We start from the raw sequence: 144,179 nt of genomic DNA on the forward strand, positions 1-144,179 counted from the left end.
ACAAGAAACACCCCAGATTGGTGGTGGGGTACGAAAGTTTGTCTGGTGGTGGGCACAATCACTGAGCACTTGTTATATGTCGTGTGTGTGTTTGATTTGTCCTCACTTTCTTACCTATGAGCTTTAGGGAGTCCCCCCTCGTCCTAGTATTGTGTGATAGAGAAAATATTTTTTCTCTATCCACCTTTTCTATCCCATGCATTATTTTATACACTTAGAAACATAGAAGACTGACGGCAGAAAAAGACCTCATGGTCCATCTAGTCTGCCCTTATACTATTTTCTGTATTTTATCTTAGGATGGATATATGTTTATCCCAGGCATGTTTAAATTCAGTTAAACCAACTATGTCTGCTGGAAGTTTGCTCCAAGGATCTACTACTCTTTGAGTAAAATAATATTTTCTCACTTTGCTTCTGATCTTTCCCCCAACTAACTTCAGATTGTGTCCCCTTGTTCTTGTGTTCACTTTCCTATTAAAAACACTTCCCTCCTGGACCTTATTTAACCCTTTGACGTAGTTAAATGTTTCGATCATGTCCCCCCTTTCCCTTCTGTCCTCCAGACTATACAGATTGAGTTCATGAAGTCTTTCCTGATACGTTTTATGCTTAAGACCTTCCACCATTCTTGTAGCCCGGCTTTGGACCCGTTCAATCAAGTCACTCCTTAAACGCCATACAAATCCAATAAATAAATATTATAAAATCAGTAAAAAATATTTTTTTTAAAAGGGGGGGGGTTTAAAATGGTGAATTTAGTGGTCTCTGAGGTCCAAAAGGTTGGAGACCCCTGTGCTAGATGACCTCCAAGGTTCTTTCCCCCTCTCTCATTTTACGATGCCAGTCAAACATTTGGAGAACGTTCGCAAGCCGTTCCCTGCCACCCTAAATTGGTTGACTCAAAGATGGACAACTGCCATTAATTGATTTCTGGTTTACAAGAGTTACAGACATGTGGCAGTGATCCATATGGTCTCGGCCTGCTGTATTGATCTCATTGATCTGCAAGGACAGGCACCTGCTGGATGCCCCCACCATCTCAAAAGTTCCCGAGATGTATGTATGGCAGAGGTGCAAAAACCTGACCTACATTCCCACCCCCCCTTTTAAATCCTAAACCAAGGATTTAGCGTCTAACATATGCATGCAATTGGCGTAAGATGTACCTCCAATTATTATTATTGTTTTCATATGTGAGGTTTTTTTTCTTCCTCGGTCAAGTTTTTCCAAAAGGGAAGAAGATTATTTGCCTGGGTGGGGGAATTAGATGTTTTTATAGTTTATATAGTTATAATAAGGTGCATAGAAACAAAGAAACATAGAAGATTGATGGCAGAAAAAGACCTCATGGTCCATCTAGTCTGCCCTTATACTATTTCCTGTATTTTATCTTAGGATAGGTATATGTTTATCCCAGGCATGTTTAAATTCAGTTACTATGGATTTACCAACCACGTCTGCTGGATGTTTGTTCCAAGCATCTACTACTCATTCAGTCAAATAATATTTTCTCACGTTGCTTCTGATCTTTCTCCCAACTAACCTCAGACTGTGCCCCCTTGTTCTTGGGTTCACTTTCCTATTAAAAACACTTCCCTCCTGAACCTTATTTAACCCTTTAACATATTGAAATGTTTCGATCATGTCCCCCCTTTTCCTTCTGTCCTCCAGACTATACAGATGGAGTTCATGAAGTCTTTCCTGATCAGTTTTATGCTTAAGACCTTCCACCTTTTTTGCAGCCCGTCTTTGGACCCGTTCAATTTGATCCATCTCTTTTTGTACGTGAGGTTTTCAGAACTGTCCATATATGTGCAAGTTGTGCAGGTGTATGTTACCACTTGTATTCGAAAGTTGCTATGGTTCTCATCCTGGCATCCTGTTTCTCCCACGGACTTTCTGCCACGTTGACCTGCTGCAATTGGGCTGCGTGGATTGTCCTGAGCAGGATTAAGTAAACCACTAAGGTTGGATCTACTGCCTCCAGCAGGCCAACCTGCATTTTTTTATTATTTTATTTACTTATTTATTTTGTCCAATACACAATAATACACAATGAAGGTTATAGAGGATATAGTAGAGAAGTTATATGAGATATATGAGAGACTATAGGACAGGGGATGGAAGGCACTCTAGTGCTCTTATGCACGCCCCTTACTGACCTCTTAGGAATCTGAGAGGTCAACTGTGAATAGTCTAAGGGTAAAATGTTGGGGGTTAGGGGATGATACTACGGAGTCCGGTAATGAGTTCCACGCTTCAACAACCAGATTACTAAAGTCATATTTTTTACAGTTAAATTTGGAGCGGTTAATATTAAACTTGAATCTGTGGTGTGCTCTTGTGTTGTTGTAGTTGAAGCTGAAGTAGTCTTTGACAGGCAGGACATTGCAGCATATGATCTTGTGGGCAATACAGTACTTAGATCATGTTTAAGGCATTGTAGTTCTAAGCTTTCAAGACCCAGGATTGTAAGTCTAGTTTCGTAGGGTATTCTGTTATAGGTAGAGGAGTGAAGGGCTCTTCTGGTAAAGTATCTTTGGACATTTTCAAGGGTGTTAATGTCAGAAATGAGGTATGGGTTCCAAACAGATGAGCTGTATTCGACGATGGGTCTGGCAAAAATTTCGTAAACTCTGGTAAGTAGTGTGAGATTGCCAGAGCAGAAGCTACGTAGGATTATATTATCAACTCTTGAGGCCTTCTTGGCGATGTTGTTGCAGTGGGCTTTGGCACTTAGATCTTTAGTTATTAGTATTCCGAGGTCCTTGACCGAGTGGGGATTCTCTGTAATAATTTGTTTATTCAGTTTGTTTTTGAAGTTCTGATTCTTTTTGCCGATGTGTAGGACAGAGCATTTGCTGGTTGTGATTTGGATTATTCATTTATCTATCTATCTATCTATCTATCTATCTATCTATCTATCTATCTATCTATCTATCTATCAGATTTGTATGCCGCCCCTCTCTGTAGACTCGGGGCGACTAACAACAATAATAAGACAATATTATAAACAAATCTAATATTTAAGTTAATTTAAAAACCCGAATTTAAGAAACCAATCATACATACAGACATGCCATGCATAAATTTTATAAGCCTAGGGGGAAGGGAAAGTGTCAATTCCCCCATGCCTGACGACAGAGATGGGTTTTAAGGAGCTTACGAAAGGCAAGGAGGGTGGGGGCAACTCTGATATCTGGGGGGAGTTGGTTCCAAAGGGTCGGGGCCGTCACAAAGAAGGCTCTTCCCCTGGGTCCCGCCAAACGACATTGTTTAGTTGACGGGACCCGGAGAAGGCCAACTCTGTGGGACCTAACTGGTTGCTGGGATTCGTGCGGCAGAAGGCGGTCCCAGAGATATTCCATGTGTTGCCATGTGTTGGACCATTCAAAAACCGAGTCTAGGTCTTTGGAGGAGTTCTCCTTTAATCACTTTCATATTGCCCCATGAAATTCAAATCCTGAGTCGGAGAGGCTTGGCTCCTTAAAAACCCCTTGAAAGCCCATAAATTATAGAAGGGAAAGAACGATTTAATGGCCTTTGAGCTGCGTCTGAGGAAGGAGCGTCAGCTGACGGAGTAGTAAATCTCTTGGATCCAGGGCTGGGCTGGTGTGTGGCGTGACTGGGCTTTGAAGCTGCTAGGTCAAACAGACGCAGGAGAAGGGGAGGGAGAAGGAACAGGCAAGAAACTCCGGGCATTTCGTCTTTCCAATCTTGTTTCAAGCACCTACGGACAGATTACACAAAGCCCCTGGAAGCGTTTGAGCCGATGCAAAGTGGAGAAGCGGAGGAGGCAGGTTTAATATTTCTTCCACTCAGGCCCAAAGGAGAGTGACGATTGCTAAGTATGGAGCCTGTTATAAGTCACCTTTTTTCTGTGCTGTTGTAACTTATTTATTTAGAAACATAGAAACATAGAAATCTGACGGCAGAAAAAGACCTCATGGTCTATCTAGTCTGCCCTTATACTATTTCCTGTATTTTATCTTAGGATGGATATATGTTTATCCCAGGCATGTTTACATTCAGTGACTGTGGATTTACCAACCACGTCTGCTGGAAGTTTGTTCCAAGGATCTACTACTCTTTCAGTAAAATAATATTTTCTCACGTTGCTTTTGATCTTTCCCCAAACTAACTTCAGATTGTGTCCCCTTGTTCTTGTGTTCACTTTCCTATTAAAAACACTTCCCTCCTGAACCTTATTTAACCCTTTAACATATTTAAATGTTTCGATCATGTCCCCCTTTTCCTTCTGTCCTCCAGACTATACAGATTGAGTTCATTAAGTCTTTCCTGATACGTTTTATGCTTAAGACCTTCCACCATTCTTGTAGCCCGTCTTTGGATCCGTTTTATTTTTATTTTATTTATTTATTTATTTATTTATTTATTTATTTATTTATTTATTTAATTTATTTAATTTATTTATTTATTTTGTCCAATACACAATGAGGGTTTTAGTGGGTATATATCTATATACACATAGTAAAATACACGATGAAGGTTATAGAGGAGATACTCATAGTAAAATATATCTAAGAAAGAATAGAAAAGAAGATATAGGAATAGAACATATCAATGAAAGAATAGAAGAAGAGATATAGGAATAGAAGAAAGGTATAGGAGATATAGGAGAGCAATAGGACAGGGGACGGAAGGCACTCTAGTGCACTTAGGATGGGCACAAAACAAATACAGTTGTAACGGATAAAAAGGGGTTCTCGTAGGAAGGCTGGTTTGTTGACTGATGTCTGCTACAAATGGAGACTCCATTCTCTTGGTTTGAAAGGGCTTAGTTTCATGTCCAACTCACGGTGCCAAGCCTTCTGGATTAAAAAGGATGTTGAGTAAAAAGGATGAAACTCTAAAAAGAGTGCGGAGAAGAGCAACAAAGATGATTAGGGGACTGGAGACTAAAACATATGAAGAACGGTTGCAGGAACTGGGCCTGGCTAGTTTCATGAAAAGAAGGACCAGGGGAGACATGATAATCATTAAATGAATAATAATTTATTAGATTTGTATGCCGCCCCACTCCGAAGACTCCTGAGATATTGGAAGACTGCTATCATGTCTCTCCTGGTCCTGGTTGCCACAAGGAAGAAGGAGTCAACCTATTCTCCAAAGCCCTGAGGATAGAACAAGAAGCAATGGGTGAAAACTAAACAAGGAGAGAAGTAACTTAGAACTAAGAAGAAATTTCCTGACAGTTAGAAGGATTGATCAGTGGAACAGCTTGCCTCCAGAAGTTGTAAATGACCAAACACTGGAAATTTTTAAGAGGACAAATGGATAACCATCTGTCTGAAATAGTGTAGTGTTTCCTGCCTAAGCAGGGGGTTGGACTAGAAGACCTCCAAGGTCCCTTAGACTTCTGTTGTTGTTGTTGTTGATGTTGTTGTTGATGATGATGATAATGATAACACCACCACCACCACCAACCACAATAATAATAATAATAATAATAATAATAATAATAATAATAACCCTCCTTGCCTTTCGCAAACTTCTTAAAACCCACCTCTGCCGTCGGGCATGGGGGAATTGAGACATCTCCCCCAGGCTTATATAGTGTTATGTATGGTATGCTTGTGTTATATGTTTTGTTTTTAAAATAATGGGTCTTTTAGATATTTTTTAAATATTAGATTTGTTTATTGTATCCTGTTTTATTGTTGTTGTGAGTTGAGCCGAGTCTGCGGAGAGGGGTGGCATACAAATCTAAATAATAATAATAATAATAATAATAATAATAATAATAATAATAATAATAATAATAATAATAGGCTTAAATTGACTAATTGACTATCTGTGCAATCCAAAAATCTTCATGACTTGTTTAAATTGTAGTTGGGACACTTCTGCTATGAATTCAGGCTAACCAGCGAGGCTATTTATGATATTTTTTTCCACAAAATCACCCTGTTTTATTTGGGAATAAGTTATGTCATAGAGAGTCCGTGATAATTCTAGATATTGAAATATTTATTTGATATTAAAAGAGCAGAGACTGCACCCATTGCCAAAATATCAAGCAAATCATAACTACATAAACGGCAGGGAAAGGCCAAATAACGACTCTGGAGAAAACAAAAGGAATAAAATATTTTAATGTTAGATGCTGTAAAAAGGGGATTGTTCATTGGAAGCACTGACAGGGAGGTTAAATTTGAAAATGTGTGGATATTTAATACAGAAGAATGGTTTCACGCCTGGGGAATTCTGGGAAGTGAAGTCCATATTAGAGTTGGCAAGGTTTGTGAACCCCGATTTTTACCATTTGGGTTGCTAGGCAATTCCCAGAAACCCCCAGAGAAAGGGCTGATGGGAGATGAAGTCCAAGCGGTGCGTTCTTCCAGGCGGCGCTAAGGAGCAGATGAATGACAAAACCCCGCCCCACTACCTTTCCCCTAGATTGGCCACGTCCATCAAAAGTCACCACGCCCCTTTCTAGCTCATTTCAAAGCATGAGCATCTTGGCAAAAAAAGTTGCCGCTCCCGCTTCTTTCGCTGATTGGCCGCCGCCCGCCAATGAGAAGCGCCGCCCCTGTTCCTCCCTCCCCCACCGCAATGGCGGACTCAGTTCCGCCCCGCGTTCCCCAGAAACTCTCGCGAGATGAGAGGAGGCGGCGCCTGAGGCGGAGGCCGAGGAGGAGGAGGAGGAAAAAGGCTTGCCGTCCGGAGTTGTCGCCATGAACGCTTTTCGGGGCTTCCTCAGGGCGCCACGCTTGAGCCGGAGAGCGGTGAGTAAAGGCCGCAGCCTCGGGTCTGGCCTCCTCGACGGACGGCCCTGTAGGGTAGGCCGCCCGCGCCTTCCAAAGGCAAAGGTCACGCTAGATGAGGGCGACTGGGTGGGAGGGGCTTCTGAGGGGCGTGGCCTTCATAGCCCCGCCCCTCCCTTCTGCCTGCCCTGCAGGGTAGGACAAGGGAGGGCAAAATGGGGCTGCCAATGACCCAGGTTGGTCCCTCTTAAGGAGGAGGGGGGGCTCTTTGGGGCGGGGCCTCTGTCCCCTGGAGACCCTCACCCACCCAATCTTTTAACCTCCCTGCAAAATGGGGGTCCCCCGCATAGCCCCAAATGTGCTAAATTTAGCCTGGCTGCCTCAATTGGGGTCATGAAGGGGTTTCCCTCTCTGCCCCAGTGAAGGGTCTCGTGGGCACTTTCACCTGCCCCCTCCCCCATTGATTGATTGATTGATGCAGGTCGCTTGAATACCCCCAAAATAATAATAATAATAATAATAATAATAATAATTTATTAGATTTCTATGCCGCCCCTCTCTGCAGACTCGGAGCAGCTCACAACAACAATAATAACAATATAATAATGTAATAAATCTAATATTTAAAAAACATCTTTAAAAAACCTGTCATTAAAACCATACAATACAAGCATACCATACATAAAACTATATAAGCCTGGGGGAGGTATATGATAATAATAATAATAATAATAATAATAATAATAATAATAATACTCAGGGCGGCTCACAATAAGGGCACACAATTTATAATAATAATAAATAAATAAATCCTGCATTTGAAGAAATACAGCCTTTTGGATCACCCCAATTTTTTGGCTTGTCAGTTTGAAAATTGACCATGGACCCTCCTGAGATGGTATTCCTGGAAGTGGGGGAAACAGCTTACCTTTGATAGTGAAGTCAGAGGCCACTTTTGAAACTGAGTTTTTTTCTGATAGTAAATGCATGAAATTTATGGAATTGGCAAGCAGTCTGGTACCTTAAGAGCTAAGACAACAGGATGTCGAAGGAGGAAGAACAGCACACCTGCAGTATAGGAATTCGGATTAAAGCATCCCCCTCCTCAAATCTTTAATTAAATAGATCAGCTTGTGAGCACTCCAACACTGGAGACTTTCAAGGGGAGATTGGGCTGCCATTTGCCTGAAATGTTATAGGGTCTCCTGCTTGAGCGATGACCTACAAGGTCCCATCCAACTCAAATAAATGAATAAATCACAAGCCAGTAAAGTTGGACTGAACTAATCATCTGCTTGAACAGATCTTACAGATCTGCTGGACTTTTAAACCAAGATTTCTGCCGCACAAATCCCAGCGACCGGTTAGGTCCCACAGAGTTGGCCTTCTCCAGGTCCCGTTTACTAAACAATGTTGTTTTGCGGGATCCAGGAGAAGAGCCTTCTCTGTGGCGGCCCCGACCCTCTGAAACCAGCTCCCCCCGGAGATCAGAACTGCCCCCACCCTCCTTGCCTTTCGTAAAGTTCTTAAGACCCATCTCTGCCGTCAGGCATGGGGGAACTGAGACATCTCCCCCGGGCCTATACAGTTTATACATGGTATGTTTGTGTGTATGTTTGCTTTTAATAATGGGGTTTTTAGTGTTTTTTAAATTATTAGATTTGTTCTTACATTGTCTTTGTTATTGTTGTGAGCCGCTCTGAGTCTACGGAGAGGGCCGGCATACAAATCTAATAAATAATAATAATAATTTCTCAAATGGAATTTAGCAGGGGTTGCACGGCAGGTAAAGAGCAGGAAGTACTAAAGTTCCTTTAAACACAGTCCATTTTTTCTTACCAAATTAAGAATTTGGGGAATTTGTTTTCTGAAAAAAGTTTAAAAACTCCAGCTTTAAGCCTCCCTCCCTATGGAAACCATCTCTGTTATATGTGGGTAGAGCCATCTTGCTTCCACTGTGCTGGTGTATACATTTCCAGCAAGTACCCATCAATGTGTCAAGGGTGATTTATGTGTGGCACTCAAGCTTTCATTAAAATAATACCCTGCTGGTGGATGTTCTCTCCTGCCGTTTGCAACAGGGCCCGAGCGCCAGAGCCCGTGGGGCAGTAACGCCCAGCCACATCAAAGGGATTCGTGGGCTGAAAGCGACAAAGGAGATAGCCGAGCCTGTTGGTGAAGTTTTGCTTAATGAATCCTTCGTGGGTGGGAAAAACCATACATTTTGCACTTAAGCAGCCTGGCTGGCAAGGGAAATTGTGCTTTCTGGCAGGTTGCTCCGTTAATAGTTAATTGGAATCCTGCCACTGGCCAGGACCCTCGTCTCCTGATTTTCCCTCCCTCCTGGCTGGGCTCCTAATAGGTCAAAAGTAGATCAACTTTCAAAAGAGAGCAAAGTTGTAATGGAATAGAGAAGAAGCCAACCTTTTAAAAATAGTGTCACAAGAAATGCCCTTTATTCCTTTGCTCACAACAAAATACCTTATTCCACCAGACTTGAAATACTTGAAATTTAATTTATTAATTTATTGGATTTATAAGCTGCCTCTCTCCGAGGACTCGGGGCAGCTTGCAATATATAAAAACAACAAAAGACAATAGCGAAATCCAATTAATTAAAACTAAGCAAAGAATCTAAAAACCCCAATTATACACTGCTCGAAAGAGAAAAAAAAACCCACCTAGATCTGAATGAATGACATATTCTCATTGAATACTTTGTTCTGTACAAAGTTGAATGTGCTGACAACATGTGAAATTGATTGTCAATCAGTGTTGCTTCCTAAGTGGATAGTTTGATTTCACAGAAGTTTGATTTACTTGGAGTTATATTGTGTTGTGTAAGTGTTCCCTTTATTTTTTTGAGCAGTATAGTTAAGAATCAATCATACCCATTCAAACAACAGCCATACCAACATTCGTCGGCCAGGGGGCTGAGATCTAATCGCCCCAAGCCTGAGTCTTAAGATTCTTGGAAAAGGCGAGGAGGGTGGGGGCAGTGCGAATCTCCGGGGGGGGGGGGGCTCGTTCCAGAGGGCCGGGGCTTAGACAATTTACAACTACATCACCTCCAATCTGATCTAAATGCATTTCATAAAATCATACACCAAAATGTCCTTCCTGTTAATGACTACTTCACCTTCAACTGCAGCAATACACGAGCACGTAATAGATTCAAATTCAATGTAAACTGCTCCAAACTTGACTGCAGAAAATATGACTTTAGCAATAGAGGGATGAGTGCCTGGAATGCATTACCTGACTCTGTGATTTCTTCCCCAAATCCCCCAAAACGTTAACCCTAGATTGTCTACATTCGACTTCTCCCCATCTATAAGAGGTCTGTAAGTAGTGCGAAAGCACACTACTCTACCTACCCTCCCTGTCCTATTGTCCTCTTTTATTGTTACTTTTTACTTATGTTATACAAACTACAGTACTACTATCCTATACATGTTTGACGAATAAATAAATTTATGGGCTCTGGTTTTTTTAAGGAAGGACGTGGAAAGATACCAAAAAAAGCATGCTTTTAAAAATCTTAAAAACAGAGCAAGGCACTACTACTGATAACAAACTACATATCTAGTAGTAAGAAAAGTGCTGGGAAGTCATGGGACGGATAATACCCGATAATTCCAGGATAAATAAATACAAAAGGTTCCAGGAGAAAAGGTGATAAGGAGCAACAGCTAATCAGCTGGTCCAGATTCTGGGTAAGATCTCCCAAAGCACCCAAAGGTACAGAAGTCACTTTAAAGGTGAAATGTACACAGGCAGTCCTCACTTTACAACAGACCAAGGTTGCAATGACACTGGAAACCCCCCCCCCCCAAATTACGACCGTTTTTTGGCCTTCTGACTCTTGCAGCACAGGGTCAAAGTCCAGATGTTTAGCAACTGGCTCACATTTACTACGATTGCGGGGTCTCGTGGTTATATGACCCCCTTTTGTGATCACCTCGCAAGCAAAGGACAACAGGTTCACTTAACAACCAGGTTACTCACTTTATCAGCCAAAGTGATTCACTTAACAACAGAGGCAAGAAAAGCTTGTAAAATGAACCAATGGGACACATAACAAAATGTCTCCATTAACAACGGAATTATTGGGCTCAAAAGTTGAAGACGCAGCTCCAGAAAAGTGTCATAGAAACATAGAAGATTGACGGCAGAGAAAGACCTCATGGTCCATCTCGTCTGCCTTTATACTATTTCCTGTATTTGATCTTAGGATGGATCTATGTTTATCCCAGGCATGTTTCAATTCAGTTACTGTGGATTTATCTACCACATCTGCTGGAAGTTTGTTCCAAGCATCTACGACTCTTTCAGTGTCTTTTTACGAATTGTACCCTGGGTATTTATGAATAAATAAAAGAGACTCTTCTCTCCAGCAAAGACTGGATGGATTTTTTTTCAAGCCCCCCTCAGTTCCCGCTGGAAACTGAAACCTCCCAATTTTTTAGCAGTTACAACATAATTCCCCTTTGTGACAGGCCTATAAATTGAAGCAAATGTGGGCATTTTGCCACGGAGAGATAGATTTATTCTTCAGGCAGTGGCCCTGTGGGCCTTGTAACTTTTTTTCCGGGAAATGATGAATGGAGCGTCATCAAAAACCAACTCTTTTTTTGATGTACATTGGAAAGGAGTCATTTCTTCCCGGTAATTCACCTTGAATGATTTGAAGATCTTTTTTACACCTTTTGATGATTTAATATCCTTACGTTGGAACATGAAGCATCCCTAAAAAACTCGGAAGTGTTCTTCCCACGGGGGTCTTAAATCACGGATCGCTGAGCCCATCACCCAGGGCGCCTCCGTAACTTGGAGGTCTCTTTTTATGTTGAGCCAGTAATGAAGCCATTGAAAAAGGTCGTTACGAATTCACAGTGAACTTTAAAGTGGAAAAAAAAAATTAACAGATTGGAGAATTGGTTGTTGTAAGCGGGGAAATAAATAGCAGGGGATGTCTTTGGTTTTGCTAATTGGGAAAAAACCTGAAGATTTAAACTAAGATGTGTACAATTAACATAGAAACATAGAAGGTTAGGTTAGATTAGGTTAGGTTTATTGGATTTATATGCCGCCCCTCTCCGCAAACTCGGGGCGGCTCACAACAATAATAAAAAACAGTACAGTACATAATACCAAACCCAATGCCCACCCATATAGTTACAATTTAAAATTAATAATCTCATAAAAACAGTATATATATATAAAAAAACAGGCACACAGTCAATCAATCAACAAAACAACATGGGCAAGGGGGAGGTGTTTTAGTTCCCCCATGCCTGACGGCAAAGGTGGGTCTTAAGGAGTTTACGAAAGGCAGGGAGGGTGGGGGCAATCCTAATCTCAGGGGGGAGCTGGTTCCAGAGGGTCGGGGCCCCCACAGAGAAGGCTCTTCCCCTGGGTCCCGCCAGACGACATTGTTTAGTCGACGGGACCCGGAGAAGGCCAACTCTGTGGGACCTAACCGGTCGCTGGGATTCATGCGGCAGGAGGCGGTCCCGAAGATATTCTGGTCCGGTGCCAGAAGACTGACGGCAGAAAAAGACCTCATGGTCCATGTAGTCTGCCCTTATACTATTTCCTGTATTTTATCTTACAATGGATATATGTTTATCCCAGGCATGTTTAAATTCAGTGACTGTGGATTTACCAACCACGTCTGCTGGAAGTTTGTTCCAAGGATCTACTACTCTTTCAGTGAAATAATATTTTCTCACGTTGCTTTTGATCTTTCCCCCAACTGACTTCAGATTGTGTCCCCTTGTTCTTGTGTTCACTTTCCTATTAAAAACACTTCCCTCCTGGACCTTATTTAACCCTTTAACATATTTAAATGTTTCGATCATGTCCCCCCTTTCCCTTCTGTCCTCCAGACTATACAGATGGAGTTCATGAAGTCTTTCCTGATACGTTTTATGCTTAAGACCTTCCACCATTCTTGTAGCCTGTCTTTGGAGCCGTTCAATTTTGTCAATCTCTTTTTGTAGGTGAGGTCTCCAGAACTGAACACAGTATTATTCCAAATGTGGTCTCACCAGCGCTCTATATAAGGGGATCACAATCTCCCTCTTCCTGCTTGTTATACCTCTAGCTATGCAGCCAAGCATCCTACTTGCTTTTCCTACTGCCCGACCACACTGCTCACCCATTTTGAGACTGTCAGAAATCACGACACCTAAATCCTTCTCTTCTGAAGTTTTTGCTAACACACAGAATTAGTCCTTGACTTACAACCATGATTGAACCCAAAATTTCTTTCGTTAATTAAGACAGTTGTGAACTGAATTCTGCCCTGTTTAACGACCTTTCTTGCCCCAGTCATTAAGTTAATTACATGGTTGTCACAAAAGGCGACCAAATGATTTTAGAACACAACAACCATCATAAATATGAACCAGCCATTGAACTTTGATCATGTGGAGTTGCTGCAATAGTCATAAGTGTGAAACATGGTCATAAGTCGCTCTTTTCCGTGCCATTGTAATTTCGAACAGTCACCAAACAAACTGTTGGGTCAAGGATTGCCTTACAGTGTTCTTATTTCCAGTGTTATGTGTCCTCTGTTTATTTTTGGCATGTTACTTCATGGTGGCACAGGCACCGTGGCATAATGGTTAAGGTAATGGATTAGATACAGATTAACAGTGTTGGAAGGGACCTTGTAGGTCATCTAGTCCAACCCCCCACCCCCAATTAGGACCAAAGGAGATCAAAATTCTAATTGTCCTTCAAGTACGGAAGATGCTTGGGTGAATTTTAGCCAGGCACTTTTCAACCTTAAGCTGGGATGCTGAAAATACACTGCTGAAAAAAATAAAGGGAACACTTAAACAACACAGTACAACTCCAAGTAAATCACACTTCTGTTAAATCAAGACTGTCCACTTAGGAAGCAACACTGATTGACAATCATTTTCACATGTTGTCAGCACATTCAACTTTGTACAGAGCAAAGTATTCAATGAGAATAATTCATCCATTCAGATCTAGGATGTGTTATTTGAGTGTTCCCTTTATTTTTTGAGCAGTATATTTTCATCTACCAACTCAGAATATTAGCGTGGTAGATTATGTGACAAAACCTTCCCTGGTTCCCTGGTTTATAACCATAATCAACCCTGCAGCGTATTGTTTTGGGGTGATCAAAATTATACAGAGATACCAAGGACATTGAGGTATGGAGACCCCTTCCCAAGGAGATCTTGACCAAAAGCAACCGATCTTGTTTTAATCTTGCAAATTAGTGCAAGTCTACGGAGAAGAGTGGCATACAAATCAAATCAAATATGGAAGGAAGGAAGGAAGGAAGGAAGGAAGGAAGGAAGGAAGGAAGGAAGGAAGGAAGGAAGGAAATAATAAATAAACAAACAAACAAATAAACAAACAGTGGATCTTCTCCGGGTCCCGTCAACTAAGCAATGTCGCTTGGCGGGACCCAGGGGAAGAGCCTTCTCTGTGGCGGCTCCGGCCCTCTGGAACCAACTCCCCCTGAAGATTAGAATTGCCCCCACCCTCTTTGCCTTTCGTAAGCTACTTAAAACCCACCTCTGCCGTCAGGCATGGGGGAATTGAGATCCTCTTCCCCGTAGGCCTTTACAATTCTATGCATGGTATGTATGTATGTATGTATGTTTGGTTTTTTATATTAATGGGTTTTTTAATCATCTCTAGTATCAGATTACTATTGTACACTGTTTTATTGTTGCTGTTAGCCGCCCCGAGTCTCCGGAGAGGGGCGGCATACAAATCCAATAAGTGAATGAATGAATGAATGAATGAATGAATGAATGAATGAATGCTGGGCATACGAGCCTCTATCTACAAAATAATTTATCCTGTTGATAAAAATGGAAAAAGCAACCGAATGCTATAATTTGTGGCATGCCTTATTTGTCTGTGCAGAACTTCAGGTATTTTTGATTTTTAATCAAATTCCTTTCCCCCCCACCCCTTTATCTTTTCCAGGTTTCATTACTTCACAGGTTTCAAAGTACACTGGTAATTGCTGAACACACCAACGAGGCCCTGACACCAATTACTTTGAACACCATAACCGCGGCAAAACGGCTCGGGGGTGAAGTGTCCTGTTTAGTAGCAGGGACCAACTGTGAAAAGGTAAAAGAAAAAAAAAGAAAATTGTGCTGACCCAGGGAGTTGGGTGTCACTTATAACTTTAACTTTTATAACTTTAACCAAAAAGTGCTAATTAGTTTGATGTGAGAGTTTTTCAAACTTCAAGAAATAAATAATTTTGGTATAAAAAAACATTGGAGCTGTCTAACGTATCTCAGTAGGCCTGAAAGAACAAAATATTCTCAAGTTCTAAATCAATATTTTTCAGCCTTGGTAACTACAGCTTCCAGAATTCCCCAGCCATCCTGGAATTTATTTTTATTTATTTATTTATTTTATTTATTGGATTTGTATGCCGCCCCTCTCTGGAGACTCGGGGCGGCTAACAACAGTAATAAAACAATGTACAATAATAATCCAATAAATACTAAAAATGATTTAAAAACCCATTAATATAAAAAACCAAACATACATACAGACATACCACACATGAAATTGTAAAGGCCCAGGGGGAAAGAGCATCTCAATTCCCCCATACCTGGCGACAGAGGTGGGTTTTAAGGAGCTTACGAAAGGCAAGGAGGGTAGGGGCAATTCTAATCTCTGGGGGGAGTTGGTTCCAGAGGTCCGGGGCCACCACAGAGAAGGCTCTTCCCCTGGGTCCCGCCAAGCGGCATTGTTTAGTTGACGGGACCTGGAGAAGACCCATTCTGTGGGACCTAACCGGTCGCTGGGATTCGTGCAGCAGAAGGCGGTCCCTGAGATAATCTGGTCCGGTGCCATGAAGGGCTTTATAGGTCATAACCAACACTGGGGGATGAAGTCCATATGCCTTAAAGTTGAGAAATTGCTCTTAATTACAGTTCTGCATCCCCCCTCCCCATGTAATTATTATTTTTTGCCAACATCTAGAGCAGGGAGAAATGCTTTCCTTACACCAGTATTTTCTCAACCTTGGTAGCTCTGAGATATATGGACTTCAGTTCCCAGAATTCCCCAGCTTGGCTGGCTGGGGAATTCTGGGAATTGAAGTAAGGTGTTAGAATATTCATGACTGGGAGAGCCAGTGGTAACAAGGTCAGCCAATGAATAGGCATAGCAACTAGGTCAGCCAAAGAGAGCTAAACACTTGGGAGTCTGTGCAGAGAATCGAAACTTAAGCTAGAGGTGCTAGGCGTGCCTGCAGTCTCCGCCCACTGAGCATTCTCTATTCAGCACTCTCCGCCCACTCTCTACTCTTCCACTCTGTACTCTGCTGAAATGGAACTAACTGTTCTCCGCCACTTGCAACTGCTCGAAGAAGAATCTTTATTGGTATTGTAAAGTTTACTTCATGGCACCGGGCCAGGTTATCTCCGGGACCGCCTTCTGCCGCACGAATCCCAGTGACCAATTAGGTCCCACGGAGTGGGCCTTCTCCGGGTCCCGTCAACTAAACAATGTCGTTTGGCGGGACCCAGGGGAAGAGCCTTCTCTGTGGCGGCCCCGGCCCTCTGGAACCAACTCCCCCCAGAGATTAGAATAGCCCCCACCCTTCTTGCCTTTCGTAAGCTTCTTAAAACCCACCTCTGCCGTCAGGCATGGGGGAACTGAGATACTCTTTCCCCCTAGGCTTCTACAATTTATGTATGGTATGTTTGTATGTGTGATTGGTTTTAATAATAAGGGTTTTTAGCTGTTTTAGTATTGGATTGTCGCATGTTGTTTTTACCACTGTTGTTAGCCGCCCCGAGTCTACGGAGAGGGGCGGCATACAAATCAAATAAACAAACAAACAAACAAACAAACAAACAAATAAATAAATAAATAAAATAATTAAATCAATCAATCAATCAATCAATCAATATTCTTACATATAAAGAAGTTATTGAATCCAGCTAAATCAGTTATCTGTGTGTGCTTCTGGTGTCGATTTTGCAACAATCTTTAATACAAGTCCACACATCTCAGAGCTGCCAAGGTTGGCAAACGCTGCCCTGTACAAATAATAATCTTAGCATTCCAGATGTATTGAGGCAGCTAGGAATTCTGGGAATTGGAGGAACACTGACCTACGTGATCTCCTTCTCACAGGTGGCTCAAGAGCTGAGCAAAATACCTGGAGTTTCCAAGGTGCTTTTCGTCCAACATGACGCATATAAAGGACTTCTGGCCGGTGAGTTTAGTTTTTCCAAGTGGACTTTGTATTACAATTCTCACTTCGACTCTGTTTCTGTTCGTATATGACTGGACCAAAAAGAATGTTTTTAGGTACTGTACTTGAATTTGATCTTTTTGAAAACTTTTTCAACTGGAAAACTAGTTTGAACATTTGTGAACATAATGATATGAAAATTGAACTGAAAAAATTGAGGCTTATATTTTTATTTTTATCAAAAAGCCCCTCCCCCCATGTTTTTTTCAATTTATACTTTTTTTAGGCTACAAATCTCTAAGGAATATTCCCCCAAAAGTTTTGATATATTAAATTGAACAATCCTGAACATAAGAAAGATAGAAATGAACTGAAAAAAATGATTCTTATTGGTTTATTTTTGCCACAAAAGAGCCACCCCCCCGGCCTTATAAACCTAAAATAAATCCACAAACACGGGGGGGGGGCACATTTATGTGCAAAATAAACCAATAAGGATTAATTTTTTTTTCAGTTCAATTTACATTCCATTGTGTGCAGAAATGTTCAAACTTGTTTCCAGGTGAAAAAAGCTTTCAAAAAGACCAAATATAAGTACCTAAAATGATCAATTTGCAGTCCGGGTCAAATAGACCCGGGAACATAAGATTAGGGAGTTTTCTTGAACTGAACAGCAAGGTTAAGTAAGAGCCGGGGTAGCGCAGTGGTTAGAGTGCAGCACTGCAGGCTCCTTCAGCTAACGGCTAATTGTAGTTCAGGAGTTCAAATCCCACCACCGGCTCAAGGTTGACTCAGCCTTCTGTCCTTCCGAGGTGGGTCAAACGAGGACCCAGATTGTTGGGGGGCAAATATGATGATTCTGTAAATCGCCCCGTGCACTGTGAAGCGATAGACAAATCTAGACCCTCTTTAAAAAGAAGGAAAAAGTAAACATTGATCTGACCGGTTGCATTTTCTCTCCAGAGGAACTGACGCCACTGGTTTTGGAAACTCAGAAGCAGTTCGGTTACACGCACATCTGTGCCGGAGCATCTGCCTTTGGGAAGGTGAGGTTTTAAATTAAGGATTTTAAACCACCCAGGAATCCGTTGCTCCAAAGACATTGAAACCACTATATGTAGTTCGTCCTCGACTTAACGACTGTAATTGAGCCTGGCAATTGCAGGTGGGGCCTCGGGTTAGGACCACAATTGAGCCCCCAATTTATGTCGCTAAATATCACTAAATGAAACATTTGTTGAGTTTTGCCCCCATTGTTACGAATTTTCTCGCCACGTTTGTTAAGTGAACCACTGCAGTTTTTAAAGAGAATTGTACAGTTGTTAAATGAACCTGGCTTAGCCCATTCACTGTTTTTCTCAGGCCAGTCATCGTAACTATGGAACCAGCTCGTAAATACATTTTGGTGGGTCCTTGATAGTTTTAAGTGGTGATTAAATAAGGACTAGTGACTTAAGGACTGCTTGTAAATAAGATTCTGAATATTGGTGGCACGGCCAGAATATTGCATCTGCTTTCAGTCCATCAAAGTTGCATTGTCTTAATAGAGCTTATAAATATACTTCTTAAATGTATCTGGGTGGAATTCCGAGCCTCGGTTTAGTTTTGTCTTGGGGTTGCCGAGTTGTTGTTGTTGTTGTTGTTGTGACCCTCAATGCTTTTTTTAAATATTTAGAACCTCCTTCCCAGAGTGGCAGCTAAATTGGATGTCGCTCCCATCTCAGAAATAATTGAAATCAAGTCACCGGATACTTTTGTGAGGACTATTTATGCAGGTGAGGTTTGTGGGCCTTTTCGGGGCTACTTGTGACCCACAGAAACTCAAAAAGAAAGAGAGAGGGAGAGAAAGGGAGGGGAAGGAGGGAGGGAGGAAGGAGAGAAAGAGAGAGAAAGAAAGGAAAGAATGAAAGAAAGAATGAAAGCAAGCAAGAGAAAGAAAGGAAAGAAAGAATGAAAGCAAGAATGAAAGCAAGCAAGAGAAAGAAAGGAAAGAAAGCAAGAATGAAAGCAAGCAAGAGAAAGAAAGGAAAGAAAAAGAATGAAAGAAAGAATGAAAGCAAGCAAGAGAAAGAAAGAAAGAATGAAAGAAAGAATGAAAGCAAGCAAGAGAAAGAAAGGAAAGAAAAAAGAAAGAAAGAAAGAATGAATGAAAGCAAGCAAGAGAAAGGAAAGAAGAAAGAAAGAATGAATGAAAGCAAGCAAGAGAAAGAAAGGAAAGAACAAAAGAAAGAAAGAAAGAATGAAAGAAAAGAAAAAACAAAACTCTAGGACATGGGAAAACAGAAATTATTTTTCCAACGCAGCTACTAATGGGATCCTTCTAAGTCCTGTGGGATTGTAGCTCAGTGTTTCTGAGAAAGCAGAGAGCTTAATTAACCAGCTCTGCAGACATTCCTGATACGCATATATTTATTTTATTTTAGGAAACTTCTATTGCGTCCTTGTTAATGCACTTCTGATCAGATTTTGCCAACCCTCAGCCATCCGGCTTCATCCCCTTCATTTCACGGGGGTTACACATTAGTCCGGCTTTCAGCGATCCGTCGGGTTATTTTTCTTGGTTAAGAGGACATTGATACAATTATTTGTAATATTTAATTGACTTCCCCTAATTATTGTGCAGCCCAAATACTTGTCTAGCCTCATTAGGTTTATCTGATCCCCTAATGCAATTTGGACATGGAAACATGAGCTTTCATGTCGTTGTAAATTTGTTGTGGCGGATTCTATTTTTTCCCCCCTTTGGTCAATGCTGTCCTGCCTTGGAGATGGATGGGTTGCATAGAGAGAGGCTTGACTCACCATCTAATAATTTCCTTTTTAAAAATCATTATGCCAAAATCATTGTGTACCATTATATAATCTCTCCTTCTTTCCCTCCTTCCTCTTCCTCCTCCTTCTCTCTTTCCTCACCTTTCTCCTCTTTTTCCTCCTCACCTTCCTCTACCTCCCTCTATCCCCCTCCCTCCTTCTCTTTATTCTCCTTTTCATTCTTTCTCCTCCCCCTTCCCTTTTTCCTTTCTCTTTCTCTCCTCCTCCTTTCTTCTCTTCCTCCTTCTCTCTTCTCCTTCCTCCCTCTTCTCTCTCTTCCTCCTCTCTCCTCCCTTCTCCTTCTCTTTCTCTTCTCTCTCCTCCTCCTTTCTCCTTCTCTCCTCTCTCCTCTCTCCTTCTTTCTCCTCCTCTTCCTCCTTCACTTCTCTCTCCTTCTCTCTCCTCCTTTCTCCTTCTCTTTCTCCTTCTCTCTCCTTCTTCTTCTCTGTCCTCCTTCTTTCTCCTTCTCTTTCTCCTTCAGTCCTCTCTCCTTCTCCTTCCTCCCTCTTTGCTCTCTTCCTCCTCTCTCCTCCTTTCCTCTTCTCTTCCTCCTTTTTCCTCTTTCTCCTTCTCTTATCTCTCCTCCCTCCTCCCTCTTCTCTCTTTTCCTCCTTCCTCCTCCTCCTTTCTCCTTCTCTCTCCTCTTCCTTCCTCCCTCCTCCTCCTCCCCCCTTCCATTTTCCAAACTCCCTATTCTCACGAAGCATTTTTCTTTGGGATTGACAGTAGGTGCTTTTCCCTTCAAATCCACCACTTCAGACTGCTGCAAAAATTTCCCAAACTCGTTCTCCGAAATGGTCAAGCCATTCAGCTTCACAAAGAAAGGGGCAGAATTCTTAAGCTCATGCAACACGGAACTCTTCAGAGCCTTTCCAGGGTCACTGTCTGAAGTAGCTTCCTCTGAACAGACAAGTCCCCAGTCTGGGTGCCACTGTGTTTAACTCTTCCCCCCTCTGGGTTTTTGTTTCTGCCAGGCAATGCGCTGTGCACGGTGAAATGTGATGAGAAAGTCAAGGTGCTTTCTGTCCGGGGGACTTCCTTTGAGGCTGCCCCAGCGAGTGGGGGCAACGCAACGGTGGAAAAAAGTGAGTGGGAATTTTTTTTGGCCTTCTTTTGCTTTCAGATTTATTTATTTATTTTCTTTCTTTCTTTCTTTCTTTCTTTCTTTCTTTCTTTCTTTCTTTCTTTCTTTCTTTCTTTATTGGATTTGCATGCCGCCCCTCTCCGTAGACTCGGGGCGGCTAACAACAGTAATAAAGACAGCACATAACAATCCAATATTAAAACAGTTAAAAACCCTTATTACAAAACCAAACATACATACAGACAAACCATGCATAAAATTGTGAAGGCCTAGGGGGAAAGAGTATCTCAGTTCCCCCATGCCTGGCGGCAGAGGTGGGTTTTAAGAAGCTTACAAAAGGCTAGGAGGGTGGGGGCAATTCTAATCTCTGGGGGGAGTTGGTTCCAAAGGGTCGGGGCCGCCACAGAGAAGGCTCTCCCCCTGGGTCCCGCCAAGCGACATTGTTTAGTTGACGGGACCCGGAGAAGACCCACTCTGTGGGACCAGATGTCATTGGGTTACAAATACCGAAACTTTGCTCTCCAATACATGTGTTTCTTGCATACCCCCTCTCTTCTTCTTACGTTTTCTGATTCTCAAAAGAATCAAAAGTTTGACTTGTGCTCCTTTTCTGTGCTTAGAAAAAACAGATGGATATTTTGCCGAAATGCGTGTAGAGTTCTTGGATGCTTATCTTGCAATATCTTGCCGCACGAATCCCAGCGACCAGTTAGGTCCCACAGAGTTGGCCTTCTCCGGGTCCCGTTGACTAAACAATGTCGTTTGGCGGGACCCAGGGGAAGAGCCTTCTCTGTGGGGGCCCCGACCCTCTGGAACCAACTCCCCCCGGAGATTAGAACTACCCCCACCCTCCTTGCCTTTCGTAAAGTTCTTAAGAACCATCTCTGCCGTCAGGCATGAGGGAACTGAGACATCTCCCCCGGGCCTATACAGATTATACATGGTATGTTTGTGTGTATGTTTGCTTTTAATAATGGGTTTTTTAGTGTTTGTTAAATTATTAGATTTGTTCTTACATTGTTTTTGTTATTGTTGTGAGCTGCCCTGAGTCTACGGAGAGGGGCGGCATACAAATCTAATAGATAGATAGATAGATAGATAGATAGATAGATAGATAGATAGATAGATAGATAGATGATAGATAGATAGATAGATAGATAGAAAGATAGATCTAACTAGTTTAGATAGCTGATAACTTTCACCCTGCCAAGATGCAATCCTAAATGTCATTCTTGAAAATGGTAGAAAGCAAAGTTTAATTAGTTTTGTTGTTATTAATTAATTGTTATTAAATGTTATTAATTGCTATTATATTGTTGTTATGTCTTCTTAATATCCACAGTATCAGCCCCTGCACCTGTTGGCCGGTCGGAATGGCTTGAACACAAATTAACCAAAAGTGACCGGCCCGAACTTACTAGTGCAAAAGTGGTTGTATCGGGTGGTGAGTAGTGATTAATCAGAGTTTATTCAAATTGAAAAGGGAGTATGTTTGCAGTAGCCCTTGACTTACAGCTGTATAGTGCCGTCAATCTTCTATGTTTCTATGTTTCTTATACATAAGAACATACATTATGTTCTTATGCCCTGTATACACTCTCCTCCTCCCTGTCACTCATGTCTTCTTGGTCAGAGGAGCCTTCAGCAGATTCCACCGGGGGCAAAACAGCCCTGCAGCATGTGGATGTCTCCCCCACATCCAGAGTCCTTGGGGCAGGAGCAGGGCCAGAGCTAACCACAACAAATACCCACCTTTGACTTAACAAGTGGTGAAGAACCCCAATAAAAGTCATAATTCCAAACTGATCTGCACTTCACGGTTACAGTGGGCAGATAATACTCGGTATCTCTATCTTAAAAGAAAGCGGTGATGTGATTCTCGTTGCTTTCCTACTAGAAATTCGTAGCGGAAGGGAGGGCATTTTGCCAAGATTTCCGTCCTGTCGATTTTGTTGTGCAAGGATAAGGAAATAAGCCGTTAATCTCAAAGCATGGCTTGCCTATGAAAATAACTATTGTAAACGCCATTCGAATTCTTCCTGTTCCTTTGCTGGAAATGCGTGGAGGACTTGGGCAGAAGAAGCCAGAGTACAGAATGCGAGAGTTGAAAAGGGCTTCGACCCCCATGGTTCTCGCATCCCTGAGAGACAGCTATCCTTGCTTTTTTCTTTAAGAAAAACAACACTCCAGTAAGAGGGAGTTTGCCAGCCTCAGAGAGAATCTATTTTCAAACTGGACTTCGATTTCAAGAGATTTAATTTCTTATTTTTCAGGGCGAGGCTTGAAGAGTGGCGAAAACTTTAAGCTGTTGTACGACCTGGCTGACCAGTTGCACGCCGCAGGTAAAAAGTGTTTGAGTTTTGATCCTTTAAACAGTTTATATACTGCTCGAAGAAATAAGGAGAACACCTAAACAACGGAATATAACTCCCAAGTAAATCAAACCTCTGTGAAATCCACTTAGGAAGCAACACTGATTATTATTATTATTATTATTATTATTATTATTATTATTATTATTATTATTATTATTATTATTAATTGTATGCCGCCCCTCTCCGAAGATTGACAGTCAGTTTCACCTGCTGTTATGCACATCCAACTTTGTACAGAACAAAGTATTCCATGAGAATATTTCATTCATTCAGATCTAGGATGTGTCATTTGAATGTTCCCTTTTATTTTTTTTGAGCAGTATATTATTGGTGGTCTTTAAGTGGGGAGGGTGGTAAGGAATCAGTTAGCTTGGATGGTAGCTTCTCTGTGGGGTCCTTGGTGTTGTCTGAGCTTGAAGACATTTCACGACCCAGCTAGGTAATATCATCAGTGTTCTGATGGTGATGGTGATCATCCTTCCGAGGTGGGTAAAGTGAGGACCCGGATTGTGGGGGGCAATATGCTGGCTCTGTTAAGAAGTGCTATTGCTAACATGTTGTAAGCCGCCCTGAGTCTAAGGAGAAGGGCGGCATAAAAATTGAATGAATGAATGAATGAATGACAGGTCATGCAAAGATCTGTATCAAGAAACAAGCTCACAGAATACCACCGTTTCAACTCTTGAGCTACAAATATTCTTTTCCTGGTCTTTTAAAGCCCTTTAGAATGTGATTAGCCTTGTCAATTCAAGGCAGGAGTTGGTGGTTCAGTGGTTAGAGTGCAGTACTGCAAGCTGCTACTGCTGACTGCTGTCTGTAGTTCACCAGTTCAGCTCTCACCATCGTCTCAAGGTTGACTCAGCCTTCCATCCTTCCGAGGTGGGTCAAATGAAGACCCAGATTGTTGGGGGCAAGAGGCTGACTCTGTAAACTGCTTAGAGAGGGCTGTAAAGCACTGTGAAGCGGTATATAAGTCTAAGTGCTATTGCTACTGCAAGAAGGAAGGAAGGAAGACAGAAAAGGTAAGGGAGGAAGGAGGAAGGAAAGAAAGGAAGGAAGAAAGAAAGACAGAAAAGGTGAGGAAGGAAGGAATGAAAGAAAGGAAGGAAAGAAAGACAGAAAAGGTGAGGAAGGAGGAAGGAAGGAATGAAAGAAAGGAAGGAAAGAAAGACAGACAGAAAAGGTGAGGAAGGAAGGAGGAAGGAAGGAAAGAAAGGAAGGAAAGAAAGACAGAAAAGGTGAGGAAGGAAGGAATGAAAGGAAGGAAAGAAAGAAATAAAGAAAGAGACAGAAAAGGTGATGAAGGAAGCCAGCCAGCCAGAGTGGCACAGTGGTTAGAGTGCAGCCCTGCAGGCTACTTCAGTTCACTGCCAGCTGTCGTTCAGCAGTCCAAATCTCACCACCGGCTCAAGGTCGACTCAGCCTTCCACCTTTCCGAGGTGGGTCAAATGAGGACCCAGATTGTTGAGGGCGATAGGCTGACTCTGCATAGACAGGGTTGTAAAAGCTCTACGAAGCAGTATAGACGTCTACGTGCGATTGCTATCGCTATCTAGAAATGGAAATTGGCCCAGTGAAGGAACCTTAACCTCAGGGAAGGGATTGGGACCAAGCTCTGAATTTTTTGCCCTCATATCGGACCATCTTTCTTGCTTGTAGTTGGTGCTTCCCGAGCAGCGGTAGATGCTGGCTTTGTTCCCAACGACATGCAAGTTGGACAGACGGGCAAAATTGTAGCACCGGTAAGTTTCGGAAACCGAAGTGATTGGAACACCTGTAAGTCTTCGCATCTCCTCCCTACGGCTATTTGCCATGGTCACTTTCCTGAAGTTGAGTGGACCTTCCTTTTGAATATTGTTAGAGCTGTGGTTTGTTAATTTGTTCAGAGTGGATCACCCTGTCCTCTGGGCTCAGCTTCTGCCGGTTGTAGTAAGGTGGCCTCTGCTTTTATGATGGTTTGTACCAGTGTTTTTCATCGTTAAGAGGTGTGGACTTCAACTCCCAGAATTCCCCAGGCAGCATGCATGAATTTGAAGTGGCTCAAGGGAAGGTAAAGAAAGAGAAGGGAGGGGGGAGTAGTTTCTGAGAAGGAAGTAGGAGAGTGGAGAGAAGGAAGAAGGAAGGGTTGAGGGGGGATGTTCTGTCGGGCTCTCTGGTAGAATCCTCCCAAAAATGCACAGGTACAAATTTCAGACACACACAGACGTTTGAAAATTCAAAACAATGTTCTTTATAATGAAAATTCCCTTAACCTAAGCCCTCTTTTGGTATAGCAAAGAGCACTTGTCTCCAAACAAACTGGTCATTTGTACAAGTCCCTTATCAGTTCTGTGATACTTAGCTTGCAGCTGTGAGGCAATTCACAGTCCTTCTTCTTTCACAAAGTGAAACACACTTTGCTCTGGTTTAGTTTCAAAGCGAGGAAAAATCAGCACACAAAAGGTCAAAGTCAGTAAAGCAGTCACGAAACACAATGATCAGATAATCCTCCACAATGGCCAAACCCACAGGCTGCTATTTATAGCAGCCTCACTAATGACCACAGCCCCACCCAACCACAGGTGGCCTCATTTTCTTTGATAATAATCTCTCAGTTGTTGCTGCCTATGCATCGCTCTCCGCATGCGTGGCTGTATCATTACTCTTGTTCTGAATCCAAGGAGGAGCTAGATAATTGATCTCCTTCTGAGCTGTCTGCCACACTCTCCTCCTCCCTGTCACTCATGTCTTCTTGGTCAGAGGAGCCTTCATCAGCAGATTCCACTGGGGGCAAAACAGGCCTGCAGCATGTGGATGTCTCCCCCACACCCACAGTCCTTGGGGCAGGAGCTGGGCCAGAGCTAACCACAATAGAGGAGGAGGAAGGTAGATGGCAGGGATGGTGAGAGAAGGTGGCGAGTGAGAAAGAAAAATGAGTACAGACTGATAATTGACTAATAAAATAGGGGTGATGTGACAAAAACACTGCTCAAAAAAATAAAGGGAACACCCTGGAACCTTGACATTGTGGGTGCACTTGCTCACTTTTGGCACACAACAGTTATCTCTGGCATAGAATAGAATAGAATGGAATATAATAGAATTTTATTGGCCAAGTGTGATTGGACACACAAGAAATTTGCCTTGGTGCAGATGCTCTCAGTGGACATAAAAGAAAAAGAGACATTTGTCAAGAATCATGTGGTACAACCCTTAATGATTATCATAGGGGTCAAATAAGCAATGAAGAAACAATCAATATTAATAAAAATCTTAGGATACAAGCAACAAGTTACAGTCATACAGCCATAAGTGGGAGGAGATGGGTGATAGGAATGATGAGGAAAAAAACTACTAGTAATAGTAGTCCAGACTTAGTAAATAGTTTGACAGTGTTGAGGGAATTATTGATTAGTAGAGTGATGGCGTTCGGGAAAAAAACTGTTCTTGTGTTTAGTTGTCTTGGTGTGCAGTGCTCTGTAGCGATGTTTATTTATTTATTTATTAGATTTGTATGCCGCCCCTCTCCGTAGACTCTCCGTAGATGTTTTGAGGGTTGGAGTTAAAACAGTTTGTGTCCAGGATGCAAGGGGTCAGTCAATATTTTCCCCGCCCTCTTTTTGACTCGTGCAGTATACAGGTCCTCAATGGAAGGCAGGTTGGCAGCCATTGTTTTTTCTGCAGTTCTGATTCTCCTCTGAAGTCTGTGCCGGTCCTGTTGGGTTGCAGCACCAAACCAGACAGTGATAGAGATGCAGTTGACGGACTCAATGATTCCTCTGGAGAACTCTTATCAGCAGCTCCTTGGGCAGTTTGAGCTTCCTGAGCTGGCGCAGAAAGAAAATTCTTTGATGACTTTTTTTGATGTTAGGTGACCATTTTAGGTCTTGAGGTAGGATAGAACCTAGAAATTTGAAGGTCTCTACTGTTGATACTGTGTTAGGGTCTCCTGCTTGAGCAGGGGGCTGGACTAAAAGACCTCCAAGGTCCCTTCCATCTCTATTCTGATTCTTCTAGCAGTGTCCAAACTTGGCAACCGTTAAAAGCTGCGGACTTAAACTCCTGGATTTCATGGCTGGCCGGGGAATTCCCAGCACTGACGTTCCACCTACCTCCAAAGTTGCCAAGTTTGAGAAAGGCTCCCGGGGGTGTGTGGAGAAAAATTCTCCAGCACAGGACATTCAGATCTCAACAACATCACTCCGTTTGTTCACTTGAGATGAGCTGTGAAAGGAAAACAACCCAGTTGAACAGGGATCCTTGTTCGAAGAGGCTTTTACGATAGATGTAAAGCTTAAGAGTGGATTTGGTGCCAGGAAAACAAGTGAGCCTCGGTTTACACTTTTTGTGTTGGCATTGCGATCATCGGACAAGCAGGATTGCTTTGTGGATCTGTTTTGTGTTTAGGGAACTGCCGCAAAGGGCTTAGCTCTTCTTCCGGGTTATTAGCTGTTGTGGTTAGCTCTGGCCCAGTTCCTGCCCCAAGGACTCTGGATGTGGGGGAGACATCCACATGCCGCAGGCCTGTTTTGCCCCCTGGTGGAATCTGCTGATGAAGGCTCCTCTGACCAAGAAGACATGAGTGACAGGGTGGAGCAGAGTGGGGCAGACAGCTCAGAAGGAGATCAATTATCTAGCTCCTCCTTGGATTCAGAACAAGAGTTAATGATACAGCCACGCATGTGGAGAGCGATGCATAGGCAACAACAACTGAGAGATTATTATCAAAGAAAATGAGGCCACCTGTGGTTGGGTGAGGCTGTGGTAATTAATGAGGCTGCTATAAAGAGCAGCCTGTGGGTTTGGCCATTGTGGAGGATTATCTGATCGTTGTGTTTCGTGACTGCTTTACTGACTTTGACCTTTTGTGTGCTGATTTTTCCCCTCTTTGAAACTAAACCAGAGCAAAGTGTGTTTCACTTTGTGAAAGAAGAAGGACTGTGAATTGCCTCACAGCTGCAAGCTAAGTATCACAGAACTGATAAGGGACTTGTACAAATTACCAGTTTGTTTGGAGACCAGTGCTCTTTGCTATACCAAAAGAGGGCTTGGTTTAAGTGAATTTTCATTATAAAGAACATTGTTTTGAATTTTCAAACGTGTGTGTGTCTGAAATTGTATCTGTGCATTTTCGGGAGGATTCTACCAGAGAGCTCGACAGAACATGAGCTGGCCAAGAAACCAGTGGGGATTGAAGGAGAGTGGCCTCACTCATACCCATATCATCCCCAAAGGGTGCTTTGCTGTGTGTATGTGAGTGTGTGGTCCCAGAGTTGTTTATGTGAGTTGCATCACTCCTTCTACTGGTAGTCCTAAGCCAGTGATGGCGAGCCTGTGGCACGGGTGCCACAGGTGGCACATGGAGCCATATCTGCTGGCACACGAGCCGTTGCCCTAGCTCAGCTCCAACGTGCATGTGTGTGCCGGCCAGCTGATTTTTGGCCCCACACAGAAGGTCTGGGAGGGCGCTTTGGGCTTCCAGAGAGCCTCTAGGGGATGGGGGAGGGTGTTTTTACCCCCACTCGGCTCTAGGGAAGCCTTTGGCACCTGGGAAAGGTGAAACATGAGCCTACTAGGTCCACCAGAAGTTAGGAAACAAGCCGTTTCCAGCTTCCAGGGGGCCTCCAGGGGATGGGGGAAGCTGTTTTTAGTTTAGTTTAGTTTTATTGGATTTGTATGCCGCCCCTCTCCATAGACTCAGGGCGGCTAACAACAGTGGTAAAAACAACATACGACAATCCAATACTAAAACAGCTAAAAACCCTTGTTATAAAACCAATCATACATACAAACATACCACACATAAATTGTAGAGGCCTAGGGGGAAAGAATATCTCATTTCCCCCATGCCTGACGACAGAGGTGGGTTTTAAGAAGCTTACGAAAGGCAAGAAGGGTGGGGGCTATTCTAATCTCTGGGGGGAGCTGGTTCCAGAGGGTCGGGGCTGCCACAGAGAAGGCTCTTCCCCTCGGTCCCGCCAAACAACATTGTTTAGTTGACGGGACCCGGAGAAGGCCCACTCTGTGGGACCTAATTGGTTGCTGGGATTCGTGCGGCAGAAGGCGGTCCCGGATATAACCTGGCCCGGTGCCATGAAGGGCTTTATAGGTCATAACCAACACTTTGAATTGTGACCGGAAACTGATCGGCAACCAATGCAGACTGCGGAGTGTTGGTGTGACATGGGCATATTTAGGGAAACATAGCAATTTTGGTCTCTCTGTATCGAATTCCTATAGTGTTCTTGCGGATTTAAATAGTAAGGATGTTGGAGATATTAGCAAGGTCCCTCAGGCAGAGAATGAGGGGATGTTCAAAGGGGAAGTTGTCGTAAATGTCACCAAACCATCAAGTACAGTTAGTAGAAATAAAAAGAGGACGCATTTTCTTGTGGGTGATTCGACCGTTAGAGGTGTTGATTTGGGACAGAGCAAGGATGTGGTTAAGGTGCTGAGGTGTCTCCCAGGGGCCACTGCCAGCAGGGACAGGAGGCGGATTACAAACATTGTTAAGACTGTGAGTAAAGGTAATAACGTTGATGTGGTGGTGCATCTTGGCACAAATGATTTGTCCCAGAGAAATGTTAATGTAGTAAAAAGAGATTTTCAATGTCTAAGTGTGGAGCTGGGTAAAATAACTGATTCAGTGACTTTCTCAGAGGTGTTACCGGTTTGTGGCCAAGAGGATAAAACAACGTGTATCAGAAAGTTTAATGTGTGGTTAAGGCAGTGGTGTAAAGCTGAAGGTTTTGGCTATGTAAGTCATGATGTCAGTAGGTGGTCTAATAGGGAGTTGTTTAAGAGGGATGGTTTGCATCCATCATACAGAGGTACCCAGGTGCTCGGTGAGGAATTCAGAACTTTTTTGGACAGGCATTTAAACTAGGTAAAGGGGACAGAGATGTAACTGATGTGGGTGATTTCTGTCCCCGACCAATGAGGATAAAGCAGTTTTTGGAAGCTTATGAAAAGGGAGCTGCAAATAATATAGATGTAGTTGTTGATGATAAGGGGCAAACTAATAACGAAAATAATGTTCTTCGGGTAATGTGCACAAATGCTCGAAGCTTGAGCAACAAGCTCTGTGAATTAATGGCCATAATATCTAGAGATAATTTGGACCTGGTTGCCATAACTGAGACATGGTTTAAGGATTCTAATGAATGGGAAATATCCATACCAGGATATACACTGTATAGGAAGGATAGAATAGAGAGAAGGGGAGGTGGAGTAGCCATTTATATTAAAGAAAGTCTAAAAACAACACTAATTCAAAATACGTGTCAAGATCTAGAGACTCTCTGGATTTGCATGCAAAATAAAGACGGTTCTGTCATTAGAATTGGGGTGATCTATAGGCCTCCAGGGCAATCCGAGGAATATGACAACAAGATGGTGGATGAAATTACCCAAATGGCAGTAAAGGGAGATATTGTGGTTATGGGTGATTTCAACATGCCTGATGTTGACTGGAATATCCCCAGTGCCCTTACATGCAAAAGTAAGAATATAGTAGAGGCCTTTACAGGAGCAGCTCTGGCACAGCTGGTTAAGACACCAACTAGAGGGGAGAATATTCTAGATTTAGTTTTTACGAATGGGAATTGGGTTTCAGATGTCAAGGTGGGAGAAAATTTAGGTTGCAGTGACCATCTATGTTTGTGGTTTGATGTAAAAACTCATTGTGAGCAATCCTATAATGCAACCAAAGTATTGGATTTCAGAAAAACAAATTTTAATGCAATGGGAGAATATTTAGATAATGAATTAAAGGGGAGGGATAAAATGGCAGGAGTGAGCATCCAGTGGACTGTATTAAAAAAGGCCATCTTAAAAGCCACTGGACTGTATGTAAGACAAATAACTAAAGGTAAAAGGAAGAAGAAACCGCTATGGTTTAGCAATGATGTAAGGGCTATAGTCAATGAAAAAAAGGCTGCCTATAGGAGGTATAAAGAGTCTGGAAGTATAGCTGATAGGGAGGTATATAAAATGAGACAGAAGGAGGCGAAACAGATAATATATGCTGCTAAAGCCTCAAAAGAGGAAGAAATTGCCAAATCTGTAAAGAAGGGGGATAAAACCTTCTTCAGATATATTAATGATAAGAAGAAGAAAAACTGCGGCATCACGAAGCTTAGTACCGGGAATAATACATGCATTAATGGGAATAAGGAGATCGCTGACCATTTCAATAGCTACTTCTGTTCAGTTTTCTCAAAAGACACCTTACAAAATAATACTACAGAGGGATATAGCATTGCTTCCAGCTGTACGGATTCAGCTCCAGTGATCTTAGAAGCCGATGTCTTAGAAGAACTTGAACGATTAAAGATAAATAAGGCAATGGGTCCAGATGGCATCCACCCCAGAGTTCTTAAAGAACTCAGATCTGTCATTGCTACCCCCCTGACTGATTTGTTTAACCAATCCTTGTTAACAGGAGAAGTTCCTGAGGATTGGAGAATGGCCAGTGTTGTGCCTATTCACAAGAAGGGCAGTAGAGAAGAAGCTGGTAACTACAGGCCAGTTAGCTTGACATCAGTTGTAGTTAAAATGATGGAGACTCTACTCAAAAAGAGGATAAATCAGCACCTAAAAAACAATAACTTATTAGACCCAAATCAGCATGGCTTTACTGAAGGCAAATCATGTCAGACTAATCTCATTGATTTCTTTGACTATGTCACAAAGGTGTTGGATGAAGGTGGTGCCGTGGATATTGCCTACCTGGACTTCAGCAAAGCCTTTGATACGGTTCCACATAAAGAGCTGATAGATAAATTAGTGAAGATTGGACTTAATCCCTGGATAGTTCAATGGATTTGCAGCTGGCTGAAGCATAGACATCAGAGAGTTATTGTTAATGGCGAGTATTCTGAGCAGAGTCAGGTTACAAGCGGTGTGCCACAAGGATCTGTTCTGGGTCCTATTCTTTTTAATATATTTGTGAGTGACATAGGGGAAGGTTTGGTAGGGAAGGCTTGCCTATTTGCCGATGACTCTAAAGTGTGCAATAGGGTTGATATTCCTGGAGGCGTCTGTAATATGGTAAATGATTTAGCTTTACTAGATAAATGGTCTAAGCAATGGAAACTGCAGTTTAATGTTTCCAAATGTAAAATAATGCACTTGGGGAAAAGGAATCCTCAATCTGAGTATTGTATTGGCAGTTCAGTGTTGGCAAATACTTCAAAAGAAAAGGATTTAGGGGTAGTGATTTCTGACAGTCTCAAAATGGGTGAACAGTGCAGTCAGGCGGTAGGGAAAGCAAGTAGGATGCTTGGCTGCATAGCTAGAGGCATAACAAGCAGGAAGAGGGAGATTATGATCCCACTATATAGAATGATGGTGAGACCACATTTGGAATACTGTGTTCAGTTCTGGAGACCTCACCTACAAAAAGATATTGACAAAATTGAACGGGTCCAAAGACGGGCTACAAGAATGGTGGAAGGTCTTAAGCATAAAACGTATCAGGAAAGACTTAATGAACTCAATCTGTATAGTCTGGAGGACAGAAGGAAAAGGGGGGACATGATCGAAACATTTAAATATATTAAAGGGTTAAATAAGGTCCAGGAGGGAAGTGTTTTTAATAGGAAAGTGAACACAAGAACAAGGGGACACAATCTGAAGTTAGTTGGGGGAAAGATCAAAAGCAACATGAGAAAATATTATTTTACTGAAAGAGTAGTAGATCCTTGGAACAAACTTCCAGCAGATGTGGTAGATAAATCCACAGTAACTGAATTTAAACATGCCTGGGATAAACATATATCCATCCTAAGATAAAATACAGAAAATAGTATAAGGGCAGACTAGATGGACCATGAGGTCTTTTTCTGCCGTCAGACTTCTATGTTTCTATGTTTCTATGTTTCTATTCTGCACGATCTGAAGTTTCCGAACACTTTTCAAAGGTCGCCCCATGTAGAGAGCGTTACAGTAGTCGAGCCTCGAGGTGATGAGGGCATGAGTGACTGTGAGCAGTGACTCCCGATCCAGGCATTGAATTATAAGTGTGGGTACTCGCACATGCGCGATATTGCCCACACATGCTCTTTCGGCACCCAAGGAAAAAAAGGTATAGGGTTTCCTACTCAAGCAGAGGGGTTTGACTAGAAGACCTCCAAGGTCCCTTCTGACTGAAATGAAAGCCACCTGGAAAATCCAGATGGAAAGAAGAGAGAATGGATATCTTTTCTTCGCTGGCTGAACTCAGAAAGCATTTTAAGTGCCAGCCACTGAGTGACCTGGAAGATATGCACAGACCTCGGGAGAGCATTCGAGATGGGCATCGAGAGAGCAAACCAACTTCCAGCGGAGTTCAAACCAACATTAGAAAACGGGCCTGTCGGCAAAACTCCCCGGCACTCAACACAAGTAGAGCAGAAACATCCACTGTTTCGTTGCTAACCACTAGCCTGACAAATGGGGCTTTGCACCCAAGATTTTGTAGCCCTAGTTAACAAAATTCAAACCAATGTTTTTGAGTTGTGCATTAGGAACTGATATTAAGACTTAATGAACTCCATCTGTATAGTCTGGAGGACAGAAGGAAAAGGGGGGACATGATCGAAACATTTAAATATGTTAAAGGGTTAAATAAGGTCCAGGAGGGAAGTGTTTTTAATAGGAAAGTAAACACAAGAACAAGGGGACACAATCTGAAGTTAGTTGGGGGAAAGATCAAAAGCAACGTGAGAAAATATTATTTCACTGAAAGAGTAGTAGATCCTTGGAACAAACTTCCAGCAGACGTGGTTGGTAAATCCACAGTCACTGAGTTTAAACATGCCTGGGATAAACATAGATCCATTGTAAGATAAAATACAGGAAATAGTATAAGGGCAGACTAGATGGACCATGAGGACTTTTTCTGCTGTCAGTCTTCTATGTTTCTATATTGTGGAGAGCAACGTCACGCTTTTAATAACTTGCGTTCCTGGAAGATTTTTGCACTAAAATTTCTGCAAAGATGAAGATCCCTTCAAGCTTCTATTTCACCGAGCCCCAACTTTTAAAATGTACAATGCATCTCACTGTACCCGATTATTTTTATTGCCATCGGTAAGCCTGTCCTGTTGCGGCTGATTAAAATTTGGGGGAAATTTGGTTTCGGTTAAGAAATCGTTTACGCCTTTTGATAGCTTTCAAGGTACAACTTCAAAGTATTGTTTGCCTGTATCCAGGACAAAAAAAAAATTGTTTAGACTCTTTCCCCACCCTGTGAATTTAGGTTTTTAAGACTTGAGCGTTGTTCGGACTGCATTATCCACGACGGCTTTTAAGTCCGAGAGTTCTCAAATTGATGCTCTGCTCCTCGGGGATTGGCGCAGAAACATTAAATTGTACTAAAATATTCATATGAGAGTGCATTTAGCTGAAAGCAATTGATGTGCGGCTCCCAGGAGAACAAAGCAAAAAATAAAAAAAAAAGAACCCAACTTAAAACTGCAGGGCCCTGCTGCACTCAAGCAAACACCCCGAGCGAGCTTCTTAAGTGTCTTCACATTTTCCAGCTGATCAAAGGCCCTGTAAGCTCTTAAAGTGAAAAGTATCAGAGAGGGATGAAAATGCTGGGCTTCGCAGACTCCTTAGGAACATGAATACGCCCATGTCACACCAACACTCCGCAGTCTGCATTGGTTGCCGATCAGTTTCCGGTCACAATTCAAAGTGTGGGTTATGACCTATAAAGCCCTTCATGGCACCGGACCAGATTATCTCCGGGACCACCTTCTGCCCCACGAATCCCAGCCACCAGTTATGTCCCACAGAGTTGGCCTTCTCCGGGTCCCGTCGACTAAACAATGTCGTTTGGCGGGACCCAGGGGAAGAGCCTTCTCTGTGGCGGCCCTGACCCTTTGGAACCAACTCCCCCCAGATATCAGAGTTCCCCCACCCTCCTTGCCTTTCGTAAGCTCCTTAAAACCCACCTCTGTCGTCAGGCATGGGGGAATTGAGACTTTCCCTCCCCCTAGGCTTATAAAATTTATGCATGGTATGTTAGTATGTATGATTGGTTTTTAAATTGGGGTTTTAAATTAACTTAAACTTAAATATTGGATTTGTTTACATTGTATTATTATTGCTGTGAGCCGCCCCGAGTCTGCGGAGAGGGGCGGCATACAAATCTGATTAATGAATGAATGAATGAATGAATGAATGAATGAATGAGATGGTTGAGATTGGAACCGTTTCTCCCGGTAACAGCAGGATCGTGACCATATTATTTGCCTTCTGCCGCATGAATCCCAGCGACCGGTGAGGGCCCACAGAGTCGGCCTTCTCCAGGTCCCATCAACTAGACCAGTGTTTCCCAACCTTGGCAACTTGAAGATATTTGGAATGCTGGCTGGGGAATTCTGGGAGTTGAAGTCCAGATATCTTCAAGTTGCCAAGGTTGGGAAACATTGAACTAGACAATGGCGCTTGGCAGGGTCTAGGGGAAGGGCCTTCTCTGTGGGGCCCCCAGCCCTCTGGAATCAGCTCCCCCGGAGATTCGCACCGCCCCCACCCTCCTTGCCTTCGCCATTAGATTCTTGTCCCCTGGCCGATGAATAGACCGAGAGAAACCTGATTGAATGGGAATGACTGGTTTTTTTATGGTTTTTAGATTTTATATTAATTAATTGGACCCGAAATGTTATATATCATTGATGGCAAACCTCCTCTGTTTTGAGCCAAAAATCAGGTCGCCAGCACACACATACACGTTGGAAGTTTTTAAGCAGATGTTGGATAACCATCTGTCTGAAGTAGTGTAGGGTTTCCTGCCTAAGCAGGGGGTTGGACTAGAAGACCTCCAAGGTCCCTTCCAACTCTGTTGTTGTTGTTATTATTATATCACATTCAAAAGAGAAAAAAATAAAATAAAAACAGAACGCATAAACAAAAAGACCAGAACACACATATTAGAGCAGACTAGATGGACCATGAGGTCTTTTTCTGCCGTCAATCTTCTGTGTTTCTATATTTCTATGTTTCTATCCCTTCTAGCTGTCTACACTCAGATAAGCAGGGATTAACACCAGTCAAACAATGAAACAAAGCAATGCCCAAATCAAGAAACTGCCAGGGAGAAAACCTCACTTCCCCCCAACAATGGCCGGGCACACTATGTATATAAGCAGGAAGCAAACCCCACACTAATCGCACCGATGTTGTTACCTGGTTGGGTAATAAAATGTCTCCAAGCAAACCACCAAACTCAGAGAGCACAGTGTTGAAAAAGAAGAAGAAAATTACAGATAAATTGCTTTTAATGAAGGCGGCGTGGTTTTCTGTATGGAAACCTGAGCTTTTGCCATCTCTCCCTCCCCTCTCCTGTAAATACATCTGCTTGTAAAAGCTCTCCTGATTTGGTTTGTATCCAGATCAGAGACACATTTTGATTCGGGAACAAATCGCCCCAAACCAGCTGTTCCAGGCACACAACAGCTGGTGCACAGGCCCATATGCAGACCCTGCTTGGAAGCAATCCTACCACGCATGAGGGAATGAGCCCAGTTGAAACCAACAGGCTTAATATAGGATGGTGCCAAAAGCTTCCAGCGAATAAATATCTTCCTATGTGGTTTCATGACTTCGCTAAATCTGGAAATGCCTCTTTGAGTGTTACTAGTTTTAGCAGTTATGCTAAATATGCTAATAACATATACTGCTCAAAAAATACAGGGGAAACTTAAATAACCTTCAACCGCAACAACACACAAGCACGAAATCGATTTAAAGTAAATGTCAACCTGTTGTGGTCAGCTCTGGCCCAGCTCCTGCCCCAAGGACTGTGGATGTGGGGGAGACATCCGCATGCTGGAGGCCTGTTTTGCCCCCGGTGGAATCTGATGATGAAGGCTCCTCTGACCAAGAAGACATGAGTGACAGGGAGGAGGAGAGGGTGGCAGACAGCTCAGAAGGAGATCAATTCTCTAGCTCCTCCTTGGATTCAGAACAAGAGTTAATGATACAGCCACGCATGCGGAGAGCGATGCATAGGCAACGACAACTGAGAGATTATTATCAAAGAAAATGAGGCCACCTGTGGTTGGGTGGGGCTGTGGTCATTAGTGAGGCTGCTATAAAGAGCAGCCTGTGGGTTTGGCCATTGTGGAGGATTCACAGGAACTTTCATCAAAACCTATAAATCTCTGTGGCGGCCCCGACCCTCTGGAACCAACTCCCCCCAGAGATTAGAATTGCTCCCACCCTCCTTGCCTTTCGTAAGTGTCTTAAAACCCACCTCTGAGATACTCTTTCCCCCTAGGCCTTTACAATTTTATGCATGGTGTGTCTGTATGTATGTTTGGTTTTACAATAGGGTTTTTTAATTGTTTATATTGGTTTGTCATATGCTGTTTACTACTGTAGTTAGCCGCCCCGAGTCTACGGAGAGGGGCGGCATACAAATCCAAATCAAATCAAATCAAACATAAATTTTGGGCTCAGTTGTGATTGTAAGACACAATATTTGCAGAATATGTCAGTTTAAAGGTTTAAATAAAACATTGTATTATTATTGTTTTGTGTCTGTGCAGGAGTTATATATCGCTGTAGGAATATCCGGAGCCATTCAGCATCTGGCTGGAATGAAAGACAGTAAGGTAGAGTACAAAACTTTTGTGTGTTGCTACAAGGAGGTGTGATGGGTTCTGCTTTACAAACTGGGTTTTGTTGTTGTTACTGACAGTGCAAAATCTAAAAGACCCCGGGTGAATTCTATTCCGAAAATAAATTAGTTTTACAAATAACTCCTATAACATTCCAGCAGTTCAGGGGAGTAGATCTTAATAGGACCTATCCTTTAAATCTTTTGACTGCCCAATACATATATCCATTGTAAGATAAAATACAGGAAATAGTGAGAAATGAACTGAGCTTTTAATGGGAAAATAAAATTAGGCTCCGTAGACCCGATGCATTTTTATATATTTCAGACTGTGAGGCATGAAGTCATGCGTGACGATGTACAATCTGAATTATGGATTTACTATTGCGGGGAGAAAAAGGCGTCTTTGAATATTCCACAATTTATCCACTCATCTGGAAAGCTATTATAAAATGATAAAAGCTTTAAAAAACTTAACCCGTTAGTACCCGTGTTTAACACTTGGATTCTTATCTAACCTGACCGGGGATGCCAAGGAAAAACACTACTGTTTTTAAAATAATATTTCTCGCCTTTTTAGGCAGCAATTTCAAAAGGTGATTCTCTCCTACTTGCCCCATTTCTTTTAAAAGCTGTTTAAAAGAATATAAGGCTGTATAAAACTATAAGAGTTGTGTGTTCATCTAAAATATTATTTTTTCCTCTTTGAAATAATAAATAATTGGATTCTTTCTTGCAGAAATATTTTAAATCAGTGCAACAGAATGCTATTACAATATTCCATGTTTTGTTTAATTGGCAATATTTATGCTGCAAACTATTGCTAATTCAGGGCACATTATAACATACCAACCCTTGAAGGCGATTGTTTAGTAACATTCAAGTGCATTTTACTTATGGAATACTCCCAAAGAAAGGTGAATTAGGAATCTTATCTGGCCATGGAAATATTTTAAGGATTAGGTCTTATTGACAAAATTGAACGGGTCCAAAGACGGGCTACAAGAATGGTGGAAGGTCTTCAGCATAAAACGTATCAGGAAAGACTTCATGAACCCAACCTGTAGAGTCTGGAGGACAGAAGGAAAAGGGGGGACATGATCGAAACATTTAAATATGTTAAAGGGTTAAATAAGGTTCAGGAGGGAAGTGTTTTTAATAGGAAAGTGAACACAAGAACAAGGGGGCACAATGTGAGGTCAGTTGGGGGAAAGATCAGAAGCAACGTGAGAAAATATTATTTCGCTGAAAGAGTAGTAGATCCTTGGAACAAATCCACAGTAACTGAATTTAAACATGCCTGGGATAAACATATATCCATTGTAAGATAAAATACAGGAAATAGTATAAGGGCAGACTAGATGGACCATGAGGTCTTTTTCTGCCGTCAGTCTTCTATGTTTCTACATTTACCTGAGATTAAACATCACTCGATTTTGGTAAACGCTGCATCTGGGTTGCCTTGGAAATTGACCCTGCTCTAAAATCAAAGAATAAAAAGATCTGAAATTCATATCCTCCCTTTTCTCTAAGTGGCGGTAGCTAAAAGCTAGCCTATATATTTTATTAAATTGTGAATGTGGAACGAACATTTTAAGTGTTAGGCGCAGAAATGGTAACTATTTTAGTTTGATGGAGTGGTGTGATTTAGATTAAGCCACATGCAGTTAAAAAGTGATCCAGAATTGGCACAATGATAGTAATAAAAGAATGGCGCCCGGCATTATAAATTTCCAGTCCAAAATGGAAGCAATTGTATCAGTAATGATAAATTGATGAGTGTCAATAAAACCGAGCCATTTCAAGGTGGATTCCATCAACTCCCCCTTGTTTTAGATCTTGCAAAACAGTTCCAGTTACAGGAGAACATGTTTAGTTTTTAACTAAACTTTCAGTCCTTGTCTCCAGAAGTGAATGTAAGAATCTGTTTGGCTTGATTTGGGCTAGGAAATTAAGTTAATCTTATAATTCATTAATTCAAATAATTAGTGGACCGGATCAAATTATTATCTGTTTCTATGCTGCCGGTGTTATGCTGTTAAATTTTTTTTTTTTTAAATGAGATGGTTATTTCAATTCCAAATATGGATTTTCCAGAGCCAATTTTTAAAATTTCACTTTGTGCTTAGAAAAATTTAAAATATATTGTCGTTACTCAAATAATGTTTATTTTAAAAGGTTTTAAAGGAACTCTCTGTAATCACATTAACTGTCTCTTCACTGGCTTTCCTTCCATGCTAGGAAATATCAGCCATTATGAGAAATTTTGAAGGGAATCCCCTAGAGCGATCTGCAACTAAAATGTATTATTTACTTCACTTACAACAGTAGAAAATGGGTTTAGTAGAGGGTGGACTCCCTGTTGTCCCTCCCTTCTTTGCTTTATGGATGCTAGGCTAAACAGACCATGATTTCATCTAGTGGAGTGAGGGCGGCTGACAATGTTTGTCAATCTTGGCAACTCTTAAGAGAGATGGGCTTCAATTCCCAGAATTCCCCAGCCAGCATGAGGAATTCTGGGAAATGAAGACCACCTCTCTTAAAGTTGCCACGTTTGGCAAAACCGGTAGCAGATCTGTAGCTCCCAGTTTGCAATTTCTGCAGCCCCTGAGTAGAACTACTCACTGCAAGCAATTTCTAAGCTTTTAGCTTCTTAAATCGTAAGTTGAGATACGACAGACATTAGGAATACCCTAGAAAATTGTATTTATTACTAATTCAGGAGAATTTTGGAATTTTTTTTGGAGAGGGGGACGCTTGCAATATATCCCACTGGGATAAAAGTGAAAAGTCAAGATGAGTCTACTATGTAGAGATTCTTGCTTTGAAGATAATAAATTTCTTCCTGGATTTCAGAGAAATCAGGCTGGAACTTTTGACATTTGCCTACGTAGGAATCTATGAGAAAAGGTTTTTTTTGTATTCCTTTCATTTTTGAACTTCTGCCTTGTGAACAATTTGGGAAAGCTGTTGTGCTTAGGCCAATAGCAGCAAAGCATTGCATAACACTGCAGCATAGAAACATAGAAGACTGACGGTAGAAAAAGACCTCATGATCCATCTAGTCTGCCCTTATACTATTTTCTGTATTTTATCTTGGGATGGATATATGTTTATCCCAGGCATGTTTAAATTCGTTACTATGGATTTACCAACCACGTCTGCTGGAAGTTTGTTCCAAGGATCTACTCCTCTTTCAGTAAAATAATATTTTCTCATGTTGCTTTTGAAACATTTGGAAAGATTAAACTGCAGTTTCCATTGCTTTGACCATTTGTCTAGTAAAGCTAAATCATTTACCATATTACAGATGCCTCCAGGAATATCAACCCTATTGCACACTTTAGAGTCATCGGCAAATAGGCAAACCTTCCCCTATGTCACTCACAAACCTATTAAAAAGAATAGGACCCAGAACAGACCCTAGAGCATCTATAGACTACCCTGTAAGTAACTAGGTTTCTCTAAATTAGCCCCCTTTCATTCTCTCACAGACCATTGTTGCTATCAACAAGGACCCTGAAGCACCCATATTCCAAGTTGCAGATTATGGTATCGTAGCTGACCTGTTCAAGGTGAGTCTTGCTTCTAAAGGAATCAACCCAACACTTTCCTCCTCTTGATGCTGGGTGTGTGCGTTTGTGGAAAATGAATTAGATTTCAAACATGACATTTAGTCCTCCTTGTTCTGCCTGGAAGTTCTCACCTCTGTCTAGGGCAGTGGTTCTCAACCTTTCTAATGCCGCGACCCCTTAATACAGTTCCTCATGTTGTGGTGACCCCCAACCACAAGTCTAGTGTCAATTCTCCCAACAGAGCTTTAAGCGGATTGGCAGGGAGGTTCAGCGGGACACCCCCATTGTAAACACCTGATTGGTCAGATTGTAAAAATACGTTCCACGGAGCTAGAATAGAAGCTTTAGTTCCTAACACCATGAGAAATTTTGTCTTTTCCCTTGTGAAACGGTCGTTTGACCCCCAAAGGGGTCCCAACCCCCAGGTTGAGAACCACTGGTCTGGGGTTATAGCACTGATTCTCCCAACCCTTAATATTTCAAGCCACAGAAAGCTTTATCCACCAAACGTATCAGCTTTTGACCTCCAATACTATGAAAATGCAACAATAGAACTTAAGAAGAGCCCTGCTGAATTGGGCCAAAGCCCATCGAGTCCAGCATTCTGTGTCCCACAGTGGCCTACAAATTGTTCATGGGGATCTTGAGCACGAGGAGAAGGCAAAACTCTCCCTTTCCCTTGACCCCCAACAAATGAGACCCAAGGGAACCCTGCCTGCCTCAACCAACATAGAGGTGGCACTTGGACATCCGTTTCAATAACCACCATGGATACACTTGGCATCCATGAATCTGTCTCATCCTGCCTTGAAGTTATCCAGGCTGACAGCTGTCACGACCTCTTCTGGAAGGGAATTTCATAAACCAATGAAGAAATATTTCCTTTTCTTTGCCCTCGCTTTCCTACCTATGAGCTTTAGGGGGTGCCCCTTCGTCCTAGTATTGCATGATAGAGAAAATAATTTTTCTCTATCCACCTTTTCTATCCCATGCATGATTTTATACACTTCAGTCAAGTAGACTTCTGATGAACTCAATGATCTATTGCCCCATGGCCTATATTCTGTTTCAAGAATATGAAGACGTGTCTCAGTAGTACTTAATGTGTGCCAGTGTATTATCACTAGAAAAATGACAGTAAAATTTATCGGTTTTTTTACGACTGAACTGCTAGGAAGCAAGAAGTGTGTTTCTTGCTATGTGTTCTTATAGCAAGTTTTTGTGCTTGGTGCTTTCTGAGTTTGGCTGTTTTGGTTTTTTTTTTAAAGACGTTTCATTACCAAACTAGGGAACATCATCAATGCACCGCGTTGATTGTCAAGATGGCGGCCATTATGGTGTGAAGGCCACTCGGCCCGATTCCATAAAACGTTGCAGGAGCTTTGGATGTACCATTGCGGCCACCATCTTGCTTCCCCCCTCCCCCTCGCGCCCCGTGGACATTCCCGCCAGGCGCGAAGACGAAGTCCGAAGTCTTGCCAGCACTTAATGCTGTTCCTCAGCGGTTGCTTGGCAGTAAACACCGGCCTTTTAATAAGCCGGAGACAAAGCGACATTCGGAAGAAACACGATGTAGACAATTTCCTTAATAAATTTTGTACGACCACATTATTTCCACTTAATGGAAATGTAGCTCTCTTAAATAATTGAGAGGCTTATATTCATCAGGCGAGTTCAGCTCTCCAAGCGGGGGCATCCTTACAGCGCCTGGAAAGCGGAAGGTAATGGATATTTCACACAAGCCGTTTGCGCAAGTGTCACCAGGTGTAACCAGTAAGGAATATGCCACCTGTTCTCATCCTCTGGCGCTCTTTGGGTGTCTAGAAGGATTCGCCCAGCTGCCCGGGTGCTTAGCCTTGGCAGTTCCACCAATAAGGGCCATTCCTTGGCACCAATTGCCACAAATAGTGACCCCCCCCCCCCCAGTTAGTTGCTTCCAAAAGTTAAAATATTTGTCTATCATAGCTTCCTGTGGTCCAAACAATGAACTCAGAAAGTTCACTGCTCAAAAGAAATAAAGGGAATACTTAAACAACACAATATAACTCCAAGTAAATCAAACTTCTGTGAAATCAAACTGTCCATTTAGGAATCAACACGGATTGACCATCAATTTCACACGCTGTTGTGCAAATTCAACTTTGTACAGAACAAAGTATTCAATGAGAATATTTCATTCATTCTGACCTAGGAGGTGTTATTTGTATTTGTATTTATTAGATTTGTATGCTGCCCCTCTCCGAAGACTCGGGGCGGCTAACAACAATATAAAAAGACAATGTAAACAAATCTAATATTAAAAAATAATCTAAAAAAAACCAATTTAAAGAACCACTCATACATACTAACATACCATGTATAAATTCTATAAGCCTAGGGGGAGGGAAAGTCTCAATTCCCCCATGCCTGACGACAGAGGTGGGTTTTAAGGAGCTTGCGAGAGGCGAGGAAGGTGGGGGCAACTCTGATATCTGGGGGGAGCTGGTTCCAGAGGGTCGGGGCCGCCACAGAGAAGGTGTGTTCCCTTGATTTTTTTTGAGCAGTATATATCAGTAGGTTAATTCAGGCGTCAGCAACCTTAAACACTCAGCCATTTGGATCCATTTCCCACAGAAACCTTCTAGCCAACTAGTGAGAGCCACTAGTTGGCTAGAAAGTGACCTTGAGGTCTAGCATCTTGCCTTGAGGTGATCTTGAGGTCTAGCCCACTCTTGCCGTGCCCGACTCTTTTCTGAGCAGCCACAAAACTAGCATTTATAGTTGAATTAAAAGATTCTCTTTTCTTCTGAAACTTTTCTTCTCTTGCATTTATCCATGGTTGGCCTTGGCAGGGCCCAGGGGAAGAGCCTTCTCTGTGGCGGCCCTGGCCCTCTGGAACCAACTCCCCCCAGAGATTAGAATTGCCCCCACCCTCCTTGCCTCTCGTAAGCTACTTAAAACCCACCTCTGCCGCCAGGCATGGGGGAATTAAGACTTCTTCTCCCCCTAGGCCGTTACAACTGTATGCATGGTATGTTTGTATGTATGTTTGGTTTTATATATTAAGGGGTTTTAATTCGCTTTTAGTATTGGATTTTATTGTATATTGTTCATGATTGTTGTTAGCCGCCCCGAGTTTTCGGAGAGGGGGGGCATGTAAATCCTATAAACTTGAAACTTGGCCTACTGGGGGTCGAAAAGTTTAATAAATTGCACATTGGTGGGTGTCGCACATTGGCAGTTGTGACACACATTTTGAGTGACAGGGAGCTGCAGCAGAGGGATAAAAGAGCCAGGGGTTCTTGACCCCTGGGTCAGTTGCTTGGCAGTCCAGATTTACACATTTTGTACGTTTTGCCAGTATGATTTTTTTTTTTAAAAAAAAAAGTGAATTCAAATATTTAGTTTCTCCCAGTGTGGATGAATAAGCATCTTTTTTTACATTAATTAAAAATTGGATAAATGCCTATTGTTATTTGGCTGATGGTAAGCTTGTTGTTTTGTGTTGCTTTCCAGGTTGTTCCTGAATTGACGGCGATATTAAAAAAATGAAAGCTACTCCAGGTGAGGGAGGGAAGGAAGGAGTATGTCTTCATACGGAGATAAAGTATTTTTAAGCGGTTTAAATTATGTTTTATCAAACTAAAAATTGCCAAAAATGTTTGCCAATGACGATCTTGCAATACATCAGTTTTTGCCCTTTTTCAGTTCCTGGTTATTTCCTGAAATAACCAGGAAATGATTATTGGTTTGGTTATTTCCTGAAATCTTTTTCTAATTCTCTAATAAACATACATCTGCTCTATTTTCTATTATATTAGGATGTGGAATTTCCTTATATTCTTCTACAGGGTGGTCGTTACAGAGTTGATATTAACTTAATAAGAGAATAACAAGTTTTGGAAGGGATCTTGGAGGTCTTCTAGTCCAACCCCTTGCTGAACAGAAGACCCTATACCAGTGTTTCTCAACCTTGGGCGGAACTGCCTGCTACCGCACAAATCCCAGCGGCCGATAAGGTCCCACAGAGTAGGCCTTCTCCAGGTCCCGTCGACTAAACAATGTCGTCTGGCGGGCCCCAGGGGAAGAGCCTTCTCTGTGGTGGCCCCGGCCCTCTGGAATCAACTCCCCCCGGAGATTAGAATTGCTCCCACCCTCCTTGTCTTCCGTAAACTACTTAAGACCCACCTATACCCGCCAGGCATGGGGGATTTGAGACACCTTTCCCCCAGGCTTATTATAATTTATGTTTGGTATGTATGTGCTGTTTGGTTTTTAATTATGATAGGGTTTTTAGGTTTTTTTTTAATATTAGATTTGTGCCAGCATAATATTGTTTTTATCATTGTTGTGAGCCGCCACGAGTCTTTGGAGAGGGGCGGCATACAAATCTAATAAATATTATTATTATTAATTATTATTATTATTATTATTATTATTATTATTATTATTATTATTATTATTATTATTATTGAAGATGGGTGGACTTTAATTCCCAGAATTCTGGGAGTTGAAGTCCACCCATCTTCAAACGCCCAAGGTTGAGAAACACTGCCCTATAGCAATTCACACAAACACAATCTCTTCTTAAAAACTTCCAGTGATGCAGCATTAGCAACACGAATTGTTCTTTCAGGAAGGTTGCTTCTATCCTTGATTAGTTTCCACCCATTGCTTCTTGTCCTTCCCTTAGGTGCTTTGGAGACTAATTTGACCCCCTCTTCTTTCTCATGCTATCATGTCTCCCTTAGTCCTTCTTTTTATTAAACTAGGCACACCCAATTCCTGCAGCTGTTCTTACCCTGCAAGTTCCATCAATCTGTGCCCTTATCTTCAGATGTAAAATCAAACAATCTGGACTAACAGCTAAGGGGGGGTGGAAATGAAAACACTTGATTAAGAATATTGTTTTTCCTAAAAAAAATATTTTAATTAAAATTGTATTTGTAAAATGCCCATTTTTTGTTTTGTTTATCCCGGAGGCAATAATTATTATTTTTTTCTCCAAAATATTTCTTCCCCAAAGTTCATGCTAAAAATAAGAGAACACTTACTTTAAAATTCTTTTAAAGTATTTAAAGATGTCTTTGAGCGGCATCGTTCAAAGTACTCCTTGAAAAACAGAGTGGGTGTGTTTTTTTCCCCCCTCCCCAGGAAGATCAAAAATAACTGTCAATACAAATGGATTCATAATTGGTCACATACAAAGGGACATCGTAAGAAATCGGTGTGAGTTTTTATAGAAGACTGTCCGAAGTTCAGTAAAAAGGGTTAGGATTTGTGTTCGCTTGGCTTACAAACCACCCCTCCCAATACTTTAAGAATCTATACATCTTTTGAGGTCATTGTTTTAACCTGCCCCCCCCGAATTCTCCTTTGAGGGCGACATAATTTGTCAATTCCTTATTTTCGCGTGGGCTCTCGCAACTCATGCATTTTGAAAAAACGAATTTCCGATTCTTAAATGCACATAAAAACACCCATCCCGGAAGGTTTCCGAGGGCCCCGTTTTTAAAGCTTTGTAGTGTGCGCCCCACACTCCTGGCGAACCACCGATCTGTCTGAACCCCGCAACGCCACTCAACCCAAGACTAGGAATCCGGGATGCTGCTGAACCTTGTCTGTTTAGATTCCAACGCCGTGTACTTGTCGATCATCTGTGTTTTCTGCTGGAAGTGGATGGCTGGCTTTTTCGGAAAGACCCCAAAGTTTTCTTGGTTCTTTTTGTTGTAAAGGTTGACGTGGTGCTCCAGTTCGGGGCTGGCTGCGGCCGACCCCGCCGGGCTGGGCAGTTTAAGGTTAACGGGGTCCAGTCCCTTTTGGGTTAAGCAGGAGTCTTCGGATAAGGAGGACAAGAGTTCTTGGACGACGGCGTTGTGGACCCGGCGGTGGGGGGAAGAGGAGCTGGCCTGGGGGCCTTGGGCCAGCCGGCAGGGCCGCTTCAAGGGGCAGTACTCGGAGGACTCCTCCCGCGTCGTGCTGCAGTCCGTGGAGGAGCCGAAGGTCTGGCTACTGTCGCTCTGCGCCCGCGTGACCGAGCTGTCCGTCGACCGGGAGGCGCTGCCTGAGGCGGCGCTGGTGGAGATCCCGTTGCTCTCCATCATCTTCATCGGCATTTCCACCAGGAAGAGGTCGGAGGAGACGTTGGGCTGGTGGACGTCGATGGCCGTGGTGGTGATGACACAGAAGGCCCCCTCGGGTACACCGCTGTCTGGGTGGGGAGAGGTCAAAGGTTAGGGGAGCGTGAGATCGAGTTTCAGGGGAGGGGCTTCCGAGCTATGAGGAGCCCTGAGCTTTGGCTGGGAAAGGGTTTGGAAGACACACACACACACACACACACACACACACACACACACACACAGAGGAATACAGATGGAAGATGAGCACTGTTTGAGGGCAACAATTGAGCCAGATTGTTGTCCAGAATGCTGATTCTAAACCACTTAGGCCTGTAAAGTACTATGAAGCAGTATATAAGTCTTAAGTGCTATTGCTATCTTCCTTCCTTTCCTTCCTTCCCTCGCCTCTCCGTTTTCCTTCCTTCTTTCCTTCTGTCCTTCTTTCCCCTTTTTCCTTCCTTCCCTCATCTCTCCCCTTTTTCCTTCCTTCTTTTCTTCCGTCCTTTCCCCTTTTCCTTCCTTCCTTTCCTTGCCTCGTCTCTCCCCTTTTTCCTTCCTTCCTTCCCTCTTCTGTCCCCTTTTTCCTTCCTTTCCTTTTCTCTCCCCTTTTTCCTTCCTTCCTTCCCTCGTCTCTCTCCTTTTTCCTTCTTCCCTCCCTCCCTCCCCTTCTTTCCCTGCCCACTGCCAGCAGTTTGATCCTGATTGGCTCAAGGTTGACCCAGCCTTCCGAGGTCAGTAAAATGAGGACCCAAATAGTTGGGGGGGAGGGAAACTTACTCTAAACTGCTTAGAGGGGGTTGCAAAGCACTGTAAAGCAGTATATAAGTCTTAAGTGCTTTGCTATTGTTCTAACATTGGATTTCTTGGGTGTAGAGTTACTTCACGGAGTTCCTGGGACTCTCTTGAGCTGGGCTGATGGCTTGCAGACCTTTCGTAACCTAACTAGGTAACCTCATCAGTACCTGAGGGTTAAACATCACCATTGGATTAACACCATCAATACCATTGAAGTACAGTTGGGTTATCAAACCTCTGCAAGCCAACAGCCCAGCCCAGGAAAACCAAGAACCTCGACTCAGTTTCTAAGTTGCAAATAATTGTCTTCTTTTGGGAGAAGACAATATTTCACACTTGGTTATTGTTTAGTCCAAACCCCTCCTTGGGCAGGAAACCCTACACCACTTGAGACAAATGGTCATCCAACGTCTTCTTTAAAAACTTCCAGTGTTGGAGCATTCACCAAGTTGTTCCACTGGTTAATTGTTCTAATTTCTCCTTAGTTCTAAGTTGCTTCAAGATCCATGCTTACCACTGCTGGGTTCGTTGTAGTATTGACTGATGTAGTTGTTCATGTCGTCTTTCACCACGGTCTCTAGAAAGGCAAAACGGGGATCATTAATAGGAAACCAAACGTAGACTGGGTCAAGATTTGCAAGATTAGCATTCCCTAATTCCAGAGTCCAGAAGACTCTTCGAGCTTCAGAAGACACTCAATCACTATCCTATTTTATACAACGTTTGGAAGGGGATGCGGGGGAAGATTTATTTTCTGAAAGAGTGGAGTATTTTAAATAGAAACCCCCCCTCCTGTTGTAAAATGCCTATTTGTTGTGGTGAGCTCTGGCCCAGCTCCTGCCCCAAGGACTGTGGATGTGGGGGAGACATCCGCATGCTGGAGGCCTGTTTTGCCCCCGGTGGAATCTGCTGATGAAGGCTCCTCTGACCAAGAAGACATGAGTGACAGGGAGGAGGAGAGGGTGGCAGACAGCTCAGAAGGAGATCAATTCTCTAGCTCCTCCTTGGATTCAGAACAAGAGTTAATGATACAGCCACGCATGCGGAGAGCGATGCATAGGCAACGACAACTGAGAGATTATTATCAAAGAAAATGAGTCCACCTGTGGTTGGGTGGGGCTGTGGTCAATAGTGAGGCTGCTATAAAGAGCAGCCTGTGGGTTTGGCCATTGTGGAGGATTATCTGATCGTTGTGTTTCGTGACTGCTTTACTGACTTTGACCTTTTGTGTGCTGATTTTCCCCCGCTTGGAAACTAAACCAGAGCAAAGTATGTTTCACTTTGTGAAAGAAGAAGGACTGTGAATTGCCTCACTGCTGCAAGCTAAGTATCACAGAACTGATAAGGGACTTGTACAAATTACCCAGTTTGTTTGGAGACGAGGGCTCTTTGCTATACCAAAAGAGGGCTTGGTTTAAGTGAATTTTAATTATAAAGAACATTGTTTTGAATTGTCAAACGTGTGTGTGTCTGGAATTTGTACCTGTGAATTTTTGGGAGGATTCTACCAGAGAGCCCGACAGAACACTATTATAGAAAAAATTCACAGCTCGTATATCCACCTATGACACTGATGGACACTTGATGGTCTCCTGCTAACTTTTAACAAGTATCCACAACTATTTTTTCCCCATGCCTCAAGAAAGACATTAAGTTAAGAAAAGTTCCTTCCTTTTAAACTTCCTTCAATTTTTTCCCCTTTTCATTGTACTTATTCGAGTCTGAATTTTGGGACCGCTGAAGGAGAAATCCATCCCTTCTTAGTTTGGAGTAAGCATAGCAAGAGGGAGATTGTGATCCTGCTGTATAGAGCGCTGGTGAGACCACATTTGGATTATGGTGTGCAGTTCTGGAAACCTCACCTATAAAAAGATATGGATAAAATTGACGGGCCAAAGACGGGCTACAAAAATGGTGGGAGGTCTTAAGTGTTCTGTCGGGCTCTCTGGCAGACTCCTCCCAAAAATTCACAGGTACAAATTTCAGACACACACAGGTTTGAAAATTCAAAACAATATTCTTTATAATGAAAATTCACTTAAACCAAGCCCTCTTTTGGTATAGCCAAGAGCCCTCGTCTCCAAACAAACTGGTCATTTGTACAAGTCCCTTATCAGTTCTGAGATACTTAGCTTGCAGCTGTGAGGCAATTCACAGTCCTTCTTCGTTCACAAAGTGAAACACACTTTGCTCTGGTTTAGTTTCAAAGCAGGGAAAAATCAGCACACAAAAAGTCAAAGTCAGTAAAGCAGTCACGAAACACAATGATCAGATAATCCTCCACAGTGGCCAAACCCACAGGCTGCTATTTATAGCAACTTCACTAATGACCACAGCCCCACCCAACCACAGGTGGCCTCACTTTCTTTGATAATAATCTCTCAGTTGTTGTTGCCTATGCATCGCTCTCCGCATGCGTGGCTGTATCATTAACTCTTGTTCTGAATCTAAAGAGGAGCTAGATAATTGATCTCCTTCTGAGCTGTCTGCCACACTCTCCTCCTCCCTGTCACTCATGTCTTCTTGGTCAGAGGAGCCTTCATCAGCAGATTCCACCAGGGGCAAAACAGGCCTGCAGCATGTGGATGTCTCCCCCACATCCACAGTCCTTGGGGCAGGAGCTGGGCCAGAGCTAACCACAACATTAAGTATCAAACTGATCAGGAAAGACTTCATGGACTCCATCTGTAGAGTCTGGAGGACAGAAGGAAAAGGGGAAGAAGAGCGATGGGAAAAACCTTGCTCTTTCTAATGAAGGTGATTGAAGGTGGGGAAAGAGAGCCCTCTGTTTTCTCACCTTCAATCATCTTCATTTTTGTTTCATTAGAAAGAGCATGTTTTTTCCTATCACATACATTGTTTTTGTGGTGGTTTCTTTTCAAATAAGGCTTCAATTTCGCCTGGTCCACCAGCTTCGCCTGGACAAAGAATGACCCAATTCCGTGCAAGACAGAACAGATTCTGCTGCACGAATCCCAGCGACCAGTTAGGTCCCACAGAGTAGATCTTCTCCGGGTCCCGTCAACCAAACAATGTCACTTGGCGGGACCCAGGGGAAGAGCCTTCGCTGTGGCGGCCCCTGCCCTCTGGAACCAACTCCCCCCAAAGATTAGAATCACCCCCACCCTCCTTACCTTTCGTAAGCTCCTTAAAACCCACCTCTGCCGTCAGGCATGGGGGAATTGAGATCCTCTTTCCCCCTAGGCCTTTACAATTCTATGTATGGTATGTATGTATGTATGTTTGGTTTTTATATTAATGGGTTTTTAATCGTTCTTGGTATTGAATTACTATTGTACACTGTTTTATTGTTGCGTTTAGCTGCCCCGAGTCTCCGGAGAGGGGCGGCATACAAATCCAATAAATGAATGAATGAATGAATGAATGAATGAATGAATGAATAAATAAATAAATAAATAATAGAGAAACATTAGGAAGGGATCGCAGGCACGCTGGTGGACTTACGCACACTTCTTCACTTCCATAGCATTTTAGATCCCATAGCGTTTGCAGCGTGGGCTGGCCACGGAGGTCCCTCCCGCTTGGGGTCATCCTTGCCCACTCCTGTCACAACGGGTCACCACCAGAAGTGCAGCCACGTCTCCGCGTGGGGTTTGCAGGAGCCAGTGAAGGATGAACGGACCAGAAAACCCGCATCGAACGTCAAGTAGCTAACAAGCCTCGCAGGGTCCTCCTGACCCACGCGCTCGCCTCGAGGCGCACTGGGGCTTCTTACTAAACTCCGGCATTAGCAGAGAAGCCGCCCTCGGACTGCAAAGGCATTTAAAGATCAACCGAGGCCAAAAAAGCTTTTTAAAAAAAGGCCAGCGAAACCAGCCATGGTTAGATTGCCGTCTCAAGAGCTTCCTTCGCTCAGGTAGCGGAGCACTCAGAGATTGGAGCCCGTGTACCCATAAAACATCTGTTTCTTTTGCCTACAAACCACAATGGGTTGTGAAGGAGGCTGGGTTGTGGCCACAGAGACCCAGGGGGGCTAGAGCGATCCCCACTGAAAGCATCCGAGCAAGGCCTGGGTATTTAAAAAAACAAAATGTGCACATAAAAGGAAATGCTTTTAGGGATGCAAAATAGGGATGAAAATGACTTCTACGAGACCTGGGAGAAATGGTACCATTGGCTAAGACAAAAAACAACAACCCCTAAATATTATTTAAAAAGAAGATTGTTCAACAATCTGGTAACACACCATGCAACGAAAACAAACTTTTCACATAACTTACAAAATACATTGATTGATACAGCCTTTAGACCAGTGTTTCCAAACCTTGGGAACTTGCAGATATTTGGACTTCAACTCCCAGAATTCCCCAGCCAGCATTCGCTGGCTGGGGAATTCTGGGAGTTGAAGTCCAAATATCTTCAAGTTGCCATGGTTGGGAAACACTGCTTTAGACATACAACGAACATTATGAACAAAACCCTAAAATATTGAGTGCATGGACAAGAACTTGCTTGTTGGATAAACACCAACAATATCTACAAAAATTTAATTAACACCATAGAATGAACTAATAAAAATCAAGGGAAATTTACACCCACTACATATTTAAATATGTAGCCGCCCCGAGTCTGCGGAGAGAGGCGGCATACAAATCCAATTATTATGATTATTATTATTATTATTAACAACAACAATAACAATAATAATAAATCAGAGGTTGTATATTACTCTTTTTGTAGGTCTCCAGAACTGAACACAGTATTATTCCAAATGGGGTCTCACCAGCACTCTATACAGCGGGATCCCAATCTCCCTCTTCCTGCTTGTGATACCTCTAGCTATGCAGCCAAGCATTCTACTCGCTTTCCCTGCCGCCTGTCCGCACTGCTCACCCATTTTGAGACTGTCAGAAATCACGACCCCTCAATCCTTCTCTTCTGAAGTTTTTGCTAACACAGAACTGCCAACACAATGCTCAGATTGAGGATTCCTTTTCCCCAAGTGGGTAAAATAAGGAACCAGATTGTTGGGGGCAATAGGCTGATTCTGTAAACCGCTTAGAGAGGGCTAAAAAACCCGTCTTTTGCTGGAGTCACCTGGTGAACTTACTCTTCACTGCAACAAGAGAAGTAAAACCAGGCCCGCTCCATGTTCTCAGGTAAGATCGGTTTCAGCGAGTGTGAATAATTCATGTTCAAATCATGTCTCCCATAAAGGATGAGAAACGTTCTGAGTTCTTGATGCTCTGGCAGGAAAGTTACGAGCCTGAAGTTTTTCTCTGGCGCAGAAAAAGATGTAAACTGAAATATTCAACCTCTCTGCCAAACTACAGGTGACAGGTGTCATCTTTCCGCCATTGGGCATGTAAAACGACTCCACGGGGGCTCAGAAAATGCTTTTATTGCTCGGTGAATGTCGATCATTCATCGAAAGTTTAGAACTACGTCGCCTAAAACACGATCTAAGTATTGCCCACAAGATCATATGCTGCAACATTCTACCTGTCAATGACTACTTCAGCTTCAACCATAACAACACAAGAGCACGCAACAGATCCAAACTTAATATTAACCGCTCCAAACTTGACTTTAAAAAATATGACTTCAGCAACCGAGTTGTCGAAGCGTGGAACTCATTAACTGACTCAGTAATGTCAACCCCTAACCCCCAACATTTTTTCCTTAGACTATCCACGATTGACCTCTCCAGGTTCCTTAGAGGTCAGTAAGGGGCGTGCATAAGTGCACCAGTGTGCCCTTCCGTCCCCTGTCCAATTGTCTCTCCTTATCTCATTTATCTTTTCTTCCTTTCAAATATGTTCACCTATACTTTTATATCTTTTCTTCTATTCTTTTCTTTACTTATATTATTACATATCTTTCTCTTCAATGTGTATTATGTATTGGACAAAATAAATAAATAAATTTACTCAGGTACAAAGCCAGCACCTTAGCTGCTGTTTGCAACCCGCCTGCTAGCTTCATAATCTGCTTTGCAAAAGATTCAGTTCAGGGGTTAAAAAGCATTTGTGTTTCCCAATTCCCATTTAAAAATAAATACCGGTATATAATTTTTCCCCATCGTTCCCAGTTGGTTTCCGTTTGCTGGGGTTGATTTTGAAAGATAAGGAAGCCACTCAGAAAAGGCTTTTTAAAGATAAAACTCAAGCTTTTCAGCTACATAAAACGAATGCTTTGGTCACAGGGGGTCAAAAAAGTCAAGATGGCAGTCAAAAATTATGCAACCAGAGCCCTGTTCTTTGCTGATGGTATCGTTTTCTGCTACGTTTTGCACGTGGAGATAAACAACATCTACACACCATTCAAAAGTCACAAGACCATTCAAAATACACAATCGAAAAACCAAAAAGGAAACAAAAAGACCAAAATATGCCCTCACTAGAAATCAATAGCTAAACAAGCAGAGATTTAATATCAGACAACAATCAAGCAGTAAACAATATCCCAACCTAGGAACTACAAACTCAAAACAATCAAATAATCAACAACCGTCTAATCAAGGAACCACCAAGAGCCCCACCAACACGACACAGCAAGACAATGGTATATTAACACAGAGCAAAGCCATTCCCTTGCAGCACTGATGAAGTTACCTAGTTGGGTAATGAAATGTCCCAAAGAAAACAACCAAACTCATTAAATGGGATTAAGAACATAAATTACCCGTCTGTTAACTTATAAGATGGATTTTGAATATATACACTCAGGAAAAGGTTAAGAGAGAGAAAAGGAAGGGGAGAAGGAAGGGGAGAGAAAGGAAGTAGGAAAGTGAGAGAGAAGGAGAGAAGGAAAAAAGGTAGAGAGAAGAGAGGAAGATAGAAGGAGGGGAGTAGTATGACAAAGGGAAAACAGACAGGTAATTAATGTATAAAAGGTGCAAGTTATATCAAACAGAAATGTAGATTATGTGTATTTTGTTAAGGCACATGTATGGATGTATTGTGGAGAAAATCCAATAAAAAATTGTTAAAATTTGAATGAAGAGTTTACACGTATAGAAATGATATAAACATGATTTTAGAAGAGACACCGATAGTTTAAAAATGTATGGGAATATGATGAATAGTAACATGATGAATAGTAACATAAAATACCGTAGATGCAAAATTGGATATTGATTTATGGCTGATTGAATAAAAATGTATAACTATGTTTACTATTGACATATTTTAAGGCATGTGCATTGATGTATATATGTAAATCGTGGAGAATTGTTTTAAAAAAATATTTAAACATTATTTAAACACCGCCCCCCCCAAACAAACTCAGAGAGGACCAAAGACTGCCCAGCCTTCTACAGAATAAGTACCTTGATATTGTCTGAATTACCACTTGGAAATTCTTTTTCAGTCCAATCAGAGGAGGACCCACAAATTATAATGTGTGACCTTTGGCGACCAAACATATCTGATCTATTTAAAGCTTTCTTTAAATGGACTCCACAATAATATCAACTGTGCAAATGATGTAGCTATAATTTCCTTTTTCTTAGCACAAGAAGAGAATTTTTCTTTCCTCCTAGCCTAACCCTGACTACTTGTGGTTAAAATTTGCAATGTATTAAAATAAAGGTTTGAACTACAATGTCGTTTAGTGGGACCCAGGAGAAGAGCCTTCTCTGTGGCGGCCCCGACCCTCTGGAACCAGCTCCCCCCGGAGATTAGAACTGCCCCCACCCTCGTCTTTCGTAAAGTTCTTAAGACCCATCTCTGCCGTCAGGCATGGGGGAATTGACACATCTCCCCCGGGCCTATACAGTTTATACATGGAATGTTTGTGTGTGTGTTTGATTTTAATAATGGGGTTTTTAGTGTTTTTTAAATTATTAGATTTGTTTTTTACATTGTTCTTGTTATTGTTGTGAGCCGCCCCGAGTCTACGGAGAGGGGCGGCATACAAGTCTAATAAATAAATAAAATCTAATAAATAAATAAAAAATAATTGGTTAGACAAATCTTCTGATAAAGTAGCCAAGTGCTCCAGTTTTACTAGACAAAAAGCTTGATTTTTAAAAAAAATAAATAAATCCAATTTTTATTACGAATCCCTTCCTACGACAAACTTGCAACTACAGAAGATTAATGAAAATATGGGGCTAGGGCCTCTTAAGGAGATTTTCCCCACATGTGCCTTAAATCAATCGATTGCTTGTGTGAGTTCTAAGCAATTAAATATCTCTAATAATCAAAGAGATATTGGCCCCCAAAAGATGATCACAAATGCTATTTTGAAATAAACAATTCATTTCCTCTCTTGCTTCTTTCGCTGAATAATATATATATATTTTTAATATCGTCTGGGATCATTTATCCGGCATTTCAATAATCAACCTCTTTTTGGCATTGTGGCATTCTTTCATTAAGGAATATATCTGGACCGTCTTTTGCTATTAAGTAGGACAATTGATTTGTGATTAAACCTGTTGAAAAAGATGCTGCCTGCATTGGCTTCCTGGGGTCCCTGTGAAAACAGCCTCCCTCCCGTTTATCCATATAGATTTTGCATTTGTGGAACAAAGAATGGTGGCTTGGATGAAAAACAGCCTTAATGTCATTACTGCCTCCCCAGTTTGGCTGCCTCATTGGGACTTCATTTAATAAACCAACTCTGGATGTCTCTGGGGACAAGGAAATAATCACCCACTCCCAAGTCCCCAAGACTTGTAATTGTTTTTAATGGGACGGCTAGACAAGGTCTCCCGGCTGCAGGAATTAACCGGGGAAAAGGAGAAAAAAGAGTTCAGCACATCACGAACAATTAGGGGGGGTCACGTGTCCCTTGCACCCCCCCCCTCTTGCTAGAAGAAAAAAAGGGAGATGTTTTGAAATATTTAATTAAAAAACAATTTATCAGGAATCAATGAAAAAGGACAAACAATTCAAAACGACAAAAATCTTAACTCTAAGTCTAGAAATTTAAATTTTTTATCTGTACTGATAGTAAAGATCTTAAAAGCTGTAATCGGGTCAACAAATAAGAATCTTCGGAGAAAGGCGGCATACCAATCTAATAAATAATAATAATAATAATAATAATAATAATAATAATAATAATAATAATAATCTATGACACTTGATAAATTTACAGATATGAGCTTAGTTTGTCTTTTCTTTCTTCCTTTCTCTCTTTTTACTCCTCGCCTTCTTTCACCCTTTTCTTTTTTTATTTTCCTTTCTTTTCTTCCCTCTCTCTTTAGCTTTCTTTCCTCTTTTATATATATGTGTGTACAATATTCTGATTTATAACTGTATATTCAAAGTTTATATACACTTGTGTTGATATCTGCACAGTCCCTTTATTTTTATGTATCCCCTCCCAATTTATCTTCAATAAAGATTACATTTTCTTTAATAAAAAAAAACAATTTCAAGGCCGTTCTCTTTGCAAAGATTTCCCCAAAATCCTCTGACTTTAAAATGAGTCAAGAGCCACATTTCTGCAAAGTCTAAAAGAAGAAAGGAAAAGAGAGAGAGAGAGAGAGAGAGAGAAGGTTTCACAAGTGATGGAAGAGATGAAAGGCTCATAAAGGCGATTTTAAGAGGTTCGGGAGCCATTAGTACTCCATAAAGGCAAAAGGTTTTTGTCTTAAGATTTAAAGGCAGTTTTAGTTTTACAGTGAATGGTTGGCATATTGAATCTGTTAAGAGCTGCCATCTGGGTGTAGGCTGAGAGAGTCTAAGATTGGCAAGACATTGACTGGGGTGGTGATAGATAGATCTCAACTTACGACTACAACTGAGCCCAACATGTCCGTTGCTAAGCGAGACAGTTCACCATGTTAAGTAAAGTTTGTCCGATTTATTGCTGCAGTTGTTAAGTCAGTGGCACCATGGTTAAGTCATGATAACATGACCACAGGACTCTGCAACAGTCATACAGACAAGTCAGTTTCCAAGCGTCTGAATTCTGATCCCGTGACATGGGAATGTTGCAACGGTCATAAGTGTGAAAAACGGTCGTAAGTGACTAAACTAATAAACCTCATACACACGAGGGCCGCCCACAAAGCAATGCACCGCAATCTTTTTTTCTCAGCCTATAGTAATGGTAGGAATGCGAAACTTTAGATATACATTATTTGAATTGTCAAGAGTGCGTGTTTAAATTTTGCGTTTCAAAAATGGTGGAAGGTCTTCAGCATAAAACGTATCAGGAAAGACTTCATGAACTCCATCTGTCTAGTCTGGAGGACAGAAGGGAAAGGGGGGACACGATCGAAACATTTAAATAGGTGAAAGGGTTAAATAAGGTTCAGGAGGGAAGTGTTTTTAATAAGAAAGTGAACCCAAGAACAAAGGGGCACAATCTGAGGTTAGTTAGGGGAAAGATCAGAAGCAACGTGAGAAAATATTATTTTAAAGAGTAGTAGATGTTTGGAACAAACTTCCAGAAGACGTGGTTGATAAATCCACAGTAACTGAATTGAAACATGCCTGGGATAAACATAGATCCATCCTAAGTCAAAATACAGGAAATAGTATAAGGGCAGACTGGATGGACCAGGAGGTCTTTTTCTGCAGTCAATCTTCTATGTTTCTATGTTTCACTTAGCAACATAAATTTTAGACTCAATTGTCGTCGTAACTCAATGACTTAGTCCAGCTAGAAGCAAAGGCAAAATTCTCGTTTGTCTAAACGTTGCCAGACTGCAACCTAACTTTCTTTTTCTTGAACTCGAACCTCCATGAAAACAAATTCTAATTGATTTTAGTCCCTCTTGTTTTTCAAGCAGGCCGTGAATTCTAAGTAGGCTTAAGTACCATGTACAGAAGTTCGGGAATGATTTATTTCGCCTGGTGGGTCTGTCATGTTTTATGTACGACTCAGCTGAAAGACTCTGGGCTTGTAGCTACCTAGAAACATACCCTAGGAAGCATAAAGGTTTAAGGTTGGCCCTGCAAATCACGTGGATTTCAAAACTACTTAGAAATTTGTGTGCTATTCTCTTCCACTCCTAATGTAACCCCTCAAGGAACATATACATAAATTATCAAGTCCATGTACTCAGATGTAAAAATATAAGTAGATTGATGAAACTGGGACGCAAAACCCACTTTGGAAAACTACATATGTTAAATAAGGGTCAGGAGGTAAGTGTTTTTAACAGGAAAGTGAACCCAAGAACAAGGGGGCACAATCTGAGGTTATTTGGGGGAAAGATCAGAAGCAACGTGAGAAAATATTATAGTAGTAGATGCTGGGAACAAACTCCCAGCAGACGTGGTTGGTCAATCCACAGGAACTGAATTTCAACATGCCTGGGATAAAAATAGATCCATCCTAGGATAAAATACAGGAAATAGTATAAGGGCAGACTAGATGGACCAGGAGGTCTTTTTCTGCCGTCAATCGTCTATGTTTCTATGTTTCTAATTCCTGTCCCTTAACCAAGTAAACTCTCATTGGATGTTAGGGGAAAAATAAAGATATTATACTGTTGTGGTTAACTCTGGCCCAGCTCCTGCCCCAAGGACTGTGGATGTGGGGGAGACATCCACATGCTGCAGGCCTTTTTTGCCCCAGGTGGAATCTGCTGATGAAGGCTCCTCTGACCCAGAAGACATGAGTGACAGGGAGGAGGAGAGTGTGGCAGACAGCTCAGAAGGAGATCAATTATCTAGCTCCTCCTTGGATTCAGAACAAGAGTTAATGATACAGCCACACATGCGGAGAGCGATGCATAGGCAACAACAACTGAGAGATTATTATCAAAGAAAATGAGGCCACCTGTGGTTGGGTGGGGCTGTGGTCATTAGTCAGGCTGCTATAAATAGCAGCCTGTGGGTTTGGCCATTGTGGAGGATTATCTGATCGTTGTGTTTCGTGACTGCTTTACTGACTTTCACCTTTTGTGTGCTGATTTTTCCCCACTTTGAAACTAAACCAGAGCAAAGTGTGTTTCACTTTGTGAAAGAAGAAGGACTGTGAATTGCCTCACAGCTGCAAGCTAAGTATCACAGAACTGATAAGGGACTTGTACAAATTACCAGGTTGTTTGGAGACGAGGGCTCTTTGCTATACCAAAAGAGGGCTTGGTTTAAGTGAATTTTCATTATAAAGAACATTGTTTTGAATTTTCAAACCTGTGTGTGTCTGAAATTTGTACCTGTGAATTTTTGGGAGAGGTCTACCAGAGAGCCCGACAGAACAGTTAGTATTTAACAAAGTATTATTTACATATATACAACACAAAGTGGTAAAAGATAGCAAACCACACAGCTAAGAATATCTCAAAGTAAACTCCCCCCACAGGGAATAGTGCTGGCGCCCTCTTGTGGCCAAACCAGCCAAAGCTCTTAAAGACATATTCTTTCCAGACATAAACTACCATTGGTAGTTTACTACAAGGCAACCCCAAAACAGGTGAGTACCGTGTACTAACACCTCCCTTCTCCGTAGACTCAAGTTCTTCCTTCCTTTTCTCTGACCTTCTAAATTTGGCATTTAACCAAGGACTATCGGCTACACCCCTGTGTATCACTATGCATATTATATCGGATGGAATTTCTATTAAATTCTCATCGCCACTATCCTCTCCCACATCTCTTAAATCAGGTAATAGACAGCTTTGTGTTTTCGCCTTCTGAATCTGACATTTCCACAGGCTGTTAGGAAACATTCACAGCATTGTGGGCCAGGGGGGAAGGGAAAGGACAACGTTAACAAGGGAATCTCAGCCACTTACCCCGAGCTGGACGCAACTCTGTGATGTTCTCGGTGGTTTCGTCATCAGAATCGCCTCCGGCGGCGACCACTTTGTACCGGTTGCCCGTCTGTTTCTTCAGCATGTGAGGCACCTGCAAAGCTGCCTCTCTCTCAGCTGCCAGGTCCAGGTCTTGCTGAGCCAGATGTGCCCGCAGCTGTCGAATTTCAAACTGAAGCCAAAGAGAGAGAGAGAGGGGGAATTAGGTTTTCATAGAAACATAGAAGATTGACGGCAGAAAAAGACCTCACGGTCCATCTAGTCTGTCCTTATACAATTTCCTGTATTTTATTTTAGGATGGGTATAATAATAATAATCATAATAATAAATAAATAATAATAATAATAATAATTTATTAGATTTGTATGCCGCGCCTCTCCAAAGACTCCGAAGAAGATATACGTTTATCCCAGGCATGTTTAAATTCAGTTACTGTGGATTTACCTATCACGTCTGCTGGAACTTTGTTCCAAGCATCTACTACTCTTGCTGTCAAATAATATTTTCTCGCGTTACTTCTGATCTTTCCTCCAACTAACCTCAGATTGGGCCTCCTTGTTCTTGGTTTCACTTTCCTATTAAAAACACTTCCCCTCCTGAGCCTTATTTAACCTTTTGATATATTTAAATATGTTCTGATCGTGTGTCCCCCCTTTCCCTTCCGTCCTCTAGACTCTACAGATGGAGTTCATGAAGTCTTTCCTGGTAAGTTTGATGCTTGAGACCTTCCACCATTCCACCCTCATTGTGTATTGGACAAAATAAATAAATAAAAATAAATAAAATAAAATAAATTAGCATCCAGAAATATGGATTGACCTCAGAAAATGAAATAAGTACCTTTGCTGCCACCTTGTGACCGAAAGGCACATGTGCAGCCTGGTAGTGGCGCATGGAGCAATGTGTAGATCAGGATGTTAATCCATCAATGTTACACTTTCTTTTTTAATGCTCTGAACTCACAGTGGTTGGATTGGATATAATTATCTCACGGACTTTGGTTTATTAACAGAAACATGTATGCCTGCCTGCCTGATTAATTTTAAGCAAAGCCAACATTCGAGAACGAAAAACTTCTGACGCTGACCTGAGAACAGAATCATGCCTTACTTACCCCCTGTTCTTGGCAGATGTGGGTCAGCCGTTCCAGCTGCTCGTCCTGAATGACCTTCGCTTTTTCGTACTGCTGAATCACCATCTCCATTTCCACTTTAACCGGCAGGACATAGGCTATGAATCACAACAGGACAAAGGGAATAGTTTTTATTATATTACAAACTTACAGATAAAAAGAAGGAAGAATAGGTACATCATAGTTTGGATCATTATGTTGACATATAGTATTAGCTATACAATTATTATCTTTGTCTCATATAATTGTTCTATGAAAGTAAACTCTATCATTTCAACAAGGCAGACTTAATATATCAATACCTAAAAATAAAATTTAAACCTTCTGTCTAAATGGTTTTTGCCTTCTGTCTCTTCCTTCGCCCGAACCCCCCCTTGAACTGTTTCTAACAGTTCTAAATTTCTTTAATTAACATTGTGCGGCATATGGTGGCCGCGGTTTTTCGATATTTTTTCTGATCTACACTTTATTTAAGGTCAGTTTGGATTGAAGAAGATGTCCAGTCCGTTAAAGGTTATCAGAATTTTGTATTTGGTCACTATCAATCTTTTTTCTGTATGTTAGTCTATTTTAATTTAAGTTTTATCTTTTTTTCTTTTTGTTACCCAATCATAAAATTTTCCCCAAATTTCATAGTATCTTGAGTCCTCCTTATTTTTAAGTTTTTGTGTGAGTCTGTCCATTTCTGCACAGTCGTATATTTTCTTAATAATTTCTCTTTCAGATGGTGTATCCTCTTTTTTCCAGAATATAATTTTTTTTATTGGCCAAGTGTGATTGGACACACAAGGAATTTGTCTTTGGTGCAGATGCTCTCAGTGTTCATCAAAGAAAATATAGATTTGCCAAGAATCATGAGGTCCAACACTTAATGATTGTCATAGAAGTCAAATAAGCAATGAAGAAACAATCAATATTAATAAAAATCTTGGGATACAAGCAATAAGTTACAGTCATACAGTCCTAAGTGGGAGGAGAAGGGTGATAGGAATGATGAGAAAAAACTAGCAGTAATACTTGTGCAGACTTAGCAAATACAGTGTTCCCTTAATTTTCGCGGGTTTTCGAATTTTGCGAAAAGTCTATACCACGGTTTTTCAAAGATATTAATTAAAAAATACTTTGCGGGGTTTTTCCCTACACCACGGTTTTTCCCGCCCGATGACGTCATATGTCATCGCCAAACTTTCATCCGCCTTTAATAAATAAGTTGCTTTAAGTTGTGTTTTCCACTTGCAATTCGCCTAAAACAGATTTTATCCATCTAACAAAGGAATGGCTTATTTTTAATTTGTGATTTCTTTAAAATTTATACAGCCGCTTTTTTCCACCAGACAAGTGACTCCAGGCAGCGCATGACTGAGGGTTTTTTTTAAAAAAGCAAAACCAAGAATTTATCGTTGACTTACCATCAATAATTCGCTTGACTCTCCAAATTCTCAGGGTAATAATGAGACTAATAGCATCCCATGGGCTGCTTGGTCCATTAGCCACTGTAGATGCCACCATGGGAGCCAAAGATAAGATGATCACAGCACCATCAAATACCTAACGCGAAAAGGATTTCACGGGAATCAGGTATACGTTCAAGGTTCCAGGCAACATGCAAACTAAACCAGAATCCAAGTCAAAGTACAGTAATACCTCATGATACGAACTTAATTGGTGCAAGGAGGAGGTTCGTATGACGAAAGGTTCGTAAGACGAAACATTGTTTCCCATAGGAAACAATGTAAAGTCAATTAATCCGTGCAACCAAAAAAACCCCTCAAAAAAACGGCTTTCGGCGACTGCTGGGAAGCCGCGTGGCTGTTTTAAAAGGTGACAGCCAGCCTGGGGGGCTTCCCAGCACCCCCCCGAACCTGGGTTCGGGGTTCGGGGGGTGCTGGGAAGCCCCCCAGGCCGGCTGCGACCTTTTAAAACAGCCGCGCCGCTTCCCAGCTGTCTCCTGAAGCCGAACGCCAAAGCCGAACTTCCGCGTTCGGCTTCGGGAGACAGCTGGGAAGCGGCGCGGCTGTTTTAAAAGGTGACAGCCGGGCTGGGGGGCTTCCCAGCAACCTCCCGAACCGAACCCGGGGTTCAGAAAAATTTTGCCTCTTCTTACGAACTTTGTTCGAGTTACGAACCGGCGTTCGGGAGGCTTCTGGGAAGCCCCGCCACCCGGCTGTCACCTTTTAAAACAGCCGCGCGGCTTCCCAGCAGTCTCCGAAAATTTTTCTGAACCCCGGGTTCGTATCACGAGTTGTTCGTAAGACGAGGGGTTCGTATCTTGAGGTACCACTGTATTCCTCAAAGTTCCAATTTATTTCTGGAGTCTGTCATCTGCACCAATCAACGAAGCAGTGGAAGTGATGTGCTGGTGCCTGGGGGCTGTTGGGGCCTGGATGGGTGTCAACAAATTCAAACTCAATCCAGACAAGATGGAGTGGCTGTGGGTCTTGCCTCCCAAGGACAATTCCATCTGTCCGTCCATTACCCTGGGGGGAGAATCATTGACCCCCTTAGAGAGGGTCCGCAACTTGGGCGTCCTCCTCGATCCACAGCTCACATTAGAGAAACATCTTTCAGCTGTGGCGAGGGGGACGTTTGCCCAGGTTCACCTGGTGCACCAGTTGCGACCCTATTTGGACCGGGAGTCACGGCTCACAGTCACTCATGCCCTCATCACATCGAGGCTCGACTACTGTAACGCTCTCTACATGGGGCGACCTTTGAAAAGTGTTCGGAAACTTCAGATCGTGCAGAATGCAACTGCGAGAGCAATCATGGACTTCCCTAAATATGCCCATGTCACACCAACACTCCGCAGTCTGCATTGGTTGCCGATCAGTTTCCGGTCACAATTCAAAGTGTTGGTTATGACCTATAAAGCCCTTCATGGCACCGGACCAGACTATCTCAGGGACCACCTTTTGCTGCACGAATCCCAGCGACCAGTTAGGTCCCACAGAGTGGGCCTTCTCCGGGTCCCGTCGACTAAACAATGTCGCTTGGCGGGACCCAGGGGAAGAACCTTCTGTGTGGCGGCCCCAACCCTCTGGAACCAACTCCCCCCAGAGATTAGAATTGCCCCCACCCTCCTTGCCTTTCGTAAACTACTTAAAACCCTCTGCTGTCAGGCATGGGGGAATTGAGACACTCTTTCCCCCTAGGCCTTTACAATTTTATGCATGGTATGTCTGTATGTATGTTTGGTTTTTACTTTAATGGGTTTTTAATTGTTTTTACTATTGGATTATTGTGTATACTGTTCTATTATTGATGTTAGCCGCCCTGAGTCTCCGGAGAGGGGCGGCATACAAATCCAATAAATCAAATCAATCAATCAAATCTTCCTGGCTCCATTGTGGCCGTGAGTCAAGGGTTCTGTGCAAAGGAGCTCCCAGTTTGGGCACAATACCCCAACTTGAATTTTGACTTTTAACCTAGTTGCTACCACGAGTAGCAGAAACGTCAGCAATGCCCAGCAAGAGGGACAGGTCAGAAAAGATTTTGCTACTTTGGACTTACCTCTATTTTGTTTTCAATGTAGTCCCATATGCCGAGTACGACGATTCTCAAAATAGTCTAGAGAGAGTGAGAAAGAGTCCAGGGGAAGGAGGGAGAAGAGACGGAATTAGCACTTGTAACTAATTTTGCAACATGTTTACTCTCTGTAAACCGCTTAGAGGGCTGTAAAACACCGTGAAGCGGTGTATAAATCTATAATTAGGGATGAACCTAAGGTTAAAACTATCCGTTTCTTATCCAATTGCTGATGGATTCGGAGGTGTCAAAATGACGCAAATGAGCCTAACCACGATTTAAGTGAAAACAGCTGCTAAGCCAATTTAATGCCTTATTTGAAGTTTGGCAACAAGATACGTCCCTAATGAAGTATGAATTTGGCCATTTACAAGCAGGAATTGAGAAATTAAATCTCTTAAGACGCAGGCACTTCAAGCTTGCAAATAACGTTTAACAGAACCTGGACAGTTTAAATTAGAGGCGTCCAATCTGCCAATCTTAAAATCTGTGGGTTTCAATTCCCAATATTCCCTAGCCAGCAGAGCTAGCTGGGGATAATTCCACAGGTCTTAACGTTGCCATATTGGATACCCCTGGTTTTAACAATTTGGTGTGTCTTTAATTGTAGACAATGCCACAACTCAGCCCTCTGGAACACTGTACAGGCCAATTGTTCTCGTCTCTATTGATCGTGCCACTCATTTCAACACTTTCAAGTGACAATGGGAGAAGCATCTGTCAATAAAAGCAGCTATTTATGGCTCTCTCTTTCTTTCTCTGTTCTTAATCGAGAGCCTGTACAGTAGTCCCTCGCTATACTGCGCTTCACCTACTGCGGCTTCACTTCATCGCGGGTTTCTGAGGAAGCCGATCGGCAGATTTAAACAGCCCGCCCAACTCGATGGGCAGGGTTTAAAAAAAAAAAAATAAATCTAAAATTGTAAATACTGTATTAAAATACTGTATCTAAAATAAATACTGTGTGGGAAGGGTTTATAAACACTTAAAACAATGAAAACTTACCAAACAATTACAATATAAATACTTAAATAAGTACTATCAGTCGATAAATTCCCCATCGCGGATTTCACCTATCGCGGCCAGGTCTGGAACGTAACACCAGCGATAGGTGAGGGACTACTGTATACCGGTTTTCCCCCTAATCATTATCACATTAAAATAAGTTTGGGAAAGCCCCTTTCTAAAAAAAGTGAAAAGTCTTGTTAAGTCCCAATTAAAAAATACGTTTACTGAAGGATGGGTAGGGAACGACATTCTCCTGCAAGAAAATCCAGCCCTATTTCTTTCCCATATGGTGACAATTCAGCTTCAACCACAACAACTTCAGCTTCAACCACAACAACACAAGAGCACGCAACAGATTTAAACTTAATATTAACCGCTCCAAGCTTGACTGTAAAAAATGTGACTTCAGTAACCGAGTTGTCGAAGCGTGGAACTCATTGCCGGACTCCATAGTGTCATCCCGAAACCCCCAACACTTTACCCTTAGATTATCTATAGTTGACCTCTCCAGATTCCTAAGAGGTCAGTAAGGGGCGAGTACAAGTGCACTAGAGTGCCTTCCATCCCCTGTCCTATTGCTCTCCTATATCTCCTATACCTTTCTTCTATTCCTATATCTCTTCTATTCTTTCATTGATATGTTCTATTCCTATATCTTCTCTTATATTCTTTCTTAGATATATTTTACTATGAGTATCTCCTCTATAAGCTTCATCATGTATTTTACTATGTGTGTGTGTGTTTTCTCCCTAATCATTATCACATTAAAATAAGTTTAGTGGGTATATATATATACCCACTAAAACCCTCATTGTGTATTGGACAAAATAAATAAATAAATAAAAATAAATAAACAATTCACATTTCTCTTTTACCTCGGAGAAGAAGACAGACAGGATAACCAGACTGATCCAGTGAATGACGCCAGCAAATTGCGATGCGCTTGAAACTACAATTAAGGACAAAAAAAGCAAGTTAGATGACTGATTTTATTACATTGGGTTTTCAGTTTGTAGTTTTTAATTAATTAGATTTGTTTATATGCACTGTTTTATATTATGTCTTGTGAGCTGCCCCGAGTCTTCAGAAAAGGGCGGCATACAAATCTAATAAATAATAATAATAATAATAATAATAATAATAATAATAATAAGTGCAGAGACACTGACAGGTAGACACATAACATTCCAGAACAAACAGCAGGGATTTCACTGGAACTGGCCCCAAACTGTAATATTGTAATATCTGAAGGTATATGGACTTATGTACGGATTGATGGAGGAAAAAACAAACTTTTTGCAAACAAAAACAAAAACATTTCCCCCTCCCGGTTCCGTGGGCGTGGCATGGTGGGCGTGGCGTGGTGGGCGTGGCGTGGTGGGCGTGACAGGGGAAGGATACTGCAAAATCCCCATTCCCACCCCGCTCGGGGATCAACCAGAGATGGTATTTAGCCGGTTCTCCGAACTACTCAAACTTTCCGCTATCGGTTCTCTAGAACCTGTAGGATTTCACCCCTGGAAAAAGGGTCAGAACTCCCTTCCCCCCACCCCAGCGCCGTCATAAACTTCAAACGGTCACTCAGCGAACTGTTGTAAACCGAGGCCCCCCTGTATCCTACGGGTTTGCTCAGACATTTCAGGAAGGAAAACAAAAGGAGGGGAAAAAAAGGAAAATCAACAAAGACAAAGCCTGCTACTCACACTGGAGAAGCTTTATATCTATTAGGAGCTCCAGAGTCAGGAGGATGACCACCAAAACTACACAGGCTACCAGGAAACTGTTGAGACTCGCACTGAGCAAAAATACCTGCCAGACGGCCGCTCGCCTCCCGCAGCACGGCTTAAGCCAGTTAGATCTGAAGGAAGAAAAACAGAGGGAAGGAGGAAGAAGAGGAAGACAAGGCGAGAAAAAGGCAGGCAGGCAAAGGAGAGCAAGACAGAAGCAGCTGGGGTCTGTTAGAGCAGGAAGCGGTGGCGGGTAGTTAAGAGTCTGTTATTATTTAGCAAGGGGGTGGACTAGATTCCAACTCCTATTCTATTCTATACTCTGCTCTATTGTTCTATTTTATTGTATTCTACTTTTACTCTATATTATTCTATTCTCTGTTCTATTCTACTCTATTCTCTATTCTCTTTTATTCTACTCTACTCTATTATTCTATTCTATTCTACTCTATTCTATTCTACTTTACTCTATTATTCTATTCTATTCTCTATTCTATTCTACTCTATTCTACTCTATTATTCTATTCTATTCTATTCTCTATTCTATTCTACTTTACTATTATTCTATTCTCTATTCTATTCTCTATTCTGTTCTACTCTATTCTATTCTACTTTATTATTCTATTCTATCCTATATTCTATCCTACTCTATTCTATTCTACTCTACTCTATTATTCTATTCTATTCTATTATTCTATTCTATTCTCTATTCTATTCTCCTCTATTCTATTCTACTCTATTATTCTATTCTATTCTCTATTCTATTCTACTTTATTATTCTATTGAATTCTATTCTCTGTTCTATTCTATTCTCTGTTTTGTTCTATTCTACTCTACTATTCTATTCTCTGTTCTGTTTTGTTCTGTTCTATTCTATTCTACTTTACTCTTCTATTGATTAAATCTATATCCTGCCTTTCCTTCAGATGCAGGACGCGAATTTAATCTGGGGTTCTCCCTTTCACCCCCTCTTAGCAGGGATCGTAAATAGTTGGGCTGAAAGGACGTGACTGGACCATCCTTCCACTGAGTTCCCATACTTGGTCCTGAGGTTCTTAAGGTGAAAAGTTTGTAAGATGAAACAATGTTTTCCATAGGAATCAATGGAAAAGCGATTAATGCGTGCAAGCCCAAAATTCAACCCTTTTGCCATCCGAAGCGCCCGTTTTTGCGCTGCTGGGATTCCCCTGAGGCTCCCCTCCAAGGGAAACCCCACCTCTGGACTTCTGTGTTTTTGCGATGCTGCAGGGGAACCCCAGCAGGGGAATCCCAGCATCGCAAAAACGAGTGCTTCGCTGGCAACGGAAGTCCGAAGATGGGGTTTCCCATGGAAGGGAGCCTCAGGGGAATCCCAGCAGCGCAAAAACGGGTGCTTCGCTGGCAACGGAAGTCCGGAAGTGGGGCATCCCAGCGGCAGCGGTGGGTTTGTAAGGTGAAAATAGTTTGTAAGAAGAGGCAAAAAAATCTTAAACCCCGGGTTTGTATCTCAAAAAGTTTGTATGATGAGGCGTTTGTAAGACGAGGTATCACTGTACTTTAAAACCAGTGGCCGTAAGAGTCTAGGACTCCTTTACATATGTTTAAAAACTGAAAAGCATTTCAAAATCTAGATTCAGTGACCTTTGATAACTTGCAATCTGATTGTTTTATTTAATAGAAACATAGAAGATTGACGGCAGAAAAAGACCTCATGGTCCATCTAGTCTGCCCTTATACTATTTCCAGTATTTTATCTTAGGATGGATATATGTTTATCCCAGGCATGTTTAAATTCAGTTCCTGTGGATTTACCAACCACGTCTGCTGGAAGTTTGTTCCAAGGATCTACTACTCTTTCAGTAAAATAATATTTTCTCATGTTGCTTAATAGGGTGCCTGCATATACCCCAGAACCGGGAATTTCCAATTTTACATTTTTCAGAACATCAAGGAAGGTACAAAGCCTACCATAATTCTTCAAACAACTTTGGCGGAATGAACATAAACATTACTGCTTCTTGTATTTACCTGCTTTGTTATTCCTATGCTTCGACGTTTTGTACGAGTAAAGCCACAACAGTTAAGACAACGTGTGCAGTCTTATCCCAAATCAAAGCACTAAACCATTTCATCCAGTAGTGAAGATCAGTTTACTGCAGAGAAGTTTCCCAATGCTGGCTACCTGAGCATTTTAATTTCAGGCACCGACAACTGATTTGAACAGCAATCTTTTCAGTATGCAAAGCATTTACTCTTCCTTGAAACTTCTGCCAACGCAACCGAACGTGTTCTTTCTCTACAGGACTTAATGTTCTAGAGCAAATATTATTAAGTCTTTACATAATGCAACAGAACAGAGAGCACCAAAGTCGGCCCCAAATTTACGAATGAACTTCCCAAGTCATTCTCTCAGGACTTCAATTGCCATCTATCAAAAACTTGGAGCTAATTACAGATAACGCAGGAGTTATAGCGATGTTAAATTGCAGTATTATCTAAAATCGTAGCCACGGGATGATCTATTTACATTTAAAAATAAATAACTGCTTTCTTCTCCCAACAATATTTCTACATTCTGAAATCTAGATTCCTGTTTCATTTATTTATATGTCATTCCCAAATTTTTATTCTAGTTCTGCGATTTTTAAAAATTCCTAAGAATGGACAGTAGATGGCAGAGACGCCTATATTTAAAGCGACTGTGGCAATATAAACTGGAATGTTAATGGGCTCACCTTGTTAAAAGCAAAAATAAAACAAGTGGGGAGAAATATAGACATTGGAATGGGTCTGAAATTACTACCAACAAAAAGATACAATTAAAGATCAGGATCGGTTAGAAAAACTCCGTTTTTAAAAGTCTTCACTTACAAAATGTATGTTTATCATTCTTGAGGGATGTAAGTAACAAGTGTGTATTTTGTAAATTATACGGTCATTTAAAAGCAGTGTATTATTATAACAACAAACTTCTAAAAGGATCACACACAACCAAAGAACCATCAAAACACCCATCAAAAATATTTCCAGTTGCTAACAAAGTGGTAGAAGAATAGATGCCTGGATTTTACCTGGCAGACTAGATATAAGTTGCAAAAAAAAAACCAAAACCACCAAGCCAACAGATAAATTTATTTCCAGTTTTAAGTAGGATACATCGATCAAGAGACAGCAATTTGATCAAGCGAATTCCAAAACAAATTAAACTTCTTCAAAGGAGAAGATCAAACCGCTTTCATCAGCAATGGAGCATTTATGGAAATAAATATAATTTTGCTGATTTTTTTTTTAATAAAGCAAACTGCTATGTGAGATTCTCTATCTATCTATCTATCTATCTATCTATCTATCTATCTATCTTTCCATCTATCTGTCTGTCTATCTATCTACCTATCTATCTATCTATCTATCTATCTATCTATCTATCTATCTTTCCATCTATCTATCCATCTATCTATCTATCTATCTATCTATCTATCTATCTATCTATCTATCTATCATCTATCTATCTATCTATCTATCTATCCATCTATCTATCTATCTTAAACTGAAGGTTTTAAAAAATATGCTGATAGGGCAAGATGCCAATTTACGAAGAAAGGAGGAATCTCGCAGCAGCCTGTGTACAAAGCCAATTCTATTTCCAACTGACAATTTGTGTAACCTACCGCTGTTTAAGCGAATGCTCAACACAGAACGCGGGTGGAGGGAGAGGGAAGATTACCATAATACTCTGGTAATGAGCCACTACAAACACTCCAACTCAAAGTTGTTCACAGATGTCACAGTTTGTGTGACTTGGAGAAGGGGGGGAAGGGGACGTGACGCCATCAAACGCAGCCGCGTGAAAAGACATAGAAACCTAGAAGATTGACGGCAGAAAAAGACCTCGTGGTCCATCCAGTCTGCCCTTATACTATTTCTTGTATTTTATCTTAGGATGGACATATGTTTATCCCAGGCATGTTTAAATTCAGTGACTGTGGATTTATCTACCACATCTGCTGGAAGTTTGTTCCAAGCATCTACTATTCTTTCAGTAAAATAATATTTTCTCACGTTGCTTTTGATCTTTCCCCCAACTAACTTCAGATTGTGTCCCCTTGTTCTTGAGTTCAACTTCCTATTAAAAACACTTCCCTCCTGAACCTTATTTAACCCTTTCACATATTTAAATGTTTCAATCATGTCCCTCCTTTTCCTTCTGTCCTCCAGACTCTACAGATTGAGTTCATTAAGTCTTTCCTGATAAGTTTTATGCTTAAGACCTTCCACCATTTTTGTAGCCCATCTTTGGACCCGTTCAATTTTGTCAATATCTTTTTGTGGGTGAGGTCTCCAGAACTGGACACAGTATTCCAAATGGGGTCTCACCAGCGCTCTATACAGTGGGATCACAATCTCCCTCTTCCTGCTTGTTATACCTCCAGCTATGCAGCCAAGCATTCTACTTGCTTTCCCTACCACCTGACTGCACTGTTCACCCATTTGGAGACTGTCGGAAATCACGACCCCTCAATCCTTCTCTTCTGAAGTTTTTGCTAACACAGAACTGCCAAGACACAAAGTTGGGCTCAGCAGAACCCAGTCCACAGCAGCATCCAATGTAACAAAGGGATGTGTCAACCTTGAGGTCTGAAAACTAAATATTTAGGCAGTCCTCGACCTACAACAGTTCATTTAGTGACCGTTCAAATTTAACACGGCACTGAAAAAATAGGGAGGTGACTGTTTTCCACACTTACGACCTTTGTAGCATCCCTATGGTTGCATGATCAGATGCTGTTGCAATTGGCTCATACTTATGACCGTTGCTGTGTCCCAAGGTTGTGTGATTCCCCTTTCGCGACCTTTTGGCGAGCAGAGTCAATGGGGAAGTCAGATTCGTATTTAATGAGCAAAATGTTACTTAATGACCAACTGCAATACACACACGTATGTATGTGTGTTTGTGTCTGTATGTGTGTATGTATATATGTGTGTATGTATGTAAATAGGTTTATATATAAAATCCCAGTAAGGGTATGGCTAGATGATGAGAGCTAAATAGCTTGAAACAGATCTATAGTAGTCTCCCTTTATTCCTTTATCAGTTCTTTATTTTATTTATTTATTTATTGGATTTGTATGCTTTGTAAGTTTGAAGATAGATGGATGGATGGATGGATGGATAGATAGACAGGTATAGATAGATAGATGATAGATAGATATAGATAGATAGATAGATAGATAGATATAGATAGATAGATATAGATAGGTAGGTAGGTAGATAGATATAGAGATAGATAGATAGATAGATAGATAGATAGATAAAGATAGATAGATAGATAGATAGATAGATAGATAGAGATAGATATAGATAGATAGATAGATAGATAGATAGATAGAGATAGATAGATAAAGATAGATAGATAGATAGATAGAGATAGATAAAGAGAGAGAGATAGATAGAGAGAGAGAGAGAGACAGAGAGAGAGAGAGAGAGAGAGAGAGAGAGATAGAAAGATAGATGTCCTAAAAATATGAGTTTCGGGTGTATTTATAAATGAAGAGGCAACAGCCATCACAATCTCCACAACATTTAAAATTTATTAAAAACTACTGAAATTACTAAGCTAGTTGGCAGCATTATAGTGTCGTATCGCACTTGGCCAATAAAGAGTTCTATTCTATTCTATTCTATTCTATTCTACTCTACTCTACTCTTTTCTATTCGTTGCTGTAACTGTTTACTGTTTTAATGATATACTGTATATCCTCTTTTTGTGGGGGTAGTATTTTTTCCACTTTTTAAAAAGCTTTTTTTTTAAAAAAAAACAATGGATGTATTTCTATTGCTGAACTCCATTCATTAAACTGAAATTCTTTAAGCAGCTCTTTGTACTGCTTGGAGGACTCTGCTAAAAATTCATTTTGCCTCCAATTCTGCATTATGTCCAGATCAGCCTGAATGCTATTTATTCTTTTTGAGAAGAATCGCTGCATTTGCCTATAGCTCCATTTCCGACCTAAAAGCATTTTACGAACCCAAAAGTTACCCAGCCTAAAAGCATTTTATAACCATTCTTTCCCATTACGCATAATGTGATATATACTGTAAAAGAAAACAGCAAATCTTTTTTTTCGGAACCTCGTGTTTCTTATTAAGACAGCGGAACTACTTGTTACCCAATCCGTCCAAAATCAGAAACTGGAGTTTTTTGGTTCAACAAAAGTGACAATGAACAAACCTCTTAATCCCGGAAAGGGGATTAAAATAATAATTTTAAGAGTTCTAAGCAAACAGCGAAATTGGGTAAGAGCAACAATACAAAACTGGCATTGCCTGGGGATGAATCCAGAGATTAGGACAATGATTGAATAACAGCATAAAAACAGAGTTCCTTTTCTGTAGATTAAATTACTGGAATATTTCTTTTTCTTTCTTTCTTTCTTTCTTTCTTTCCTTCCTTCCTTCTTTCTTTTTTTCCTTCCTTCCTTCTTTCTTTCTTTCATTTCTTTCCTTCCTTCTTTCTTTCCTTCCTTCCTTCGTTCTTTCTTTCTTCCTTCCTTCCTTCCTTCCTCTTTCTTCCTTCCTTCCTTCCCTCCCTCCCTCCCTTGTTTCTTTTCTTTAAAGAAAAAAGTGTTTTTTGGGGGGAGTTAAAAGTAAGTAACAATGTGTGCTTACGCTTCTCCTGGCAAAGAATTTTTTTATTTTTCTCTCCAATCACAATTCGTACTTTACAATAAGCTGTAAAGTACCAACAACATCAAATTGCTTCACAATAGTTCCGTTTTAAGAATACGGTATACAGATCCAATGCAACATACGTAGAAACATAGAAGACTGACGGCAGAAAAAGACCTCATGGTCCATCTAATCTGCCCTTATACTATTTCCTGTATTTTATCTTAGGATGGATAGATGTTTATCCCAGGCATGTTTAAATTCAGTTCCTGTGGATTTACCAACCACGTCTGCTGGAAGTTTGTTCCAAGGATCTACTACTCTTTCAGTAAAATAATATTTTCTCACGTTGCTTTTGATCTTTCCCCCAACTAACTTCAGATTGTGTCCCCTTGTTCTTGGCTTCACTTTCCTATTAAAAACACTTCCCTCCTGAACCTTATTTAACCCTTTAACATATTTAAATGATCAACCTCCTTGGCTTTTGACATCTGGACAAAAAAATAGCTGCTCAACTTTCTTATATTGTGCTAATACGCTATTAGCTAATACTGTACAACTTTTAAGCTGTTTCGCAATTTTATACATCTTAGATTAATTAGGCCGTAATAATTCCAATTTCTCCATATCTCCTCCATATCAATTTTCATGTATTAACCTTTTTTAGCAGTAAGTGCCCATAAAAAAAAGAAACAAATACCCCCAAAACTTCCAAAAACAAAATCAAGGGGGAAGAAAAGCTGAATAGTATCTCAAAATATTGCCAAATTAACCAATTTACCAAACCTAATTAAAACTTCAGATCGTGCAGAATGCAGCTGCGAGAGCAATTATGGGCTTCTCCAAGTATGCCCATATCACTCCAACACTCCGCAGTCTGCATTGGCTGCCGATCAGTTTCCGGTCACAATTCAAAGTGTTGGTTATGACCTATAAAGCCCTTCATGGCACCGGACCAGAATATCTTCGGGACCGCCTCCTGCCGCACGAATCCCAGCGACCGGTTAGGTCCCACAGAGTTGGCCTTCTCCGGGTCCCGTCGACTAAACAATGTCGTCTGGCGGGACCCAGGGGAAGAGCCTTCTCTGTGGCGGCCCCGACCCTCTGGAACCAGCTCCCCCCTGAGATTAGGATTGCCCCCACCCTCCCTGCCTTTCGTAAACTCCTTAAGACCCACCTTTGCCGTCAGGCATGGGGGAACTAAAACACCTCCCCCTTGCCCATGTTGTTTTGTTGATTGATTGACTGTGTGCCTGTTTTTTATATATACTGTTTTTATGAGATTATTAATTTAAATTGTAACTGGATGGGTGGGCATTGGATTTGGTATTGTGTACTGTACTGTTTTTTTTAATTATTATTATTGTTGTGAGCCGCCCCGAGTTTGCGGAGAGGGGCGGCATATAAATCCAATAAACCTAACCTAACCTAACCTAAAAATAGTTCCTTTAATAAAGAAAATGTTAAAAGGGAAAAGTAAAAAAAAAAAGGTTAAAGATAAGGAAAAATAATAATAAAAGAAAAGGGAAATGGGCTTACCCTTCCCGCTGGTATTCCTCATCCAAATTTGACAAGAGCTGGGACCCTGCGACGGACAGATCGAGTGCAGCCAGAGGTAAATCCCGGTAAGCAAAATTAACAAGCTGCACGGGTGCAACGCTCCTGGTTTCTTCCTCTATTTGTTGTGAGATTATTTCAACTTCAGAAACTCCACCTTCTATAGGAGGCCTAAAGAAGTCAGCAAGGAAAGACAAAAATAAAAACCAGTCCCCACCACTGCAAATACAGTGGGACCTCTACCTAAGAACGCCTCTACTTATGAACTTTTCTATATAGCAACCGGGTATTCGAGATTTTTTTTTTTTTGCCTCTTCTCATGAACCATTTTTCCACTTACAATCCCGAGCTTTCGAAACTGTAACCGGAAAAGGTGGGGAGAAGCCTCTGTGGGGCCTCTCTAGGAATCCTCTGGGAGGAAACAGGGCCGGAAAAGGCGGAGAGAAGCCTCCGTTGGGCCTCTCTAGGAATCTGCTGGGAGGAAACAGGGCCGGAAAAGGTGGGGAGAAGCCTCCGTTGGGCCTCTCTAGGAATCTCCTGGGAGGAAACAGGGCCGGAAAAGGTGGGGAGAAGCCTCAGTGGCGCCTCTCCAGGAATATCCTGGGAGTAAACAGTTCCGGAAAAGGTGGGGAGAAGCCTCCGTGGGGCCTCTCTAGGAACCTCCTGGGAGGAAACAGGGCCTCCACCCTCCCTGTGGTTTCCCCAATCGCACGCATTATTTGCTTTTACATTGATTCCTATGGGAAAAATTGCTTCTTCTTACAAACTTTTCTACTTAAGAACCTGGTCACGGAACAAATGAAGTTCCTAAGTAGAGCTGTTCTTAGGTAGAGGTACCACTGTACATGTTTTCAATGTGATTAAAAAATAAATATTGTTATATTTAATGTTGTATGCTGCCCTGAGTCGTTTCGAGAAGGGCAGCATAGAAATCTAATAAATAAATAAATATACAGAGTCTTGCAGAAAGGGTGAAGGAAAAGAGGATTAATTATCCCACCTCAACGGCTGCCTTTGAGAAGGCCAAGGGGGTCTAATCCAGATCTCCCACCTGCCACCCTTTGCTCTCAGTTAGGTAGGACAAGGGGTTAATAAACTTCACGAGACTGGAACAAACAAGGTAAAGCAGTGTATGAAAAGCTTCGCGTTCAACTTCATTTGGATGAACTGGCTGCAGATCTTTACACTGATTTCTCTCCGGAAAAAAAAGTGCTTTAAAATCCTCTAGTGAACTAAATGGCCTGGATAATCAGGTGGATAATTATAGATGACACTCTATTCCGGGGGGCAAATTACGCAAGAATATTTGCCCCAGACAAAACATCTGTTTTTTCGTACGAACATGAGGAATTGAAAAAAGAGAACAGCAACCCATATTATATCCTCGTTTCTAGATAACAAACAAAAGGGGGGGGGGGAGAGGAGTATTTGAACAATGTTGTCCGGCGGGACCCAGGGGAAGAGCCTTCTCTGTGGCGGCCCCAGCCCTCTGGAACCAACTCCCGCCAGAGATCAGAACTGCCCCCACCCTCCTTGCCTTTCGTAAATTGCTCAAGACCCACCTATATCGCCAGGCATGGGGGAATTGAGACATCTCCTCTGGGCTTATATAGTTTATGTATGGTATGCTTGTGTTGCATGGTTTTTAAATGATGGGTTTTAGATAATTTTTAATATTAGATTGGTTACATTGTATACTGTTATTATTATTGTTGTGAGCAGCCCCGAGTCTTTGGAGAGGGGCGGCATACAAATCTAATAAATTATTATCATTATTATTAATTATTATTATTATTATTATTATTATTATTATTATTGAGATGAATATATTAGAATAGAACCAGACGCTCACAGCCAGACTAACTACTTTTGATTACCAACAAACCCAGATGGAATGGCCAAAGGTAGGGATTAAGATTCCAGGTTGACTCAGCCTTCCGTTCTTTCTATCTATCTATCTATCTATCTATCTATCTATCTATCTATCTATCTATCTATCTTTCTATCTTTCTATCCTATCTATCTATCTATCTTTCTATCCTATCTATCTATCTATTTATCTCATCTATCTATCTATCTATCTATCTATCTATTTATCTCATCTCTCTCTCTCTCTCTCTCTCTCTCTCTCTCTCTCTCTCTCTCTCTCTCTCTCTCTCTCTCTCTCTATCTATCTATCTATCTATCTATCTATCTATCTATATTATCTGTCTATAAGCCACAGTGGTGCAATGGTGAGAATGCGGTACTGCAGGCTATTTCTGCTGCCTGCGGGCTGCTTGCAATTTGGCAATTCGAATCTCACCAGGATCAAGGTTGACTCAGCCTTCCATCCTTCCGAGGTGGGTAAAATGAGGACACAGATTGTTGGGGGCAAGAGGCTGACTTTGTAAACCACTTAGAGAGGGCTGTAAAAGCACTAGGAAGTGGTATATAAATACTATTGCTTGCTCCCCCCCCCCCCATGGTTGCAATGCAGCTCTGCATACTAACTCTGCCCACTGCCAAGAGTTCGATCCTGACCAGCTCAAGGTTGACTCAGCCTTCCATCCTTCCGAGGTCGGTCAAGCGAGGAGCCAGATTGTTGGGGGCAAAACGCTGACTACTTAAGAGAGGGCTGTAAAACACTGTGAAGCGGTCTATACATTACAAGTTATGTATGGTATGTTTGTGTGTATGTTTGGGTTTTATAATAAGGGTTTTTAGTTGTTTTATTAAATTGGATTGTTACATGTTGTTTTTTATCATTGTTGTTAGCCGCCCCGAGTCTGCGGAGAGGGGCGGCATACAAATCCAATAAATAATAATAATAGATAAATAATAATATAAAGCTTAAATTCTATTGCTTATACGGAGTGTAGTTCAAACATCGGAAGGGCACTGGTTAATTTAAATTACACAGGATGGATAAATAGGTCTGGATGTGTTGAAATTATATTGAAGAAATAGTGCATGTGGAATTAAAAGTTGGATGGAAAGGGGGAGGTTTTACAAATTATCCGCACCACTGAAAAATTTTCTACACCTTCACTCTCCACAACTGCCCAGACCAAGAGAGACTTAATTCATTGTTGGCTGCCTTTTTGATATCAAACAGAACAACACCATATAGAAAAGGCAAATCAAGAGATTTTTATTCAAGCATCGGTACTCACTGGGGATTGGTCATATTGAACGATGAAACCAAGGCAGGATTGTTCTGGCTGTTTCCAGCTCTTCAGTCATGGATAAGTGACATCAGGAGGAGTAAAATCCTTTGGGAACAGAAAAACACGGAATAAAACCTTGTGACTTAGTGGCAAAACTTCTTAATGCATAAAAGCAAGCCCAGGCGTTAAGGCCACTCACAATCCTCAGAAATCCTTTTAATTCTTTTAGATCGCGGTTTAAAATAAGGCGAAACCCAGCCGTAGTTTGGACAAATCCAGGCAGGACTCAATTGGTCGGTGCAGAATTTATTATTATTATTTTTTTAAGTCATTCTTTCTCTCGGTGTCTGGGAGTTGACATTTAGGATGAATAGGCTCGGGTGTCGATAAGAAAGCAGCCGCGAAGCCGTGACCTGCCATTTACTGCTAATCTGCCTACATCAGCAAAGGCTGAATTAATCTTTCTTCCTGTTCAGGAGACTGGGAGACACCGAAGGTCTTCGAAGCTCATCGTTTTCTCGTCTTGTTTCCTCCTGAGGGATTGTTTCAGATAAAAAGGAAAAGTCTTTCTTTTTTTCCCTTTTTTCCGGAAACCTTGCCAAAAATCACGGCTTTGCTACGTTTCCAAGGCTGCTTTCCAAATTATTGAGCCGTATACCTAGTTTATTACTCATCAAGCAGAATACAGTGATACCTTGTCTTACAAACTTAATTGGTTCCGGGACGAGGTTCTTAAGCTGAAAAGCTTGTAAGACGAAACAATGTTTCCCATAGGAATCAATGGAAAAGCAATTAATGCGTGCAAGCCCAAAATTCACCCCTTTTGCCAGCCGAAGCGCCCGTTTTTGCGCTGCTAGGATACCCCTGAGGTTCCCCTCCATAGGAAACCCCACCGTCGGACTTCTGTGTTTTTGCGATGCTGCAGGGGAATCCCAGCATTGCAGAAACAAGCGCTTCGCTGGCAACGGAAGTCCAGAGGTGGGGTTTCCCATGGAGGGGAGCCTCAGGGGAATCCCAGCAGCGCAAAAACGGGTGCTTCGCTGGCAATGGAAGTCTGGAGGCGGGGCATCCCAGTGGCGGCGGTGGGTTTGTAAGGTGAAAATAGCTTGTAAGAAGAGGCAAAAAAATCTTAAACCCCGGGTTTGTATCTCAAAAAGTTTGTATGACAAGGCGTTTGTAAGACGAGGTATCACTGTACTTGAATAATTCAGGCAGAACATGTGAAAAACATCAAATGACAACCCAGGTATCAGGCACAACAGGTCCCCGAAACTGATGTCTCAAGACCCTCAAAACATCGCTACAGAACACTGCACACTAAGACAACTAGACACAAGAACCATCACTCTGCTAAACAAATAATTCCTTCAACACTGTCAAACTATTTACTAAGTCTGCACTACTATTACTACTAGATTTTTCTCATCGTCCCTATCACCCATCTCCTCCCACTTAGGACTGTATGACTGTAACTTGTTGCTTGTATCCTTATGAATTATATTAATATTTATCATTTAGCCCTCATCACCTCGAGGTTCAATTACTGCAACGCTCTCTACATGGGGCTACCTTTGAAAAGTGTTCGGAAACTTCAGATCGTGCAGAACGCAGCCGCGAGAACCATCGTGGTTCTACAACACTCCGTGGCCTACATTGGCTGCTGATCAGTTTCCGGTCACAATTCAAAGTGTTGGTTATGACCTTTAAAGCCCTACATGGACCAGAGTACCTCCAGACCTGCCTGCTAACGCATGAATCCCAGCGACCAATAAGGTCCCACAGAGTTGGCCTTCTCCGGGTCCCGTCGACTAAACAATGTCGTTTGGCGGGCCCCAGAGGAAGAGCCTTCTCTATGGCGGCCCCGGCCCTATGGAATCAACTCCCCCCGGAGATTAGAACTGCCCCCACCCTCCCTGTCTTTCGTAAACTACTCAAGACTCACTTATACTGCCAGGCATGGGGGAGTTGAGACACCTTTCCCCCAGGGTCTTTTATATTTTGTTTTATGTTTGGTATGAATGTGTTGTTTGGTTTTTAAAATAATGATAGGGTTTTATTGATTCCCCTCGGCCGCTCCGTTTTATGTATGGTTTATTTGGGTTGCATGAATGTTTTTAATCAAGGGCTTTTTAATTCATTGGATTTGTATTTTGTGTTCCTGTTGTGAGCCGGTCCAAGTCTTCGGACAGGGGCAGCATACAAATCTAATAGATAGATAGATAGATAGATAGATAGATAGATAGATAGATAGATAGATAGATAGATAGATAGATAGATAGATAGATAGATAGATAGATTTGATTTAGATTAGATTTATTGGATTTATATGCCGCCCTTCTCCGCAGACTTGGGGCGGCTCACAACAATGGTGAAGAACAATACATAGTAACAAATCTAATATTTAAAAATCTAGGTTACAGTTTTAGATTAAAAGTCCAAAAAAGAAACCCCAATATATTAAAAAACAACACACAATCGAATCATACACAAAGACTGCATGGGCAAGATGTTTCAATTCCCCCATGTCTGACGGCAGAGGTGGGTTTTTAGAAGTTTACGAAAGGCAAGGAGGAGTGGGGGCAATCCTGATCTCTGGGGGGAGCTGGTTCCAGAGGGTCGGAGACACCACAGACAAGGCTCTTCCCCTGGGTCCCGCAGACGACATTGTTTAGATAGGTAGGTAGGTAGGTAGGTAGGTAGGTAGATAGATAGATAGATAGATAGATAGATAGATAGATAGATAGATAGATAGATAGATAAAATCTTGCGGAGGGACATGCGTGAACACAAGAGAGATTTTAACCAGGCAGAGAACCCCTTCCTAAAATTTTCGAAGCCCACCCCTTAAGCCGATGGGAGATCTGGTCATGCAAAGCCAAAGCGGTTAGATTATGGCTCTCCTTATCTTTTATTTGCACTCCAAAAGAGGATTGCACACACAGGCAAGGCTGGGAAACACACCTCCCTCCGGGCCAGTGGAAAGGGGAGGGCCCTCAAAGAGGAGCCACCATGAGACACGGCCTAAAAAAAGAATCGGAGCAGCTAATGTTCTGCCCCGTAAAGTTTTTTGACCACCGAAGGCCCGGCTGCTACTTCAGACAGATAAAGACTTCCTGACTTCCAGCAAGCATTCCGTCATCTCCGACCCACACGAGCGGAGGCTTTGCAAACTTCAAAAGTGTGAGTACAAACGACCTCCGAGTTTTACTACAAGCTTGACGGCAGTGAGAATTCCACACTGGATGTCACGCCTCTGTTCTTCCTTGGAAAAAGTTTTATCTATCTATCTATCTATCTATCTATCTATCTATCTATCTATCTATCTATCTATCTAATCTATTTATTTTGTCCAATACAAATTGAAAGTTAAAGAGAATAAAAACATGTACAGTAGTAGTAAATATCAGGGAAAGGATAGAAGAAAAGATATTTGGAATACTGTGTTCAGTTCTGGAGACCTCGCCTACAAAAAGATATTGACAAAATTGAACGGGTCCAAAGACGGGCTACGAGAATGGTGGAAGGTCTTAAGCATAAAACGTATCAGGAGAGACTTCATGAACTCAATCTGTATAGTCTGGAGGACAGAAGGAAAAGGGGGGACATGATCGAAACATTTAAATATGTGAAAGGATTAAATAAGGTTCAGGAGAGAAGTGTTTTAAATAGGAAAGTGAACACAACAACAAGGGGACACAATCTGAAGTTAGTTGGGGGAAAGATCAAAAGCAACGTGAGAAAATATTATTTCACTGAAAGAGTAGTAGATCCTTGGAACAAACTTCCAGCAGACGTGGTTGGTAAATCCACAGTAACTGAATTTAAATATGCCTGGGATAAACATATATCCATTGTAAGATAAAATACAGGAAATAGTATAAGGGCAGACGAGATGGACCATGAGGTCTTTTTCTGCCGTCTGTCTTCTATTTTTTCTATATGAGAATAGAATACGTCAATGAAGAGTAGAGGAAAGGATATATGAATGGAAGAAAAGAGATATAAAATATAGGAGAGACAATTGGACAGGGGACGGAAGGCACACTAGTGCACTTATGCTCGCCCCTTACTGACCTCTAAGGAACATGGTGAGGTCAATCGTGGATAGTTTAAGGGAAAAATGTTGGGGGTTGACACTACGGAGTCTAGTAATGAGTTCCACGCTTCGACAACTCGATTGCTAAAGTCGTATTTTTTACAGTCAAGTTTGGAGCGGTTGATATTAAGTTTGAACCTGTTGCGTGCTCTTGTGTTGTTGCGGTTGAAGCTGAAGTAGTCGTTGACAGGCAGGACGTTGCAGCATATGATCTTGTGGGCAATACTTAGGTCATGTTTAAAGCATCGTAGTTCTAGGCTTTCTAGACCCAGGATTGTAAGTCTAGTTTCGTAGGGTATTCTGTTTCGAGTGAAGGGAACTTTACAACCGGAGGGAAAGCCTGTAGAAACTTTTTCCTTTGTGTGTCTTATTTTAAACCTTATTGTAGCCAAACTTCGCCCAGGGGATATCCCCGGAAATCCTGCCGTTTTGATTTGAATTCAACACAAGCTTTCTCTGAGGTCATGCCTGAGGGTGGGTGGTTATAATTATTCGGAGGAGTTTTATTTGTTCTGTGATGCAATCCTGGCGGTCATTGTACACAGTCCAGCCAAAATGTAAACATTATCCCCTCTTTTTTCAGGGGGGTGGGTGGGTTATAAGAACTTTGGAACATTATAATAGCCCCTATGTGATTGCTCAGTTTTTAAGTACAGTTTCAAAATACACCTTGGTAGCAACCCAAGGCAAAAAGAATGTGGATGGTAGAGTTTTCTGTTCTTAAGTTAAAGTTCTCTGTAGGTTAGGAGCAAACAGTAGAGCTGTTACTCTGGAGGTTTGTTAATGACGTTTGGGAATTGTTTGTGGTGCGTCTAAAAGCTCGTATTTTAATGTAAACAGCAGAGCAAAAAAAAACCTGATTCATAAAGGGCAGAAAAAACTTAGGAGAAAAGTCCTTTCAAAAAGTTCCCCATCACCTCTTTTTTTTCACAAGAAACAAATAGAATAATTTACAAGAAAAACAAGTGTACTTGATCTTGGCTGGAAAAGTAGGATTTGTAGAGGCTTCAGGAATGTTGTTCATTTGTTCAACCGTGTTGTAATGGGCTTTTAAGTAATAATAATAATAATAATAATAATAGTAATAGTAATAATAATAATAATAATAATAATAATAATAATAATATATTAGATTTGTATGCCGCCCCTCTCCGAGGACTCGGAGCGGCTCACAACAATAAAACAGCGTCCCAGGGGAAGAGCCTTCTCTGTGGCGGCCCCGACTCTCTGGAACCAGCTCCCCCCGGAGATTAGAACTGCCCCCACCCTCCTTGCCTTCCGTAAACTCCTTAAAACCCACCTTTGCCGCAAGGCATGGGGGAATTGAGATATCTCCCCCGGGCCTATACAATTTATGTATGGTATGTTTGTATGTATGTCTGATTAATAATGGGGTTTTAAAAATGTTTTTAAATTATTAGATTTGTTATGAATTGTTCTATTGCTGTTGTGAGCCGCCCCGAGTCTACGGAGAGGGGCAGCATACAAATCTAATAAATAAATAAAATAAATAAATAAATCATATACAAATCCAATGTTAAAACAGTCTTTAAAACCCCCCTATTAAAACAGTCATACAGCCCAAACACACCATCCATAAAGTCAAAGGCAGCTAAGGATATATCAATTCCTCCATGCATGGCGACATAGATGTGTTTTCAAAAGTTTGCGAAAGGCAAGTAGGGTGGGAGCTGTTTCCAGAGGGCCGGGGCCGCCACAGAGAAGGCTCTTCCCCTGGGTCCCGCCAGACGGCATTGTTTCGTCGACGGGACCCAGAGAAGGCCAACTTCGTCGCTGGGATTCGTGCGGCAGAAGGCGGTCCCGGAGGTATTCTGGTCCGATACCATGATGCCATGTAGGGAGAGCCACTGAGTAAGAGAATTTGCAAACTTAACGGGGCAATTTTTGACTTTCCAAAATGTCATTGGGCTATGATTACCAACATTATTTGGCACCGAACATGCCCCTTAGATAGCTGGAAATCACAAGCCATCCACATGCATAGGAAGGCAATTTCCTTCTCCCGTGTTCTTTGGGCTCAACTGTTGTGTTTGTGTGTACACCATATGTTCAGTTGGCAACGGAGGGCAATAGGAGAGCTTACACTTCTTTGTCCTTTCTTGGGTGAGTTTTTCTTTTTATACTCACATCATTTTTCCCCGGTTTGATTTGATGAGCCTTTTCGTTTATTTTTTAATTATTTTTATATTTTATTTATTAATCAGATTTGTATGCCGCCCCTCTCCGCAGACTCGGGGCGGCTCACAGCAATAATAATACAATGTAAACAAATCTAATATTTAAGTTAATTTAAAACCCCAATTTAGAAACCAATCATACATACTGACATACCATGCATAAATTTTATAAGCCTAGGGGGGAGGGAAGTGTCAATTCCCCCATGCCTGACGACAGAGGTGGGTTTTAAGGAGCTTACGAAAGGCTAGGAGGGTGGGGGCAACTCTGATATCTGGGGGGAGTTGGTTCCAAAGGGTCGGGGCTGCCACAGAGAAGGCTCTTCCCCTGGGTCCCGCCAAATGACATTGCTTAGTTGACGGGACCCGGAGAAGGCCAACTCTGTGGGACCTAACTGGTCGCTGGGATTCGTGCAGCAGAAGGCGGTCCCGGAGATATTCTGGTCCAGTGCCATGAAGGGCTTTATAGGTCATAACCAACACTTTGAATTGCGACCGGAAACTGATCGGCAACCTATGCAGACTGCAGAGTGTTGGTGTAACATGGACATGCCTTGGGAAGCCCATGATTGCTCTCGCAGCTGCATTCTGCACGATCTGAAGTTTCCGAACACTTTTCAAAGGTAGCCCCATGTAGAGAGCATTACAGTAGTCGAGCCTCGAGGTGATGAGGGCATGAGTGACTGTGAGCAGTGACTCCCGGTCCAAACAGGGCCAGAACTGGTGCACCAGGCGAACCTGGGCAAACGCTTTCTTTAGTTCTAGGTACGCTTGCTTTATTACACACTCAAATTAGCGTGCTTTCCTGTGTTATTTTTTAAAATACATTATATGCAACTTTTTAAAGTGGGGGGAGAAAAAAAATCCTACAAATAATGAATTTCATCACCAACAGCTTTTGACCCAGGAATTTTTTCCCAAATGCAAACTTTGTATGTGAAATAGGTGGAAAATATATTGCTTTTTCTCTTTCTCTAAGCAAAACTAGAATATTGAAATTAAGCTATTGATTTTCAGCCTTGCTTGGGCACATGGAACAGGCCTCGCTAATTGGGGCAGGATGAAGTTTTCACAACATAAGGTGTGAAAACCTGATCACGACCCAATTAGCAAAGTCTAACTGGAGTTAATTGACTCATTAGTTATTTGGGCAATGTGTAATGAATAGCAATGAAAGTGGCCAAAATAGTTTTTGAAGGCATAGCAAGAATCAATAAACACACACACACACACACACACACACACACACACCAAAGTTATTTTGTTTTTTTTCAATGATAAAGATAACATGAAAGGAATATTTAAATTAAGCATCATTATTGCTTCAGCCCAGGGATCCCCAAACCTGGCAACTTTAAGACTTGTGGACTTCAACTTCCAGAATTCTCCAGCCAGCATAGAGAATTATGGGAGTTAAAGTCCACAAGTCTTAAAGTGCCAAGTTTGGAGATTCCTGGTCCAGATTCTTGGGCTTATCCTGATACAAGATTGCAAGTTCTATAGTTATAGTTTATATTATAAATTAGTTGCCTGCTTCTTAATCGCTTCGGTTGCAAAAAAAAATAATCTTGGGGGTCTTAAATATACTGCTCAAAAAAACAAAGGGAACACTTAAACAACACAATGTAACTCCAAGCAAATCAAACTTCTGTGAAATCAAACTGTCCACTTAGGAAATGGACTGCCAACACTGATTGACAATCAATTTCACAGGAAGAAAGTTCTACCAATTTTGCAGCCTCATTTATAGAACTGAAGCACAAAATGTTATTTGCAGCTATTTGCTCAGAGAGGGGAGAAAAACTGTGTGTTTGTGTGTATACTTCTTTGTCAACCCTTCCTTAATACTTTTTAGAGTCACGGAGCAGCGAGAGCCACACAAACCGTCCCACATGCAATAGGGACAGAGGATGTAATAAATTTCAGTAGTAGTTGGCAAGAGTTTATTTTCTGGTTGTCAGTAGCAACTGATATCTGCGGTTGTAAGTGAAAGGCTTCCTTCTTCTGGGGATTTTAAGAGAAAGGAAGGAGACTGAAAAAGAAAGGGGGGGGGGGATAAAGCTTTTTTATATATATAAAAAAATTTACTCAACCCCAAAAGCATTTTTCTGAAAATAGAATTCAGTTGGCATTTCTGTTAACATGTTGAGCAAAAAATGTTTTACATTCACACAGCTACATTAGCTTTGCTTGTACTATTAACAAGGATAGAGAGATAGAGACAGACAGACAGACAGACAGACAGACAGACAGACAGAGATAGGGATAGATTGATGATTTAGATGATTGATATGAGATGAGGGATTAATAGATAGATGGGTAGATAGGCAGATAGGCAGTTAGATGATAGATAGATTGATGATAGATTGATGATAAATCGATGGTATTGGTAGAAGATAAATAGATGATATGAGATGATGGAGGGATGATAGATAGATGGGTAGATAGATAAGGATAGAGGGAAAGAAGATGGAGAGAGATGGAAGATAGATTAGATAGATAGATAGATAGATAGATAGATAAATAGTGAGATAGTTACATTGATGATAGATCAATGATAGACAGATCAATGATAAATTGATGATATAGATAGAAGATAAATAGATAGATGATAGAGATGTAGAGAGAGAGATGATGGATGGATGAATAGATAGATGGGTAGGAAGGCAGATAGGTAGTTGATAGATAAGGATAGTGAGGGAAAGAAGATGGAGAGAGATGGAAGATAGATAGATAGATAGATAGATAGGTAGATAGATAATATTAGATATTCCAAAGCATTATCCCTAGAACTAAAAGGAATGTACCATTTGTGGCAAACTCAGTGCATTTTCAGTATCATAAAGGAAAAGAAAACAATGGCAGTATTTCCAGATGGTACATTCCAGATTATGGGAACTGATTTTCAAGACTCCCAACTAGAATCTGAATTTTGGCAATTACTGTCCTAATATCCCTAGAGTCTAAAAACTGCATTTCTTCATCCCTCCCTTCAACAGAACTGTCATCAATTTGTATGGGTCAGTGTTCCTTATAAACTTCAGGAACTTTTAAGGCGTGCAGACTTCAACTGCCAACCAGCATGGCTAGCTGAGGAATTCTGGGAGTTGAAGTCCACAAGTCTTACCCCTGCAACAGACAAATAAATGAATTAACTTCAGGGTTTTAGGTTGTATTTTCTTAGCTGGTTACACTATCACTCAATGAACTTGCCTCAAACTTAAAAAAAAAAAATCCTGCTGTTATTTTTTATTTAAAATCAGCACAGGGAAACAGAAGTTCTGATAGTGACTGCAGCTAATAGCCATGCCCGCTTTGTGCAGAAATGTTTTCCTGGCCAAGATAGCTTCCATGATGCCAGTATAACAATGGGACATCGTCTCTTCCCAAAACGTCTTTGCAGGTACGGAAATAATCTTCACAACTCTCCAAAAAAGCATCATAAGCTCTGCGGAGGAAACTGTTCCTGCATCACTGTCATTTTTTCCTATTTTTGTTCTTGAGATCCCATTCGCTAAGGAAATGGAAAGCTGCAGAGCACATTTTCAAATTATTATTATTATTAAAAAAGCAATACAGTGGTACCTCTACTTAAGAATGCCTCTACTTATGAACTTTTCTAGATAAGAACTGGGGGTCCAAGACTTCTTTTTGCCTCTTCTCAAGAACCATCTTCCGTTTACAAACCCGAGCCTCCGAAACTTTAACCGGAAAAGGCAGGGAGAAGCCTCCGTGGGGCCTCTCTAGGAATCTTCTAGGAGGAAACAGGCCCGGAAAAGGCGGGGAGAAGCCTCTGTGGGGCCTCTCTAGGAATCTCTTGGGAGGAAATAGGGCCAGAAAAGGTGGGGAGAAGCCTTCGTGGGGCCTCTCTAGGAATTTCCTAGGAGGAAATAGGGCCAGAAAAGGTGGGGAGAAGCCTCCGTGGGGCCTCTCTAGGAATCTCCTGGAAGGAAACAGGGCCTCCAACCTCCCTGTGGTTTCCCCAATCGCACGCATTATTTGCTTTTACATTAATTCCTATGGGAAAAATTGCTTCTTCTTACAAACTTTTCTACTTAAGAAGCAGGTCACAGAACGAATTAAGTTTGTAAGTAGAGGTACCACTGTATCTGCATGTTAGAAAATGGTTCTCTCATCCTATTGGCATTGACTGAAGTTTATCTTCAAAAGCATAAATCTACCGCTTAAATGGAGTTAGGCTGAAGAAACTACCTTGTCAGAATATTTAAAAACAAAACAAAACACCACAACATCGAGTGCCAAAAATAATTACAGGGACTTCAAAGCCTGCTTCCAGGGAACTTATCCATCTACTCAGTGAAAGGACAGAACGGGAACGCTGATAAACTCTTGTGAATGAAGAAGACGAAGATATGGCAAGGTCAAAAGGAGGGTTTTTTAAAAAAATAGATGAGTGCCAGGCTAAATGGATCCATCCATACTCACAAAGCCATTTCTACATCTCCATGCATTCTACACCTATAAAAAGTGATCTGAGATGAGACTGCTGATCCATGATGATCCTTTAAGATGGACAAATTCAGAAACAACTTTTACATCCAGAACTCTGCTCACAGCGAAAGAAACTCCTTCAAAGCACTTTAAAGTTATATAATACTACTGTAAAGAGAGAACAAGGTTATCTCTCTTGTTTTCGATGTCACTTTTAATGTAACTTTCCATTTTTTTCGTTGTTCTTTTTCTTTCTTCCTTTCTTTTGGTCTATTTATGTATAACTTTCCTTTTTATTTATTATTTATTTATTAGATTTGTATGCCGCCCCTCTCCGTAGACTCGGGGCGGCTAACAACAGTAATAGACAGCATGTAACAAATCTAATGTTTAAAATAATTAAAAACCCCTTATTAAAACCAAACATACACACAAACATACCATGCATAAATTGTATAGGCCTAGGGGGGAAAAGAGTAGTTCAGTTCCCCCAAGCCTGACAACAGAGGTGGGTTTTGAGGAGCTTACGAAAGGCAAGGAGGGTGGGGGCAATTCTGATCTCCGGGGGGAGCTAGTTCCAGAGGGTCGGGGCCACCACAGAGAAGGCTGTGGTCCTGCCAGACGACATTGTTTAGTTGACGGGACCCAAAGAAGACCGACTCTGTGGGACCTAACCGGTTGCTGGGATTCGTGCGGCAGAAGGCGGTCCCGGAGATAGTCTGGTCTGATGCCATGAAGGGCTTTATAGGTCATAACCAACACTTTGAATTGTGACCGGAAACTGATCGGCAACCAATGCAGACTGCGGAGTGTTGGTGTGACATGGGCATATTTAGGGAAGCCCATGATTGCTCTCGCAGCTGCATTCTGCACGATCTGGAGTTTCCGAACACTTTTCAAAGGTCACCCCATGTAGAGAGCGTTACAGTAGTTGAACTTCGAGGTGATGAGGGCATGAGTGAATGTAATACAATATATAGTTGTAAGTCAATCTATTTTCTAATAAAAATTTTAAAAAAGAAAAAAGAAAGACTTGTGGACTTCAACTCCCAGAATTCTTCAGTCAGCTCAGTGGCCAAGGTTGGAGACCCCTGCCCTATTCTATTTTCGTTGTGCTTTCTCCGTTCTTCCATGAATGGGTGCAAAAACTCAACGATCGTGCCAGGAAATTTCAGAATGGAACAGAAACAGAATAAGACAGTTGGCAAGGGACGTGGAGGTCTTCTAGACCAGTGTTTCCCAACCTTGGCAACTTGAAGATATTTGGACTTCAACTCCCAGAATTCCCCAGCCAGCGAATGCTGGCTGGGGAATTCTGGGAGTTGAAGTCCAGATATCTTCAAGTTGCCAAGGTTGGGGAACACTGGTCTAGACCAACCCCTTGTACACGGAGGAAACACTCCACTATTCCAGACTAGTGGCTCCCCAGTCTCTTCTTAGAATAATAATAATAAATAATCATAATTTATTAGATTTGTATGCCGCCCCTCTCCGAAGACTCGGGGCGGCTCACAACATAACAGCAATACAACATAAATACAAATCGAATATTAAAAATTAAAAAACTAATTTAAAATACATTGTTATAAAAACCTTATCTGCTACACAATCATACACACTCCATCCAACTGAACATAAACATAATAGAGGTCAAGAGAAAAAGAGGAGGTGGGGGAGATTAATCCCCCTAGGCCTGGTGGCAGAGGTGAGTCTTCAACATTTTGCGGTAAGCGAGGAGGGTGGGGGCAGTTTGACTCTCCGGGGGGAGTTGATTCCAGAGGGCCGGGGCCGCCACAGAGAAAGCTCTTCCCCTAGGTCCTGCCAGACGGCATTGTTTGGTCGACGGGACCCGGAGAAGGCCAACTCTGTGGGACCTAATCGGCCGCTGGGATTCGTGCAGCAGAAGGCGGTCCCTGAGATAATCTGGTCTGGTGCCGTGAAGGGCTTTATAGGTCATTACCAACACTTTGAATTGTGACCGGAAACTGATCGGCAGCCAGTGCAAGCTGCGGAGTGTTGATGAGACATGGGCGTATCTGGGAAAGCCCATGATAGCTCTCATGGCCACATCATGCAGTTTGAAGTTTCTGAACAGAAGCCTCCAGTGGTGGGAGCACCCACAATTTCTGGAGACAAGTCGTTTTACAGATTAATTGTCCCGTCAGAAAAATTTCTCCTTAATTCTAGGTTGCTTCTCTCACTGATAAGTTTCCATCCATTGCTTCCTGTCTTGCTTTCAGGGGCTCTGGAGAAGAGGTTGACTCCCTCTTCTTTGTGGTGGCCCCTCAAATAAGACTTATATCAATATTCCTTCTTTTCACTAGATTAGACAAACCCATTTCCTGCAACCGTTCTTCACACGTCTTAGCTTTCAGCCCCCTAATCATCTTTGTTTTTCTTCTCTGCACTCTTTTCATAGTCTCTACATTTTTTGGAAAGAATAGGGTGAGCAAAATGGTCCCATACAGTCGGCCTTCTCCAGGTCCCATCAACTAGACAATGTTGTTTGGCGGGGCCTAGGGGAAGAGCCTTCTCTGTGGGGGCCCCACCCCCCTGGAATCAGCTCCACTAGGAGCTTTGTACTGACCCAACCCTCCTCGCCTTCCGTAAGAGTCTTAAGACTCATTTATGTTAGGCTTGGGGCCATTAGATTCTTGTCCCCTGGTATGGTAGTTGTTTCAATGGGTATGATTGATTTTTAATATAATTAAGGATTTTGGAGTAGTTACTTAGTTTTAATTAATTGGATTTAGCTTACTGTGTTTTATTGCTCCTTTTTATATGTTGTAAACTGCCCTGAGTCCTTGGAGAGGGGCGGCATATAAATCCAATCAATCAATCGATCAATCAATAACATTGGATGCAGTATGGTCTAAGTGTGGTCTTACCAAGGCTTTATAAAATGGTACTAATACTACCAATGAAGGCGAATTGCGATTTTTGGCTTTATTTAATGTAACTTTATTATTTTGAAAGATACTTTGTACTATATAACCCAAATAGAACTGCTACTTGTAACTCATTCTATCCTTACTGGAGTAGACTAAACACGGTTGACAAAAAAAATCCTTTAAAAAATATTTATTACAAATATTACAAACTTAGTTTGAATGTTTTGAAAGACACAAAGTAAACAAGGGAAAGCTTGGGGATAGGCAACTAACACCTGAATTCAACAGGTGAGTAGCGCATTAACTGATTTCATAGCTACCCATGTCAAAATAGCTGCAAATTAATGTGCCTTTTTAAAGACTCCCAAAAGATTCATCATAAAATAAACCCCCAAAACATTTTTGTTAATTTCTTGGATCCTGACAAATTTGGGAAATCGTATCAATTTTGTTATTACGATCCAACAGAATATCTTTCTTAACAATCTCAAGCCATATATAAAAATGAAGACTCAATCATCCAGGCCCAAAAGTATCTAAAAAGGTGAAATCGTGGCAACTCGTAAACTCTGATTTCATCTTTTAAAACCCCTATTCCAGGGGTCTCCAACCTTGGCCACTTTAAGACTTGTGGACTTCTCTGTTTAGTTATGAAAAATGAGCCATAATTAATTTGATTAAGAATGAATTGTTTAAATAAATTGAAATTAGCTTTGATATTGACCTTTTACTATTAATATATTGTGCTAGCAATAATTAATAATAGATCAGTATAGTAGAATTAATTTGAAAGTATTTAATCCAAAAATATGAAGTACTGTAATGATATAGAAAGACATAAGCAAAAATTATTAAGTAAAGAGAGAACAAGGTTATCTCTCTTGTTTTTAATGTAACTTTTTCTTTCTTTCTTTTGTATGTATAACTTTTCTTTTCTTGAATGTAATATAATACAGTACATATAGTTGTAAGTCAATCTATTTTCTAATAAAACTTTAAAAAAAGAAAAAAAAAGACTTGTGGACTTCAACTCTCAGAATTCTCCAGCCAGCTCAGTGACCACCGTTCTTCCATGAATGGGTTGAAACTTGTTCCTAAGAACTTATTAACATCTGGGCAAATTTTCCAACCTCAAAGACCAAGTCTCTTGCTTAATTAGAAAAGTTCTCACCACCACCCCCAAACACATCATCCGACTTTAGCCTCAAAAACCGCAATTAAACTTAATTTCTCCAAGAGGTTAACTAGAAAAAAAGATTAACACAGGAACACCTTTAAGGTCTCAGCAGACAACAACAACCCCCCCCCCAAATCGTTTGATAGGGGCACCCTATCAACAACCCCCCCCCCAAATTGTTTGATAGGAATTAGCTCAATTCTAATTCAGAGAGTAAAGAATACAAAGAGAAGACCTCACCTCCTCTTTTGAGATGAACTGTCTCTACAACCAGAATATCTGGTCAGGAAAACAAATTGAGGACAGAGCCAAGTCTCCACTTGGGGGGGGGGAAAAGCTCTTTTCCTCTTGCAATAAAAAAACGAATAAATAAATGCATGTTTATAGACATTGGGGAACTCAATACCGGAGCAAAGGAGTATAATAACCAGCGCTCTCTCTTAGAAACGTAGAAGATTGACGGCAGAAAAAGACCTCATGGTCCATCTCGCCTGCCCTTATACTATTTCCTGTATTTTATCTTAGGATGGATCTATGTTTATCCCAGGCATGTTCAAATTCAGTGACTGTGGATTTGTCTACCACGTCTGCTGAAAGTTTGTTCCAAGCATCTACTACTCTTTCAGTCAAATAATATTTTTTCACGTTGCTTCTGATCTTTCCCCCAACTAACCTCAGATTGTGCCCCCTTGTTCTTGGGTTCACTTTCCTATTAAAAACACTTCCCTCCTGAACCTTATTTAACCCTTGAACAGATTTAAATGTTTTGATCGTGTCCCCCCTTTCCCTTCTGTCCTCCAGACTGTAGAGATTGAGTTCATGAAGTCTTTCCTGATATAGTTTTATGCTTGAGACCTTCCACCATTCTTGTAGCCCGTCTTTGGACCCGTTCAATTTTGTCAATATCTTTTTGTAGGTGAGGTCTCCAGAACTGAACACAGTATTATTCCAAATATCTTTTCTTCTATCCTTTCCCTGATATTTACTACTACATAGTCAATTCGATCCATCTCTTTTTGTAGCCTGTCTTTGGATCAATTTGATCCATCTCTTTTTGCAGGCGAGGTCTCCAGGACTGGGCACAGTCTTGTTACAAAAGGGGGGTCTCCCCAGCGCTCTCTACAGCGGGACCACAATCTCCCTCTTCCTGCTTGTGATACCTCTAGCTATGCAGCCAATGGGGTCTCTTGGGCTCCCCTAGGAATCTGCGGCTTTGAAAATAAAAAATTCAGCCTGCCCTGCCCTCGCCTTCACCTCTGCACCGGGGTGCATGAGCTAGATGGGAGGAGAGGGAGGTTTACCTGCACATGGGGAGAGCATGGATGAGAAGGGGGGGGGGAAATCCCCCTCCCCGGCTGCAGGGGAGATGTTCCTACCAGAGACAAAAGCCTGGTTGGTGGAAAAGTTGGGAGCTCCGGTGGTGGGTGATTTTATCTGGGGGGGGGGGGGGACCTGCTCCTTCCTCTTCCTCCCCTCCAAGCGTGGAAGACGCCAGGCTCTTACTCAGCTTTTTACAGGAGGGATGCCCTGCTCTTCAAGGCAAGGAGGTGTTTCCCCCCCCCACACTTCCCCTTCCTGAGACCCCCTCCCTCCCCTTGCATTAGGAAATGCCTGGTCTTCCCTCCACCCCCATGGGCATGGCCCAGCATTGAGACAGGCAGGAGCCCCCTCACTCAAGCCCCCCCCCCCATGTGGGATGCTTTGCTCCTCTCTTCCCTTCCCCACTTCCCTTCCCCCCCCTGTCAATCCCATTCCTTCCTCTCTATTCCTTCCTTTCCCTCTCCTTTCTCTTCCTTCTTTTTCTTTCCTTCCTTCTTCTCTATTCCTTCCTTCTTTCTCTTCCCATATCTTCCTTCCTTTCTATTCCTTCCTTCCTTCTATTCCTTTCCCCCTTTCCTTTCTCTCCTCTATCTTCTTTCTTTCCTTCCTTCCTCTCTATTCCTTCTTTCCTTCTATTCCTTTCCTCTTTTCCTTTCTCTCTCTATATTCTTTCTTTCTTTCCTTTCTTCTATTCCTTTCCTCTTTTCCTTTCTCTCTCTATATTCTTTCTTTCTTTCTTTCCTTTCTTCTATTCCTTTTCTCTTTTCCTTTCTCTCTCCTCTATCTTCTTTCTTTCTTTCCGTCCTCTCTATTCCTTCCTTCTCTTCTCTTCCTTTTTTCCTTTCTCTCTCCTATATCTTCTTTCTTTCCTTCCTTCCTTCGATTTCTTTCCTTTTTTTACTTTCTCTCTCCTAGATCTTCCTTCCTTCCTCTCTATTCCTTCCTTCTTCTCTTCCATCTCTCCCTCTCCCCCTTCACCTTCCTTTCCTTCACCACCGGCCTTCATTCCCATTCCTTCCTTTCTATTCCTTCTTTCCTTCCCCCTATTCCTTCATTCTTTTCCCCTATTACTTCCTTACTTTCTCTCCCCTATATCTTCCTTCTTTCCTTCCTTCCTCTCTCCTATTCCTCTCTTCTTCCTTTCCATCTCTCCCTCTCCCCCTTCACCTTCCTCCCACCCCACTGTCATTCCTATTTCTTTCTTTCTTTCCTTGCTTGCTTGCTTCCTTTCTTATTCCTTTCCTTCCTTCCTTTCTCTCTCCTATATCTTCCTTCTTTCCTTCCTTCCTCTCTCCTATTCCTTTAACTTCCTTCTTTTCTCCGTCCCTCCCTTCCTCTCATTCCCATCCTTCTTTCCCCTCTTATACCTTCCTTCCTCTCTATTCCTTCTTTCCCCCATTCCTTTCCTTCCTTCCTCTCTCCTGTATCTTCCTTCTCTCCCTTTCCTCTTTCACCTTCCCCCCTTCCTGGCTGTCATTCTTATTTCCTTCCTTCCTCTCTCCTATTCCTTCTCCCTCTCCTCCTTCCCTTTCCTATTCTCCCTTTCCTCCCTCCCTCCATCATTCCCTCCTCTCCTATTCCCCCCTTCCTTCCTTCCTCTCCTCCCTCCATCCTCCCTCTTCCCTTTCCTCCCTCCCTCCATCCTTCCTCTCCTATTCCCCCCTTCCTTCCTCTACTCCCTCCATCCTTCCTCTTCCCTTTCCTCCCTCCATCCTTCCTCCCCTACTCCTTCCTTCTTTCCTTCCTCTTCCTCCTTCCCTCCCTCCCTCCCTCCCTCCCCGTGTGCCTTGCAGGGTTCCTTCCCGGGCGCCCTCGGGATCGGGGACCCCAGCGCCTCCCATTGCAGCAGGTGAGGAGCACGTGCCCATTTGCGGAGGCCCGGCTGGGGGAGGGAAGGGGCCAGGCGGGAGGACCCAGGGACCCCACAGCCCCCGCCCCGGGAGACTCGGAGGCCGAGGCAGGTACCTGCTGCTGCTGCTGCTGCAACCGAGGTGGTTCCTCCTCCTCCTCGCCGGGCTCTGCTCTGCTGCAAGAGGCAAACGAGGGAAGCGAGCGGCCGCGCGCATGCGCGTTCTCTCCCTCTCCCCTCAGCCTGCTCCGAAGGCGCGCGCCCGGCCTCCCTCCCCTCCGGGGGCGGGCCCGCTCCCTCCCTTCCCCTCCCTCTCTTCTTCCCAGTCATGAACCTCGCTCTACCACCTCCTCCTCCTCCTCCCTCTACCACCTCCTCCTCCGGTCGCCTTGGAAACCGACCGGGCGGAGGAGAGAGCGCGCGCGTCCGCGCCCGCCCGGCCCATAGATCGCCGCCTCCCTCCCTTTGCGTCACGTGACGTGCTCGCGCTCGGGCGCCGGCCAATCCAGGCGGACGGATGAGCTACGGCGGGGAGTGCGGGGGGGAGGGATTTTGTAGTAATACTGTAGTACGGGAGGGAAAAGGGGAGGAGTCTGGAAAAGGGGATGGCGGTTGCTGAGGGGAGGGGCTTCCTGGTGGTGGGGGGAGGAGAGAAAGGAGTGAGGCGGGGGAGATTTTGAGGGTACGACTATTATGGAATAGAATAGAATAGAATAGAATAGAATTATTTATTGGCCAAGTGTAATTGGACACACAAGGAATTTGTCTTTGGTGCTTATGCTCTCAGTGTACATAAAATAAAATATACATTTGTCAAAAATCATGAGGTAAACACAATGGTTATCATAGGGGCCAAATAAGCAATCAGGAAACAATCAATATTAATATAAATCGTAGTGATACAAGCAACAAGCTACAGTCATAATTGTAATCGTGTCATTAATTTTAAGTCAGAATTTTGTGTATTACATATTTTATTTATCAATTTTTAAAAAATGCCCATGTCCCTATGAGAGGGAATCCTCTTCACTGCAATGATTTTTTTGTGGTTGACAATAAATACATAATTTTAAAAAGTAATAATAGTGAGAGGAAACAATTCCTTCACATTCACATTAGGAGGAAGGAATATTAGGTTTGCAACCTTGAGTTATTTATGAAAACAACAAAGATATAAATAAATAGAAAGGAAGAAGGGAAGGAAGGAAGGAAGGAAGGAAGGAAGGAAGGAAGGAAAGCTATCTAATAGAACCCCTGTATGGGATTCATACACAGACACACACCGTATATAAAACCTTGTTTTGGTGGCCATGAGGTTTTAGGTCTTCTTAGTGTAGAACAGTATGTTTTCCCAAAATGCAAATGCCTACTTCCAACAGTTGTTTGTCCCAATTAATTCTTTACCTGTGGCATAAAAAAGAATAAAATGCTATAAAAAGAATAGTGGGTTATTTGTGTTTTAGACATGTGGATGGTGCAATCTTTAAGCTTCCACATAGAAAATCCTGCCCAAATACACTTTATAGTGAAAAGAACAAAGAGGTGGTATAGTAAAAAGTGGGGGGGGGGGGTGAAAAAAAATCTGGAATTTGCTATACAAATGAGAATTATTAAAATTGCTACATTCATGTCAGTATTCAAGATCTGTAGGAGTATTGGGACTATAATATCAAGTTAAACAATATATGTGTCTTGTGATTTATTTTTGACTTCACTACATGTAGCAGAACTGATTTATTTATAAATAATGAAACTTGAATTGGAAAATTTGAAACAATGTTGAATACGTAGGCCATAAAAAAAGATGGGCAATGCAATATAGTTTTAGCTTTTTAGAAAGCCAACTACAGAGGCATGCCGCTCTGGGAAAGAATTTGTGAACTGAGAAAGCACAATTGAGACTGTCATTTTGTGTGATCTGTAACAGCATCGTAAGAAACTTAAATTGCAAGGCAAGTTGATGCAAAAAGTCTTTTATACTGAGTGTAAGAATTGAGTTTATAACCCTTGTATAATTTATAAGAATATCTCTGGGGAATCTTCTAAGCCAAGATATGCATTTATTTATGCCTTTATTAATTTCTAATACGATGCATTCATTTTAGCCAGCCTGTCATCTGCAATACTCTCTTATATTCAAGTTTTTTTAATTTTTTTAAAAAAAAAACTGCATAAAATAAAAATTGATGAAAATGCTCCTTTGAATTTATTTTATTTATTTGTTTATTTATTGGATTTGTATGCCGCCCCTCTCCGGAGACTTGGGGCGGCTAACAGCAATAATAAAACAATGTACAATAATAATCCAATAAATACTAAAAATGATTAAAAACCCATTAATATAAAAAACCAAACATACATACAGACATACCATACATGAAATTGTAAAGGCCCAGGGGGAAAGAGCATCTCAATTCCCCCATGCCTGGTGGCAGAGGTGGGTTTTAAGTAGCTTACGAAAGGCAAAGAGGGTGGGGGCAATTCTAATCTCTGGGGGGAGTTGGTTCTAGAGGGCCGGGGCCGCCACAGAGAAGGCTCTTCCCCTGGGTCCTGCCAAGCGGCATTGTTTAGTTGACGGGACCCGGAGAAGGCCCACTCTGTGGGACCTAACCGGTCGCTGGGATTCGTGCAGCAGAAGGCGGTCCCTGAGATAATCTGGTCCGATGCCATGAAGGGCTTTATAGGTCATAACCAACACTTTGAATTGTGATCGGAAACTGATCGGCAACCAATGCAGACTGCGGAGTGTTAGTGTAACATTTAAAGCTGCAGTGCTAATTCAACATGCTTACTTTGGAATAAACAAGATTGAAAAAGTTTGAAAAGTATCTTTAGGGAGAAACATAATCTTAACGGCATTCCCTCTTGAATGGTAATAACTTTTCCTAAATTTAAATAATTGTGTTACCTCAAATGACAAATTACTCTATGCCATTAAAGGTTTCCTGGTTATTGTTCCTATGATTTTATACATCTGTGGACAGAGTTACAGATTTAGAAACAGTGCGACAGCTGTTCCCAACTGCATTCACGCATCTTCAGTACATCTGGTTTTCTGGACCATATTTAATTTGTTATCTGCGCATTGACAAAATGTCCATTTGTCAGTTATAAAAAGCCACACTGCTGGATCGGCACATATATGGGTAGTCTTCAACTTACAACAGTTTGTTTAGTGACCGTTCAAACTTACAGCAGCATGGAAAAAAGTGATTAATGACATTATATTTTTCACACTTTTGACTATTGCAGCATCTACATGGTGGTTTACATTGGAATGCTTGACAACGAGTTCACATTTATGACGGCTGCAGGTTCACAGAGTGCTGTGATCAAAGTCAGTGGGGAAGCCAGGTACACTTAACAATGGCATCAGTAATTTAACAACTGAGGAAATGGCAGTATTAGTAAAAAGCAATGCGATGGGAGAATTTAGAGAAATAAAAAAAGCAGCAATAGAAAGTGCTCAGGCAGTAATAGTTTTGGGTTGGAAGGATGTGACAAAATGGACAATGCAAAATTGGTATAGGTACATGGTGGATCATATTCAATTTGAAATTATGGAAAAAAGGATAAATTTGGATAATGAAACTGATTTGGGACAGCTGATGGGACGGTGGGACAAGGTAAGACGATATATGACGAGCAGAATCCGAGACCAAGCTACAAGAAATAAACTAGAATCACTCTATAATATGTAGATATATTGCTCTTGGGTTAAGTGGATTAAAAAAGAAATACCCCCAATTTGGTGGTGGGGAATGTGTGTATGTCGGGGTGATGGGCACAATTCACATTTCACTATGCACTGTTTTATGTTGTGTGATTTTAAATTGTTAAAAATCAATAAATAAAATTATTAAAAAAAAAAAAAAGTAATTTAACAACTGCATTGATTCACTTAACAAATGAGCAAGGAAAGTCGTAAAATGGGGGGGACTCATTTAAGCAAATTTCTTATTTAGTAACACAAAATTTTGGGCTCAATTGTGATTGCAAGTCGAGGACTGCCTGTATTACGCCCATATAACACCAACACTCCGCAGTCTGCATTGGTTGCCAATCAGTTTTCGGTCACAATTCAAAGTGTTGGTTATGACCTATAAAGCCCTCCATGGCACCGGACCAGATTATCTCAGGGACCGTCTTCTGCTGCACGAATCCCAGCGACCAGTTAGGTCCCACAGAGTTGGCCTTCTCCAGGTCCCGTCAACTAAACAATGCCGCTTGGCGGGGCCCAGGGGAAAAGCCTTCTCTGTGGTGGCCCCGGCCCTCTGGAACCAACTCCCCCCAGAGATTAGAATTGCCCCCACCCTCCTTGCCTTTCGTAAGCTGCTTAAAACCCACCTCTGCTGTCAGGCATGGGGGAACTGAGATACTCTTTCCCCCTAGGCCTTTACAATTTATGCATGGTATGTTTGTTTGTAGGTATGATTGGTTTTAAAATAAGGGTTTTTTAGTTGTTGTAGTATTGGATTTACATGCTGTTTTTATTATTGTTGTTAGCGGCCCCGAGTCTACGGAGAGAGGCGGCATACAATCCAATAAATAAATAAATAAATAAATGAATGAATGAATGAATGAATGAATGAATAAATAAATAAATAAATAACACATTTATGACATCCTAGGACTTAGGTTCATTGGGAAGAAGGTGATCCGTATGATGGCCAATGCTAGCTAAAGAACTGGCAGCTGCGATTTCACATGGTTGTGTAGATTATAATAATTCTGCTCCTTGTATTACATGTGCTATTGCTAACGCAATGAATATTTCATAACCAAAATTAGAGTTATGTTCTTTCTACTCGATATTATTTTGATTATGCTGAAGCACAATTAACTGTGCAGTTTAATGCTTCATGGCAGACAAAACTCCATCTGCATGTATTTCTGTCTCATTTAGCTTGCCAGCAGTGATCAAGTCTACATATTGAATTATGACTTTACAGGCTTATTTGAAAATATGTCTTGCACTCCAGTAGCACAGACTGTAACAAGGAACTGTACTTTATGCATACTAGTTTGAACTCAAATCTTTGCCGGGTTCAGTGGAACTAAGCTGTTAATCAAAAAAAAGGAGAAATAATTTGGAACCCAAAATACTATTCCTAAAGTCACATTCACACTTATTGAAACTGTTTATATATTTGCTTAAATGTTGGAAAGCAGATTAATCCATTTTAAAATAAATAGTAAAAAATCACCCGGACTCTTAAAAAAAGGGACTATTTTAAGAGGAACTATTTTAAAGCAAGGATGAGTCACCTATATTTCCACCTGCGTACCTTTTTTAAAGGGAAACCTTAAAGTAGTTAGGGAAATTAGAGAAGAAAGTGACAACAGGAATATAGTACCTTGAATTTCAGAGGAAGTGTATTCCTCATTTTAATTTGTTGGACAACAATTAGCAGCAAAGAGCAGTTGCTATGCTATTCTTCGCTGTTTCTTGACCTACGTGGAAAATAAAAGAAAGCAGCAGCTACATTTTTAGTCTGCTTTTAAGTTCTGAACTATTAACAGTGTCCGTTAGATATGAACTTTTTAAAAAAGTTGTTTAAGTACCTTACAAAAAATGCATTTCTGATAAATCCCTCCTGCCTGGACATTGAGGTATAAAATAGCAACTGAAGCATTTTGTGCCAAAATTTGCCAACAGATGGGAAATCTGGGTTGAATTCCAATTTATATATGGCAATGTTTTGCCTTTTTAAACTCCTAATAAATTTCCTTCCTTCCTGTAGGCAAGAAGATCACCGGCATCAACTTCGTACGGATAATATTTTCTGTTATCCCAACAAAAAGATGAATAATTGCAGGTAAGTTGTAGTCTCATGTCTGTCTTCTATCTATTAAACATCTATTTGGCCCAAAACCAAAAAAGACTCCAACTGCAAAATCAGTGAAGTTACTACAGACCCCCAAACTGGGATCAATGACCCAGATTCAAAAGTGGGATTGACAACCTGGATTAAAAAGTGGGATTGAATGACAACCCAGATTCAAAGTTACGATCTCTCTGCCCCCCTATCGTGTGGCCACATTTTGAATGCTCGGGCCATATTAACAGTTATTTGCAAGGCTCCGCAATCATGAGACCATGATTGACAGTGGTTATTGCCACAAACCAGCATTTATGTCCACTTTCCAGTAAAAACTGTCCCAGAGCAAACAACAAGTTTGCTTAATGACCATGGCGGTTGTTTAAAAACTGCTGTCCCCCTCTTTATGAATTCTGCAAAAAAGGTCATAAAATTGTGTCTGGTCACACATGGTGATGCTGTATGACTGTCCTTATCAGGAAAGACTTCATGAACTCAATCTGTGTAGCCTGGACTGGAGGACAGAAGGAAAAGGGGGGACATGATCGAAACATTTAAATATGTCAAAGGGTTAAATAAGGTCCAGGAGGGAAGTGTTTTTAATAGGAAAGTGAACACAAGAACAAGGGGACACAATCTGAAGTTAGTTGGGAGAAAGATCAAAAGCAACATGAGAAAATATTATTTGACTGAAAGAGTAGTAGATGCTTGGAACAAACTTCCAGCAGACGTGGTTGGTAAATCCACAGTCACTGAATCTAAAAATGCCTGGGATAAACATAGATCCATCCTAAGATAAAATGCAAAAAATAGTATAAGGGCAGACTAGATGGATCATGAGGTCTTTTTCTGCAGTCAATCTTCTATGTTTCTAAGGTCATAAAATTGCGTCTGGTCACACACGGTGATGCTTTACGACTGTCCTAATTTATGGCCAACATCGTGGGCTCAATTGTAGGTCCTACATTGTCCTCAACTTACAAAAGTTTATTTAGTGACCATTTGAAGTTTGCAACGACGCTGAAAAAAAGTGACTTAGGATATTTTTTTCACACTTACGACCCTTGCAGCATCCCTGTGGTCACGTGCAGGCAGGGGTTCCTACTTACCTCCACTTCCGGTGCACTCCGCACGCAGTTCTGGGTCACTGACGTGCGTGCACACGCATCCGAGCGAGATTTTGCTTCTGTGCATGTGTGCAGGAGAGAGATTTCGGTGGTTTTTTGCTTATGCGCATGTGCGAAAGCAAAAAAACCCCACCAAAATCTTGCGTGTCTGCTTCCATGTCCTCTCACAAAACGTTGCTTCCTGCACATGCTCAGAAGCAAAGTTCCATTTGGATGCGCACACATGTGCCTGCTGGTCACCCAGAGCTGCACACATAGCTCCATTTCTGGTACCAGAGCAATGGTGTGGCCCATATCAGTAGCAACCCGCTACTGTTCACGTGATCAAAATTTGGACGCTTGGCAACTGACATTCAATTCAATTTATTAGATTTGTATGCCGCCCCTCTCCGAAGATTCGGGGGGGGGCTCACAACAATAATAAAAACAATATAACAATGGAACAAATCTAATAATAAAATTATATTAAAAAACCCCAACAATTTAAAAACCATACAACACATACATACCAAACATAAAATATAAGAAAGCCTTAGGGAGATGTCTTAATTCCCCCATGCCTGACGATATAGGTGGGTCTTGAGTAACTTGCGAAAGACAAGGAGGGTGGGGGCCGTTCTAATCTCCGGGGGGAGTTGATTCCAGAGGGCCGGGGCCGCCACAGAAAAGGTTCTTCCCTTGGGGCCCGTCAAATGACATTGTTTGGTCGACGGGACCCAGAGAAGGCCAACTCTGTGGGACCTTATCGGCCGCTGGGATTCGTGCGGTAGAAGGCGGTTCCAGAGGTATTCTGGTCCAAAGCCATGCAGGGCTTTAAAACATGTACTTACGATGCAGGGTCCCAGGGTCACATGACCCCCTTTTGCAGCCTTCTGACAAGCAAAGTCAATGGGGAACCGGATTCATTTAACCACCGTGCCACTAATTTAACAAGAGGAAATGTCGTGCAACGGGGCAAAACTCACTGTATGAATGTTCCCCTTAGCAACATAAACTTTGGGCTTGGTTGTGGGTCGTAAGTCAAGGACTACCGGTCCTGTAGGAATATCTTAACGTACGGCAGGCAGTCACCTTCCTGCTTTCGTTTGCCAGCTGCACAGCTTAGGAGGGAAATTCTTGGCTTCCCGGAGTCTCTCCTTCTGTTTCCAGATCATTACTATTGTGCCGAGTCAGGAATATTGCGCATTTGCTGCGCAAGCATACTTTCAGTGGCACGTTGCAGCGGGAATCACATTATTCTGTGCTCCAACAGATTATGTGCTAAAGCACCATTTAAAAAACAAAAGCAAAAACCCAGCTCTCCTTTGCTGTAGGAAATGGAGATATTTGCTTTGACGCTGTTTCAGCGTATAACGAGTTCTCCATGACAAACATCAGAGGGCTGTCTTTTTAAGTTTAATAAATGTACCCAAACTCCAGGGAAATGCTGCAACTTTTCTGGAGGCAGACTTTGTCCGATTTGTTTTAAGATCAATGTGGAATTCAGGAGCTCATAATAATTTGTTAAATTGTTTGATCCCACCGAATAAAGAGAGTTCCACGAAAGAGACTTAAAGCAAGATGGGTTGGGGTCATCAGCAAGTATGGCAGGCGCAACTGGCAAAAGAAATCTCAGGACTGTATGGGTTGGAAACATGTGGAAAATGCAGTGGATAGATAATGGGGAAGAAGAAGAGGAAGGAGGAGGAGGAGGGAGAAGAAGAAGAGGAAGAAGAAGAAGGAGAAGAAGAGGAAGAAGAAGGAGGAGGAGGAGGAGGAAGAAGAAGAGGAAGAAGAAGAAGAGGAAGAAGGAGGAGGAGGAAGAAAAGGAAGAAGAAGAGGAAGAAGAAGAAGAAGGAGAAGAAGAGGAAGAAGGAGGAGGAGGAGGAGGAAGAAGAAGAGGAAGAAGAAGAAGAGGAAGAAGGAGGAGGAGGAGGAGGAGGAAGAAGAGGAAGAAGAAGAAGAGGAAGAAAAAGAAGAAGAAGAGGAGGAAGAAGAAGGGGAAGAAGAAGGAGGAGGAAGAAGAAGAAGAGGAAGAAGAAGAAGAGGAAGAAGAAGAAGAGGAGGAAGAAGAAGAAGAATGTCTATTCTCTTCCATATGTATTGTATATTGGACAAAGAATAAAAAAATAAATAAAAAGAAGAAGAAGAAGAAGAAGAAAGGGAGGAAGAGGTGGAAGTAGTAGTAGTAGTAGTAGTAGTAGTAGTAGTAGTAGTAGTAGTTGCAGTAGTAATAGTAGCAGTAAATTAGAGTTAGCTACCAGAAATTGCAGTGGGAAGCGGCTTAGTCCTTGGAGCACCCCACAAACCAATCGGTATAAAGTTCACATCCAGTTACCTGTCACAGAAGTGAAAGTGCAAATGTGTAGACACATGATGTCGTCTTTGGCTACTTCACCTTCACTTAATGGAGGTGAGCCACCGTTCCTTTTTGTTCAAAGCTGGACTGTGCAGATGGGCCCTTCTGTCAATTTGAGATTCTAATCCCCGAGATGGTAGAAATAAATTCCGCCATCCTTACTTAGGATGTATATCAAGAATAGAACATCGTTCATTAATTGGGAGAGTATGTCTTCACTCTCTTGCTTGAAATTCAACAGTTATGGGCGGCATACAAATCTAATAATAATAAAGATGAGGAAAAAATATGAATACGGCACAAAGGCGCTAAAGGGCTGTCATTCATTTTTGACCGATCACTTCTAGGACCGAAATAATAAGATTTAAGTCTTAAAAGTGTTTAAAAGTTCTTTGTTGCTTTATTCTAAATTAAATGTTTCGGGGGGGGAGGGGGGGAATGTTTCCAGAATGCAAATTTGGTAACTTGAACATGCCTGGTGGCTAATCAATCACATTTTTTTGCTTGTTAACTGAAATAATTATTACGCCCTTTAGAATATGGCTTTTTCAGACACACAGAAAATTCTCTCGCACAGACCATTAATTTCTGTGTTGATCTACAGCGTACTTGTAAATCGATTATTGTACAATGCATTTGCATTTGCTTAGGTCATCTGATTTTCCCCCCACTGCGTTTAGCATGTTTCAAATTATTTGCTGAGTCTCGCCCTTCCAGCCTTAGTCTTTTAAACAGCAGTAGCTCCCTTTGTACATTAGAATTATGGTTGTGGGCAGCATCCCAGTAAGTTGCTGCCTCCATGCCTCATACTGGAAGCCAGGATTCAGCGTTTCTCAATATCATTTTTTTAAAATCCAGTTTTCAAGACCATGGAAAAAAGTGTTGGGATGGATAATTTGGGGCCATCTGCAGCCCCCCACAAGTCAGCAGAAGGCCTTGCCAGTCACCAGCTGGGTCGTCTTTCCGCCAGCTTCGCCATCTCCTCCCTTAGGCATGATTTCAATAGTGGAAAGAACATTTGTCCACAAATAAAACTGTTATTTATGCTGTTATGATTGTTCAGGTAGAGCTTTGTCAGGTTGTTTATTGCGTTGTTAAAAACAATAACCCAGTTCTGTCATTAAAAGCAAGGTTTGAGTGTACGCACGCTTACTTAGATGTCAGCTAGCCATAATTCAATAAAACTGCAGAGTGAGTACAGTTAAGCTTATAGTAATGGATGTTACATATGCCCTTCAAGAGGCAGAAACATCGGTAGGCATGAAACCACCTGGTTTCTACTTTCCTCTTGTTATCTTCAAATTTCTTAACAATTGTCCTGTCTGCTTTGAGAAGCAATAACAATCTGTTGACCGAGAGAAATGGCTGACGTGACATGTAGTAGAAACTATCTACAAAAGGCTTTCTCGCTCTAGTAAAACCGGCCTGTAATCAGTTAATATCATCTTGCTGTCACAATACCACCTTCCTGGAAGCCCCAAGAGGCCTCAAGGTTGTGCTTTTTCTCTCCCACCTCCCCTTGGTAACCTGGACTGAGCATCTAAAGAAAACAAAACTACGCCGAAAATACGAACCTGCACAAATTAAATCTGTAATCCACAGCACTTCTAACGCCAGTTATGATAGACAGTGGATCTCTCACGGAAGAGGAAGCTGGGTAGATCATACAGAAGCAACAGATTCAAACTTAATAAGAACCGCTCCAAACTTGACTGTAAAAAATACGATTTCAACAATCGAGTTATCGAAGCATGGAACTCATCAATTGTGTCAACCCCTAACCCCCAACACTTCTCCCTTAGACTCTCCACGATTGACCTCTCCAGGTTCCTAAGAGGCCAGTAAGGGGCGTACATAAGTGCACGGGTGGGCCTTTCGTCCCCTGTCCAATTGTCTTTCCTTTCTTTCACTTATCGTATATATTCTCTTCCTTTCATATATCCTCTCCTCTAAGTTAACCTTCACCCTCATATATATTACTACATGTCTATTTTTCTTCCTATGTATTTCTGTATTGGACAAATGAATATAATAAAAATAAATAAAAAATATAAAAAGTGGAGAAATAAGCATGAATTAGTGAAATAAGCAAAATCATTATCCTATGGCTGTGTTTCTCAACATTGGCAAATTGAGGATGGATAGAAGATGGGAAGACTTCAACTCCCAGAACTTCCCATGCGAAGCAGGAGAATTCTGGGAGTTGCAGTCCATCTATCTTGGACTTGCCAAAGTTGAGGCGTTTTGTCCTATGGCAAAGGTATCGAAGCCTCCAAATCGGTACCTGTTCTTATCCACGCCAGGGTCGATCAAAATATATACACCAGCGGTCCCCAAACTACGGCCCGCGGGCCGGATGCAGCCCACTGCGGTCTTTTAACCGGCCCGCGGCAGCACATGAGATTTTACCGATCGATATAATGAGAGAGAAAGAGGGAGAAATAGAGAGGGAGAGAGAAATGAAGAGGAGAGATAGAAAGGGAGAGAGAGAAAGGGAGAAATAGAGAGAGGGGAAGAGAAAGTGTGAGAGATTCAAAGAGGGAGAGTTAGAAAGAGAGTGAGTGAGTGAGAGAAAGAGAGAAGAGAGAGAGAAAGAAAGAGAAAGAGAGAGGGACAGAGAGAAAAAAAGAAAGAGAAAGAGGGAGAGATAGAGAGGGAGAGAGAAAGGAAGAGGGAGAGATGGGAAGAGAGAGAGAGAAAGAGAAAAATGAGAAAATGATGGAGGGAAAGAACAAGGGAGAGGAAAATGAAACAAATGAGAGAAAAGGAAGAGGGAAGAGAGAAGTGGAGAGGAAGGAGGGAAGGAAGGAAGGATTTGTTCCCATTTTGTTTTTTACTTTAAATAAGTTATGTGCAGTGTGCATAGGGATTTGTTCATAGGTTTTTTTTTTGTTTTTTTTTTTTGAAAATAAATTTATTAAATATATACAATAAAAACCAGATACAGAAAGACAAAAGAGATATGCATATTGTACATTTTTTACACTCTACTTATGTAGTAATTGGGGAGTGGGAGAAGGGGGTTGTGAAGGGATGGAAGTAGATATAGAAGGAAGGAGGATAGGGAGAAGAAGGAGGGGGGGTTAGATGAGCGAAAACCAGCGTTAAAGCTGGGTCTTTCATGATTTGCGGCCTGTAGTTTGAGCTCGTAGTTGGTGTGTTTTACCCTAAGGCTTTATTGATATGTTTTGAATGTAGTTTTTAGTGCCAATATATATAATTCATTTAGGGGTTTATTTTCTTTGTAAAGTTGGAGTTTGTGTCGATCGATGTTTACAGTTTGTTGTTTCAGTTTGATGTTATGATTTGTGATGTAAATTGCTATTTTTTCAAGTTGTTTTTGTTGGATATTTTTCTTGATGGGTAATTTTTAGATAATTCCTTTTTTTTAACCAGAGGTACCATTTATCCCAAGCTTTGTAGAAATCTGTCTCATCCTTGTTTTGCAGTTCCATTGTTAGTTTGGACATATTACCACATCTGGTGGACATGTGAAACCACCCAAAAATATTGGGAAAAAATTAAAACTATACTAGAACAAAGTTCATAGGTTTTTTTTAATAGTCCGGCCCTCCAACAGTCTGAGGGACAATGAACTGGCCCCCTGTGTAAAAGGTTTGGGGACCCCTGATATACACCCATATTTGACTGAAGAATAAAGAATCTGGGACAACAGAAGGAAACAAGCTGCAGTTTTGAAGGATAAATGTAGGGACGGTTTCTCTTACTCAGGTTTGGCATTGAATAAGCTGCACTTATTGGGCAGGGGAGATCTGGTTGCAAATATTTGACATTTTTAACTTATTATGTTTATAATAGTCAACTCTTGAGTCAAGTCCTGGGGGACTATATATCTGTTGGATTTTTTGTGGCCTGTCTTCCAACGTTTTTGAAAAATCAATTTATTTATGTTAGGGATCTCGCAGGACATCCAGTCTAACCCCCCTCTCAAACAGGAGACCCCGTACCCATACCAAGTCAGAATATCCAGTCCCTTCTTAAAAACCTCCAATAGTGGAGCACCCACAACTTCTGGAGGCAAGCTGTTCCCTAGGTTAATTGTCCTCACTGTTAAGAAGTTTCTCCTTAATCCCAGGTTGCTTCTCTCCTTGGTTAGTTTCCATCCACTGTTTTTCTCCCCCTCCCCCCCCAAGTTTAGGCCCCCAAAATTCAGAAACCTCCCCCCCAAAAAAGACCTACTGGTACCAAAATATTCTTCGTGAATCTTTATCCCCATGTCTCCGTGGCATTTGTTTTCACAGGTGAGTTGAAAAAGCCTTACCTTTGCTTTTCCTCCCCTCTGCATCAAAGGGTTGGAAATGCTCCTATTAACCCTGGGATAGCAGCACCGGTCAGGATTCCTCAGTGGTGCCTGAGAAAAGCCCTCGTTGTTGCCCAGAGCTCTGCCTTGAGCCCTTGTGTCCATGCTGTGTTCATTAATCAGCTGGACTGAACTCTCAACGCCTTGAAGGTGAGGATGCTTTCAAGGTTGAAGCCACAAAAACAAAAGAAGGACTTTGTAAGATAAGAACTCTGTCTTGAGGCAAACAATGGTATTTACCTCTCTGGCCTTCTCCCAACCATCCAATAACACCCTCCACACACACACACAAATACACACACACACACACCTCAATTCTTGCATTGCTGGGTCTCTGTCATTTTAACCCCAAATGGGGAAATGAGGAGATAATTGTTGATCTAGCATTTGCTTGGCCAGGGCCACCGAGCAATCCGCTAGTGAAACAACCTCCCCCCTCTGCGAAGGAAGCCCCCCCCTCTGGCCAAATATACTGCTCAAAAAAATAAAGGGAAAACTCAAAGAACCCATCCTAGATCTGAATGAATGAAATATTCTCATTGAATACTTTGTTCTGTACAAAGTTGAATGTGCACAACAGCAGTTGAAATTGATTGTCAATCAGTGTTGCTTCCTAAGTGGACAGTTTGATTTCACAGAAGTTTGATTTACTTGGAGTTATATTGTGTTGTTTAAGTGCTCTCTTTGTTTTTTTGAGCAGTGTATGTATGTATATGTCACATATTTTTGCTGAATCTGAAAATTAAGGGAGGCTAGAGACTATATTCTGAATACTCCGTGGACTATGTCAGCGGATTTTTATCACTGTATTTTTATGACAAGATTTCAAGTAAAGTGGTATCGTTTTGCAAACAAAGTGAATCACCGTGTCAGTTCCGGATAGAAAGATTATTTCCTACACAAAATATTTCAGCAAGAGGAACAGTTGCTGGGAGAGATTCAGGAACCATACATTCCCCCCATAGCATTCCTATCTGTCATGCAAAAACTGAGATTTGGTTGGTATGTGCATTTAGTTACCATAGCTGCACTTCCAAAATGCAAGATACAGTATACACATTATTTTTTCCATGGCTTCATCTAGAATTCTGGAAGATGCTTCAAACAAATCCGATTAGGAGTAGTAGGTTTATGTAAAATAAATAAATTAACAACAACAAGGACAATTCCATCTGTCCATCCATTATCCTGGGGGGGGGGAATTACTAACCCCCTCAGAGAGGGTCCACAACTTGGGCGTCCTCCTTGATCCACAGCTCACATTAGAGAAACATCTTTCAGCTGTGGCGAGGGGGGCGTTTGCCCAGGTTCGCCTGGTGAACCAGTTGTGGCCCTATTTGGACCGGGAGTCACTGCTCACAGTCATTCATGCCCTCATCACCTCGAGGTTCGACTACTGTAACGCTCTCTACATGGGGCTACCTTTGAAAAGTGTTCGGAAACTTCAGATCGTGCAGAATGCAGCTGCGAGAGCAATCATGGGCTTTCCCAAATATGCCCATGTTACACCAACACTCCGCAGTCTGCATTGGTTGCCGATCAATTTCCGGTCACAATTCAAAGTGTTGGTTATGACCTATAAAGCCCTTCATGGCACCGGACCAGATTATCTCCGGGACCGCCTTCTGCCCCATGAATCCCAGCGACCAGTTAGGTCCCACAGAGTGGGCCTTCTCCGGGTCCCGTCAACTAAACAATGTCGTTTGGCGGGGCCCAGGGGAAGAGCCTTCTCTGTGGCGGCCCCGACCCTCTGGAACCAACTCCCCCCAGAGATTAGAATAGCCCCCACCCTCCTTGCCTTTTGTCAGCTCCTTAAAACCCACTTCTGTTGTCAGGCATGGTGGAACTGAGATATTCTTTCCCCCTGTGCCTTTACAATTTTATGCATGGTATGTTTGTATGTATGATTGGTTTTATAACAAGGGTTTTTAGCTGTTTTACTATTGGATTGTCACATGCTGTTTTTACCACTGGGGCAGCATACAAATCGAATAAATAAAAAATAATAAAATCAATAATAATGACAACGACATCAACAACAATAATAATAGAGTTGGAAGGGACCTTACCACACTATTAAAAAGATGTTGAGACTCTGAAAAGAGTGCAGAGAAGAGCAACCAAGATGATTAGGGGACTCGAGGCTAAAACATACGATGAAAGATTGCAGGAACTGGGCATGGCCAGTCTAGCAAAGAGAAGGACCAGGGGAATGATCCAGTATATGAGGGGCTGCCCCAGAGAGGATGAAGGGGTCAAGCTATTTTCCAAAGCACCTGAAGGCCAGACAAACAATAACGGATGGAAACTGACCAAGGAGATTCAACCTAGAAATAAGAAGGAATTTTCTGAAAGTGAGAACAATCAACTGATGGAACAGAAGTTGCCTTCATAAATCGTAGGAGCTTTATCATTGGAGACTTTCAAGAAGAGACTGAACTGCCATCTGCAAAAATGATGTAAGATCCCCTGCTTGGCTGGGGGTGGGGTGGGACTAGATGACCTCCAAGGTCCCTTCCAACTCTGTTTATATGTGATTATAGAATTCAGAATGTTAAAATAATATGTGGTCATTTCCTGACTCTCCTTCCTTATCCAAAAACTTTCAGTCTAAATTTAGCTAGGTTCAACACTTTCAAATTGTCAGTCTCATTATTTTTAGGTAGGAATGTGAAACAATATTGGTACAATGCTTGGGAAGTTAGTACTTTATTCCATACCTCTTTGGGTGGATGAGGAGTTGAACAGCCCAGTTCCCTCGTCTTTTACACTTCCGTGAAACTGCATAATTCTTCTATCTCGCTCCCCTGATCCTCTGTCTCAGAATCCGTCTGGGTCAGATGTGAAAAACAGGTGGTAAAAATGTCCTTGTCACATAAATAACACTTAGTCTGTCCGAAGGGCAGTGACCTAAGGAGCTGCAAATAAGGGCTATTGTATAATTCCATGCCGGGGTTTCTTTGGAGCCTGAAAACCCGCCTAGATTCAAAGGGAATTAAACGCCTGTCAAACCTGGTAACTAGAGAGAACAGGGCCACCCGTTTGTGTTGTGTTGTTTGTGTTGCTATTTGGGTGCTGCTCTGAAGTTCACTGCAAATGTCAGTGACAGGGCATTTTCACTTCATGATCAAAGTCTCCTCGGAGATTGACATGCCTTCGGTTCCCGGAGAGCAAAATGGGCGGTTCTTCTGCCCATACTTGGCCTCTGGGTATACTCAGAGTGTCTGTCAAACTCACCCACGTTCCACAATGCCGTCCTATAAATCCCCGGCGTTTGAAGCATCAGGTGCATAATGCCAAATCTGGCAAAGAGCAAGGAGCGTTGGAGGTGCATGGTTTTTGATGTGGGGCCAGCGTTTGGGATATTCACCCCCCAGGTTAGCCTCTTTCCGTTTCTTTTGTTTCGTTCTAACTGATGCCGCTCCTCCGCTCTTTTGAAAACTGCACTATCTTACCTATCTGGAAGGTCGATGAGGCATAAGAAAAAAGCCACGAGGCAAAACGGGGCCCAGACTTACATAACACACAAGGAATTGTGTTTCCATCTTTGTATTGCAGAATCAGCAGACGCAGAGGGACAACGAAGGCATCAAATCACCTTGCAAGGAGCACCAGTATTTGGTTATAGTGATAAGAGTAAGTATAAGATACTGTTCTCCTATGGATGTTTAGTTGTTTAGATTAACAGAGCTGGGAGGGACCTTGTAGGTCATCTAGTCCAACACCCCTCCCCAAGCAGGAGACCCTACATTTCTGACAAATTAATGATAGAATTCTTATCGATAAAATCTGTATTCAATTATCCTTCTTGGATAAGCAGAGGTCATTTCAACCATTTAATTTTCACAACAATGCCATGCACATAGGTTCTTCGATGCAAAGGTAAACATACTTCAAGTGAAGAATTAAATATGGACAATTCAGGGTCCACAAAATTAAAATATAATCCAATGATTAATTAAGCAGTGAGAGGTAGTTCCGGTGTAAATGTCTTGCAGCAAAGTTTATACAAAGAGAAAGGTCACACGGTGTTATTCTATTTACCTTCTTCCGTTTTTCAAAACATTACTGCAGAAATAAGGAAAATATTTTTCTTTTTAAAAAACACAGGCAAATATATACCGGTATTTGAAGAAAACAGCATGTAAGTTAATATGTTTTTAGCGGAGTATAGCCTGAGGGAGTTTTTTAAGAACTCCCTCGGGCTAAAATATTATATATCTGAAAATGAGTTCTCTTGCAATCAGTTCATTCTATTTGGGACTACATTTGTGTAAAATTGCTTTTTAAACGTGCATTATGGTTTCGTAACTAGGCTTTTAAATACTTTGAATCAACAATTTATCCAATCTTAGATCTTTCTTGTAAATATCTAGGGTTTTTTTTTGCCCTAATATAACTTGGAAGAAGTAATAGCTGGAAATGACAATAGAGTGAGCATGCTAATATGTTCTCACCCGTCCAGTTTGTGTAAAACAAATTTATAACTAAATTAATTAGATTACAATTATTTCTATGCACACTTATTCGCTGAATATCTTTCTCGTGCAGTCCTGTGATTCTCAGTGGGTCCCAGGATGTATAAAAAAATTAAAACACCTATAATACCACTAAAATAAAATGAATTCAAACCTTATCTGCGTAGAAATAACCTCCTTTCTGAGCTTGATTTTGGAGAGTTCCTTCACGCTGCCTTTCTCATCCTTCAGTGTTTCTCAACCTTGGCAATTGCATGAACCTCCACTCCCAGAATTTCCCAAACCTGCCTACAGATTGGGAATTCCCCAGGGACTAGGACATGCTGGCTAGGGAATTCTGGAAATTCAGAATTCCACAGAGCTTAAACTTGCCAGAGTTGAGTAACATTGCCCTCCTTGGTGTTTCCTGGGGATTTTGTGTTGTGTACTTGTGTAATATTCCGGTACATTATAAATGCCTTAAGTAGATGTCAGAAATTATGACATTTCCTAATGTTCACATACTCTTGCAACAACTGGTATGAGAAAACTATGTCCAGTGTTTGCTAAAGCAAATTGAAAGGTCTTTCCGGGCTAGGGGAACGACTTTCCTTAGGGACTCGTCTGAACCGACCTGCAGGAAGAGGACTAAAAATAGCCAAGAGCTGGTGTACCCTACCTGCAGTTGTGTGTTGCAAAAGATCACATGGCATTTCTTTAAAGAGTCCTCCTGGAAGTGTGTACAAAAGTTATTCATTTATTTATTAAACTTATACCTTGCTCATTATGCCAGCGGTCTCTCTAAATTAGAAAGATGTTCGGGGGCGCAGTCAAGTAATGAATAATCCTTAGATGCTTGTATTTGCCCAGGTTCGCCTGGTGCGCCAGTTGCGGCCCTATTTGGACCGGGAGTCACTGCTCACAGTCACTCGTGCCCTCATCACCTCGAGGCTCGACTACTGTAACGCTCTCTACATGGGGCTACATCTGAAGAGTGTTCGGAAACTCCAGATCGTGCAGAATGCAGCTGCGAGAGCAATCATGGGCTTTCTTAAATATGCCCATGTTACACCAACACTCCGCAGTCTGCATTGATTGCCGATCAGTTTCCGGTCACAATTCAAAGTGTTGGTTATGACCTATAAAGCCCTTCATGGCATCAGACCAGAATATCTCAGGGACCGCCTTCTGCCGCACGAATCCCAGCGACCAATTAGGTCCCACAGAGTTGGCCTTCTCCGGGTCCCGTCGACTAAACAATGTCGTTTGGCGGGACCCAGGGGAAGAGCCTTCTCTGTGGCGGCCCCAACCCTATGGAACCAACTCCCCCCAGATATCAGAGTTGGCCCCACCCTCCTTGCCTTTCGTAAGCTCCTAAAAACCCACCTCTGTCGTCAGGCATGGGGGAATTGAAATATTCCCTTCCCCTAGGCTTGTAAAATTTATGCATAGTATGACTGTATGTATGACTGATTTCTTAAATTGGGGTTTTTAGATTTTTTTTAAATATTAGATTTGTTTACGTTGTCTTTTTACTGTCGTTAGCCACCCCGAGTCTGCGGAGAGGGGCGGCATACAAATCTAATAAATAAATAAAATAAAATAAATAAATTTGATTATAAAAAAGAATGTATAATAATGGTGCTACTTAAAGATCTTAAAAAAATAAAACACATAAAAAGTTAAAATAAATGTATAAAAAACGGAGTACCTTAAAATAGGCAGGAGCCTTGTCCAAATTGGTTCCAAAGTTTTGATTTTGGTTGTGACTGTGCCAGCCTTGTAATCTTATAAAGTTTGAGAACTCTGGCAATAAGTATATTAATTATATATTAATATATAGTTTAGCATATAAACCCTACGAACAAAATCTCAAAATACCGACTATATGGACAAAAATAGACAGATGGTTATCCAACAACTTCTTAAAAATTTCCAGTGTTGGAGCATTCACAACTTCTGGAGGCTGGTTGTTCCACTGGTTAATTGCTCTCAGGGTCAGAAATTTCTCCTTAGTTCTAAGTTGCTTCTCTCCTCGTTTAGTTTCTACCCATAGATAAGGCAGAACAATAATTGAAATAGGATGGAAATTCCCATGGAGATGGTCATTTCCATCCCTTTTTAATTACCGTTCTGCTAACCATAGTTGGAGAAGCTAGAGGGCCCTGAAGCTTAAGTTGTATTGCAGCCTCAAACTTTTAAGTTTTTTCTCTTTTTTAACCTTAATGATTTGCTCACTTAAATCTTATGGCAATTTTTTCTGTTTAGCATTAAAAAAATGCAAATACCAAATAGGAAATAGTAATGTACACAATTCACACAATCTACACAAATTCAGAAATGGATATTAAGATAATTAAGTGGGTCATTTAATAGGATTAACTTTACCCAGTTATTTAGAAAGCAACAAAATGGCATACAAATCCAAAATAAAACAGAGAGGGGCAGCATACAAATCCAAATAAATAAATTTAATTGTAAGCAGAAGTATTTGATTAAGGGTCATGTAGCTCTTTAAAGTCTTAATACAGTAGTGCTTGGCCTGACGATCTTAGATGAATTCAGTGATGGAATTCTGATTCTAAAGTGTGCAATAGGGTTGATATTCCTGGAGGCATCTGTAATATGGTAAATGATTTAGCTTTACTAGATAAATGGTCAAAGCAAGGGAAACTGCAGTTTAATGTTTCCAAATGTAAAATAATGTACTTGAGGAAAAGGAATCCTCAATCTGAGTATTGTATTGGCAGTTCTGTGTTAGCAAAAACTTCAGAAGAGAAGGATTTAGGGGTAGTGATTTCTGACACTCTCAAAATGGGTGAGCAGTGTGGTCGGGCAGTAGGAAAAGCAAGTAGGATGCTTGGCTGCATAGCTAGAGGTATAACAAGCAGGAAGAGGGAGATTGTGATCCCCTTATATAGAGCGCTGGTGAGACCCCATTTGCAATACTGTGTTCAGTTCTGGAGACCTCACCTACAAAAAGATATTGACAAAATTGAACGGGTCCAAAGACGGGCTACAAGAATGGTGGAAGGTCTTAAGCATAAAACGTATCAGGAAAGACTTAATGAACTCAATCTGTATAGTCTGGAGGACAGAAGGAAAAGGGGGGACATGATCGAAACATTTAAATATATTAAAGGGTTAAATAAGGTCCAGGAAGGAAGTGTTTTTAATAGGAAAGCGAACCCAAGAACAAGGGGGCACAATCTGAAGTTAGTTGGGGGAAAGATCAAAAGCAACGTGAGAAAATATTATTTGACTGAAAGAGTAGTAGATGCTTGGAACAAACTTCCAGCAGACGTGGTAGATAAACCCACAGTAACTGAATTTAAACATGCCTGGGATAAACATATATCCATCCTAAGATAAAATACAGAAAATAGTATAAGGGCAGACTAGTTGGACCATGAGGTCTTTTTCTGCCGTCAGACTTCTATGTTTCTATGTTTCTAAAATCAAAGTATTACCTCAACTTGTAGGAAATGACCACACTGTGCAACACACATTGACATGACATCATCGGGATATGCTCTACCCCAAAAACTCAACTCCCAGAAAAGGTTTATTGTATAGCAGCTAAAATGTAGGGTTAATTCTGAATCAACTGGGTGAATTTAATTCATCAGATCATCTCAAGAATCTATGCCGTGTTTGAACATGCTCATTTATTTATTGTAAGATTTCCAGGAATCTAACAATTCAGTTGGAACAAACCAACCTAAAAAAATTCCAAGTTAGTACCAGTAAGCCAACAAAGTTTTGCCAAGTGCAAGGAAGATTTGCCATTATATTTAAAATTAATTGAGTTCATGTAGAACATTAAAATCATTCATTATCTATAGCGAGTAAGGTAATGTATTCCATTTTGATGTTTAACCCAAGCAGCAGTTAATCAGAAAGGAGACATTTGGATTAAAACAAGGATTTGTCACCCCTCCCACTTCTGCAGGGCAAATTTTGAAGAACAGCCTGTGTCCAAGAATTACAAGTTGTGGTCAGAATAATATGCGAACAGGTAATCCCCTTAATCTTTTTGTTTATTCTAATATTAAGTTGTATCTATTTGGAAATAACATACTTTGCATAACTCACATATTTTGATTGTTTTGAAGGCTGGTCAGAATGTGATGCTAATAATAATCTTTAGAGAAGTCAAAGTACTTTATATACTGGATGAACTCTAATATTTTCAAATTATGATTTGGTGGATATGAAGAAGTGTGTTGCTTATATTGGTCTTCTCATTACATATGGGGTGTAATTCATTTCTGCCGTTTAAAATCAGCGCAATATTTAATTTAATTTAAGGAATGATCCTTCAGAACCTGGAACCAAACTATGAATTACAGTTTAGTTTTGATCATTGCAGAATAACAGAGTTGGAAGGGACCTTGGAGGTCTTCTAGTCCAACCTCTTGCTCAGGCAGGAAATCCTACAAGGATAGATATAGGCATAAACATGATTATGAATACATGAAATGGATACGAATAAAAGGGAACATTAGGACAGGGATGGTAGGCGCACTGGTGCCCTCATGCACGCTCCTTTAGAGAACTCTTAGGAATGGGGTGAGGTCGACAGTAGACAGTCTAAGGTTTTGGGGGTTTGGGGAGGAACCCCCAGAGTCCAGTAGTGCATTCTAGGCATTGATAACTCTTGTTACTGAAGTTGTATTTTCTGCAATTGAGTTTGGGGCAGTTTATTTTATTTATTTATTTATTTATTTATTTATTAGATTTGTAAGTTCGTATCTATTATGTGCTGATATTGCTGTAGTTGAAACTGAAGTAGTCATTGACGGGTGGGACATTGTAGCAGATAATTTTATGGGCTATGCTTAGGTCAGACTGAAGGTGGCGTAGTTCTAGGTTCTCCAAATCCAAAATTTCAAGTCTGGTGGCGTAAACTATTCTGTTGCGAGAAGAGGCGTGGAGGGCTCTTCTCGTGAAATATCTCTGGACATTCCCAATTGTATTAATGTCCGATGTTCAATGCGGGTTCCAGACAGATAAGCTGTAGTCAAGAATTGGCCTTGCAAAAGTTTTGTATGCCCTAGTTCAGTGTTTTTCAACCAGTGTGCCGTGGCACACTAGTGTGCCGCGAGACATGGTCAGGTGTGCCGCGAAGCTCAGAGAGAAAGAAAAAGAGAAAGCAAGCAAGAGAGAAAGAAAACGAGAGAAAGAAAGAGAAAGAAAGCAAGAGAGAGAGAAAGAAAGAAAAAGAGAGAGAAAGCAAGCAAGAGAGAAAGAAAGCAAGAGAGAGAAAGAGAGGGAGGGAAGGTGGGAGAAAGACAGAGGGAGGTAGTGAGGGAGAGAGAAAGAGCAAAAAAGAGGAAAGAAGGAAGAAAGAGGGATGGAGAGAAAAAAGAGGGAGAGAGAGAAATACAGCGAAAGGAAGAGAGAATTTTTTTGTCCAAGCTTTTTTTAGCCGCCACCCCCCCTCAATGTGCCCCATGGTTTTGTAAATGTAAAAAATGTGCCGCGGCTCAAAAAAGGTTGAAAATCACTGCCCTAGTTTGCAGTTCAAGCAGATGGTTTAGTTAAGAAGAGGGAGGGTGATCCCAGGGGTCTCCAACCTTGGCAACTTTTAAGACGTGTGGACTTCAAGTCCCATAATTCATCAGACAGTTAAGCTTTTAGAGGGTTCTTATTAGATTTCATTTCCTTTGATTATGGTCTTCTGGATGGGTTGTCTGAAGTGACACGGTCAATTGCAATTATTCCCCTGCTTCTTCAATAGATAATTCAAGAAGGTAGGAATGAGACAGCCTCACTCTGTTTTGTTTCTAGTTCCTCACATGGTTGGATATTTGCTAAGATACTGTACCTATTTATGGGAGACGTGAATTCTAGAATAGAATAGAATAGAATAGAATTTTATTGGCCAAGTGTGATTGGACACACAAGGAATTTGCCTTGGTGCATATGCTCTCAGCGTACATAAAATAAAATATACATTTGTCAAGAATCATGTGGTACGACACTTAATGATTGTCATAGGGGTCAAATAAGCAATGAAGAAGCAATATTAATAAAAAATCTTAGGATATAAGCAACAAGTTACAGTCATACAGTCAACATGGGAGGAAATGGGTGAAAGGAATGATGAGAAAAACTAGTAGAATAGAAGTGCAAATTTAGTAGAAAGTCTGACAGTGTTGAGGGAATTATTTGTTTAGTAGAGTGATGGCGTTCGGAAAAAAACTGTTCTTGTGTCCAGTTGTCATTATCTAGACATTATCTCTAACAAATCACCAGTTTATAAACCATTAATATTGTTATTTGCACCTGGATACACTGGTTTCAGTCTTAACCTCACATCTGCCCTGTCTAAAACATGAACGTCTGGCAAAATCTATCTTTTTGTCTCTACAAATCCGAAGCAAACGTCTTCCCCAAGCAAAGTCTCCAGAGTAAAAATAGAAATTCTGGTTGGTTGAGTTTAGTCAGTTAGCAAAGAGCAGTACTGGATGGACCAGCCATTCAGGTTATGACTCTATAAACCAAACGTATTGATGTAGGGCACAGCTCCCTCCTGACTTATGGAGCCACAGCCAGGATGGTTGATCTGTTGGTAGCTGCCATGGACACCACTTTGCCACCCTCATTTTAGTCCTTTTTAGTCAGAGAGGGAGAGAGAGGGGGGAAATAATAATAATTTATTGGATTTGTATGCCGCCCCTCTCTGTAGACTTGTGAGGGGCAGAGACTAGTGGAAATATCAGGCTCTGAATGGGCTTTGCTTTTCAGAATTTGGGCGAGGGGAAATTGCCAGTCATCGCCCCCCCCCCCCTCCTCAATTTGCAGGGTGGTCAAAGATCCCTGCAACAACCTCCCATGCTTCCAAAGAAGCATATTTATGTCCCTATTTTCAGGGAGGGTAGAAATAGCCAGAACTTCTCACACCTAATGTGCAAGGTAGCACCACTTTCAACTCCATGTGATGCTCCACCTTTTTCATGGAGACGGCTTCGATGTTAAAACTAACAAAATAATATTCAAGATTTGTTATCTGGCTTCATTTATTCAGAGCAGTAGAGATTATTATTTCACCCCACCCACCCCCGTTCGTTCATGTCTGATTCTCAGAGACGCCTGGACCAGACGGTGTAGTTTTCTCTGTGAAGTTTTTCAGAAGTGTCCCCCCCCCCTTTCATTTTAGATCATGAAGAACTCTGTGGCAGCAGTTATGGGTCTTTCTGTCTGAACGGTGGGATCTGTTATACCATCCCTTCTACTTCCAATCCTTTTTGCAGGTAGGCGAAACGTTTGACAATTACGCTTTGCGCTTTGAGGGCAGTGGGGTTTTCCAAAATCATGGCCGTTTGTCGATGCATTAGCTGAAGGGCAGGACTCTCAAATGACAGAAGTACTCCCCCCCTCCCTCCCTCTAAGAGCTGCCCTTGCTGATTCGACCTGGTGTTACGTTTTATTTACTTGAAAAAAGTGAAACCCAGCTGCAAAAGTGCTGGTTAAAGGGAAGTCTTGTAGAGCCTCTGCATCAGCTAATTTCCCAGGCACAAAGCCTCCAGGAAGCCCCTAGAGACACACATACACACAGAGAGAGAATGCAGTAGGAAATTCCAAGCCATATTGGCCTAACTGTGCACTGACCGATCACGGCTGGAAAAGGGATCCCATACTGAGAGGCGATGTCTGAATGTGTTGGATCAAGGTGGTGCCGTGGATATTGCCTATACTGTGTTCAGTTCTGGAGACCTCACCTACAAAAAGATATTGTCAAAATTGAACGGGTCCAAAGACGGGCTACAAGAATGGTGGAAGGTCTTAAGCATAAAACCTATCAGGAAAGACTCCATGAACTCAATCTGTTTAGTCTGGAGGACAGAAGGAAAAGGGGGGACATGATTGAAACATTTAAATATGTTAAAGGGTTAAATAAGGTCCAGGAGGGAAGTGTTTTTAATAGGAAAGTGAACACAAGAACAAGGGGACACAATCTGAAGTTAGTTGGGGAAAGATCAAAAGCAACATGAGGAAATATTATTTTACTGAAAGAGTAGTCGATGCTTGGAACAAACTTCCAGCAGACGTGGTTGGTAAATCCACAGTAACTGAATTTAAACATGCCTGGGATAAACATATATCCATTGTAAGATAAAATACAGGAAATAGTATAAGGGCAGACTAGGTGGACCATGAGGTCTTTTTCTGCCGTCAGTCTTCTATGTTTCTATGAATCCACTCATTTTGGAGACCTGTCATGCAAGGAAGCCTTATGTAACCAAGCGGATGTGTGTCCCCAGGATTACACCATGCTGTTATCCAACGCACAGGATGGAAATCAATAATTCCTGTTTACCTTTCAGCACTAAATAGTTATTGCACTTTTGTGGTCAAAATGGGCATTTTAGTAGAAGATTAAATACGTCCCGAGTGAAAAATGGAGGCTTTTAAAAAACCAACGCAGTAGCAAATCCCACAGAGATAGGAAAAGAGAGTATCTTGGCCCTAGAAATAAGTTTAATCCACTATGCTGGATTTCGTATTTCTTCACCAGTCGGGCGCTTCCCAAGCACCTAGGACTGCGTGATGTAGCGGCGAATTATCTTTGCCGATCCCAGTAAAACGGCCTTTTGCAATTGACAGGTGGAGATTTGTCAATTCCAATGGTTTTCAAATGCCCGCTGAGATCCTTTGGCCCTGCGTCCAGTGTGCCAAGTACCACTGGGACCACTTTCACTGGCTTATGCCAGAGTCGTTGCAGCTCGATTTTTAGATCTTTGTATTTCACTAATTTCTCTAGCTGCTTCTCCTCAATTCTGCCGTCTCCTGGGATTGCGATGTCGATGATCCATACTTTCTTTTTCTCCACGATCACAATGTCTGGTGTGTTATGCTTCAGAATTCGTCAGTCTGAAGTCGAAAGTCCCACAGTAGTTTTGCTTGCTCAGTTGTTGTTGTTGTTGTTGTTGTTATTATTATTATTATTATTATTATTATTATTATTATTATTATTATTAGGATTTATATGCTACCACTCTCCGAAGACTCGGGGTGGCTTACAACATATAAAAACAATGACAGTAAAACAAATCCAATTAAATTTAAAATTCCATGGCTATCTAGAATCCCTAATAAATTTATAAATCGATCATATCCATTCTTACAGCTATCACCCCACCATTCGTTGGCCAGGGGCTAAGATCTAATCGGCCCAAGCCTGACAACCCAGATGAGTCTTAAGACTCTTACGAAAGGCGAGGAGGGGGGGGCAGAACGGACCTCTGGGGGGGGAGATGATTCTCTGGGAGTTCTTGGGTTATGACTGCAATGGAGCCCAAGATTTATCCTGCTAAGTGAAACATTCGTTCAGTGAGTTTTGCCTCATTTTACAACTTTCCTTGCCAATGTTGTTAAGTGAATCTGGATTCCCCGTTGAGGTCGCAAAAGGGGATCACGTGACCCTGGGACAATGCAACTATCATAAATACGAGTCAGTTGCTAAGCATCTGAATTCTGATCCCATGGGATTGTAAGTGTGAAAAACAGTCATAAGTCACTTTTTCCAGTCCTGCTGTAACCTTGAAAGGCAACTAAATGAACTGTTAAAGTTGAGAACTGTACTTTGTTATTCCAATAACCTTTTGGAATAACAAATAAATAGCTAAAGGGCAATTTTTTTGGTTAGATTTATATTTTTAGACACCAAACTTACACCTATGGGATCGTGCATACGTGTCCATAACAAGTCACAATGGGCCTCACCTGCATTTTAACTTCAACTGCATAGTGGCATCATGACACATCTGTGTTCCTGGCCCATAATGTCCAGACTCTGCGGTCATTTGAGTCTACTCAAAAAAAACCTACCATGCAGAAAATGGAAGGACAGTCATACAATCTTCAGCCTGGCAGATTTAGGACTGTCTGTATCCTAGTATTTCTCAACCTGGGCAATTTGAAGACACGTGGACTTCCAGAAGTCCCCCAACCCAGCGTTCTGAGTATTGAAGTTCACGCCTGTGGGTTGGGGTGTTCTGGAACTTGAAGTCCACTTTTTCTTGGATTTCTAACGGGTGAGAAACACATATCTAAAGCCTCAGGATTGGTAAAACAGGAGGAAGGCATATCGTGCGGGCTGCCTTCGAATTCTTGCAGAACAGAGTATGAATCAAATAAAGAATAAACACAAAGTAGACTTTCCACAACTCTAATGCTCATTGTACTGAGAGACAACCGAGGAAGCTAAGAGGGAGAGCGAGCATGGACCAACCTGAGAAAAAAAAATAATGTGGCTTCGTTTCAGCTCACAAACTAACTCGTATAAAACGTATCAGGAAAGACTTAATGAACTCAATCTGTATAGTTTGGAGGACAGAAGGAAAAGGGGGGACATGATCGAAACATTTAAATATGTTAAAGGGTTAAATAAGGTTCAGGAGGGAAGTATTTTTAATAGGAAAGTGAACACAAGAACAAGGGGACACAATCTGAAGTTAGTTGGGGGAAAGATCAAAGGCAACGTGAGAAAATATTATTTTACTGAAAGAGGAGTAGATCCTTGGAACAAACTTCCAGCAGACGTGGTTGGTAAATCCACAGTAACTGAATTTAAACATGCCTGGGATAAACATATATGCATTGTAAGATAAAATACAGGAAATAGTATAAGGGCAGACTAGGTGGACCATGAGGTCTTTTTCTGCCGTCAGTCTTCTATGTCTCTATGTGTTCGTTCTCAGGTGTGTTGACAACTACACAGGAGCTCGTTGTGAAGCAATCCTGCTCCCCAGCATCAAAAGCCACTCAAGAGGGGAGTTGTTTGTTGCCGTGTTGGCTTCGGTGGTCGTTCTGAGCGTCCTGGTAGCTGGAGCCTTTTTTTTCCTTTGCAGGTAAAGTAGCTGAAATCACTTATTGACCCAGAGAGATTTGGGGCTGTTTGAATGGGCGGAATAGAGGTTCCTGTTCTGTAATCCAATATTGAACGTACGTGCCTGCTGTTGCTCTTTAAGCATTGACCAGGACGTGTCATTTCCCTCGTATCTTTCTAAAAAAGAGCTCAGGCCATTCCATTCTCGGATAAACTCTACTAATCTGAGAGAACAGTGGGCTTGTGGGAAGCCGATTTGCAATCGGTCCGGGCTGCTTTAGTTCCTCGGCGGAAAAAATATATAAAAATAAAACCTCAGAGAAGCTGTAAAGCTGAGTCATCTCCATTTTCCAGCAAGGCAAACTGCCTGGTCCCGAGAGTAGCGCTTATAAGAGTGTTTAGTTGAGAAAGGTTGGCACCAAGAGCACCAACCATTGTGTTTTATGCTCCGTTTCAGGCCATTCATAGCTTTAAGTCATTTCCATCGAGAAGTATGAGCAGGGAAGCTAAAAGCCACCATCATCCTCAGATTATTATTATTATTTATTATTATTATTATTTATTGGATTTGTATGCCACTCCTCTCCACAGACTCGGGGCGGCTAACGATAAAAAACAACATGTAAAAATCCAATTTAATAAAACAACTAAAAACCCTTATTATAAAAACCAAACATACACACAAACATACCATACATAACTCGTAGGGGAAGTAATATCCTAACTCCCCCATGCCTGACGACAAAGGTGGGTCTTGAGTAATTTGCTAAAGACAAGGAGGGTGGGGGCCGTTCTAATCTCTGGGGGGAGTTGATTCCAGAAGGCTGGGGCCGCCACAGAGAAGGCTCTTCCCCTGGGGCCCGCCAAACGACATTGTTTGGTCGATGGGACCCGGAGAAGGCCAACTCTGTGGGACCTTATCGGCCGTTGGGATTCGTGCGGTAGAAGGCGGTTCCGGATGTATTCTGGCCCAATGCCATGTAGGGCTTTAAAGGTCATTACCAACACTTTGAATTGTGACCGGAAACCGATCGGCAGCCAGTGCAGGCCGCGGAGTGTTGCAGAAACGTGGGCGAATCTAGGAAGCCCCATGATTGCTCTCGCAGCTGCATTCTGCACAATCTGAAGTTTCCGAACACTTTTCAAAGGTAGCCCCATGTAGAGAGCGTTGCAGTAATCGAACCTCGAGGTGATGAGGGCATGAGTGACTGTGAGCAGTGACTCCCTGTCCAAATAGGATTATCCACCTTCTCTCTCTTTGCTGTCTCACTCCCTTTATCCCTTCTTGCCAGGAAAGGCCAGATCCCACGGGCCAGTGCCCTGGAGCGCGGCGAGCACCTGATCGAGGGCAACGGTGGCCATGCTTGCAACAGTGAGTAATTCTCCACTCATTACCTGGTGCAAGGAGGTGGGGGTGGGAAGGGACAAGTGTAGAGAAGCGACTTGCAGCCTTTAAATCAGGGGCAGTCAACCTTGGCCACATTTATTTATTATTTTATTTATTAATTCAATTTCTATTTATTTATTTATTCAATGTTTTTTTTCATGCCGCCCGTCTCCTTAGACTCAGGGCGGCTTACAACATGTTAGCAATAGCACTTCTTAACAGAGCCAGCATATTGCCCCCACAATCTGGGTCCTCATTTTACCCACCTCGGAAGGATGGATTTGATAAGATTTGAACTGCTGACCTTCAGATCTACAGTCAGCTTCAGTGGCCTGCAGTACAGCATTCTACCTGCTGCGCCACCCCGGCTCTATGCCGCCTTTCTCTTGAGACTCAGGGCGGCTTACAAGGTAGGACTTGTGGAGTTCAACTCCCAGAATTCTCCAGTCAGCATTGCCCGTTTCAAGTTCAAATGCGAGCTATGCTGGCTGGGGAATTCTGGGAGTTGAAGTCCGCAGGGCTTAAAAGAGGCCACGGATGGACGCCCCCTGCTCCAAATCCACTTTTTCGTAGTCATCAACCCTTGAATCGTCATTGGGTCTTATTTATTTATTTATTAAAGTTTGTACGGCATTCATTTCACTATCCAAAGCGATGGCTAGTGAGGATTATTTCCCTCCACTTCTTTTTTTGAAATAAGAAGCGGAGTCAAAACTGAAAAGTAATCCTCTAACTAAAACATGGTCACTGTAGGACAGTGGTTCTCCACCTGGGGGTCGGGACCCCCCTTTGTGGATTGAACGACCGTTTCACAGGGGTCGTCTAAGACCACAGGACAAGACAGATTTCCCAAGGTGTTAGGAACAAAAAATTATAGTCTGGCACCTTAGAACATATTTTTATTTATTTATTAGATTAGATTTGTATGCCGCCCCTCTCCGTAGACTTTTACAATATGACCAATCAGGCATTTACAGTGAGGGGGTGGGGGGTGTCCCTCTGACCTTCCTGCCAATCAGCTTAGTTGGGAGAAATGGCGCTAGACTTATGGCTGGGGTCATCACAACGTGAAGAACTGTATTAAGGGGTTGCGACATTGGAAAGATTGAGAACCACTGCTCTGCTGGGCCTGAGGGAGGGAAGGGTCAAACGCGTCCTTAGTTTCAAGTCCCTGCATGCTCACCAAAGTACAGTCCAGCCCATTTGCCTTGACCGTTAGTAGTTCAGATTCCTGTCCAGAGCATAAGTTTGCCATAAACCCATACTTATTTGAACTGCCTGGATTTCTTGATTTCCGATGCTCGACAGTCACACCTCCAGACCCCAACCCCCAATTCAATATGCCCCCCCCCCCCATAAAACTCCGGCCTGTGGATCTGATGGAAATCGGTGTCTTTTCAGAAATAACCGAATAAAGAAATCCAAAGAAGAAATTATGGACCAGCTGCAAGAAAAGTGGAAAAGCTGAAACCACGTTGGAGAATATGGTAAGAGGATGGGGCGGGTATCTGTGACAAGTGTTGTGCTAATTAAAGATTTACCAGGCCAGTTATATTTAGGATTCCATTTCAAAGGAAAGGGGGGGCTGGCACAGAGAAGTCTGATGTGTTGTGAACATCTTGGATTTTTTTCAGACTTTTCCAACTTTTTCCTTTTTTATTACGGGAGGGTGTTTTTATACAAAGATCAGCAAGATCACAATATTCTAATATATTATTATACTGATAAAGAGGTGAAAAATAAAGATGTCTGTTTAGGCTGTGTCCAGTGAATTTGGTCTGCTACACACCGCGAGAATGAAGAAGCTGTGAATTATTCTGGATACCTATTTAGGCACGCTTGAATAATGCAATTTGCTTGGCCAGAAATTATGAATACATCGCATGGGCCCGTATTTTTCCACAAAGGCAGGGGTGGGCTACAGCCCAGATTTGGGGTGGGTGGGTGGAGAGAGAACGCAGTGGGGTAGCGAAAATGGAGCTCCACCCCAGAGCACCCAATTTGCACTGAAAGTTGTTGAAAGAAAATGCAGGGCGTCCTGCACAAGCCACGCCCACAGGGTGGTAGTAAAAGTTTTGGTAGCCCTTCACTGCACAAAGGCTTCTTTTAATGTATGAAAGGAGAATGGGCAGGAATAAGAATTGCATCTGCGCATGCATATACATGTAAAAACAAATAAACTATCAGGAAGATGGGAATTCACCGGTTTTTCCTTCCAGTCTCCTGCCATCTTTAGCTCCTGTCTTCTGTTCAGCCTCCAGAGCCCCATAGTGATGCTCTGCTCTAGGGATAACGCAGCCTATGCAATTTCTCTTGAGGCTGACTCCATCCCAAGCCCCCTTACCATGCTGGTTCCCATCCCACCCAGATCCTTTTCGCTGCCCAAAATTGTCTCAGGGACAAACAAAAATGTTGAAGATGAACCTGATGAAGAATCAATGTTAAAGATTTCCATGCAGACTTAAGATGGACCCCAAAATAAATACTGCTGTGTAAATGCCGCTCCTTTTCCCTCCCCCTGAGCAGTCACCTAATAGTGAAATGAGATCTTCAAAATGGATTCTTAGGCTGAGCCAATGAACGAGTTAAAATTGCTCATTGTGGTCTTGAATCTTCCGTTCCTCATTTTTGATGTGCTTAATTAATTCCTGTGGGTACAACACCAGTGTGCTAGTTTAATACCTTTGCAAACTGCCTCGACAGAAATGATGGGAAAGATAACACATAATTTGACTTTTTTAAAAAAAAAAGGTCTAATAGAGCCACTGTCTTCTGTGATTTTCAGGAATCTGTATCAGCGTTCCCAGATACTCTGAACAAAGAACGTGATTTGCAGGACCAAGTATCTACGCAGAAATATGCACAGCTTATGTCCTTAGTGTTCGCAGACACAGGAAGTCAGAGGTATGAGAAGATGCTGAGAGAGACATTAGAGTCAACTCCATCCTCGGTAATTAAAATAGACAAAATGCTTTTAAAGTACTTCCGAACATTAGTAGGTAGTATTGAAAAGCTGTTGGATATCTTCCATCCGTTTTTATTGAAGGTGAAATCAGCTTTATGCTTTAGCATCCGGCAACGGACTTTCCATGTCAGGAGCAAGCTTAGTGAACAGAATAAGAACCATTTTATGTAAAGGTTTCCACAACTCACAACGGTGACATCGGGCGAGCCCCTTTTAGGGTCACGAGGGAGTCACCGTATTCCATTTTGTTTCCCTTTTGTTTGAAACATTTCCATTTGTAAATAAAGTTCATCCTTTCCAAACAGGTATCCGAGGCCTCTCGAAATATTGTGTTTAAAATTTGTCCACGTGTTATCAGTTGGTGGTAAAAGACAACTAATGAAGAAATAACAAGAACAAGGGGACACAATCTGAAGTTAGTTGGGGGAAAGATCAAAAGCAACGTGAGAAAATATTATTTCACTGAAAGAGTAGTAGATCCTTGGAACAAACTTCCAGCAGACGTGGTTGGTAAATCCATAGGAACTGAATTTAAACATGCCTGGGATAAACATAGATCCATCCTAAGATAAAATACAGGAAATAGTATAAGGGCAGACTAGATGGACCAGGAGGTCTTTTTCTGCCGTCAGTCTTCTATGTTTCTATAATGTCTGGCCAAGCCGGAGTAGAGTAATCATTAAGGACGAGGATTGGGGAGACTCAAGTTTTGGGTCCACTTTGGTCCTGGGGGCAACTTACTCTCAGTCCAGTCTACTCACAAAGCTGTTGTTTCATAAAAGGGTTGGGAGACCTTGCAGAGCAGTGACGGTGAACCTTTTTTGGCTTGGGTACCAAAAGGGAGCGGGTGTGTGTGTGTGTGCCCATACCCATAATGGCCATGACAGCATATGCACCAAGACAATTTCCTTGTGTGTCCAATCACACTTGGCCAATAAATTTCTATTCTATTTGCTTGCTGTTATGCCCTTTGAACTGCGGAAGAAAACAATGGCTGCCAACCTGCCTTCCATTGGGGACCAGTATACTGCACGAGTCAAAAAGAGGGCGGTGAAAATATTGACTGACCCCTCGCATCCTGGACATAAACTGTTTCAACTCCCACCCTCAAAACGTGGCTACAGAGCACTGCACACCAAGACAACTAGACACAAGGACAATTTTATCCTGAACGCCATCACTCTGCTAAACAAATTCCTCCCTCAACACTGTTGGGCCTTTTATTAAATCTGCACTTCTATTTCTACCAGTTTTTCTGATCATTCCTATCATCCTTTTCCTCCCACTGAGGACTGTATGACTGTCACTTGTTGCTTGTACCCTTAAGATTTTTATTATTTGTTTCCTCATTGCTCATTTGACCCCATGACAATCCTTAAGTGGCGTACCTCCTGATTCTTGACAAATGTCTCTTTTTCTTTTATGCACACTGAGAGCGTCTGCACCAAGACAAATTCCTTGTGTGTCCAATCACACTTGGCCTATTCTATTCTATTCTATAATGCAATGCCCTCTCCCCCACTCCTGGGCACAACTCCTGTGCTGAACCCCGCACATGTCCACAAGCCTCACGGAAGCCTCCAGACTTCCGGTAGGGCCATTGGGGTGTTTTTCACTCTCCCTAGGGTTTAAGAAAGCCTCCTTCATGTATTCAAAAAACGCACCAACAGCTCCGGAATGAAGTAGGTCATTATAGCTGGTTTTGCAAACGGCATTTCTTCCAGGCATGAAAAGCAGTCGAGTCTGCAACGGCTCCCAAAATGCATCATACGGACATGTGTATTTACCCACAAAGAAACATGGCATTTCCTTCCATTGCGGTTTTCATTTTTTCATGCAAAAGACAAGCACATTTTGGCCAGGAAAAAAAACAACAACAGTCAACACTTCTTGGGCCTTCTGCTTTTGGAGGAAGACAGAAAGAATGTAACTTGAAGTTGAGAGGCGGAAAAATAATAATAATTGTGTATTTAATTCTGTTACCTACTTGCCCAACTTTCCCAGTACAACTTTAGGACACGAAACAAAATCGTAAATGTCTTCAGTAGCTTTAATGTCAGAGAGAAAGCTGAATATCAAGTTAACACCAGCAGTCGTATGATTCTGCTGCCTTTCATCTTTCCTACATTGATAAAAGCATTGGATTCAAGGGTTTGTGGGGTTGGTTTTGTTTTGTTTTTTTGCACAGGAAGAAAAACCTAATCAGATGGTTGTCATTTAGACAGCTCCAGGTCCCGACAATTTATATTTAAAACACTCAACAATAAAATTCAAATCTTCATGTATTTAAGATCCCCAAGAATTATTTTTCTACAGCCAACTAACTTATAATATAAACTATAGCTAGTGAACAAGATAGCCCACCTTACAATCTTGTACCAAGAGAAGCCCAAGAATCCAGACCATCTCAAGCAGAGTAGAGGGAGTCGAAGTCCACAAGTCTTAAAGTTGCCATGTTTGAAGACCTCTGATCTAAAGGATGAATATTCAAGTGTAAACGTGGTTTCAGATTTGATTAGGCCTCCGTGGGCTACTTTGCCTCCTTACCTGAATAGGTGATTTTAAAGACCTGAAGCTTTGCATATCCAGGGCCGAACAATAAAAGACTTTGCCACAGCTTAAGACAGGCCGAGCGCATAGGTTGACTTGTTCAGTAATCCACTAACAGCATGGGGGGAAAAAAAGGATATTATTTTCCGGTATGAAAGCACTGGAACCACCACCATTTGCAACTACTGGAACGAAGTAGACGGAATACTTTCAGTTTCAGAAAACGGGGTTTAAAAGTCTTCTTTTCTTTCCCGAATTTAAGATCATGTCATCGGGGAGTCGACAGGACAAGCCTTCGTTTTTGTTTCAGGAATGATGTGCAGAGAATGGCTTGTTTCTCACAACTAATTGCAGCCTGGTGACAAAGGCCACTGCACAATGGCAGAAGAGAAAAGATAAAGAGAGAGAGAGAGAGAAAGGAAGAGAAAGAGGAGAAAGGGAAAGAGAGAGAAAGAGAGAGGAGAGAAAGGAGAGAGAGAAAGGAAGAGAGAAAAAGAGAGAGGGAGAGAGAGAAAGAGAGAAAGGAGAGAGAGAGAAAGGAAGAGAAAGAGGAGAAAGGGAGAGAGAGAGAGAGGAGAGAAAGGAAGAGAGAGGGAGAGAGAGAAAGGAAGAGAGAGAAAGAGGGAGAGAGAGAAAGAGAAAGAGAGAAAGGAAAAGAAAGAGGAGAAAGGGAAAGAGAAAGAAAAAGAGAGAGGAGAGAAAGGAAGAGAAAGAGGAGAAAAGGGAGAGGAAAAAAGAGAGAGGAGGGAGGGAGGGAGGGAGAGAGAGAGAGAGAGAGAGAGAGAGAGAGAAAGAGAGCAAGGAAGAGAGAGATTTTTAAGCTTGACTGCCTTTAGCTGAACCGAAGTGGAGGAGCGTCATGACGGTGGTGTAGCTGTGCATGAGGTCATCTTTGGTCTCGGGACATTCCCGCAGGACAAAATTCCCCGTCACGATCCTATCGCAGCCGATCTCCCCGTGTCCGAAGAAGCCGAAGAGCGGCACGTTGGGGAAATGCTTTCGGAAAACGTCGGCTTCCAGGTTTGACTTGCGATAAAACTGGCCCCCCCTGCCCACGCAGGCGAACATGAAAGCCAGGCTCTGGTGCTCGGGAATGTTGGCGGCCTTGAGGCGCTGCATGGCCGCTTCGGCTAACTTCTCATCCGTGACATCTTGGTTCAGCAGGACGGAGGCACACTGGATCTGGGCACCACTGAAGGCCAGGCCGACCACGCCACACGACTCGGCAGGCTGCGGGTGGCTGAAAGGGGGGAGGATGGGGGACACACACACAGAAACAGAGTCAGAACCTGACAGGTCACAACCCAACATCACGCCAAAAAGGCCACGCAAAGCAATAGAGGTAATCCTCGACTTACAACCGTTTGATTGAGAGTTGGAAGGGACCTCATGGGCCATCTAGTCCAACCCTCTGCCCAAGCAGGAGACCTTACACCATTTTTGACAGAAGGCAATCCAGTCTCTCCTTGAAATTATTTATTTATTTATTTATTTATTTATGCAATAGCATTTAGACTTACAGTGCTACCCCTACTTATGAACTTAATTCGTTCCGTGACCAGGTTCTTAAGTAGAAAAGTTTGTAAGAAGAAGCAATTTTCCCCATAGGAATCAATGTAAAAGCAAATAATGCATGCGACTGGGGAAACCACCGGGAGGGTGGAGGCCCTGTTTCCTCCCAGGAGATTGCTAGAGAGGCCCCACGGAGGCTTCTCCACGCCTTTTCCGACCCTGTTTCCTCCCAGGAGATTCCTAGAGAGGCCCCACGGAGGCTTCTCCCCGCTTTTTCCGGTTACAGTTTTGAAGGCTCGGGTATGTAAGTGGAAGTTCTTGAGAAGAGGCAAAAAAAATCTTGAATACCTGGTTCTTATCTAAAAAAGTTCGTAAGTAGAGGCATTCTTAGGTAGAGGTACCACTGTATACACCGCTTCACAGTGCTTTACAGCCCTCTCTAAGTGGTTCACAGAGAGTCAGCCTCTTGCCCCCAACAATCTGGGTCCTCATTTTACCGACCTTGGAGGGATGGAAGGCTGAGTCAACCTTGAGCCTACTGAGATACCATCTGCCAAACTGCTGGCAGCCGGTGATCAGCATAAGTAGCTTGCAGGACTGCACTCTAACCACTGCACCACTGAGCCTCCAGGGATGAAGCTCCCACAACTAAGTGCTAAGGAGCTAAGGAGTGTGTTATCTAACGTATGTAAAGGAAGTAACTCAAATAAGGTAAGGGGGGGTGCAAACGGGGTGGGGCGGAGGGGAAAGATGACGAAAGGGCTGCAGCACACAGCCTTAGCACTTCTAATTTTAGACAAACAAATGATAACTTGGCAGAACACGAAGCGTTTTTAAAAGTGGTTCACTGTACAAGCAGTTGCAGAAAGATCTCTGTCTTTCTTCCTTTCTAACTCTAGGCTCAAATGGAAGTGGCCAAATAAGGGGGGGGGGGGGATCTTTTCAGGCAACCTTATCTGCATTGTGAGATTGTGATCCCGCTGTATAGAGCGCTGGTGAGACCACATTTGGAATACTGTGTCCTGTTCTGGAGACCTCACCTACAAAAAGATATGGATCAAATTGAAGGGGTCAAAGACGGGCGACAAAAATGGTGGAAGGTCTTAAGGATAAAACTTATCAGGAAAGACTTCATGAACTCAATCTTTATAGTCTGGAGGACAGAAGGGAAAGGGGGGACATGATCGAAACATTTAAATAGGTGGAAGGGTTAAATAAGGTTCAGGAGGGAAGTGTTTTTAATAGGAAAGTGAACACAAGACGAAGGGGGCACAATCTCCTTATCTCCTTCCTTCCTTCCTTCCTTCCCCCCTCTCCTCTCCTCTCCTTCCCACTGCATATAAGTCTAAGGGCTACTGCTAACAACTGCTTGGCTTAGCAAAACAGAAATCTTGCGCTAAACGGTGGTCGTAAGGCGAGGACCACCTGTAACCCCAGAAAGCCATCAAAACGAAACACCCACGAGGTCAGAGAGAAGATGCTCTCTACGTATCCGCCTGCTAGGATGATGCTTTTTTCGTTCAAGCGATTGACAATTTGGCGGAAAAATCGTGACGATCCCGGCTTCCAGTTGTTGTATCCAAAGAGAAGCATCGCTCTGAGGTCTGGGTTGTTCTTAAGACCTAGAAGTCAAGAAAACAAAAAAAACAAAATTCTAAAACCCCAATTAAACTCAAAAGACAATTCAGCAGCACACATAATAGCCATTCATACTGATTCAAACACATGGTTAAGCTAGGTATATATATTTAGACATGTATATATATATATACTGCTCAAAAAAAAAATAAAGGGAACCCTCAAATAACACATCCTAGATCTGAATGAATGAAATATTATCACTTTGTTCTGTATAAAGTTGAATGTTCACAACAGCAGGTGAAATTGATTGTCAATCAGTGTTGCTTCCTAAGTGGACAGTTTGATTTCACAGATGTTTGATTTACTTGGGAGTTATATTGTGTTGTTTAAGGGTCCCCTTTATTTTTTTGAGCAGTGTATATCTATCTATCTATCTATCTATCTATCTATCTATCTATCTATCTATCTATCTATACCTATCATTATTAGCAAAAATATTTTGCTAATATTTGTGTGTGTGAGTATGAAAACATTTATTTATTTATTTATTTTATTTTATTAGATTTCTTTATTTAATTTAATTTTCTTCTCTTCTCAACTGACTCAGGGTGGCTAACAACATAATACAATACAAAATGTATAGAAATCTAATATTACAATCTGAAAATTTCGAAAACCCCATTATCTTAAAAAAACACAATCACCCACATTCATCCAACTAGGAGCCAGCTCTTACCAGGGATGCCAAATGTCACGTATCCGTTTAGTTTACGAGCTGACTGTTTATCTTTTCTGACCTATTTCCCCTAAAGGGACAGAGCAGCCAGGTACGCATATAAACAAAAGGAGAGATTCCCACCAGCTTTGTTGTTGTCATAACAGCCCTGCAGCAAATTTCTGACCTCTTGAGTACATGATCTTGGAGGGTTTTTGTTTTGCTAAGGCTCTAATCATACGTTTTGTTTGGGGCGAACTTCACCAGCGGTTTTAACCTTTTACATATCGGAATACAGAGAGCCCAGCCAAGTAACCGGCCAACAACACATAGAGTTATGAATAAAAAGGTCTCAGCATTTCTTCCCAGTTATAAAAACCCTGCAAAAACTTCGGGAACTAGCTGTGGTTTACAGGGAGATGCATAAAGTTGGATAAGAAAATGGTTGATTTATGTTTATTGTGTGTGTTCGCTGGAGGAGGGATCTTTGCCCTTTCACTTAGCCGTGTCTGGTGGTGAAGGGTGGGAAAATATATTCTTTATTTATTTGTATCTCGCTTTTATTATTTATTTCTGTAAATAACTCAAAGTGGTGAATATGGAGCCGGGGGCATCGCAATGCAGGTTACTTCAGCTAACTGCTAGCTGTAGTAGTTCAGCAGTTCAAATCGCTCAAGGTTGACTCAGCCTTCCGTCATTCCAAGGTGGGTAAAATGAGGACCCAGATTGTTGGGGGCAAGAGGCCAATTCTATCAACCACTTAGAGAGGGCTGTAAAAGCTCTATGAAGCGGTGTAGAAGTCTAAATGCTCTTCCTTCCTTCTTCCCTTCCTTCCTTCTTCCCTTCCTTCCTTTCCTTCCTTCCTTCTTCCCTTCCCTCCCTCCCTCTTTCCCTGTGAGTTACAATGCAGCATTGCAGGCTAACTTTGCTCACACCACTTATATGCCACCACATCATTCCATCTAAATCACAACCTTCCAACAGACTGTGAAAAATATATTCCCACGTTGCTCCGTTTAAGCCAGCGTTTGTCAGCCGTATCAACTTTTACAATCTTGTGAATTACCCCTGGGAAATAAAACCCAACACCGGGATAGCTTTTTTAAAAAAGAAAAAAAGAAGGAGAAGCGAGAGTTCAAAGAGAGCCCCCCCAAAGAGCCCCCCCCCCTGCTTCAGCTTGCCTGCTTCAGCAAACTGTTCTTCGTCCAGGGTTTGCCTCTTCGGGTCTTTATAAAAATGGAAGGTCTGAATCTTCACCCCATCGATTTTGGGGAAGAGCAGAGCGAAGCCGGCATCTCCTTCTTCAACCTCCACGGGACGATCGCGGCCGGAGCCTTTGGGAGTAACTGAAAAGTGACGTTCAGCACAGTTAAAAGGGTTCGTCTCGTTTCCAAGGCAGCAATAATCATTTTTTGAAACCCGCTCTCGTTTCCCAGAAGTAGCATAAAAGCAAAGCGCAGGCCATTCAATTGTGAAGCATCTTCCTGATTTGTTTTATCATGTATTTATTTAGATTTATAAGCTGCCCCTGTACTGATGGACTAAGGGTGGTATACAACAATAAAACCAGACACAAAACCCCAAATATTAGAAAACATTCATCCATCTGTCATTCATTGCTACTGGCTGGAGCAGAACGTTGTCGCTCAACGGCCCCAGGCCTTGTTTTTAAAGCTTTTCGGAAGGCCAGGAGGGTGGGGGCGGTGCGAATCTCTGGGGGGAGTTAATTTCAGAGGACTGGAGCTGCTACAGAGAAGGCCCTCCTCTGCGGTCCCGCCAGTCAGCATTCCTTGGCTGACTGGACCTGGAGACGGCCAACTCTGTGTGAGCTAATCGGTCACCAGGTACGGCTTTAAGGTGATAGCCCACACCTTAAATTGTGTTCAGAGACCGATCGGAAGCCAGTGCAGCTCACAGAGTGATGGAGTTATATGGGTGTATTCTTTGATGGTTTTTAAAAGTAGTCCTTGACTTAGAACATAGGAACATAAGAAGAGCCAAGCTGAATCAGGCCAAAGCCCATCGAGTCCAGCATTCTGTGTCACACAGTGGCCCCCTAATTGTCCAGGGGGATCTTGAGCAGAAAGGGAAGGCAAGACCCTCCCTTTCCTTTGACCCCCAACAAATGGGACCCAAGGGAATCCTGCCTGCCTCAACCAACATAGAGGCGGCACTTGGACATCTGTTTCAATAACCAAATTTTGGTTACGACCAAAATTGAGGGGGGGGGGTGCATTTTAGTTGGTAAGTGAAGCTTTTGTTAAGTGGACTTGGCAATTATGGATATGTGGATAATTGTGGATATAGTCTTTTGGTTCATTTTGAGAACCAGGGATCTTCTAGGAATCCTCAGGAACTTAGGCAGGACTTGTGAACACCTGAGAATGGTTTCCATTCTAATCATCTTCTTTTAATGAGTCCATAATCCCTTCTTGGATGCAGTCTGGGCAACTGAATGGAGCTGAAGGTTTACTGGCCCGTTGCCCTTCCTGTCACCAATGTGGAGTTTTATTCAGCAGATATATTCCCATTGTGCCCAGGGAGAGAGAAATATCTGCCTTTACTTAGGATTGAGCTCACAGCCTCCCGATTGTGAGGCAAGAGCTCCACCTCTAGGCCAGGGCACCACTACAGTTTCCATTCTAACCAGAAGTCCAAATTCCAGGTTTATTTGCAATTAATTTTACAGGATGTCGCTTCCTTTAAGTGGGTGGAAAGACAACTTTGAACGTATAGCCAGACCGAGTGGAAAAACTCAGGGAGCTTATTTCGTCGAGCGGGTTCTCCTTACCTACAACTCCAGGTGCCACAAGACCAAGCACTTGGCATCGTGTGGGGAGCAGTTTTTCCAAGGCAGCAGCAATTTCTTTACCATATCTTCGCCGTGCTACAATTACAATGAAAAAAAACCCAGTTAGTCCAAGTTCCCGCAGGACCAATAATAACCTTGGGAGCAGCATCCAAGGGGGCATTTGCCCAAGTTCGCCTGGTGCACCAGTTGCGACCCTATTTGGACCGGGAGTCACTGCTCAGTCACTCATGCCCTCATCACCTCAAGGCTCGACTACTGTAACGCTCTCTACATGGGGCTACCTTTGAAAAGTGTTCGGAAACTTCAGATCGTGCAGAATGCAGCTGCGAGAGCAATCATGGGCTTTCCCAAATATGCCCATGTTACACCAACACTCCGCAGTCTGCATTGGTTGCCGATCAGTCACAATTCAAAGTGTTGGTCATTACCTATAAAGCCCTTCATGGCACCGGACCAGGGTATCTACAAGACCGCCTTCTGCCACACGAATCCCAGCGACCGGTTAGGTCCCACAGAGTGGGCCTTCTCCGGGTCCCGTCAACAAAACAATGTCGTTTGGCGGGGCCCAGGGGAAGAGCCTTCTCTGTGGCGGCCCCGGCCCTCTGGAACCAACTCCCCCCAGAGATTAGAAATGCCCCCACCCTCCTTGCCTTTCGTAAACTCCTTAAACCCCACCTCTGTCGTCAAGCGTGGGGGGAACTGAGACATCTCCCCCTGCCTATGTAATTCTAGTGCATGATATGACTGTATGTATGTTTGTTATATTGGGGTTTCCTGCTTTTAGATTTTAAATGTGTAATTGTTATCTTAGATTTTTTAATTATTAGATTTGTTAATATATATTGTTTTTGTTGCTGTTGTGAGCCGCCCCGAGTCTGCGGAGAGGGGCGGCATACAAATCTAATAAATCAAATCAATCAAATCCAGTTTTTCAAAATACGAGGGTCGCCCAGAAAGCAATGCACCACATTTTTTCCCCTCAGCCTACAGTAATGGTGTGAATGATGTTTCTTTTACACTCCCTATTTTTCTATGTAATTCTGTCCCATTCTATGGCCTTTCTCAAGCGAGACACAAGGGCATTGATGCCCTGTCAGTGCCACTCCTAGTTCTAATGGCCTCACCCTCTGTTCTTCTGTTCTATTCTTCTAATGGCCTCACCCTCTATGCCCAGCGACTAACCGTACTTCTGTCAACTGCAATTCTCCATAAATTGTACACAAATATTTGTGAAGGTTCCCAACAGTTTCTTTCTCCTTAGTGAGAAATTCAATTTGGAGTCCCAGAAATTTGGGAGTTGAAGTCCATACTTTAAAGTTGCCAAGTTTGAAAAATACTGCTCTGTAGGATTCTTCCAGGGATACACATTCCTGCTCTGGCAACTGGCAAATAACAAGAGATTCTGATAAATGAAAGAGTTCAATTACTTTAGGCCAACTAAATCTATAGACCAGAGTCAAAGCCCAGGGGCTGAATCCTGCCCCTCTGGGTGCTTAGATCGGGCTCACAGGGCTGTCCTGGAAAGAGCAAAGCAGTGTTTCCCAACCTTGGCAACTGGAAGATATCTGGACTTCAACTCCCAGAAGTCCCCAGCCAGCGAAGGACTGGCCTACAGTGGTTCTGCCAGTAAAAATATGCTCCCAAGCTCCATTTTCAGCTGCCGTGGCCTTCTGAAACTGTCTGCCCGAGAAAACGGAGCTCCATTTTCACTGGCAGAGGGCTGCAGGAGGCCATGGCAGCCAAAAATGGAACTTGGGAGCATGTTTTCACTGGCAGAGTCCTTGGGCCGCTACAGGTGATCCCGATAGGAGAGACAGCGAATCCCCCAAGGTGAAACACAACCCTGATGTGGCCCGTACACCGCCCATTCTTTTCTTCTTTACTTTTTTCTTCTTCTTCCCTTTTTTTCTTTCTTTTCTTCGTAAGTTTGTATGTCCATTGATTGTTTTGTCTTTCTACCTTGGCTTATCGTCCAAACACACGATTATTGTTTATGTAATTTGCCATGTTTTAACTGTCAACTGTCATCATATGTTTTTTATGTATTTATTGTATATTTGTAAATAAAAACTTATTTAAAAAAAGAAAGAAACGGAGTTTGACACCCCTGCTATAGACCCATGTCGACCCTCTTTGTTACTATCAAACAATCCTTTGCCAAAGTTTGTCTAATGAAATCATGACAGAGCAGAGAGCTCCCTTCAAAGCTATCATTTTTATCTCCGGAATCCAAACAGTCCAATCAAAAGACTGTTTCCTTGTGTATAAATCAATGGCTAAGAACACAGCTCGCTGAGGAGGGAATCAATATCGTTGGCCACTTACCTTTCTTCATACTAAAGTTAGCAATCTCTCTTTTTTCAGAGAACACCTCTGTATCTGATATTATATATAACACTGCCTGGGGGAGGACTTGAACGTTCTGTAATATAAACGCAAAACACAACGTGATGGACAACAGATAGTCAAACATAAGGAACTTGTATATGAAAAACAAGCACAACTACAAATACCACTTGGGGTCCTTAGTGCTCTTGAATGAGCTTGATTAACTTGGTTAACTTGCCAACGTTTCATTACCGGACTAGGTAATATCATCAGTATTCTGACGGTGTTGATGGTGCTGTGATGGTGATCGTCAGATACTGATCATGTTCCTAAGTTGGGTAATGAAATGTCTGCAAGAAAACCAGCAAGTTAGAGAGCACCAAAGATCTTAGAGGTCAACCTGCACTGCAGATATTTCTTCAACTGGAACCAAATTAAATTTGAGTAAACTTGACTCCTTCTTGACTTGTCAATCATTTGTATCTATTATATTGTTTTTGTTATTGTTGTGAGCCGCCCCGAGTCTTCGGAGAGGGGCGGCATACAAATCTTATAAATTATTATTATTATTATTATTGGGGGGAAAAGATGTCATTGCACAGTCAAAGGATTGTTTCTTAACAATCGTTATTGTTTAGGGGGAAAAAAGAATACAAAATGTGATAATTTAACATACAGTAACAAAGTTTTGCCAAACTGATGAGGTTTCAAAATTGCAACTGTAAGAACGAAGCTCAACAACAAGAGGCAAAGACCTTGCTTTGGTCCATCTGTCCAAACCGCTTACCTCAATGTCTCTTGCCAACACAGGGACCAGGACATGGCTGTTGGATGGGCCTGGTTCCAGGGCAGAGATCCAGGCGATACTCTGTTGTGTTCGAAGGATTCTGCGGGAACACTCCCGCCACAATTGGCACACACTGTAACAGAAATATATAGAGATAAATGATAGAGACAGATGACATAGATGGAACCTATGGACCAACTGTCTCAGGAGATTCATATTCCCCCCACTTTACCAGCCTCTGCAAAGCTGGTAGGCCTGGGACCGTTGATGTGGTTTATTAATGAATGTTTTTATTGTTTTAGGAACAGGTTTTATATGTTGGAAACTGCTCAGAGTCCTTTGGGAGTTGGGCGGCATATAAATATGTTTAATAAATAAAGAAATAAAAAATAGATACAGATAGATAGATAGACAAATGACAGAGACATAGATGACAGAGAGATGATAGATGGAGATAGATAAGACAGACAGACAGACAGAGGACAGATAAATATTGATGGATAGAGATATAGAGGGGGAATAGATAGATATAGATGGATAGATAGAGGATAGATGGATAGAGGATAGATAGATATAGGTGGATAGAGGATAGAGACAAATGATACAGATAAATTGATAAGAGACAAATGACAGACAGATCGTTGGCTAGAGACATGATAGATTGGATGGATGGATATGAGACAGAGACAGATAAATAGATGATGGATAGATTAGATAGGTCAATGAATCGCAATGTGTTGGGGGAGGGGACATATGCAGCCGGCAGGCCGGGGGGGGGCGGGGCGGGGGCTCCTTGGCCTCCCAGGGGTATCATCTGCTCCCTTCGGGCTTCGAGCTGCCTCCGCCACCAGACTGCCCTCCCCCGTCCGCCCGCTTCTCTCGGTGGCTACGACCACCCGCTCCCCCCCCCCCCAGGACGGCTCCTCTCTCGCGGCTCTTCGGGGTC

The 144,179-nt window shown here is 42.0% G+C and overlaps 4 protein-coding genes across 9 annotated transcripts in view; 2 read left to right on the plus strand and 2 right to left on the minus strand.

Annotated features, from left to right (window-relative positions):
* Positions 1–6,615: 6,615 nt before the first annotated feature.
* ETFA (electron transfer flavoprotein subunit alpha) lies at positions 6,616–62,435 on the plus strand. Of its 5 annotated transcripts, none has more exons than XM_070762266.1 (14): positions 6,620–6,752; positions 14,715–14,864; positions 16,896–16,977; positions 17,920–18,002; positions 18,632–18,731; positions 20,742–20,852; positions 22,194–22,295; positions 23,125–23,193; positions 24,886–24,968; positions 37,746–37,811; positions 41,311–41,391; positions 44,887–44,934; positions 61,643–61,675; positions 61,983–62,435. In XM_070762266.1, exons 1-12 carry the CDS (start codon positions 6,702–6,704, stop codon positions 44,920–44,922), a joined length of 1,014 nt encoding a protein of 337 aa, XP_070618367.1. In that variant the 5' UTR covers positions 6,620–6,701; the 3' UTR covers positions 44,923–44,934; positions 61,643–61,675; positions 61,983–62,435. The 5 variants fall into 5 exon arrangements, with proteins under 5 accessions (XP_070618366.1, XP_070618367.1, XP_070618369.1 ...); XM_070762268.1 differs by having other exon boundaries at positions 62,101–62,435; XM_070762265.1 differs by lacking the exons at positions 61,643–61,675; positions 61,983–62,435 and adding an exon at positions 46,064–46,324 and having other exon boundaries at positions 6,616–6,752.
* Positions 46,279–97,996, minus strand: TMEM266 (transmembrane protein 266). Of its 2 annotated transcripts, XM_070762261.1 has the most exons (11): positions 97,811–97,931; positions 79,721–79,819; positions 76,548–76,736; positions 68,339–68,493; positions 67,511–67,584; positions 65,613–65,669; positions 63,512–63,650; positions 62,085–62,200; positions 60,952–61,141; positions 48,799–48,861; positions 46,279–47,581 (listed from the first exon to the last, which is right to left on the minus strand). In XM_070762261.1, exons 2-11 carry the CDS (start codon positions 79,732–79,734, stop codon positions 46,962–46,964), a joined length of 1,617 nt encoding a protein of 538 aa, XP_070618362.1. In that variant the 5' UTR covers positions 79,735–79,819; positions 97,811–97,931; the 3' UTR covers positions 46,279–46,961. The 2 variants fall into 2 exon arrangements, with proteins under 2 accessions (XP_070618362.1, XP_070618364.1); XM_070762263.1 differs by lacking the exon at positions 68,339–68,493 and having other exon boundaries at positions 97,811–97,996.
* A 16,524-nt stretch (positions 97,997–114,520) lies between these two features.
* Positions 114,521–131,254, plus strand: NRG4 (neuregulin 4). The gene is made up of 8 exons (XM_070762270.1): positions 114,521–114,679; positions 114,861–114,938; positions 119,648–119,777; positions 122,925–123,018; positions 126,469–126,618; positions 127,889–127,968; positions 129,385–129,470; positions 130,769–131,254. Exons 1-7 carry the CDS (start codon positions 114,596–114,598, stop codon positions 129,396–129,398), a joined length of 630 nt encoding a protein of 209 aa, XP_070618371.1. The 5' UTR covers positions 114,521–114,595; the 3' UTR covers positions 129,399–129,470; positions 130,769–131,254.
* Positions 131,255–132,980: 1,726 nt separating this feature from the next.
* Positions 132,981–144,179, minus strand: part of FBXO22 (F-box protein 22) — an 11,518-nt gene continuing 319 nt past the window's right edge. The window contains exons 2-7 of the mRNA XM_070762264.1: positions 143,234–143,366; positions 142,444–142,540; positions 140,098–140,193; positions 138,488–138,652; positions 136,473–136,632; positions 132,981–134,738 (exon numbers count right to left, since the gene is read on the minus strand). Of these exons, the coding sequence (XP_070618365.1) occupies positions 134,315–134,738; positions 136,473–136,632; positions 138,488–138,652; positions 140,098–140,193; positions 142,444–142,540; positions 143,234–143,366 (1,075 nt within the window). The 3' untranslated portion in view covers positions 132,981–134,314. The remainder of the gene's footprint in view (positions 134,739–136,472; positions 136,633–138,487; positions 138,653–140,097; positions 140,194–142,443; positions 142,541–143,233; positions 143,367–144,179) is intronic.

This window comes from Erythrolamprus reginae, chromosome 10 (assembly GCF_031021105.1).
Source record: "Erythrolamprus reginae isolate rEryReg1 chromosome 10, rEryReg1.hap1, whole genome shotgun sequence".
Lineage (NCBI taxonomy): Eukaryota > Metazoa > Chordata > Lepidosauria > Squamata > Dipsadidae > Erythrolamprus > Erythrolamprus reginae.

What these genes read in the sequence shown, in the direction of transcription:
- ETFA (XM_070762265.1), top strand. Translation starts at nt 6,702, where the DNA reads ATGAACGCTTTTCGGGGCTTCCTCAGGGCGCCACGCTTGAGCCGGAGA. An exon ending in CAACGCAACGGTGGAAAAAA is followed by an intron (nt 20,853 to 22,193) that starts GTGAGTGGGAAT and finishes TAATATCCACAG; the next exon opens with TATCAGCCCCTGCACCTGTT. An exon ending in TCGTAGCTGACCTGTTCAAG is followed by an intron (nt 41,392 to 44,886) that starts GTGAGTCTTGCT and finishes GTTGCTTTCCAG; the next exon opens with GTTGTTCCTGAATTGACGGC.
- TMEM266 (XM_070762261.1), bottom strand. An exon ending in ACATCTGCCAAGAACAGGGG is followed by an intron (nt 61,142 to 62,084) that starts GTAAGTAAGGCA and finishes CTTTGGCTTCAG; the next exon opens with TTTGAAATTCGACAGCTGCG. An exon ending in CTACAACGAACCCAGCAGTG is followed by an intron (nt 47,582 to 48,798) that starts GTAAGCATGGAT and finishes CTCCCCACCCAG; the next exon opens with ACAGCGGTGTACCCGAGGGG.
- NRG4 (XM_070762270.1), top strand. Translation starts at nt 114,596, where the DNA reads ATGCCAAATCTGGCAAAGAGCAAGGAGCGTTGGAGGTGCATGGTTTTT. An exon ending in TTGGGATATTCACCCCCCAG is followed by an intron (nt 114,680 to 114,860) that starts GTTAGCCTCTTT and finishes TTTGTATTGCAG; the next exon opens with AATCAGCAGACGCAGAGGGA. An exon ending in TCAGAATAATATGCGAACAG is followed by an intron (nt 119,778 to 122,924) that starts GTAATCCCCTTA and finishes CTTTCATTTTAG; the next exon opens with ATCATGAAGAACTCTGTGGC.